The sequence below is a fragment of the Neomonachus schauinslandi genome, chromosome X (genome assembly GCF_002201575.2).
Source record: "Neomonachus schauinslandi chromosome X, ASM220157v2, whole genome shotgun sequence".
Taxonomy (NCBI): Eukaryota; Metazoa; Chordata; class Mammalia; order Carnivora; family Phocidae; genus Neomonachus; species Neomonachus schauinslandi.
The window spans coordinates 115,704,648-115,848,826 of NC_058419.1; the positions used below are offsets into that span (position 1 = coordinate 115,704,648).

The 144,179-nt window shown below is 39.7% G+C and overlaps 1 long non-coding RNA gene and 1 other non-coding gene across 4 annotated transcripts; one reads left to right on the forward strand and one right to left on the reverse strand.

Moving 5' to 3' along the window:
• The first annotated feature begins 12,701 nt into the window (after positions 1–12,701).
• LOC110573792 lies at positions 12,702–119,096 on the forward strand. Of its 3 annotated transcripts, none has more exons than XR_002479928.1 (5): positions 12,702–12,815; positions 14,411–14,560; positions 16,106–16,204; positions 38,505–38,626; positions 119,068–119,096. It is a non-coding gene; the product is annotated as an uncharacterized LOC110573792 (long non-coding RNA). The 3 variants fall into 3 exon arrangements; XR_002479927.1 differs by lacking the exon at positions 119,068–119,096 and adding an exon at positions 83,790–83,839; XR_002479929.1 differs by lacking the exons at positions 12,702–12,815; positions 14,411–14,560; positions 119,068–119,096 and adding exons at positions 14,921–14,999; positions 83,790–83,839.
• On the reverse strand, positions 93,882–93,988 carry LOC123323469. The gene has a single exon (XR_006539413.1). It is a non-coding gene; the product is annotated as a U6 spliceosomal RNA (small nuclear RNA).
• Positions 119,097–144,179: the final 25,083 nt, after the last annotated feature.

Genomic DNA, 144,179 nt, shown 5'->3' on the forward strand with positions numbered 1-144,179 from the left:
GGGCTGGATCAGCCCCCTGGGAGCAGGGGACATTAAAGCTAATAAAAGAAATTCACATTGGAAGCTAAAGTAGGAGGAAGAAATGCAAGGTGGAAAATTATATAGGAGAAACTGGGGGGGAAAAGTGCATCGTCAAAGCAGGGATGCAAGGCAAAAGGGAGGAGCCAAGAAAAAAGAGTCTCTGAGCAGGGGGAAGTAGTAGGTCAATAGGAGTAGACGAGGCCAAAGCATGTCCAAGCCCCAGGGTTTGGCCCAAGATCAAATAAGTATTATATCCAAATTGTAGAAAATACAGAAACACACACACACACACACACTACAAGAAATCAGTCACCCACATACTGATCATTTCAGTATGTTTCCTATGCATTCTTTGACTTTGAGAGTAAGCAAATCCCAACCACACTGATTCCCTGACTGTGTTCTGAGTAGTGTGTGTGTTGGAGAGAGGGAGAGATATTGAGGCCAGGACTCTGAAAATAGGGGCAGCCAGTCCAGTTCTGAAAAATAGTGATAATGTTGCAGATGGCCAAGGCATCATGGGATTTCTGACCCAGAGAGAACTTGAAGATCATCCAGTTGGTGGTTTTAAAAGTCTGTTCTTCAGAACTGTGTAGGTTTGGTGCAGATGCCTCAGAGGCTAGCTGGGCACAGAGTGGGGGAGGGTTGAGTGCACAACAAAGTGGTCAGGGTGATAGGTCTCCCCACCTGCCTTCAACCCAGCAGCTCTGCTTTCTGTCGTGTATATATTCCTTTCTGGGTAAGATTTCATTTGAAGAAAAGAGTCTGCTGCTTTTACAAGAGGAAAATAAAAATGATTGGAAGTCATTGTTCTAATGCCAAATCATTTTGCACATAAAGAAACTGAAGTCTCCAAAGATGAAAGGACATTTAGAAGATCCCATAGCTAGGTGTGGTGGTTACAAGGAGCATTCTTGATACCCTAGCCCTTCTCTGACATTCTCTCTCAAATAAGCTGTATCCTTTTGTAATCTTCTTTAGAATAGGCCTCCTCTTACTCAGAAAAATATCTGGTCTTGGCTCAGGATTATACAGCCATAGGGTAATCTGCCATCTCTGTTTTCCCAGGTCTAAGAGGTTGCCCTGGGTACAGGATTTTGAGCGCTAAAACCAAGAGTCCCAGACCAACCAGGACAGTTGGTCACTCTATCAGGAAGCCCTAATCCCCAGATCTTTCCGTACTAACCACTCTGTTTTTGTTGCTGGAATCCTGAGTAACTTCCTGTCTCACTTGAGATTCTCAGAGTCCTTCAACCTTTGAAACTTAATCTTTGAGCCCGGCTTCCTCATTTCTGCTTCCTGACGCCATGATTTCTGATTCATACCCTGTGCAGAAGCATTCTGTCTGTTTGCTTCTTTCCACCATGGACAGCACCCTCTATCTAGCCTTCATTCCCCCCCCCCCCCCCCCCGCCGAGATCTGATCACGTGTAGTTGTTGATGTCACCGAGTATCACTTGCCCTCCATGTGAATTATAGTAACTGCTGGCTACTTTCCACATCAGTCCTGTCAAATGTTTGGTACATTCTGGAAGTTCCTAGACCCAAAATTCAGACTTTGGTCAGAGTTTCCTTCTCTCATCTTTTCTCTTCACTGTTGACAGTTTTGAAAAACATCATATTTTGGCTGGTGGAGGTCAAGTACCTATCTTATCCTCCATGCGGTTTATGAACTGAGTGACCAGACCTATCGTATTAGCAGGAGATAACTTTTTAAAACTCCGTGTATCAAACAGCTAGAGTCTCTTTAGACCACTGCTCATCAGTATATCTAAATTATTCTTAGCACTCAGTTTTACCTCCAGAAGATTTGTTACATATCATCCAATGAGGGTTTCGTTAAGTAACTCAAGTATGGAATTTTAGTGTCTCATTTGAGGAGAACTCTGCCAAAGTGTTCCTGTTACTCCACTCAGCATTTGGCCTGTGATGAGAGCCTTGTGACCTCTGCTCTGCTCATCTGCCCACTCAAATCTATTCTAGGCTTACTTCGTAGATTCTGATCTGAACTATTTTTCAGAGTTCCAGACATGTTCTTTTTCAAAAACAAACAGAAAAAAAAATGGTTTGGTTGAACTCCGTGTCTATCCTGCTCATTCCAGCTGAAGCAATGGCACTCGGACCTAAGTGCTCAAGGGATGTGATTAGAGACATGAGATAGCACTGAAATTCATGCCATAGAGCATTCAAGTTCAGCTAGCATGTGAAAGATATTGGTGCTTTTCTTTCCACTTAGTAAACACTGAGTTATATTTTCGTCTCTTTCATTTTTTGTTTGTGTGGAGGGGGAAAATCCCTTTACATCCTTCCAAACTTATAGACGGTGAGATAAACATCAATGATGCTATAAACATGTTCTATGTTAATCAACATATTTCCTATAGTAGCTACATCAGTGGAAGAAAAGACTGGTTGGGGAAGTACCCTGGTAGTTTTGAGATAGAATTTAGGATTGTAGCTCAGAACATATTATCTTGGGACTCATTGGATACCAACATCTTTTGCTACATATGAGGAAAGCGAGACTCTGGGAGATCAAAGTAGTTCTCCATTTGGGCTGCACACTAAATCTATCTGGGAGCTTTAGAAAATAGGGCTGCCTGTGCCCCACCTCCAGAGCCCATCTGATTGGTCAGGGATGGAGCCTGGCATTGATTTTTTTTAAAGCCCCTCCCCCCTTGGTTCTCATACATTGCCGAAGTTTAGCATCCCTGTTTTAAAGCTCAGTGGCAGACAGAGTGGGGAGTAGAACAAAGCCATGTAAATCCCAGATCAGAGATGTGTCCACTGCCCCCCCCCCCGCCCCCGCTGCCTCCTTGCAGAATGTGAGCTGTTGGCAGAGAGCACTGAGAGGAGGTGAGCCACAGCCACACTGGAGAGGGAAAGCGTTGCAGCCAGGAACTGTTTGAATAGAGGGAGGATGCAGGCCCTATGTTAGTCAAGTACAAGCATTTCCCAGGAGACACAGGACATGCAAGGAGAGTCTGACACACTACATAACTCAGCTTGGACTGCCGTACGGTCTTACCCTGATAGCAGTACCCTCTGGAAAAAGATCCTTATCGTTCAGCAAATGGAGTGATGGTAGAACTTCTTCGGGAGGCAGATGCTTGGAATCCTTTTCCTTCCCAGAGGATTCAGGGAATCTGAACATTCCTGCAAATTCCTTAAGTCAGCACGTCATTCATTAACCCCTCTTTTGCCCCCTAACATTCTGTCCCCTGCTGCACAGTAGTTCCCTAGAACCCAATACAGTACCAGACCTACAGTTCATCCTCATTATCTGCAGGTTCCATATTTGCAAACCCATTAAAATTTATTTGTAACCCCAAAATCAATACCTGCAGAGCTTTCATGGTCATTTGTGGGCATGTGAAAGGCAACAAAAAATATTTAGTCTTCCAAAGCACATGCATGCTTCCAGCTGAGGTTAAGTAAGACAAAGCTTCACCTACTTGGTTTTTAGCTCTCACACGGTAAACAAGCATAAGTTTCTCAACCAACTTAGTGCCACGTTCTTAAAATTGTTGTGGTATTTGTTGATTTCACTATTTAAAATGGTTTCCAAGTATAATGCTGGGTGAGGTGTTGTCTAGTGTTGCCAAACACAAGAAGGCTGTGATGTGCTTTATGGAGAAAATATGTGTGTTCAGTAAGCTTTGTTCAGGCATGAGTTATAATGATGTTGGCCATGAGTTCAATATGAACGAACCAACAATCTATATTGAAACAGGAATATACATAAGATAAAGTTATGCATTGGTCAGTTAACAAAAATGTTATGATCAGAGACTTTCAGAAACCTAACCCTGTATTTTCCCTAGGAGCGATGTTTCAATATTTGCTAAGTCAGTGTTCATGGTGACTCTATAGAACATCACTGCCGCAAATAATGAGAATCTACTATATATGACACGTGCTCAATAAATACTTGTTGGGTAAATGAGCAACTGAATAAAAACCTCACATTTGCATATTTTTATGTATACAAAATATTATGTGTATTCATATTGAATTCAGTGTTGGTGCTGGGGCCTCAAAGATACCAAAAAGAGCTAACCTTTACTGAGTGTTTACTGTGAATGAGACACTTTACATATATTATTTTATTTAATCCTCACACAATCCTACAAGGCAGACTCTTCTTTTCTCCATTTTATGGAGAAGGTAAGTAAGGCCCAAAGAAATGAAAGAACTTGCTCAAAATCCCTCAGCTAGGCAGAGGTGAATACATATTTGAACCCAGATAGCTTGACCATTGTTAGGAGCTGAATTGTGGCCCCATGAAATTCATATGGTAAAGTCCTACCCTCTAGTACCTCAGAATGTGACTGTATTGGAGACAGGGTTTTTAAAGAGGTAATTAAGGAATTAAGGTTGAATGAGATCATTAGGGTTGGCCATAGTCCAAAATGACTGGTGTCCTTATAAAAAGAAGAGATGAGGACACTGACATGCACAAAGGAAAGGCAATGTGGAGACACAGGGAGAAGATGACCATCTACAAGCCAAGAACAGAGGCTCTCAGAAGAAACCAACCCTGCTGACACCTTGATCTTGGACTTCTGGCTTTCAGAACTGTGGGGAAATAAAATTTCTGTCGTTTAAGCCACTTAGACTGTGACACTTTGTTACGGCAGCCCTAGCAAACTAATACAACTACAGTCTCACGGCCTGGCTGATAAATAAAACATGGCCCCAGACTCCAGATCATTGAGAGTCTAGCCACTTGTCATAATCCACTGGAGGCGGTGTTCTCCGGAGAGGGAGTAGTATAAGTGCAAATGAAGCTATGACTAAATCTGGAATTCTGGAACTGCCTGCAAGGATGGAGCAAGGGAGAAAAAGGGCTGGATCTTGGGCCAAAGCCAAGTGGAGCATAAAGGTGGCCAAGCCAGAACAAAGCACTGGGAGGAGTGCCAAGTAACAGAATTACAAGTAAAACAGGAAGGAATTGTGCCGGATGAGAAACAAGCCAAATGATCCAGCCAAGAAAGAAGACCAGGTCACAAAGGCGAATGTTTAAAAAGAAAAGCCTAAAGGCATAAGAAAATGGGAAAGGGATCATGAAGACTGCTTTCTGGATCCATAGCCCCCTTGAGACCCAACTGGCCGTAACGTGCAGCTTTAGAAACCTTAAACCCACTTCCTTTGTATGCTCCTTTATCTGGATAAAAACCTCACTTTTTGCAATTGAATTCTGACATCCCCATTAATATATGGTTGAGTGACAGACTGATCATAACTGTGTCATGTTGGGCTACTGTGTTCCAGAATCTTTGTAGTTTTTAACTTTAATAGCAGAGAGGATAAATCCCTCCTTATTTTCTACCTTTTCAAAAACATTCTTGGCAATTTTGTATACTCTGTTTTCTTATATTTTCTAAAGTAATTATTTTCAATTTAAAAAGAAAGTTCATTGTGTTTCTGATGGAAATTACATGAAATTTATATATTTATTTGAAAAAGGATTAAATATTTATTATATTAAGACTTTCTATCTAGGAGCATGATATATCTGTACATTTATTTGGATCTGGTTTTATGTCCCTCAATAAGTTATTGCTCTCAAACAGATCTTACACTTTCTTTGTTAAATTTTTTTCCTATCTATTCTATAGTTTTTGTCTCCATTGTTAATAGGATGCATGTGTGATTCCCCTCTGGCCGCCCCACCATTTCCATTTCCATCTGGTTTCTACTAGTAAATGAATTGATTTTTAAACTATTTTTCCTGGTAACTGGTACGTTAATCAATTATTTTACTTGTAATCCAATAATTTACTTTTTAATTACACCTATTAGGTTTTCTAAGAAAACGTCCTATCATGTTCACACCAGGATAATATGACTTTCTTCCAATATTTACATAAATTCTTTTCTTTTTAAAGCGTATTTCATTAGGTAGAACTCTGAAGAAATGAAAACAGTGACATCTCTTCCCTGAGAGAGCATAAGCTGTTGGCTAATATTTTACCTTAGAGCTATACTTCACGTGTGATCCCTCCTGCTGTCTGTCCCATCGGGATAGGGATGATACTTTTGGGTCAAAGGGTTTTGAAGGGACAGGATCTGACAGAGCTCGGCCTATGCAGGAGGTTGATGGCAGGTGGAGGAAGGCAGCATGCAGGGCAGGGTGTGAGGTACCTCTCGAGGATCGAGCAACGCACACCATTTTTAGTAACAGCAGCGACCTTTTTAAAAATGAAGAAAATGTGAACCTCTTGCTTTTCAGGTCTGGTCAAAATGCCCCCCGTTACCCAGCGTGGGGTGAACATGCTCCCAGCGACAGATCTTGTGCCTGATGGGCAGCTGGAGGCTCAGTCTGCCACTCCCCTCGGACGTCTCTGGACTGTGTGGGAGGCGTGTGGCTTTGCTATTGTTCCAAAGCTCAGGAGCACATCTCACACCCTTCTCTGTCCTCTGGAACAAAACGCACTTCACATCCCCAGGCCCACGTGGACCCACTCCCGGAGGATGATAGACAGCGACACGAAGCTTGTTTTCCTCTTCTCACTCTTCGGAGGAATTCTTTTTTTATGCTTTGCAAATAAGTAGCTGGGGTAATTTGCTCTCTCCACCTTTCCCTTTTTGCTTTCCTGTTTTGAAATCACCATGCCAGCTCAGAGAAGCTAAGATCAAGTCGTCCTGGTTATCGGATGATTTCTCTCTTCTATCTTGAGCCCTCAACATCCCCCTTACATCATCTTTTCCTGTGGTACAAGTATTTATTTGCTGAAGCTCAAGCTCTGTAGGGCAAGTGGCTATGCTTTAGTTTTCCTCTTCTGTGCTCTAAGACACCTGTAATAATTAGCAGCCTCAAATTAACCCGATCCATCAGATGCAGTGTTTGGTTGCCCTTGAAAGCTTTTTGTTTTTTTCCCGGCCAGTACTGCCTGGCACGGCATGATGCTAGCCTCAATTTCACATGCATACAATGAGAAGATTTGCCTCATTTTTCTAGGACTTTGATGCTCTCGTGTTTTGCGCCCAAGCTAATAGCTCAAGTTGCCTAGTAACCAGCCAAAGACCAGCGCCTGAGTAGAAACTAGAGAAGCCACGTTCGGTAATAAGGAGAGCAATAGCTGGGAACCAGCAGGACTAGGGTCACGGTTGGGCTGGACTCTCATTCCTTTGAGGATGTGGCCGGCATGTCTTTTATTAAGCTGCTCAAATCCTCTATCTGTAAAATGGGCCTGACGTGTGACAGTGGGTCCCTCAGGCACATATCTGAAGGATTAATCAAGAATCCAGAAAACAGTTTGAATTCTTCAGAATCAATGCACCTGGGAAATACACTGGATTGATCATAATTTGGTGCTAGCACGAAGACAATGTTGGAAAGCAGGACCAGCTAACTCACCGATTTCTAAGGTTATAAGGCAAATGCAGTAAAATCAGTCCCTCTGCTTGCCTTCGAGCTGAGATAACTGTGTTTATACAATCACCTCAAGGACAGAAAGTAATGACAAGTGCATTGAAAATGGAGGAGAAATGCATCAGAGTGTTCCAAAATAATCTGAGCTATTTTGTCTGAGGTCAATCCATATATGTGGGATTTACTCAGCACTCATTTGGCTAATCTTAGAGAAGTCTGTCATTTCAAGGACTTAAAACTCGGGACACAAGGTGTATCGTGCCATGAACAGCTGATAAAAATGGCTTCATTTGGGTTTCAGTCACCTCCCTTGATGCTGAGGTAGAATTTGGGGTCACCTGAGCCAACATGCCTCATCTAGGGTTCAAGAACTTCTCTCACCCCCAGCAATCTGAGCATCCATTTTCCCCCTCACAATTACCCTGTGCAGACCTTGCATTTCCCTCATGATGGTTTATTTCTTCTTCCCTCAGATACATGGCATTCTTCACTGCTGTGAACCTAAAGGCTCACAAACTTCTGCCTTTAAAATGTTTTTTTTTTTTCATAGTTCTCTTGGATGATCTGAAACAAAATTATCCCGAGAACCATCAGCTCAAGTTCTCCTTTGTAAAAAGGGACTGTTTTATTTCCCAGGCCCACAGTGGTCATAAAGCCCCTGAGGAATCCACTCGGCATCAAGAAGAACAGGGTTCAAATCCTTCCTTTCTCTTCTGTTTTCTGTGCATGCTTAAGGCAAATTACTCATTTCTCTCAATCTCAGATTCTTTCTATAAACAGATAATACCCTCAAAGGTTGTTGAGATGATTAAATAAGGATATAATATACACATATACATAAATATCATGTATACATGTGTAATGATAATATAGATATAAATATACACATAGACATATATGGTCATATATCTACATCTCTCTCTCTCTTCCTCTCTCTCTCTCTCTCTTTCTATATATGTATTATATATATACATATAGATACACACAACTTAAATACCATATATATATATATATGGTCAGAAATTTCATAAGTAGTCAGCGTTCAATAAACTTGTTATCAAGAGCATTTCCTTTCTTTCTCTCTCTCTTGCTCTCTCTTCTCTCTCCCTCCCTGTCTCTCATCCTTCCCCTTTTCTAGCTCCCATACCAATCATGGTGGCTTTTCTAGAAGCTAGAGTAGGACTCTGTATTACCTAACAAAAATGGATGTGTAGATGTGTTCCTTTGGAGGGGATTTAAAACCAGTTTCGAAAGTAAAACATCTTGTCCACTAGCCTGCATTATGAGTTTCTGCAATGTTTGGCGAATCCAGCCACTTCATCTGTTCCTCCACTCCATGTTGAAGTTATTTGTTAATTACAAGTGGAAAAAGCATGACTGTTACATAAGGCAAAGATACTTTCTGTAAAAAGGGGGTGGACAAGTTTTGATTACCTTATACTGAACATTTTAAGTGGTGTTCACCAAGTATAAAAGGACAACATCAATAACCACAACCCTAGAGAGAGAAACCATCTTACACTGAAAACTCTCAAGGGCTACTAGGCCATTTGTGCCTTCTCCCTGGGCATTAGGGAACTCATTGTATGGAGACACATGATTGCCCTGGCTAAATCTGATCCACCTGCAAGGACTCTGAAAAGCATTCATTTAATCACTTGTCCTGAAAACGCTGCTGAAACTGCAGCCAGCTGAGGTGCCACAGGAAACCAGGTCTGCACCTAGCATGGAAGAAGAAAGGAAGCATCATACGGAGGGCTGATTAAAGGTCAGCAGCTATGATGGCCCTCGCCCTCAGACCACCGGGAATTTCTAAATGCTGCCCTGACCCACTTTAGTTTTCTTCAAATATGGGAACTGTTGGAAATTCCATTCCGTTTCCCCATGAAACACATCTGGGTGCTTCTGTGGGAGTAGATGATTTCCAAAGGCCAACAACTCCAATGACACATGACTTTGAAGACTTGTTCTTTTCTAAAAAGAAGCAGAACACGGTCTCTTCCACTTCTGTTCTGCTGCCCAGGACTTTGCCAGCTTTAGCAGTGAGCGTGCCTAGTCCTGGGAAACCCTACAGTCCTGGGAAAACAGAATAGTATTCTTAAAGGCAGCCAGGGGTGGGGAATGTCACATGACCACCAACTTCTTTAAGTAGAACAAGACTGATTCGTTCAATGTAGAAAAATCCAGAAAAAATTTACTGGTCAAGCCACAATCCTCATGCCATTTGAGATCTGCTCTCTGTTCTCTAAGTCAATGCTTGCAATTAGTTTTGAGGCAGGAGGAACTCCTTTGCAAAACTGCTGAAACCTGTAGCAACTCTCCCTAGAAAAATCTATACATATTCACATTTATATTGAAGTATAACATACATAAAGCACGCTAAAGATACATAGGGTTATGGTTTGATAAATTTTCCCAAACTGAACGTACCCATATCAACAGCACCTAGATCAAAAATAGAACACTACCAGCACCCCAATAGGACCTCTCTTCCCCTTTCAGTCATTAGGCCACCAAGAGCAAACGCTACCCTGACTTCTGACACCTTAATTACCTTCTGCCTGCTTTTGAATTTCATATAAATGAAATCATCTAGTATGTACACTTTTAAATTTGGCTTCTTAAAATTCAACATTATGTTTGTGAGAGTAGACCATATTATTCTGTCTAGTTGCAGTTCATTCATTCCCATGTAGATTCCATTGTACTGACATACCACCGTTTATTTATTCATTCTGTTATGATGGACATTTTGGTAGTTTTTAGATTTGGACTGTTGAGAATAGTATTACTACATTTTCATGCGTGTGTTTTAGTGGACCAATGCGTGCATTTCTTTGGGATGTAAATCAAAAAATACAATGGCTGGGTCCTACTATATGTGTATGTTCAGTTTTAGCAGATACAGTAAAATTCACTTTTGTTTTGGTGTCAAGTTCTATGACTTTTGACAAATACATGGTGTCGGGGCGCCTGGGTGGCTCAGTTGGTTAAGCGACTGCCTTCGGCTCAGGTCATGATCCTGGAGTCCCTGGATCAAGTCCCGCATCGGGCTCCCTGCTCGGCAGGGAGTCTGCTTTGCCCTCTGACCCTATCCCTTCTCATGTGTTCTCTCTCATTCTCTCTCTCTCAAAATAAATAAATAAAATCTTAAAAAAAAAAAAAAAGACAAATACATGGTGTCATCTAACCACTACCACGCTCTGGATTAAAGCACAAAAATTCCCCCAAATTCCCTCAGGCTGTTATTTTATGGTCAACTCCTTACCCACCCTTTTCCCTGACAAGCCACTACTCACGCTATAGTTTTGCTTTTTCAGAATGTCTTATAAATGGCATTATGCAGTATGTAACTTCTTAGACTGGTTTCTCTCATTTGGCACAATGTATTTGGGATTTGTCTATGTTGTTCATATATACTTAGTTTATTCCTTTCTATTATTGAGTAGCATGCCATTGTATGGATCACAATTTGTTTTTTTTAAGATTTTAGATATTTATTTATTTGAGAGCAAGAGAGAGTGAGCGAGCGAGCGAGAGAACATGAGTGAGGAGAGAGGCAGAGGGAGAGGCAGAAGCAGGCTCCCCGCTGAGCAGGGCACCCGACGTGGGGCTCGATCCCAGGACCCTGAGATCATGACCTGAGCCAAAGGCAGATGCTTAACCCACTGAGCCACCCAGGCGCCCCTGGATCACAATGTGTTAATTCATTCATCTGTTGAACAGCATTTTTTTCGCTTTAAGGTTTCTATAAAAATACATGTACAGCTTTGTGTGTGAATATAAGCTTTCGTTTCTTTTGGCTAATCATGTAGGAATGTTAGTTTATTTGGTGTTTTGTTACCTTAAACTGTTAAGCTGTTTTCTGGAATGCTGTCCCATTTTGAGTTGCCATCAGGAATGTATGAGAGCTCAAGTTGCTCTACATTCTCACCAGCACCTGCTATTATCAGGTTATTGGATAAGCAATTCTGATAGCTGTGTAGTCATATCTTATTGCAGTTTTCATTTACATTTCCCTAGTGACTAATGATGTTGAACATACTTCCACGTGTTTATTTGCCATAGTCAGATAGCTACTTTATAGATTCCGTCCAGGGTTTTTAGATGTAATTAGTGGGAGGATAGGGTGAAGTGTGTTTACTCCAACTTAGCCAGATCCAGAAGTCCTCAATACCTTTTTTCCCCAATTTTTAATTGAAGTATAGTTGACATATAATATTAAATCAGTTTGAGGTATACAACATAGTAATTCCACATTACGTACATTACAAAACACTCACTACAATTACTGTATTACATTATTATTGACTATATTCCCTATGCTGTACTTTTCAGCCCCATGACTTATTTATTTTATAACTGGGAGTTTGTACCTCTTAATCTCCTTCCCCCATTTCGCCCAACTTCCCACCCCCCTCCCCTTTGGCAACTACCAGTTTATTCTCTATTTATGAGCCTGTTCCTCTCTTTTTTGTTGTTGTGTGGTTTGTTTGTTCATTTGTTTTGTTTTTTGAATTCCACATGTAAGTGAAATCATATGGTATGAAAAGATGCTCAACATCACTCATCATCAGGGAAATGGAAATCAAAATCACGATGAGATATCACCTCACACCTGTCAGAATGGCTAGTACCAAAAACGTAAGAGATAACAAGTTTGTTGGCAAGTATGTGGAGAAAAGGGAACCTTTGTGCACTGTTTCTGGGAATGTAAGTTGGTGCGGCCACTGTGGAAAACAGTATGGAGGTTCCGCAAAAAACTAAAACTAGTAATACCATACGATCCAGCCATTCCACTGCTGGGCAGTTATCCAAAGGAAACAGAAACAGTAATTTGGAAAGGCATATGCACCCCTATGTTTGTGGCAGCATTATTTACAATAGCCAAGGTATGGAAGCAACCTGAGCGTCCATCGATGGACGAATGGATAAAGAAGATGTGGTCTACATATACAATGGACTATTACTCAGTCATAAAAAGAATAAAATCTTGCCATTTGTGATAACATGGATGGGCCTGGGGTATTATGCTAAGTGAGATAAGCCCAACAGAGGAAGACTCCATACCTTGAATTGAATGTTAGTATTTTCCTCAGAGAATATGCTTTCTGTTGGTCTCATAGGTAGCACAGCAAATAAATGGAGCATTAAGAGCGTGAGGACTCCAGAGGATATGAATGCATCTCGACGACACTCAAGGACACCTCTTCTCCTTTGAATCATGCCTCCCGATTTGTTGAGAGCCTGCTGTTCTGTATGATAAGCTCCTACAGAATTCAAGTGTGCAGAAGAACTAGTGTGAATTAACTGAAAACACATCCATACCTGTTTTCTGTCAACCCCTTTGCTTCCCAAGGAGACAAATTCACCCATGCCCCCTGGGCCATGGTATTTTAAACTACTATCATAGAAGGTAACTGAATCTACTTGGGTGCTTTCTCCCTTTTCCACAGTTTTACTGGAATGACCTCAAATTTCATTTGACCTGGTATTTCCCAAAGTAGAGAGACAGGCTTTCCCCCGATGCACACATACTTCTCAGGCTGCCTTAACAACAGAATCAGTAGGCATGAGTCATGGTGATCAGCTATAAGACAACACATTTGTCATACTGGAGCTGGTCTCAAAACATACTATTTCTGGTATAGCCAGAGCTGAAGTCTTAAGATGCCCAAGTATGGCCATCCATCTTCACTTATCAGGCAGGATTACTTGCATGCATACATAATCCTCTGGGAGGATGTCAGGCGTTTTAAATGGCTTCATTAACTCATCCAGGTCATTAGAATAGTGCTCCTCAAAGTGTGGCCTGCAGAATGCCAGCCTCAGCATCACCGGGGAGCTTGTTAGAAATCCCGATGCTCAGGCAACCCCTTCTAAATCAGACCTCTGGGGGTGGGAACAGGAATCTGTATCTTAACAAGCTTTCCAAAGGATTCGTATGCATTCAAAAGTTTAAGAACCACCAATTAGCAGTTTACACTTATCACAAAGCTGAATTTAAAACTTGGGAAGAGGAAATGAGAAGCCTCTCCTAATATTTTCAAATTTGTACTGAGTGTTGATTTATTAGTCTTTTAAGACCAGACTTCCCTAAACCTAAACAAGGAAGAACTTAAATGGCTCCAGTAATAGCAGTGAATAAGACTGCCAGCTTCCAGGAGCATGTGTGGCCCTCTTTTTATGACCATAGGTAGTAAAATATCATTATTAAGTGTAGGTAAGTGGTGCCTGGGTGGCTCAGTCGGTTAAGCATCTGCCTTTGGCTCAGGTCATGATCCCAGGGTTCTGGGATCGAGCCCCACGTCGGGCTCCCTCCTCAGCTCAGTGGGGAACCTGCTTCTCCCTTTCCTCTCCACTTTTATGCTCTCCCTCTCTCGCACTCTCTCAGATAAATAAATAAAATCTTTTTTAAAAAAGAAGTGTAGGTGAAAAATACAGCCCTATTTTTGAACTACTTCAGAGGAAATGCACTCAATAAAGTAATTTTTAAATGAAGACAGTTTTTTATATTCCTTACAATTAATGTTTTAAAAAATAATATTCAGAAACATGAGGAAAAAATAGGCAAAGCTACTTGTGGTATATTTCCCCCAGGAAAGATAGTATTTTCTGAGCATAATACTAGGGCAAAACGAGCAAGTTTTATAGTAATTCCAACTATATTCTTGGTCTTGAGCCTAGTTAAAGGAATTCTGAGAGCTGAAATCAAGTAGGGGCAAACTGGCAAAGAAAACAGAAGCAGTCTTCTGAATTGGTCTGCAATTGGTCAGATGGCGTTAATAAATATTTATTGGGTACTTATTATGTGCAGAGTGTGTGCTTTGTGCTGAAGCTGGCCATCATTATGCCAATTTGGCAGTATAATAAACTAGCCTTCTAAAATGTCCACCAAAACCACTGTAGGTAATAGGAGGTGATGAAGTTTGATTCTGTCCCCCTGTACTCTCCTTCCACTTCTCCACAGTCTCCCCATCCCCTTATATCAAGGTGTGTTTTTTTCCACAGGAAGCTGATATTACTGATTTCACATCAGGGGCACAGGATTTTCGTTGTTTCTTTGTTTCATCCAGCCACGAAGATCCTCTGATTCACCTTCGCTGCTCCCAGTTGTTACCAAGAACATGCATTTTGCAAGCTAATGAACCAAAATCTAAGGTACAGAGTGTGGACGTGGAACTGAGCTTAAAGGAGCTTGTTATACAAAAGGATTTATTTTTGGAGAATTGTGTGTCCCTGCTGTTCAAACTTTAAGCAAAAGATACATGTCATATAATACTTTTAACTGTTTTTCCAGTGAATTTGTAAAAAAAAAAAAAAAAAAATTCACTAGGAGTGAATTAGTCATCACATCTTATCTGTTGACCTTGGGACTAGAGCCCAGGTGCATCCCCAGTTTTCATCCCCACACTGCCCCCCAGACTTGGGTTGCAGCTGACTGAAGAAGAGATAATGTTGGCTATTTAAGCGAACTGCAGAGAGACTTGGCACGTTGCACGTGCAGACCTAGCAGGACTTCTAGCTGGCCACCCATCCTCCTCCAGCTTGAATCCCAGGCAGATGAGTAGCCTGAGAAGAAGCAGATGATTGTTTAAAGGTGAGTGTGCTGGGCACTGCCTCCATCCAGGAACACATTGGAAGACAAAAGCAGGACAAGGAAATGCTTGGGTGACCCTGGATGGCTAGATGCCTGGGAATCCCCTGACTTTTCCTCTGTGTTCCCTCTAGGTGCTATTATTACCTTATGTTTGGAAAGAAATTGTGGCATTATAGGATTTTTCAAAAAGAGGAAGGGAAAAATCACTTTGGATAAGCAAACGGGTTTTTTCTTTGTTTGTGAGAGGGTTTTGTTCATTTTCCTTTGTTAACAACCCAGGTATCTGTCCCAGCTTCTGCTCCAGCAGTATTCAACATAGTCACTGATCAGCAATGGGTCCTGTTGCTCAAGGATTTGGAAAATCTGTTGGCAGATATTAATTCACAGTGAGAGAGGACCCAACTCTGCGCGACTTAGACCAGAGTTTCCTAACACTATGAGTTTGAAGACCTCCTTATACCATCAGAAAAATCTCCAAATCATCGTATAATTTTACCTACGTTTCTAGTGTTAGTTGGTTAAGAAAATATTTTATACAAGGGCAAAATGACTATAGTTTCAAAAACAATTTTAAATGATTTTGTATTTTATAAATCATAACACCTGCAGACATTTAAAAATAGCAGTCCACATATAGGAAGCCCAAGGCCCATATATAGGAAGACCTATTTTTATTCATTAGACAGCCTATACTCGGTGAGTAGAGGGATTAAAGGGTCCTTTTGCAAAGGACCTAGAATTCCTGAGTGCCCACAATGCACAGATTTGAAACCGGTGACTTAGACAATGAATGCTATTAAATAAACAAATGAATGAATCCATACAAAATGAATAATTGGGTGGAAAAAAACAAAACCTACACTTATTAGTAAAAGAGAAGAAAGTAGACATCTTTGCTGAGTCTGGAATTATGATTGATGGGTAAATGGGAAATTATTTTATGATAATTCTTGTTACTGCTATGAATATCTGTGATGAATTTAGGGGCACTCATTACTTTGGGGTCAACCATCTGTGTTAATAGAGCAATCAGATGAAATCAGTCTTCTTTAGAAGTAGGCTTTAACTATTAAAATGGTGTTTTTAAAGATGGCTTTTCTCTTCAGGGATTCAGGACTGCAGACCAGGCAAACGTTCATGGCTTTGAGATGTAACATTGCCAGGATGGACAGGCATGTCCTGAGTACCCTGAGCGAGGACAGAAGGTAACTTGCTGCCTCCTACCTTACCCTACCCAACATCCCTGGTGTTGATGGGGTGACAACCACCCATAAGGTGAGGGAAACACCCGTTTAAGGAGGGATGTCGACTCCCTGCAGAGCTGGACTACAGCTAACAGCAGGCTTCTGACTGCTACTTTTCTAACTCCCCGTTCAACTCTGAATCACGAATCCTCAGCTAGAATCTCGGGGGGTGATGTTGGGGCTTTAAGTGCCATTAAATGGAATTTTGAGAAACGGAGGAAGCATCATCTGAATCTGATTTTGGTTCAGCCCCTCTCTTCTCCTTGTAGGCCCTCCCCAAAGTCACTGTGCCCATCTTTTTTTTTTTTTTTTCCCTTTCAGTGAGTTTGTGCCTAAAACTCCAATGCAGAGCTTTCTAGGCAACTGGATAAGAATCCATGGCTTAGACCCAAGTGCACAGGGAGAGTTTATCCCTCCCCTAATTCCAAACCCCACTTTCAAATTTTTACCACCCTTACGGAAACTGTATTAGGAATATGGGGTCAGGGTTTAGAACATCCAAGTGTGTGTGAGATAGAAAAGAAAGAAAGGATGCCAGAGCCCAAGGCCAGATTCTGCTCCACGGGAGCAGGGAAACAGAGAAATACACCCATGTATTTGACCCTCTAACCACACAGGGTAAAATATACACTTGGAATACTAGAATCTGAAACTCTCAGATAGCAACACCTGCTTTGGGGAAGTCCCTGGAAAATAGGTGGGAAGAAGGCAGAGATTTTCTCTTTTGTCTATGGTACCTTCTCATTCTAGAAGACCGTTTTCCACTTACGAATTCTACTTTGGAGAATATGTAGCTTTGTAAATCTTCACACAATGAAATTTTTTGGCAGATGAAATTCTGCTCACGACCTTGTTGGTACAAGAAGCTGCATGGAAGCTGTCTTTGACTTCCTGAAGCAGAATAGTAATCAGGCTCATGCTGGCATTTGATGAGTTAAGTGAACTGGAATATGAAGTCTGACAAATTTGTTAATGGAATTTTCTTTAACCAAGAGGATCAACAAAATCCATAGGAAGTAAATCTTTGCTTCATCTCCTACTGCTGTTATTGACAGAATTATGGAGACTTTTTTTTTTTTTGCAGAAAGTCGTTGAATTGCCTGATTTTATAAAAAGTGGATAAAAACAGTATCTAATGCTAAGGAGGTAAAAATGTTCTAGAACAGTGCTGCCCAGAGATCTGCAGTGTCCTATATGGTAGCCAGCAGCCACATATGGCTACTGAGCATTTGAAACATGGCAGTATGGACTGAGGAATTGAATGTTTAATCTTATTTAATTTTAAATAATTTGATTTCAAATACCATGCATGTCTAGGGACTGCCATATTGGAAAGTGTAGTAGTAGAAGAACTCATGGGTGCTATATTTTTATTAAATATTATCGTAGGCACAAAAGAGTATATAGTATATACAGTTTAAATAATAATCAAATAATCCATGTACCCTCCAACTCTTCTTAAGAAAGAGAATATTACCCAAGCCTCTGAAGTTCCCAAGCTGCCTCTGCCTGAACCCTTTTGTATCCCACTCTACCCCCGCTGAGGTAACTACTATCCTGAATTCTGTGTTCATCATTCCTTGACTTTGTTGGATGTTTTTACCAGAATTTTTATGCATTTCTAAACAAAATTTTATTTTACTTCACATGTTTTGGGACATTTTATGAACAGAATTACACTGCATGCACTCTTTGGTGACTTGCTTTTTTACTCAATATTATGTTTAACAGTTACCCACTGTTGATGCATGTAACCATATTTCATTTTCACTGCCTTCTTAATATGCTAACGCATTTTATTTAAATGGAAGCACAGATTAGGCATTCTTTTCTGTCCTGCTCTAGTTTATTAATATATTATAGTTTTTTCATCCATCCTCCAGTCAATGGTAGTTGTGGTGTTTCTATTCTCTTGTTATTACAAACATTCTACTTAGAATATTTTTCACATGTTTCTAGGGTCAGATAAGAAAGAGTCTAGGGTACAGGCCTGGGAGCCAAACTGTTGGGTGATAAGAATACACATATTTTTCTTTACAAGGTGATGCCACATTCTTTTCCAAAGTGGTAGAACCAATTTATATACCTACTAATTGCTCAAGAAGTGTTTGGTTCTCCACATTTTGGCAATAATCATCTTTGTCAGACATTTTAATTTTTGTTCATCTGGTAGGCATAGAAGGCCATCTCATTGTATCCTTAATTAGCATCCCCAGATTATTAATGGGATTAGGGATATTTTCATTCATATATCTTTTCTTTTGAAATGCCTGCTTTCTTTTTTCTTTTTTTTTCATTGATTTGTGGGGCTTTCTTTATATTCTGGATATTAATCCTTTGCCAGTCATATGTACTGCAAATATCTTCTCCCTATTTGTGGCTTGTCTTTTACCTTTTATGGTTTATTTATTGAATAGGCCTTCTTAATTATAATGTACTTAAATTTAGCTTTGCTTGGGTATTTGTCATCTTTTTAAAGAAATCCTCCCCACCCAGAAGTTGTAATGCTTTTCCCCTATATTTTCTTCTTTAAATTTTAGTTTTCTGTTTGCCTTTGAGTCTTGTATCCACCTGTAATTGATTTTGTTTATGATAGAAAATGGAGATACAAGGTCATTTCTTTCCATAGGGATAACTATTCATTCCAGTGTTAGTTACTGAAGAGATGGGTTATTTATTCACTGATCTCCCATGCCAACTCTTGTTTATGTAGGCCAATTCTAGGCTCTCTCTTTTCATGTATCTTTCATCTCTTTTCATTTTTTCATGTATCTTTTCATCTCTTTCATGTATACGTGGGCACAATTCCAGCCCTTCCCTTTTGTGCTATTAGTCTGTTTGTCTAACCCTGAGATAATACCACTATCTCTTAAGTACTGTAATGTTGAAAGAAAGGAGCCAGACACACAAAAAATAACTAGTCTGTGCTTCTATTTACATAAAACACAAAACAGAATGAGGCATGCAGAAGAGCAGGAGATGAAGCCGAAGAGGTACTAGGTGGAACAGATCATGGAGTGAGATGGAAGCCAGTGGAAGGTTTTCGGCTGAGGAGCGCCATGACCCACTTTATGCCATCAAAGGATCACCCTGGAACTTAATTGAGAATAGGCTTTTATGAGGCAACAGCAGAAGTAGGGAGACCAGTTATAAAGCCAGTGCAACAATCCGGGTGAGAGAAGATGGCAGATGGGACTGGAGTGGTGGCAACAGAGGTAAGTGACATGTGGTCAGATTGCAGGTATATTATGAAGATCAGGTTGATCGTATTTGCTGGTGAATCCGTTGTGAGGTGCAAGAGAAGGGAGGCATCAAAAGAAGAGAAGAGGTATCAGAGTGACACATTGAGGGTTTTGACCTAGGAACTGTAAGGATGGATGATGTAGTATACAGTACAGATGTAATGTATATAAACCTATATGACACATATGTAAGGTACCCATACATACCTAGTGTGTAGTACAAGTTTGCAACATGGTATGTATATGTCTTTAATAAATAGTCCCTCTCTCTCCTTCATGGGACATATATATCAAGTTCAGATTTTAATGTCCTGTATTTCCTTAAAGTTAGAGATACCCTCACGCTCAAGTGGTGACCCTGGGTGATGCTTGCCTGATAACACAGTGGAGATGAAAGGGTGATGTCTATAAGGCTTGATTCTTAGGTAACTGATAGGCACGAACAGTGATGCCCCCTTGGGAAATGATCAGAGTAAACAAGAGTAGCTGTAACGATGTGGCTTTTAGGAGCACAATTTTTTTTTTAAGACCAGGTGCTATTTTAGCATGAGCCTAGGGGTGAATATTTACAGTAGAGAGCTTTGAGATTTCTACGTTATCTGGGTATAAGTAGAACCTTTGAGCCCCTTGGAAGAAAGCTTAGGTATTTACCAAGATGACTGTTATTTTCTGCTGCTGATGACCAGTGAAATACTTTCCAAATGTTGTTTTAATTCCATCAACCCCTCTAGATGGAGGGCTTGATATGACCTTATTGATCATGTGACTTTCAGAAATGACAGACCCCATCACCAACACGACACTGTCTCCCCACACATCTCAGTCTCCAGAGCTAGTACCAGGTTTTTCAGATTAACATTCTCAACACCAGATTATTCTGTGTTGTTGCTACAGAAGGTATACTTTGTCCATTCTTGGGCTTATAACAGATGTTTAATCAAAAGATTTGGCCAAGAACGTCACCCCTCTGTGCCACTCTACCTTCTTACCTAACTTCAGTCATAACCCTGAGGACTCACACAGTTATGCCCTAATTCTGCTATCCATCCAGTTGGATTCATTCCTAGTGCAAGGTCAGTAACATTAAGTGTTCTTGACTTGGTGTTCTTTTAAGATAAACAAGAAAATACAGGGCGCCTGGGTGGCTCAGTGGGTTAAGCATTCAACTCTTGATTTCCACTCAGGTCATGATCTCGGGGTCATGAGATTGAGCCCCGCATCCTCTCTGCGCTGGGCATGGGCATGGAGCCTGCTTAAGATTCTCTCTCTCCCTCTGCTCCTCCCTCCCCCTTTCCCTTTCCTTCTCTAAAAAAGAAAAGAAACGACCAAAAAGAAAATACAAGGCACTAACCAACAGCAAACATTAACTGGGTTAAAGCAAAACCCTTCCTTTCAGGTAATGCAAAGTACGTAAGAGATGCTTTAATGTGATTTGAAGATCCTTTTCCATCTGCTTCATTAGTCGAGTACGGCAGCTATTTTTATATTGTCACGACTCCAGCTTTTGAAATTTGTAAAACTAGTATAAAGATAGACCAGGGTACAAAATAAAAGGTCTTTTCTGTCACCCACACTTTTTTAATGTGGTGATACAGTATAGAGTTCTTACCCATAAAAAGGCCATTGTGCCAGACACCAGGAAGTATCAAGAGATAATAAATGGCCCCCACCATTAAGGAGTTTATTATCATGAGGAGACAGAGTTAGAAGCCAATCATTTCAGAGCCAGCGAAAGCCCAGCGATGACCTCCAGGGGACAGTTGAGTAGTGAGTAAGTGATGAATGTCATAGCCAGATAATACAAGTCAACTTTTATCACACAGTTCTAAGTATGTTACACGTAGCATCTCATTTAATCTTCGCCACCACCCTATGAAGAAGGATATTTTTATCACCATCCTGCAGACAATGAAATTGAGGTATAGTCACATTAAGGGACTGCTTTGAGTCACACACGAGCAAGTGGTACAGCCAGGATCTGGAAGAATCCAGGCAGTCCAGCTCCAGAATCCGTGTCACAACCTCTGTGTTGTTCTGCCATTCTGATGTCTAGCTGGGAAAATCAGCTCTACTATTTACTGTAGTTAACAAAGGGCGGGTGAAAAGAGAGAGCTTTTTATTTTGTGTCCTGGTGTGTCTGTGCACCACTTTACAAATTTGGAAAGCAGGAGTCATGATAAGATAAAAATAGCTGCTTCTTCACCAAGCAGGGAACAGTAAAAGGATCTTTAAATCACATTCAGATACCTCTTTCATGCTCCACGTTGGAAGAGGGTTGCCCTTCCATCTAGCAAATGTGGATTGCATGCTTCAGAGTTGAAATGTGTTCTCTTAGAAAGAATACCAAATCAAGAACACTTAGGATTGCTGTCTCTATAGTGGCAAATAACTGGAGGATGGCGGAATTTGGACTTTAGTGGTATATAGTTAGCTGCTCTAAGACTTAGTTTGTTCCCCTATAAAAGGGGAATAATAGTAATATCTCCCTTAGAGGGTATGTGTGAGGATTAAATTACCTGTTAGAGTAAAATGCTGAGGGGCGCCTGGGTGGTTCAGTTGGTTAAGCAACTGCCTTCGGCTTGGGTTTTGATCCCAGGGTCCTGGGATTGAGCCCCATGTCGGGCTCCCTGCTCTGTCAGGAGCCTGCTTCTCCCTGTCCCCCTGCCTGCCGCTCCCCCTGCTTGTGCTCTCTCTCCCTCTCTCTCTCTCTCTCTCTCTCTGTCAAATAAATAAAATCTTTTAAAAAATGCTGAACTTGATGCCTGGCACATAAAAAAAGACTGCATGAGAATGATGATAGTGATGATGGTGGTGGTGGTGGTGGCAATAGAGATGATCATAAAAACCCTCTCTGCTGTTGGCATGCTCAATTTTAGAACTTCAAATTTTAAGATGCTAGGCTGAGATGTTCTATGTTTTAGACTTATGAATATCATCTTTATATTTAGAAACATCCATTCATCAATGAGCTCTACCATGATCCCTTACTGGCTTTTACATGCTTCATCTTTGCCATCTCTCTGAGAAATGATAACAACATTTGAAAGAAAAATTTTACCAATTGCCCTATAACCAGAGTTGATATGAACAAAATTTGGTGAGATTTTTGCTTAGATGAAAGTTCCTCTATGTCTCACTCTCTGCTCCCACCCTACACCCCCACCCTGCATTGCTCAAGCATTAGAATTTGCAGAATGTGATTCTGAACATTCTTGTGAATGGATTAGAACGTTCCCAAAGACGAAAGAAAGTGCAATGATGTTGCCTGTAAATAGAATATCTCATCTAATTCATTATACATACCATATGTACATCTACTTTCAACACAGAGCCCACTGTAGCCAGGCACACTGAATTTCAGGAATTCATTCCTTGGACAGTCTTTATCTAAATTAATGTATAATTGCGTTCACTGAGCATATGCATTCTTTGTGATCACTGATGGGACCTCAAGAAAGGCTTCTTCGAATTCTGGAATTCCTTCCATTCACTATCACAGGAAGTTTACTTTCAGATTTTAGAATGCCAATTGGGAGTTAAAGCACATTTTTTAAAAATCTGGACTGTGTAATTAAACCAAATGGTTAGTCCTGCTTGCTATTGTATGTATATATAAGCATTTTAATTGTATTCAGTTCTATAAAATAGAAGCATTTAGTTGATTGTCTTTCCTTTCAGCTTTCCAAAGCAATATTTATGTTGCATCCTTAGATGTGAGAGTGGGCTAAAATATGACTTCTAAATACGACCAAATTTCATTGAATTGGAAGAAAATTTCCCCCACTAAGAGGATGTGTATGTGTATATGTGTGTATGTTGTTGTTGTTGTTGTTGTTGTTGGTTTGCCATACATTGTAATCATTCTTCAGGCTCTGAAATGGTAAGTGTATTTTGTGGATCTCATGGAATTCATTTACAGTCACATGGTGAGGGAAAATCTCTCCGGATCAACATATTAGAATATGTAGTGAAGAGAAGTAACAAAGCTCTAATTTTCGTAATGTGGGTTGTGTGATTTTCTATCTTCTGTTCTTTCTTTCTGCACAGGCCTCGATTCCCCTGCCAGTAAACAGCCATTGTTAAAATGTGAAAGAACTCAAGGGACGGGCAGCTGGATTTTTCACTCTAAATTGCTAGCTCACATGCAGGCCCAGCTGCCAATATCAAGTGCTTCTGTCTGTCTCATGACTCGTCATTGACCTCAGTGAGATAAACCGTTGAGTGCAGGCCTGACACTGACTTATCCCTGGCTCTAGGGTGTGCGGTAAATACCTAGGGCTTAGTGAAGACTGGGAGAGGCCACCAGGGCGTTAATTAGGCCCGTAGGTGAAAAGTGGAATCCCACAACAAAGATCAGAAATAAAGCCTGAAGACCCATTGAAAACTAGTCTGGAAAAGAAAAGAAAAGACATCCTGGATCAGCACTATTAAACCTGATTCAGTTAAAGAGGGTTTTAAATGATGATCCCTCAGTGACAATGTAAACACTAAGAGGGAACACTGTCTCTGATATTCAGCACTTAGCAGACTTCCTTCTAAGCACCCGATACATCTCTGGAGGAGAAATGAAAGAATAACTGTGAATGTTGAAAGCCCACTTTAGTGCTACATTCTCCACTTTGCCTCTCTGTTTTCCTGCATGCCTACTTCTATCTTCTCTCACTCTTGTTCTCTCTCTCTCTTTCTCTGTCTTGACTGATTGTCTCTCCTCCCTCATCTATGTGGCAAGAAACATGGCCATCTCATGACTCTACTCTGGAGTTAATATCCTCTCCATTCCAAGGACCAACCCAAACAGAACCAAATTTCATTAGTTTGATTTCCAAATAATCTGTGCCCCAACTTCTCCCAAAAGTCTTGGAGTCCACTTAAAATAAAAATGTATAGACATGTGAATCCAGGCTAGTAAAAAGGCCTTTTTTTAAAGATTTATTTATTTATTTGAGAGAGTGTGCAAGCGGGAGGGGTGGGAGAGAGAATCTCAAGCAGACTCCCCACTGAGCATGGAGCCTGACACAGGGCTCAATCTTACGACCCATGAGATCACGACCTGAGCTGAAACTGAGAGTTCAATGCTCAACCGACTGAGCCACCCAGACACCCCAGTAAAAAGGAATTTAAATTGTGGTTAAGAATCATATTTAGGAGGGCACCTGGGTGGCTCAGTCGGTTAAGCGACTGCCTTCGGCTCAGGTCATGATCCCAGGGTCCTGGGATCGAGTCCCGCATCGGACTCCCTGCTCAGCAGGGAGTCTGCTTCTCCCTCTGACCCTCCTCCCTCTCATGTGCTCTCTCTCATTCTCTCTCTCTCAGATAAATAAATAAAAAATCTTTAAAAAAAAAAAAAGAATCATATTTAGGAGAAGGAAGGGAAAAATGAAGGGGGGGAATCGGAGGGAGAGATGAACCATGAGAGACTATGGACTCTGAGAAATAAACTGAGGGTTTTAGAGGGGAGGGGGGTGGGGGGATGGGTTAGCCCGGTGATGGGTAGTAAGGAGGGCACATATTGCATGGAGCACTGGGTGTTATATGAAAACAATGAATCGTGGATCACTACATCAAAAACTAATGATGTATTGCATGGTGACTAACATAACATAATAAAAAAAATTTTTTTAATTTTTAAAAAGAATCATATTTTAAAAAGTGAGACTATAAAGCATAACAGTAATAAAATAATGAAACAAAATGGTCACCATAACTGGCATGTAAATTTAGCTGGGAGCTCCCTGGAAGTCAAGATAATTAGGGAAACATTATCAATTATAAAACCGTCAACACCTGATAGAAAAAAAAGTTGCCATTTTTTAAAAACCAGGTCTTAAAATAATGTTGGAAACACAGTAGTGCTCAATAAACATTTGTCAAATGACTTACAAGAAGTTAAACATTTTCATGGAGAAAATGTGACATAATATGCACTCAGAAATACACTCATACAAAGATGTAAATCTGTGTAGCGATTTTTCACCCAACTAGTAATACAAAGGGGGCTACTTCAACCATGTCTCTATACAGAATGCAGACGTCTTTTCTGTAAGGATTCTGATTTAAGCCGAGAGATGACATTAGATAATAGTTCAGAGAAGGCATTAGTCCTATTTACAACTCCCTTGACTGCATATAACAGAAATGGACTCAAGTGGACCCAAACTAGTATAAGCGAAAAAGCTACCACTTATTATTAAGATATAATAACATGGATCCCAAAGGCCTTGGGAATACATTAGAATGAAGCGCTTGGAACACCAACTGCACTCTTTCCATTTCTCATCTCTGTATCGTCTTCATTTCTTTCTCTTCTCGAAATTTCTGTATCTCTCTCCTCCTCCTGGGCTTCTCTGCTCTCCAATCCACATGGTGAAAAACAGGATTGTACCACCACTCATGGATTTATATTGCTTCCTTTTAAATAAGCAGTCCTGATGGAAACTGGAATTTCAATCCTAATTCCAAATTTTCAGTGAAGGTTCTCTATTTCATACAGTCTAGATCACACATCCAAGTCTGGACCAATCAAGTGTGTGTAGGAAGCCAAGGCCATATCACAGAAAATGGTTACCAGAGGGACTGCTCTTACCTTTTGGGTGGGAGTAGAGTGAGTTCCTGAAGAAGATTCTACTGCAGCCAAGGTATTATCGAATGCATTGCTATTAGGGGATCTAGCACTGAACACAAGGCTAGAAGTAAGAGATCCTATTATTGGTGGGTAATCTAGAACATCTCTTGCAAGTGTAACCCTTCCCAACCATGATTTTGGCCAAAGCTACTTAACAGTTCAAAAATAAACTTTTCCAGTGCTTTTGCTTTCAGATGACTGTGTAGAAAGTTGAAACATCTTTTTTATTTTTTAAATTTTTTGAGAGAGAGAGAGAGCATGAGTAGGGGGAGGGGCAAAGGGAGAGGGAGAGAGAATCCTCAAGCAGACTCCACGCTGAGCACAGAGCCTGACTTGGGCCTTGATCTCACAACTCCGACATCATGACCTCAGCTGAAATCAACAGCTGGCTGCTCAACTCAGCCACCCAGGCGCCCCAGTTTAAACATCTTTTTTGAAAATTAAAGAACATGATTTATATTTTGGCTTAGACGAAAAGTCATCCTACCTTTAATGGAAATGGGCCTCAGATGGACCTGGGCAGAGTCCAAATATTTCTCAGAAAAGAACCTAAAATCTGCTCAAAGCCCTGCAAGAGAACTCAGAGATCCCATCCCTCTCCCCAGATAAACAGATCATAGAATATAGGAGAAAGAATTTTTACCTAGGAAAGTTTACAGGGAGATGTTTGGGTTAACTGCCATGAGTACCATAGTACCATTCTGGCCCTGAGGGCTATCTGGGTGACAAGTGAGGGAGAGAAATCACATGATGACATCAGATTCCCAAATATCTTTCCCTCAAAGCATTCATGACATAGGTGTTAATCAGCTTATCATGACCAAGAGAGGACAGTGGTCTACGGTGGGGCCAGAATGCTGGGTTCTCAGATAGGAATGAGTCCCCTATCCCCTGTATTAAAACATTCAAAGCCGGTCCATTCTTACCATGGGTAATTCAGAACTGGGGGGAGAGATCTAGCCTTAGCTGTGTCCCCCTTCCTCTTTTTTCACAACCAAAAAAACTGGATACAATGGCTAGAACAAAAACCACTTTTCTGCATTGGGAGAAGAGAAGGAGCTCTAATAGCTTGTTATTTTGTCCAATTCCCGCCAAACATATGAAATTTCCAAAAATGTTTCACTCTCTGCTTGTGGTAGTGAGTTTCCAATAGCATGAGGCACCATAGTAAACCCAGGCCAGTAGACTCAGGCTGAGATCTAGCAGGCCCATGGAGGAAGAAATGATTAATAGCATCAGAATGACATCCTTGAGGGGCTGATCTGCCATCTCTGAGACTTTACAGAACAAACAGCACCACTAGACTGGGACTTGAGCCACCTTAGTGCTTTCTGAAGAAACAGAGGAACGAAAAGAACAGTTTTAGAATCAGAGTCGGAAACATGCCAGTAAGACAATGGTTGGAGTGCTTTTGGCAGGCTTTAGGGAAATGCCAGCTGAATCCAATATGTTCATTACACAATGCAAGCTAAGTCTGAGTGAGTGGAAACCAGCAAAAGCAAATGTAGCTGGAAAGCAGTAATAAAAGAAATAATCAAGAAATGGTGCAAATGTGGTTAGACACAGTAATAAAAATCAGCCGGGAAACTTGGGTATTTCTAATGATTTGTGGAGCAAATCAAAGAGACTGGAATATATAGGGCAGTGATTCTCAAAGTTGGTCCCTTGAGGAGAAGGATCAGTCTGGAAACTTGTTAAAAATGCACATTTTTTGGATCATGGATCACCACATCAAAAGCTAATGATGTATTTTATGGTGACTAACATAACATAATAAAATAAAATTAAAAAAAATTTTTTTAAAGAAATGCACATTTTTTAAAGATTTTATTTATTTCTTTGACAGGGAGAGACACAGTGAGAGAGGGAACACAAGCAGGGGGAGTGGGAGAGGGAGAAGCAGGCTTCCTGCCGAGCAGGGAGCCCGATGCGGGGCTTGATCCCAGGACCCCAGGATCATGACCTGAGCTGAAGGCAGAGGCTTAAGGACTGAGCCACCCAGGCGCCCCAGAAATACACATTTTTGGCCTCTCCCCAGTCTTGCTGAATCAGAAACTCTTGAGGGTGGGACTCAGAAAGTTGTGATTTAACAAGTATTCCAGGTGATTCTGATGCATGCCAAAATTTGAGAACCACTGGCATAGGGGAATGGATATTTAAAGGAATTGATAAGCATAGAAAAAGAAGCACTATATATTTGCCACGTATATATGGGAGAAGAAAAAAATGTTCAAATAAAGGTCCTATGAGCATCTTCCCTAGACCTGCGTTTTTCAAAAGCCAGGTCATCACACATTATTGGGTCATGAAATATATCTGAGTCACTGATCAACATTTTGGAAACTTAAATAGATTAGAAAAGATCTATGGTACTTAGGGTATTTTCACCACAAAATCTTTATTTTCAGTCATCCGTCTCTGTCTGTGTATATGTATGGATGTGAATGTGTCTGTGATTAGAATGTAAAAATTATTTATTACCTTGAATAGAGTTCGAACCATTGCAAAATCTGCTTCTCTAAGACGGTTATTCTTAAATTTTAAAGTACATAAGCAGTACTCAGGTGTGTTAAAGATAAATTTCCCAGCCACAAGCAGATTTGGGCACATTAGACCTGAGGTCGAACCCAGGAATATGCCTTTTTTTATTCTTTTTTTAAATTTTATTATGTTATGTTAATCACCATACATTACATCATTGGTTTTTGATGTAGTGTTCCATGATTCATTGTTTGCGTATAACACCCAGTGCTCCATTCAGTACTTGCCCTCTTTAATACCCATCACCAGGCTAACCCATCCCCCAAACCCCCTCCCCTCTAGAACCCTCAGTTTGTTTCTCAGAGTCCATAGTCTCTCATGGTTCGTCTCCCCCTCCAATTTTCCCCCCCTTCATTTTACCCTTCCTACTATCTTCTTCTTTTTTTAAACATATAATGTATTACTTGTTTCAGAGGTACAGGTCTGTGATTCAACAGTCTTATACAATTCACAGCACTCACCACAGCACATACCCTCCCCAATGTCTATCACCCAGCCACCCCATCCCTCCCACCCCCCACCACTCCAGCAACACTCAGTTTGTTTCCTGAGATTAAGAATTCCTCATATCAGTGAGATCATATGATACATGTCTTTCTCTGATTGACTTATTTCGCTCAGCATAATACCCTCCAGTTCCATCCATGTCATTGCAAATGGCAAGATTTCATTCCTTTTGATGGCTGCGTAATATTCCATTGTATATATATACCACCTCTTCTTTATCTGTTGGTGGACGTCTTGGCTCTTTCCATAGTTTGGCTATTGTGGACATTGCTGCTATAAACATCAGGGTGCATGTACCCCTTCGGATCCCTACATTTGTATCTTTGGGGTAAATACCCAGTAGTGCAATTGCTGGATCATATGGTAGCTCTATTTTCAACTTTTTGAGGAACCTCCATACTCTTTTCCAGAGTGGCTGCACCAGCTTGCATTCCCACCAACAGTGAAGGAGGGTTCCCCTTTCTCCGCATCCCGCCAACATCTGTCATTTCCTGACTTGTTAATTTTAGCCATTCTGACTAGTGTGAGGTGGTGTCTCATTGAGGTTTTGATTTGGATTTCTCTGATGCCGAGCGATGTTGAGCACTTTTTCATGTGTCTGTTGGCCATTTGGATGTCTTCTTTGGAAAAATGTCTGTTCATGTCTTCTGCCCATTTCTTAATTGGATCATTTGTTATTTGGGTGTTGAGTTTAATAAGTTCTTTATAGATTTTGGATACTAGCCCTTTATCTGATATATCATTTGCAAATATCTTCTCCCGTTCTGTCAGTTGTCTTTGGTTTTGTTGACTGTTTCCTTTGCTGTGCAAAAGCTTCTTATCTTGATGAAGACCCAATAGTTCATTTTTGCCCTTGCTTCCCTTGCCTTTGGCAATGTTTCTAGAAAGAAGTTGCTGCGGCTGAGGTCCAAGAGGTTGCTGCCTGTGTTCTCCTTTAGGATTTGGATGGACTCCTGTCTCACATTGAGGTCTTTCAACCATTTTGAGTCTATTTTTGTGTGTGGTGTAAGGAAATAGTCCAGTTTCATTCTTCTGCATGTGGCCGTCCAATTTTCCCAACACCATTTGTTGAAGAGACTGTTTTTTTTTCCATTGGACATTCTTTCCTGCTTTGTTGAAGATTAGTTGACCACAGAGGTGAGGGTCCATTTCTGGGCTCTCTATTCTGTTCCATTGATCTATGTGTCCGTTTTTGTGCCAGTACCATACTGTCTTGATGATGACAGCTTTGTAATAGAGCTTGAAGTCTGGAATTGTGATGCCACTGGCTTTGCTTTTCTTTTTCAACATTCTTCTGGCTATTCGGGGTCTTTTCTGGTTCCATACAAATTTTAGGATTATTTGTTCCATTTCTTTGAAAAAAGTGGATGGTATTTTGATAGGGATTGCATTAAATGTGTAGATTGCTCTAGGTAGCATTGACATCTTCACAATATTTGTTCTTCCAATTGATGAGCATGGAACATTTTCCCATTTCTTTGTGTCTTCCTCAATTTCTTTCATGAGTATTTTATAGTTTTCTGAGTACAGATCCTTTGCCTCTTTGGTTAGATTTATTCCTAGATATCTTATGGTTTGGGGTGCAATTGTAAATGGTATCAACTCCTTAATTTCTCTTTCTTCTCTCTTGTTGTTGGCGTACAGGAATGCCACTGATTTCTGTGCACTGATTTTATATCCTGCCACTTTACTGAATTCTTGTATGAGTTCTAGCAGTTTTGGGTTGGAGTCTTTGGGGTTTTCCACATAAAGTATCGTATCATCTGCAAAGAGTGAGAGTTTGACTTCTTTGCTGATTTGGATGCCTTTTATTTCTTTTTGTTGTCTGATTGCTGTGGCTAGGACTTCTAGTACTATGTTGAATAGCAGTGGTGATAGTGGATATCCCTGCTGTGTTCCTGACCTTAGGGGGAAAGCTCTCTCTCGGTTTTTCCCCATTGAGAATGATATTCACTGTGGGTTTTTCATAGATGGCTTTTATGATATTGAGGTATGTACCCTCTATCCCTATACTCTGAAGAGTTTTAATCAAGAAAGGATGCTGTACTTTGTCAAATGCTTTTTCTGCGTCTATTGAGAGGATCATATAGTTCTTGTTCTTTCTTTTGTTAATGTATTGTATCACATTGATTGATTTGCGGATGTTGAACCAACCTTGCAGCCCAGGGATAAATCCCACTTGGTCGTGGTGAATAATCCTTTTAATGTACTGTTGGATCCTATTGGCTAGTATTTTGGTGAGAATTTTTGCATCCATGTTCATCAGGGATATTGGTCTGTGATTCTCCTTTTTGATGAGGTCTTTGTCTGGTTTTGGGATCAAGGTAATGGTGGCCTCATAAAACGAGTTTGGAAGTTTTCCTTCCATTTCTATTTTTTGGAACAGTTTCAGAAGAATAGGTATTAATGCTTCTTTAAATGTTTGGTAGAATTCCCCTGGGAAGCCATCTGGCCCTGGGCTCTTGTTTGTTGGGAGATTTTTGATGACTGCTTCAATTTCCTTAGTGGTTATAGGTCTGTTCAGGTTTTCTATTTCTTCCTGGTTCAGTTTTGGTAGTTTCTACATCTCTAGGAATGCATCCACTTCTTCCAGATTATCTAGTTTGCTGGCATATAGTTGCTCATAATATGTTCTTATAATTGTTTGTATTTCTTTGGTGTTGGTTGGGATGTCTCCTCTTTCATTCACGATTTTATTGATTTGGGTCATTTCTCTTTTCTTTTTGATAAGTCTGGCCAGAGGTTTATCAATCTTGGTAGAACCAGCTCCTAGTTTCATTGATCTGTTCTACTGTTCTTTTGGTTTCTATTTCATTGAGTTCTGCTCTGATCTTTATTATTTCTCTTCTCCTGCTGGGTTTAGGCTTTATTTGCTGTTCTTTCTCCAGCTCCTTTAGGTGTGGGGTTAGGTTGTGTATTTGAGACCTTTCTTGTTTCTTGAGAAAGGCCTGTATTGCTATATACTTTCCTCTTAGGACTGCCTTTGCTTCATCCCAAAGATTTTGAACAGTTGTATTTTCTTTTTCATTTGTTTCCATGAATTTTTTTTAATTCTTCTTTAATTTCCTGGTTGACCCATTCATTCTTCAGTAGGATGCTCTTTAGCCTCCATGTATTTGAGTTCTTTCCGACTTTCCTCTTGTGATTGAGTTCTAGTTTCAAAGCATTGTGGTCCGAAAATATGCAGGGAATGATGCCAATCTTTTGGTACTGGTTGAGACCTGATTTGTGACCTAGGATGTGATCTATTCTGGAGAATGTTCCATGGGCACTAGAGAAGAATGTGTATTCTGTTGCTTTGGGATGGAATGTTCTGAACATATCTGTGAAGTCCATTGGTCCAGTGTGTCATTTAAAGTCTTTATTTCCTTGTTGATCTTTTGCTTAGATGATCTGTCCATTTCAGTGAGGGGGGTGTTAAAGTCCCCTACTATTATTGTATTGTTGTTGATGTGTTTCTTTGCTTTTGTTATTAATTGGATTATATAATTGGCTGCTCCCATGTTAGGGGCATAGATATTTACAATTGTTAGATCTTCTTGTTGGATAGACCCTTTAAGTAGGATATAGTGTCCTTCCTCATCTCTTATTATAGTCTTTGGTTTAAAATCTAATTTGTCTGATATAAGGATTGCCACCCCAGCTTTCTTTTGGTGCCCATTAGCATGGTAAATGGTTTTCCACCCCCTCACTTTCAATCTGGAGGCGTCCTTGGGTCTAAAATGAGTCTCTTGCAGACAGCATATCAATGGGTCTTGTTTTTTAATCCAATCTGATAGCCTGTGTCTTTTGATTGGGGCATTTAGCCCATTTACGTTCAGGGTAACTATTGAAAGATAGGAATTTAGTGCCATTGTATTGCCTGTAAGGTGATTGTTACTGTATATTGTCTGTGTTCCTTTCTTGTCTATGTTGCTTTTAGGCTATCTCTTTGCTTAGAGGACCCCTTTCAAGATTTCTTGTAGGGCTGGTTTTGTGTTTGCAAATTCCTTTAGTTTTTGTTTGTCCTGGAAACTTTTTATCTCTCCTTCTATTTTCAATGACAGCCTAGCTGGATATAGTATTCTTGGCTGCATATTTTTCTCATTTAGTGCTCTGAATATATCCTGCCAGTCCTTTCTGGCCTGCCAGGTCTCTGTGGATAGGTCTGTTGCCAATCTAATGTTTCTACCATTGTAGGTTACAGATCTCTTCTCCCAAGCTGCTTTCAGGATTTTCTCTTTGTCCCTGAGACTCATAAGTTTTACTATTAGATGTTGGGGTGTTGACCTATTTTTATTGATTTTGAGGGGGGTTCTTTGTGCCTTCTGGATTTTGATGCCTCTTTCCTTCCCCAAATTAGGGAAGTTCTCTGCTATAATTTGCTCCAATATACCTTCTGCCCCTCTCTCTCTTTCTTCTTCTTCTGGGATCCCAATTATTCTAATACTGTTTCATCTTGTGGTATCACTTCTCTCTTGAATTCTGCCCTCGTGATCCAGTAGTTGTTTATCTCTCTTTTTCTCAGCTTCTTTATTTTCCATCATTTGGTCTTCTATATCACTAATTCTCTCTTCTGCCTCATTTATCCTAGCAGTTAGAGCCTCCATTTTTTATTGTACCTCATGAATAGCCTTTTTGATTTCGACTTGGTGAGATTTTAGTTCTTTTATTTCTCCAGAAAGGGTTTCTGTAATAACTTCCATGCTTTTTTCAAGCCCAGCTAGTATCTTTAAAATTGTCATTCTGAACTCTAGTTCCAACATCTTACTAATTGTATTGCTTAGGTCCCTGGCAGTCCATACTGCCTCTTGTTCTTTTTTTTCAGTGATTTTTTCCATCTTGTCATTTTGTCCAGAGGCAAATAGATGAATGAGAGAACAAAATGCTAACATGGTAACAATGACCCCAGAGAAATATACACTAAACAAATCAGAAGAGACCTGAAACCGGGGGAAAAGAAAGGGAAAGAAAGAAAAAAGAAAAAAAAAAGAAAAAGAAAAAGATTGAAAAGAATATGCTCAAATATGATTAGGCTGGTGAATAGATCAGTGCCACACACTAGATTTGGCGCATATTTTGGTCTGTTAGAAGAAACTGCCTCCCAAAATTTTAAAGAAAGAAAAGCTTATATATGTACAAAAATAAGGGTAAATATGATGAAAGGATGGAATATGACTGTAAAGATGAAAATTATAAAAGACTTTATAAAAGGAATTGATAAGAAGTTGGTTGAAAAAAGAAAGAAGAGAAATTAAAAAAAAAAAGGGAGAGAATGTGATCAAGCAGGAGACTAGGACAAAGCCATACACTAGAGATTTAGGGTATATTTTGGTCTGTTAGAAGAAACTGTATCCCAAAATTTTAAAGAGAGAACAACTTATATATATATACCAAAAATAAGGTTAACTACTATGAAGGGATAGAATATGACTCTAAAAATGAAAAATAAAAAAAGATTTTTAAAAAAGGAATTGATAAGATGTTGGTTGAAAAAGGGAAAAAGAAAAATTAAAAAAAAAAGAAAAAGAAAAAAGGAAAATTAAAAAAAAATTAACTTTGAAAGACTAAAGAATCATGGTAAAAAAAAGCCATGAATTCTATGTGCAGTATTCCCCTAGCGCTGGAGTTCTGCCGTTCTCATTGATCGGTAAACTTGGTCTTGGCTGGCTGTTCTCGCTGATCTCCTGGGGGAGGAGCCTGTTGCCATGTTTCCCATTTGTCTTTGCTGGAGGCGGAATTGCCCCGCCCTTGCCAGTCTGGGCTAAGTCATCTGCTCAGGTTTGCTCTCGGGAGCTTTTGTTCCCTGCAAGCCTCCCTTACAGCTTTGGAGGACGAGAGTGAAAATGGCGGCCTCCCAATCTCCGCCCCGGAGGAGCTGAGAACTCGGGCCCTGCTCCTCAGTGAGCCCCCAGAGAAAAGCAGTCAGTCACTCCCATCTCCCCGGTCTCTGGCCGCACTCCGTGCTCACCCTGCCTGTGACCAAGCGTTTCTATCTCTGGCACCTGACCCCGTGTGGAGTCTCCAAACCCAGCAGATCCCTGTGGTGCACTCCTGTGCCACTCCTCCCGGGGGAGGAAGGGGAGTCTCCCCGGATCTGCCGCTTTTTGGGTCCCTGCTGGAGGAGCAGTGGCCTGAGTGTGTCACAGATCACGGTTTATGGCAACCCCGAGCTGAGAGCCCGCACCTCGGCTCCGTCTCTGCAGCCAGCTTCCCCACTCTGATCCCTGGGAGCTCTGCCACACTCAGGTACCCCCGGTCTTTCTGTGACCCCGAGGGTCCTGAGACCACACTGTCCTAGCGAAGGTTCCCTCCCCCACCGCCTATCTTCCCGAATACTGCCTCAGATTCACTTCTCCGCACATCCTACCTTCCAGAAAGTGGTCGCTTTTCTGTTTAGAGAGTTGTTGCTATTCTTTTCTTCGATCTCCTATTGAGTTCGTAGGTGTTCAGAATGGTTTGATCCCTATCTGGCTGAATTCCTGGGACCAGACGAAATTGAGGTCTCCTACTCCTCTGCCATCTTGCTCCTCCGCAGGAATCTGCATTTTAACAAGGACTCCAGGTGATTCTGATTCAGGTCGTCTGCAGATCCACTTTGAATACCATGTATCTAGGGTCCAGATTGTAACTGATATGAATGATAAAAATGTGAAAATTCAGATTAAATATTTTTGAGCCCAAATTAATGCTAAGCTAAAGACTATGGAGTTTACAAATTTGAATTGGACATGAATTCTTCCCTTAAAGACCTAAAAAAAAATTTTAAGAGATGGTCTTTATTGTTGGGCCTGCCTGGTTTGGAGAGTCTACAAAAAAGAAAAAGGGTAAAATATCCCTGGGGATATTATTTGCCATGTACATCTAGTTAATAAGATAAAACATATATTGGGCCAATCTAGAGCCTCAGCTACCCCATATGGTACCTTTGTGAGTTGTAAAAAGAGGCACCCACTCTGAGCAAATGAATTAGGAAAAGACACACCTAAAGACACATCTAGAAAAAGTTGCCCCTTCCTCCACACTAATGTAGGCTCAGGCCAGTGCCATAGCTCTGTGGTGTAGATTATAATGAGGGCCATAAATGATTCTCTCTTATCCATAGTCTTTGGTATCGCACTCCCACACTACTTCTGCACTGTCGTTAAGACTTAATTTGGCCAATGGGATATCAGTAAACATGATGCAAGCAGAGCCTCGAAAAAGGCTTATACTTTGGGATTTGTCCTCCTGCTGCTCTCAGTAACCTTTCTTACCATGCAAACAAGCCCAGGGTAGCCAGATGGATGATGGGAGTCTGTTGGGGAGGGGTGTCGGTCATCCCAGCCATCCCAGCTGAGGCCATCCTAAACCAGCCAGCTCCAGCCCACCTAGCAGCTGACTATAGATGAAAAAGCTAGCTAGCCAAGCTCAGTCAAACTTAGAAGAACCATCCAACTGAGCCCAATCCAAAGACCCAACCTATAATAACCATGAGCAGAAAAAAAAAAAAATGGTTATTGTTTTAAGCCACTAAGGTTTGAGGTCTGTGGGTATGTAATGAAGGCTAATGAGGCACTTAGTAAGCTCCGATTGGAGTTCAGTCCTTACTCAAGTCCCCCAAGCCCAGAAATCTGTGGAGGGCACAAGCTGCACCATTACGGCAGCCTGAGGTGTAAAGTAACTCAGGCCAGGTTAAGCTATAGAGGCTGCAGGGCAACCACCAGTAAATCTCAGCCTTGTAGAGTGGCTGGATTTGATTGGCCATACATGAGAGACTGCAATGACTTGAGAAGAGCCTAGTGAGTTGGGAAATTGGATGGTTTAATGATAAGATCATACTCAGTCAACACATAGTGGATTGTACAGCTCACAACAATTCCTGATTGACTGTCGTAATTATGGTAGTCATTGTCCACACATGGCCTCTTAGCCGAAGGATTGCTTTGGGCCATTTTTTAATATTTTTTTGATTATGTTATGTAAGAAAGGCATACATATTGAGAAGATACAATTATTTCTATATTTCGTTACCAATCTGGATCTTGTGCAAAACCATTCTTAAAATGTGTTCCTACATAACAGAGCAGTGGGAAACAGCCAGTCAAGCTCCAGTAACAAATTCCCCCCACTGTCTACTTCTTATCATGCCATCAAACGTAAAGGGAAGAAATTGGAATCTCTCTTCCATATTTTCTTCAATTCGAAAAGTTTTCCCTTTCCTTTTAGATTCTGAAACAGTTTCCTTTCATGATATCAACCAATACCTATATCGATCACAGAAAAAGGAAAATCATATGCCTTCATAGTCCCCTGTGTGCAGAAATGAAGTCCAAGCAGGCTGGTTTCTCATTCTGAAGAGGGAGTGGACAGCTGTTGAATGAAAGATGAATTGGGTGCATTGATGATGACAAGACACAGAGATGCTCATGATACAAGGGCAGTACCTATTGGGGAAGGGGGGAAACCTGGAACAACACTGAGAGCAATTAACAACGCTGGTGTTCTTTAATGAGCCCCATGGATAGGCCAGAGCTGGGATGCCGAACCACTGGGATTACGTGCAACAGTTCATGTGTATGAATGTATGTGCTTTTATCTGTGGAGAGGGTTCACCAGCTTCATCAGATTCCTAAAGGTATCTTTACCCTCGCTACCTTCCCCAAAAAACTAAGAACTGCTGCAGTGATGGAAACTTAATTTGTAAACATCTCAATTCATTAGAGGATGACTTGATTTTCTTTTTCCTTTTTTCTTTCCTTGAGAGCTTTATTGAGGTATAATTGATATACAAAACAAATATGCATGTTTACTGTATACAATTCGGTAAGTTCCGACATGTGCATATAGCTGTGATCCTATCACCACAGTCAAGCTAATGGACATATCCATCACCTCTGAAAGTTTCCTTGTCTTTTGTGTGGGGGTGGTAAGAACCCTTAACATGAGATCTACCGTCTTCAGAAATTTTTAAGTGCACAATACCATGTTGACTCTAGGCACCATGTTGTACAAGAGATCTCTAGCACTTATTCATCTTGCACAACTGAAGCTTTATATGTATTGAACAACAACTCATGAGGAGCTCTTGTTCAATTGTTTTTCTTTTTAAACCAGACCCTGATTGTCCTTTACACAGAAGTACTTTGCACTCCATATGTAAGGTGGATCTTTCCTTTCCCTTGATTTTATAATGAAATTAAATGTGTATGTTCCCATGGGGAAGGAAAAAAATCTTCCAGTTGTTAATTTGGAATCTCTTGGCAAGAAAAGGGTCAGGCAGGGAGGAGTAATTCTCTCCACCAATCTCCGTACCAGTTTCCCTACAGCATTTTTGAAAGTTTTCCTGTGGTCCTTTCATCTATTAGAACTTTTTTTTTTCTGACTCTAGGACACACCTGATGCTCTTTGCCTCTCTCCACGGTCCAAAGGAATTGTTCTGGGTCCTGAGCATCGTTTGTGATCCCCTGGTTCACTTCAGCTGCTGGAGCTCTACTCTCTGCCTTCTTGTATGTGAGTACTTAGCAGAACTGAGATACTCAGTATATTAGCCTTCCCTTCATATCCCCTAACAAACAAACAATGCACCTGGTCTAAAGGTCCTCAAATTTGAGGTGTGATGGCACAGAGAATGAATCAGTCCCTTCCTTCATGGGAATCTCTGTGAGTTCAGAACAATGCCGGCTTGTCTCATTTAACCAAATGCACCTAGCAGCCATCCATAAAAGAGATGCTATGAAGGATTAGCAATGGTTTCTTTATCCTGCCATCCCTGGTATTCTGGGAAAGGATCTGGAAGCAGGGGATGATGAAGGTCTTCATAAATATCTTTCAGCAACAGACTGGCCAGCCAGGGATCCTCGGTAGGGGGTGGGAAGTGTTGTTCAGCCATCAGCAAACTTGATTGCAGAGCTGAAAGGTGATTCGGGAACATAGGTGACCTCTTTAAACAGGGAAGCTGATTTGTTCATCCATTCTGGAGAAACATCAGATTAAGGTGACGTAGGACCTGTCCATTCTTGAGGGAGGTAGAGAGAAGAGGGATTTATTTATTGGCTTCCACTGGGTCTCATTTTAAATGCAGCAAAACCACATTACACAAAAAAATGGAATACAGGATAAAGAAGAAAAAAGAACCCTCGCTTCTACCCCTGATCTACCTTTCTCACACAATCAAAATTAAGATGTAGCTGTGTTTTAACCATGCAATATGATCTACTTTTTCATTGTGTGTGTATAAAACCCAGTTATCTCAACTCTTGTTTGTTCTCAGGTGATCCCATTCCGGGGATATCTATAGTAGTTTGTGATTCTCCCACAGAATTTCAAATTCGCTGGAAACACATGGGAAAAACATCTTCCAGCCAATCAAACGGGGCTATGGAGTAAGGCTGACCAGATTACCTTACTTATTAGCTGAGCAACTTCGACCATGGCTTACCATCTACACGTATCAGGTTTTCTCCTTATAAAATGAAGACAGTAATGATCACTAGCTAAGTGCATTGTTGAAGAGTTAAGTAAGTCAGTCTTTTTTCTTTTTTTTTAAGATTTTATTTATTTATTTGACAGAGAGAGACACAGCAAGAGAGGGAACACAAGCAGGGGGAGAGGGAGAGGGAGAAGCAGGCTCCCCGCGGAGCAGGGAGCCCGATGTGGGACTCGATCCCAGGCCCATGGGATCATGACCTGAGCCGAAGGCAGACGCTTAATGACTGAGCCACCCAGGCACCCTAGTAAGTCAGTCTTTTAAAACACATAGCAGAGAACCTGGCACACATTAAGTATTCGGTAAATGTTGGCTCTTGGTATTAGAAATAATCTACCCCGGCATTTGTCGGTTTATGTTTACCATGTATTGTTTACATCCCCCGAGCCAGGAGCATAGAGCCTCTCAGTCAGAGAGAAGAAGGAAGATTGTAATAACACTGTGATCTGTGGTTGTCATGGCTAGTTCTTAAATGAGAATAGAGTTCATGTATTATGCTCTCAGCCGTATGTTTGTTCAAGATACCATGTCGGTTGAAGGTGTCCTTGTGAGCCTACTCAGCGCTACTGTGGTTTTCTATCACCATCAATCAGGGAAACACATGTTAATTAAGTGCTTTACTGTTTTTGCACATGATTTATTAGGTCTCTTTTCATTAATGTGCTTGATCAAAAAGAAAAGTAATTAAGTGGGAAACAGTGGCGGCAATACATACTCGCCATCAATTATTAAAAATAAAAGTTCTTACAATGAGAGCCTGATCATTCATCCTTAAGCCATCTGGGGTTCTCAGCACATGGCAAACCATCTGAACTATTACTATCTCTAATTCTTAGATTCACTGTTATTTTTTTAAGAGTACTAAGGGAAAATAGATTTTGATATTTACAATCAAAGTACCCGCTGCTGGCAGAGGAAGACTGGCATTATACAATCTTCTCGTTATCCCTTAACCATAGAAAGTCAATAAAACTCCTCTCCAGGCAAAAAACCTGTGATTTGTCCCTTAAATATCATTAATGTGACTTTGTAAGTGAGGTTTCTCCGAAAATACTGACTGCACAATTTTAAGGGCGAAAAACACATTTTAAGGGGGGAAAAATCACCATTATCTCTTTCTTGAAAAACTTGTTTTTCTAATGCAAGGATTCATAACAAGTTGGAAGGCCACCCAGAGGTCATTTTGTGTATCCCTCATTTTTTCTAGGCAGGGTTAGAAACAAAACCTAGAATTCATTCTAGCCTTTTCAGTAAAAGCACCCAATGTGAAAACAATTATTCAGGTATTATGATTAATCCTGCTATTCTGATGAATCTATAAAATGAAGGTGATCATCTCTTACCCTCAGAGATATTTAAGGTGCTATGGGTTCTCAATGTCTTCAAGCCAGTGAATTTTAATTCTTGGAGTCAATTTAAAGACACTTAGACAGTCATCATAAATTATGTTTGTAATAGGATAGGGTATAAATATACAAATAAATTAGATGCCACTGTTGGGGAATACTCAGATATAAGAAGAATTCAGCCTTAGAATAATTTAATAAGAATAATATATCTGACTATAAAGATGAAGCTAATTTTCTTCTTTGTAGTTTATTACTGTCTTTCATTTTAGAATATTTTTAAGCTTCAATATTCCATCTGGTATCAGAAGAATTTTATATTTGAAGGTCCTTATAAAAAATTGGGCCATATGCAAACTAGAACAGGAGACCTGCTAAATGGGAAATTAAAAATTTGACTTAATGATAAAAATAATAGTTAATTTGGGGCACCTGGGTGGCTCATTTGGTTAAATATCTGGCTCTTGATTTTGGCTGAGGTCATGATCTCAGGGTCTTGGGATCGAGCCCCACATAGGGCTCCGAGTTCAGAGGAGAGTCCGCTTGGTATTCTCTCTTCCTCTCCCTCTGCATCTCCCCACACACGCATGCTCTCTCTCTCTAAAATAAATAAATAAATAAATCTTTTTAAAAAATAATAGTTAATTTAAGAAATAATTTGAATTCTAGAAGGATCTCCATGAAAATATTAACAGTTGTGACTCTCTTAATAATTGTAAATTTTGTGCTCTTTTTTATTTTTCAAATCAAATTCTACAATACAAGTGCATCGACTTTGAAATTAGATCAAGAGGTTATTTTGAAAAACAGATTTTATCAAGTTAAAACAGCAACAAATTGAAAATAGTATTAACTTCATTTTTTTTTAGTTTAAGTTTTTTATATAGGTAGATTTCTGGATATTCCTGATTTAACTTTGGTATGTGGATGATATTGCGCTAAAAGTAAATAGGCTTAAAAAGCATCTACATTTCCCAGAGTAAGTTCCGTGGAGCATTAATCTTTTGAGACGGTCCTTGCAAAAAGTGTTCCACAATGAAGTAAGTTTGGGAAATACTGCTCTCCATATTCAGAGGCTCCATATAAAGAACTCAAGAGGCTTGCCTCTAATGAAAGATATTTAGGTGTATATAACCCAATGTCTGCCTACCTCATTCGACCATGGACAGCAGTTTTCCAGATAACTCCAATTAACATTTTGTGACACTTTGGAAAATGCTATTCTAGATTAATCCTCTCAAGAAGGAAACTTATTCAGAGAGCTGTTGCCCAAGGTCCAACAGCTAGTTCATAGCGGCATCGGCGCTGGAATTCAGATACTCTGACTCCCTGCCTAGAGCTCATTTTTATTATACCCAAGTGTTCCATACCTTTACTAAAGGATGAAGAGGTTCTCATTTCTTCTCCCAGAGTCCATCCACCAGTCCTCTCCTCACCTCAAGGAAGCAGAGCAGGGAAGATTCCTTCTGACATTTTCTTCCAAGATTAAAGTCCGCCTAACACTGTGTTACACCCTCATGCCTTAGAACATTTGGATGATGATAAACAGACTTGAATAGTTCATCAACTGACCCACTTAAGAAGGAAAATTCTGCCTCACCGTTTGCTATTCCCATACCTGCTAATTTGAAATGCTCCTTTCCCCTACAATAACCCTGAAGTAAAGGGGTTTTGTTTTGGGTTTTTTTTTTTTTTTTTTAAAATTTTGGTCTTTAAACACTAATGCCTCTTGATGGCCATTTATGTCACACTTCAGGAGTTTTTTCTCATTACCTGAGGTATCATGAGGGAGTGAAAATCTCTATCCATCTGGGAACTGAAATGGAATACCTGTTCAGAACAGTGACTGCTTATATCCACGAGTCCTATTGTTTTTATTAGGCACATCTTCAGTGCCTCAACACACACGCCCCTCTCATCACCACACGTCTAATTCGAAGGTTCTTGCCTAGTGGTACCTTAGTAGTTGTTCACTTACTGTCTGAAAATCCAGGCCTTCTCTTAGTTCCTTCATCGCCTGGTTACTTTCTCTTTGTCCTTTATTTCTCCTTCTTTTTTTTTTTATATTCTAAAACATTTAAAAAATAGCACCTCTGTGTGACAATATGGCTCTACTCCTCATACTGTGGTCTGTGGACTAGCAGCTTGGCCATCACTTTGGGAGTTGTTTAAAAATGCAGGGGCGCCTGGGTGGCTCAGTCGTTAAGTGTCTGCCTTCGGCTCAGGTCATGGTCCCGGGGTCCTGGGATCGAGCCCCGCATGGGGCTTCCTGCTCCCCGGAGAGCCTGCTTCTCGCTCTCCCTCTGCCTGCTGCTCTGCCTATCTGTGCTCTCTATCTCTCTGTCAAATAAATAAATAAAATCTTTTAAAAAATGCAGAATCTTAGGCCCCGCCCAGATCTCCTGAGTCATACTCTGCATTGTAACATTATCCTCATGGGATTGTGCGCACTTCATTGTTATTTTTTTTAGATTTTATTTATTTGAGAGAGAGAGAACATGCACATGCCTGTGCGAGAGCAGGGGTGGGGGAGGGGAGAGGGAGAAGCAGACCCCCCCCCCATCCATCCCCGCTGAGCAGGGAGCCCGAGGCAGGGCTCCATCCCAGCGCCCTGAGATCTTGACCCGAGCGGGAGGCTCCGGGATTGTGCGCATTGAACCGACTGAGCCATCCAGGCACCCCGGGTTGTGCGCTCTTTAAAGTTAAAAAAAAAAACACTGGACTGAGGTATGTTACAAAGGAAGGATTTAATTGGTGAGGCAGAAGCTGGGAAGAATTCTATTTATTTGCCTGCTCCTTCTGAGCTTGAGCATTCTTTTTTTGTTCTGACACAAACACCAAAGCCAATATAGTTGGTGTGTGAGCTTTTAATGTTGTGAACTAGAAACAAACCTGGAAAGCTTCTGAGCTATTTGAAAGGGAACATCAGAATATAGCCCACGTGACTATTTTAGTCAATTGTACTTTGTTACAAAGTAAGCTAACAGGCAGCCTTCTTTCGCTGTAGGAACTGACAACTGCAGCTGGGCAGCACAGCTCTGTATCCATCAGAGCTCGGCGGGGAGGGGAGCCGTGGAGGTGGATGGAATAAATGCAACCGTCTCATTTCCGCGTGTAGAACCGTCCTGGGTGAGGCATTAGCATGCACAGCAGAGATGTAATCAGCCCCTGGCTTTCTTCTATCCTGGCACTTCCACTCTCTCATTTCCCTGCAGCTATCTTCTTGGGACTCGTGGGGAAACGGGAATCAAGTCTTTAACGCTTCCTCGATTTAAACAAAACAAAACAAAACAAGAGTGTGATTTTCCTCAAGATGCTAAGAGGTGGTGCGTGTGACTGTATACTAATCTTATTTGATAAGGCCGTGATCGATTTCTTTTTTCATGCATTTTGAAGTGCTGTATCTTAGCAGTAGCTTTCTCTAAGGAGCTTTCCACAAGCAGCTCCTTACACTGTGAAAAAAAAGAATCCCTGTGAGGTAAAGGGATCAATATTTATTATGCTCAATCTGAGAGCAGATGGAGACAATGCATGGAGAGAGCTAAACATGGTGAGTTGAATTTCAGACTACTAACTCAGCTCTATACCCTATGTAGTGGTATCCCCAGGCTCCATTTTTAGAATTAAGGAAAACTAACTTCTTAGTTTCATTAGGTTTACTATTAGGTAGTCCTAACCATCCTCTCAGTTTAAAATAAGTAAGTAGATGGGTGCCAAGAAGCCATGAAGGTGCATTTTAGTCAATGCAAATTTCAAGGGTAATGAATACCTAAGTTTCCAGGCTGTTGGTTCGATACATGTTGATGACCCTGTTATTTGGCTGTTAATTATTTGTTAATTAACTTTTGATTTGCTCATCTGTGGTCAATGGACATCCATATGCCCTCAAGTCTGCATCTAGTGCGGGGATTCTGGTTTTTCCTTCTGAGGGATTATGCCTTAGTTAACCAAAGGTCGCAATCCAGGATTAAACACCTGAAATCAAACAGGCAAGCAAATTTGAGGCAGAAATTAGGTGTAGGTTGCCTGGCATGGAGTAAAATCTAGAATATAAAGACTGGAATAAAACAATAAGCACTGATATATTTTTTCAAGGGCAAGCCCTTGGGCCCATTTATATTTGAATCTGAAACCTAACAGTACGCATCCAACCAAGATGTTCAGGGATCTGTTAGGGCTGAACAAAATTATGGTAAGGTAAAAGGGAGAATGTGACGCTCCTTCCATAGAGCATATTTTTACTTTATCTGGGGCCTCCAAAGTCTTAATCTAAAGAAGTGATTGATTGGTGGGATTCCTCGTGATTGTGATCAAGAAGTAGTAAAGTATTGGGGACATAGAGGCTTTTGGTTCCCTTCGATACACGTCATCCAGGCAACTGATAATTCTGACTATGTTTAAAGCAAGCCTTATTGAAAGTAGAGGATCCTTGAGAGACTGAGACCTAATTTTTCCCATACCTCGGATAGGATATCAGTCTCCCTAAATCCAGATTTTTTTTTGGTACAATAGCTGGTATAGTGAGGTATTTTCAAAATTATGCTTTGCTGAAGGCATTCAAAATCATGCAACAGAATTACAGTTATATGGCAACTGTTTTAAAAATATACATGATTGGGACATTTTTCAAAGAAAGTAAAAATTATTAAATATGACCCAAATAGAGTTAAAAAGACTGAGTAGACCATAAAAGAAATTTTTTTAAATTGTCAAAATTCTCCCTTCCCCCACAAAAGCCATTATGACCATATAGTTCTATGGAGTAGCACTACAGTATCTTTAAGGAAAAGATAATATGTATTTTATTTAAACTATTCCAAAGCTAAGGAAAAGATAAAAATCCCAACTCGTTTCTGAGAGACTAAGCTAACTCTGATATGCCATTCAGATAAGAAAACTATTGGCCAATCTCATTTATGAATATACTGCAAATATTAGCAAATTGAATATTAAATGGATTTTAAAAGAATAATATACCACACGTAAGAAATAAAAGGATAATTCAACATCAGGAAACAATTTACGTAATTAAAGAGGAAAAAGCCATATGACATCTTAATAGGTTTATGTGCTAAAATTAAACAGAAATTCATGATAAAATTATTAGTAAGTGGTGACAAGAAGTGTGTCTTTAACTTGAGCAAGCATATTTTTCAAGGACCAAGGGCAAACTTCTGACTAAACAGTAAAATAGAGACATTTTCATTAAAAACAGAATCAGGACAAGGATTCCTACCATCAAACGATTTTTCAACATCTTCCTGGGCAATAAGAAACACTCATTCAGTTATCAAAACCAGTAGTGAAAACAGACATCACTTTTAGTCAAGCAAGTGGATTATTGAGAGTTAAGTATTCTAATTTTATCCTCAAAAAATTTTGCCAGATAATTTCTTAAATTACCGTACTGCTCATTAACTAAACAAGTTCTCTTTCACCTTTTATAGGCATACAATATCATTGTCCTATGTGATTTTCCAGATATTTCTCTAAAATCATGCTGACAATCTGGTTCTGTCTTGTCCTGAGATGTCGACTATGATTGTCTTCTATTTGTCAAATAAATCAAACAGAAGAGAGTTGAAAGACCTAACCTCACCCTCTCCTATGGATTTCTACCTTCCATAGTTTCAGAAATAGCCATATCCTTCATTTTACAAAGCAGGTTTTATGTCTTTGATCCATCACTCTGAATTCTCATTAGTACTAGAGGTACGATAGTGGCTCTGATTTAGAAGCGAAGCTACTAGAATCACTGCAACATGGAACTGGTTTGGCAAATCACTGTTCATCCTTTACAGAAGGAATAAAGACATATTCTTAGCAGTGACAAGTTAACAGAAGAACAAACACGTTAGACTCAACATTTACATGGGTAATACCTATGGAGTTCTAATTAGAAACATATTAATTAAGAATGTTGAATAAATAAAACTTGGGATGAAAGAGCTATTTTGAAAACTTTGGTTTTCTTTAAATGTCACTCATTTATAATCTCTGATGAGCTTATGTTTTAAATTCTTCCTCTTAGTTCTGTGAATCATGGTATATTGGAGGTGAGTTGCATCTTGCTAAAGGATTCCCTTATTTCAAGTGCTGTATTTGTACTGATGGCAACAGGCTATGTTTCTTAGCCTAGGGAAGCATGTGTAGTTAGGAGGGACAGAGGCATTTGCAAACGAAAATGGTTAGGTGCATGGGAATCACTATGATTTTCATATCTAGTGACACTGAGAAATTATCAGTAAGGGTGAATAGATTGTTTTACCTTGAAGCCTCATACTTAATTTGAGGGTAGAAGACAAAAATCACAATAGACTTGAGCACAAAAAAGAAAAGTTATAATCTATGGAACTATTGTGCAAAACAAACCATTAATGTTCTCCAAGTATGCGGATCTGAGTTAGCTCTTTTTTAACTTTTTATTTTGAGATAATTATAGATTCAAATGTACGTGTAGGAAATAATACAGAGATATTCTAGGTACATTTTACTCGATTTCACTCAATAATAACATCTTGCAAAACTGTAGTACAATATCACAACCAGGATGTTGATATTGATACAGTCCACCCAGCTTGTTTAAATTTTCCTAGTTTTACTTGTCTGTGTTGTGTGTGTGTGTGTGTGTGTGTGTGTGTGTGTGTGTGTGTGTGTGACGAAGAGAGTTCATCACGTAGATGGGTTTGTCTCTCCACCACTGCAGCCAAGATCCTGAACAGTTCCAATGTTAAGAACCCTCTGTATTGCCTTTAAAGATTTTATTTATTTGAGAGAGGGGGAGAGAGAGAGAGAGAGCACAAGCAGGGGGAGTGGCAAAGGGAGAGGGAGAAGCAGAATTCCCGCTGAATGGAGCCCAAGGCGGGGCTCGATCCCAGGACCCTGAGATCATGACCTGAGCCTAAGGCAGACGCTTAACTGACTGAGCCACCCAGGCGCCCCTGTATTGCCTTTTCAAAAGCACACCTACCCCCTACCCACTCCCCCACTCCCCTGTCCTTAACCCCTGTCGACCACTAATCTGTTCTCCATTTCTATAATTTCTTCTTGTCAAGAATGTTATGTAAATGGAATCATAGAGTATGTAACCTTTTAGGGTTTGCTTTTTCCACTGAGCATTATTCTCAGGAGATTCATCCAAGTTGTGGCATGTATCAGTAGTCTATTCCTTTTGCTGCTGAGTAATATTCTGTGCTACGGATGTAGCATGGTTTGTTTACCATTCACTCATTGGAGGACATCTGTGTTGTTTCCAGTTTGGGGTTATTATGAATCGAGCTGCTTTGAATATTTGTGCACTAGTTTTGGGGGGAACATAAATTTCCATTTCTCTTGATTAAAGGCCCAAGAGTGCAATTGCTGGGTCGTGTGGTGATTGCGGGTTTGGTTTTATGAGAAACTACTAAACTGGTTTCCTGAGCGGCTACCCCCCTTCAGATTTCCACCGGCAGTGCACACGTGATTCTGTTTGGTTTCTCCACATCCTTGCCAATCCTTGGCGTGTCACTGTATTTTATTTTAGCCAGTGTCATAGGTGTTGAGTGTGCTTTTCATCAGGGCTCCTCAACCTCAGCACTACTGACAATTTGGATTGGAGAATTCTTTGTGTTGGTGGGGAGAGCTGTCTTATGCATTGTAGGATGTTTAGCCACATCCCTGGCCTCTACCTACCAGATGCCAGTAGCATCTCCCACTCCACTGTGACAACCAAAAATGTCTTTAGATACTGCTAAATGTCTCCTTGGAGACAAAATCTTCCCTTTTTGAGAATCACTGTAATCCATCATGGCACTCTAAGTCTGAGTAAAACAAGATCAGTAATGCTTGTGTATCTCCTCTGGGTTCTTTCCCCCCTTTATTTTGGAAATTAAGAGCTTTTCTTCACCACCACTCTCCTCTCTTTCCAACGGAACCCCTCAACTCATCCCCCAGACCCATAGACTTATAACCCCGTGATGATGGCTTACTGGACTAAGACCAGAGTGAAATTGCTTCCATATGATCTTCACTATTTAGGCTTGCCCAGGCTATTAACTCTCAAATTGTCTCCATTAGCTACAAATGTGCCTGCTCAAACTTGTTTATAAGGCGCTAATCCCATGAAGGAGAAAATTCAGAATATTTACGAAATGAGGAGAGAAAAGTCTGGACAAAAGGAGGCTGAGGCAGATCAGAATAAATCCAGGCTAAAACAGATAATGCTACAAGTTGGGAAAAGCTATAATTCCAATGGCTGTATCTGCAGTTTTACCTCTAAGCACACAACTCTGCGCATCACTTCAGGTATATGTCAAAACACTAATTCCCCCATTTGTCAGTCTATCAAAATGCTTCTCATCCTCCAAAGCTCAGATCAAGCCCTATCTCTTCTGTAACACCTTCTCCAATCCTCCCAGCTGGAACAAAATAATCTTTCCTCTGGATTCTGCCCACATTTATCTCCACCTTGATCATTACTAGGACTCATATCATTCTGACCATGCTTTGATTTTGTGTGCGTCTGTCTTCATAGCAAGATGGCTAACTTCCTGAATTTTATTTAGCAGGGACTTAAAGACCAGAGCAAGAGTGCCTGTACAGGAATATAATAGGGTGCATAGAAGGAAGAAGGGCAGAAGATGGAGATGCAGCTGGCAGCTGAGAGGCAATGCAAGAAAGGGTGATTTCCAAGTCACAATTTTTAGGGGGCTCTAGGGCTAATCCCACCTCAGAATTTGGATCCAAGTTATCTCTGGGACTGGCGGAGGGTGGGGGGAACATATTTACTATAAAGTAGGAGCAGAGGATCTTCTGGGTCAATAGCTGTCGATCTGAATCACCTGTAAAGCTTCTTAAAACACATATTGTTGGGCCCCACCCTTAGAAATGTTGATTTGGCATCAGGGGTAGAGCCTGAGAATATGCATCTTTAACAGGTTCCCAGATGCTGCTGATGCTGGTGGTCCAGCACCATACTTTGAGAATCACTGTTCTAGCCGGCTGTGTTGATAGCATGGGCTTACCTCAAGGTTCCAACACAGCCTGTGGAGGTCAGTCCAGCTGCATTACAGTGGAGAGCTGTTGGGGGAAGGGCTTGTGTAGGGGGACCAAACTGGGCAGCACCTCCTCTTTCATGAGACAAGTCTAAAATCTCCCCGTGAACATGGGATCTGGACCTCTTTTAATGACTTTAACTAGACAAACATTTAATGAGACATTCATCTTTGTATCTCTGAAGTGCTTTGCCTAGTGTAGGTGGAGGACACTCAATAAATTCTCATTAAATTTAAAAAATGACTGGATGAACTTAATATCCTTGCAGTCCTTGGGTGGTCCTTACATAGAGTAGCTGTCCAATAAAAGTCTGTTGGTCTTGTTGCTGCTGCTAATGATGCCATAACATCATTCTTAACCTGATACTGAACAAGGTGTTGCCTATGGAGGACAGAGGATGAGGAAATAGTGGAATGAATAGTCAGTTTTGAGGAGATAAAGATCTATAAAACTAATCCGGGCTGCAGATATTGCCCAGGAGCTATTTAACTAGTGGAATCTTGATAGAGATGCATAGGTAGATAGATAAGTAGATAGATAGATAGATAGATAGATAGATAGATAGATAGATAGATAGATAGATAGATAGATAGATAGATAGAGATGGATGAACAGATGGGTAGGTATAAAGATATAACCACTCCCGCTCATGGGTTCTGTGGCAGGCAAACTTGTAAGATGGCCCCAAGGATTCCCCACTTCCTGGTATTCATGCCCATGTATAACTCACTCCCTTTGAGTGTGGCCTGGACCACTTAAGCAAGTTGTTCTAAAAACTGAATACAGCAAAAGTGATGGGATATTACTTCCCCAGTTAGAAGTAACAAGACTTCCAAATCACTGTGACTTCCTTCTCTCTTGCCCTCTTTCTCTTGCCTTTTCATGTGCTTACTATAATGAAGTCAGATGTAATATTTGGAGATGCCCTGTGGAGAGGCCAATTGGCAAGAAATTGAGGGAGGCCTCTGACCAACAGACAATGAGGAACTGAAGCCATCAATCCAACATGGATCCAACAACCTCATGAGTGAGCTAGGAAGCAAATCCTTCTAAATTAAGCCTTGAGGTGACAGTGGCCTTTTGAGAGACCCTGGGACAGTGGACCCAGTTAAACCATATGTGAATTCCTGACCCACAGAAACTGTGAGATAATAAATACATACTGTTTCAAGGCACTAAATGTTGAGGTAATTTGTTATGCAACAATAGATAATGAATACAGATTCTTTTCTAAAAATGACAAATAATTAACATCTTCTGCATAGCATCAAAGAATGTGTGTGTGTGTGTGTGTGTGTGTATTTCTATGGGGCGGGGGGAGAAACTGAGATCAGGCAGGGTTCCAAAGAGATTTTTGATTCCCCCTAATGGGCATAGTCTTAGTTCCCATCATACAAGAGTTGTTGCCAATCTGATCCCCTAAGTAAACACCAAAAGTTTTGGGATTAATTAGGATTATGATTATTATCATTATTTTTAAACTTCCCAGTTCTAATTGGGCTATCCCACTCACCTTATTCACAACTAATTGAAAAAACTATGATATTTGTAATAATAGTTAGTCTTATTCTTTCTGACTCAGATTTCTAGCTCTACTCATACCTTCTTGCAGACTTAGGTGAGACTCAAGAAGAATATGGCTATACCCCATCCATGGCTGGAGTCTCAAGTACTACAACCATACATAAACTCTTTTACAAGACAACATTCATTCACTCATTCACTCAATTTTTAACAGATGTTTACTGACTGCCTACTCTGAGCAATGCATTGTGCTAGAACAATAATGAGAAGATGGCCATGACCAGAATGTGTTCATATCCCCTTTCAGATTTATAGTAAGCATTATATGTACCCCCGCAGTGATTGTTTTAGCAGTGTCTATGTAGCACGTATTGTGAGAACATTACCATGTGTGAAATACACTCAGTAAAAAAAAGCTGATTCTCAGAAATAGACAAGAAGTTTGCCCATTGGCATGTACTTCAACCAGCCTTGAAAAATGAAACACTGACAATGGTATGTGGTTGGAAAGCTATGGCTGACATGGCACCTGACTTGACATTTGAAACTTCAGCTGGCTATTTCCCAAAGGGCACAATGAGGGCTTAAAGGGTGGTTTTAGGGGCCTCTCTGTAAAGATGAAACCCAACAAGGCAGACACCAGTGTGTGTGTGACATGGATTCAGCTCTGCTTGCCTAGTCAGCGGGTAGCACAACCACGGCTCTTTACATCCCATGTCCCTCAGGGTTTCTAGAGATCATAGGAAGTGAACAAAGGACAGAATAAGCTCAGGAGGCACACTGCTCATAAATGAAAAGCAATATAGAAGTATTAAAGTAAATCGAGAAAAGGCAGTTTGGTAATGTATACGAAAAGACTTAATTTATATTTTGCATATCTTTTGATCTAGCAAATCTATTTCTAGGAATTTATCCCGAGGGGGGGAAATCACAGGGCTTTGAAAAATCTATGGCTATATAGGTATTTGCTAAAATTATGTTCATGAGGGAAGAAATTGGAAACAGCCTCAATACACACCAAGCGGGGACTGAGTAAATTAATTATTATATAATCACATAATGGAGTATAATCCAGTCATTAAAATAATATTGTGGAACAACAATTAAGAATTAAGGAAATATTAATGTTCATTATATATTATAAAGTGAAAAGTAAGTTAAGAAACAACATGTACAATTTTTTTTTTAAAGATTTTATTTATTTATTTGAGAGAGAGAGAATGAGAGACAGAAAGCATGAGAGGGAGGAGGGTCAGAGGGAGAAGCAGACTCCCTGCCGAGCAGGGAGCCCGATGCGGGACTCGATCCCGGGACTCCAGGATCATGACCTGAGCCGAAGGCAGTCGCTTAACCAACTGAGCCACCCAGGTGCCCAACATGTACAATTTTTTATGTTTTTGTTTAAAAAATGTGTGTATGTACAGTGCGTACACGTGTGTATATATAGAGAGAAATATTAATAGTGGTTCTGTCTAGAAATAATAATATTATTTTTATATAACTATATGGTCTATGTTTTCCATATGAGTATATATTGTTGAAATTAGGGATAATTTAAATTTTATTAGTTTTATTTAACTACTGTCTATGTTTTCTATAATGACCATATGCTGTAGAGAAAACATTAAATTCTTATTTTAAAAAGGGATCAGTTAGCTGAAAATGTACATTAAAGGGATTCTTAAACCAAATCTTGAGGTTTTAGGTAGACAAAAAGGGAATGTATGTAACTAAGCATCTCCAGTTCTGCCTTTGGCCCAGCAGATTAGCCATCACTTTAAGACAATAGAAAGTTAAAGGGCTTCAAATGTCACTGTCTGGTAACAATCCTAGGTCCTGCTGTCTTCTGGCACTGGACTTTCCTTTTGCCAATGAATGAATCAGAAGTCTTTGGGCTAGGGGAGAGGAAGGAAATGGCCTTTCAAGGAGGAAGGAGAGAAGATGGGCCCTTACATAAGGACAAACAAATGCCACTTGGGGAAGGCACATATGTGTGAGTGCTACTTAGACAGGTAGGTCCTCAAAGGCAGTTAAAACATAAACATATTCTCTGTTCAGAGGCAGAGTTTTTCCTTTTTTTAATTAGTTTCAATAGGCAATCTCAAAGAAACCAAAGTTGTAGAAGATGTTAATATAATAGGTATACAAACATTTAGTTTTTTCCCAAGATCAAGCAAAACCTGAGATTTTACTAGGCAACTGATTTTTATTTTAAAACAAAATAATACTTCACATTTAAGTCATTTTCTCCTCTGAAAGTTTTTCCATTTGTTTTATCTGAATAAAAAAGGGAGCTTTCCAACCAGAGTTCAGTTGAGGCATACATAAAATATCTATATAGACCAAAAATGTAATTTAACAAATGCTCTGATTCAATTATGTTGCTTCTTTGTTTTTTTAAAAAAGATTTATTTATTTATTTTAGAGAGAGCATGAGCGAACGGGGGGGGGGGGGGGGGGGAGGGGGCAGGAGGAGAGGGAGACAAGCAGACTCCCCACTGAGTGCGGGGCCTGATGCAGGACTAGATCCCAGAACCCTGAGATCATGACCTGAGCAAAGGGTCCGCCACCTAACTGACTGAGCCAACCAGTCACCCCTGTTTATTCTTTCTAAAAGACACAAAACACATCCTAAGAATATATATACTCACCAGATGTACACAGAAACCATTGATTCATTTACTCATTTAACGTGAATTTACTTATCACCCACTGTTAAGCAGCCAGGATATAAGAATAAAGACCAATCCTGCCCTATGTGAACCCACAGCAAGAGAACAGGTGGGGCAGCTGAGAGAGAAGACATGTTAAAGTAAGACAGACAAGGAAATACTATTTTTAACACAATGTATTAAGTGCTTTAATAGATTAATGCACAGTGTGAATGCTATGGGAGACCAAGGGACCTTTTATTTTATTTTTTATTATGTTCATTTAGCCACTGTATAATACATAATTAGTCCTTGATGCAGTGTTCAACAATTCATTAGTTAAGTATAATACCCAGTGCTCATCACAGCACCTGCCCTACTCAATACCCATCACCCTGTTACCCCCTCCCCCACCTTCCTCCCCTCTAAAACCCCCAGATTGTTTCTCGGGGTCCATAGTCTCTCACGGTTCATCTCCCTCTCTGATTTCTCCTCCTTTGTATTTCCCTCCCTTCCCCTATGGTCCTATGTGCTATTGCTTATGTTCCACATATGAGTGAAACCATATGATAATTGTCTTTCTTTGTTTGACTTACTTCATTTAACATAATCCCCTCCAGTTCCATCCATGTTGATGTAAATGGTGGGTATTCATCGTTTCTGATGGCCGAATAATATTCCACTGTGTATATGTACCACATCTTCTTTATCCATTCATCTGTTGAAGGGCGTCTGGGCTCCTTCCACAGTTTGGCTATTGTGGACACTGCTGCTATGAACATTGGGGTGCATGTACCCCTTCTTTTCACTACATCTGTATCTTTGGGGTAAATACCCAGTTGTGCAATTGCTAGGTCATAGGGTAGCTCTATTCTTAACATCTTGAGGAAACTCCATACTGTTTTCCAAAGTGGCTGTACCAACTTGCATTCCCACCAACAGTGTAAGAGGGTTCCCTTTTCTCCACATCCTTGCCAACATTTATTTTTTCCTGTTTTGTTAATTTTTGCCATTCTAACTGGTGTAAGGTGGTATCTCATTGTGGTTTTGATTTATATTTCCCTGATGGCTAATGATATTGAGCATTTTTTTCATGTTTTTGTTAGCCATTTGTATGTCTTTTTTGGAGAAATGTCTGTTCATCTCTTCTGCCCATTTTTTGACTGGATTATTAGTTTTTTGAGTGTTGAGTTTGAGAAGTTCTTTATAGACTTTGGATATCAGCCCTTTATCTGTAATGTCATTTACAAATATCTTCTCCCATTCCGTGGGCTGCCTCCTAGTTTTGTTGACTGTTTCCTTTGCTGTGCAAAAGCTTTTTATCTTGATGAAGTCCCAAAAGTTCATTTTTGCTTTTGTTTCACTTGCCTTTGGAGACGTGTCTTGAAAGAAGTTACTGTAGCCGATGTTGAAGAGGTAACTGCCTATGTTCTCCTCTAGGATTTTAATGGATTCCTGTCTCACATTGAGGTCTTTCATCCATTTTGAGTTTATCTTTTTTTTCAGTATCATAAAAACCATCTATGAAAAACCCACAGCGAATATCAGTATCAATGGGAAAAAGCTGAGAGCTTTTCCCTTAAGATCAAGAACACGACAGGGATGCCCACTCTCACCACTATTGTTCAGCATAGTACTAGAAGTCCTAGCCTCAGCAATCAGAAAACAAAAAGAAATAAAAGGCATCCAAATTGGCAAAGAATAAGTCAAACTCTCCCTCTTCGCAGATGACATGATACTTTATGTGGAAAACCCAAAAGACTCCACCCCCAAATTACTAGAACTCATACAGCAGTCCAGCAATGTGGCAGGATACAAAATCAATGCACAGAAATCAGTTGTTTTTCTATACACTAACAATGTAACTGTAGAAAGAGAAAATAAGGAATCAATTCCATTCACAATAGTAACAAAAACCATAAGATACCTAGGAATAAACCTAACTAAAGAGGTAAAAGATCTATACTCTAGAAACTACAGAACACTTATGAAAGAAATTGAGGAAGACACAAAAAGATGGAAAAATATTCCATGCTCATGGATTGGAAGAATAAACATTGTTAAAATGTCTATCCTCCCCAGAGCTATTTACACTTTCAGTGCCATCCCTATTAAAATACCATTGGCATTTTTCAAAGAGCTGAAACAAAAAATCCTAAAATTTCTATGGAACCAGTAAAGACCCCAAATTGCCAAGGGAAGGATGGAAAAGAAAAATAAAGCTGGGGGCAGCACGTTGCCTGACTTCAAGCTATATTACAAAGCTGTGATCACCCAGACAGCATGGTATTGGCACCAAAACAGACACATAGACCAATGGAACAGAATAGAGAGCCCAGAAATGGACCCTCAACTCTATGGTCATATAATCTTCGACAAAGCAGGAAAAAATATGCAATGGAAAAAAGACAGTCTCTTCAATAAATGGTGCTGGGAAAATTGGACAGCTATATACAGAAGAATGAAACTGGACCATTCCCTTACACCATATGCAAAGATAAACTCAAGGGACCTTTTAAAAATACCCAACAGAGGAAGACTTCCAGAAGTGGAAAGACTTTTGTTGGATCTTGAAAAGATGGGAACTTATCCCAGTAGATGAATGGGGCATACATGTAAGGGCAGAGAGATGTGACAAAGCAAGGATCACCAACTAGGGTGGGAAGTTGAAGACAATATAGTAGTAAAGATTGGCAGAAGTCAATGATATTAAGATATAGGCTCAGCTGCTCGAACAATTACACCAAAATACCAGTGGCTTAAACAAAATGGACATTCATTTTTCTCCTTGTAACACTCCAATCATAAATCATGCAGGGTGATAAGACAGATCTACAGGGTGGGGTGCCCAAGCCCTTTCATAGTGTTGCTCTGTAATCTCCAAACCCTGGCCTCCATCTCATGATCTGAGTGGCCACTCCAACTCCCACCATCATGTCTATATTCCAGGAGCAGGAGTGTGGAAGGCATGCTCCTTTCCTTCAAAGCAAATAAGCCAGGTATTTCACTCATCACTTCTGCTCACATCATTTTGGCCAGTACCTAGTAATATGACTGCAAGAGAGCCTGGGAATGCAGTCTTTATCTGGTCGGTCATATGCAAAGCAACAACTCAAGGGCATGACTGACTAAAGTTCAAAGGGAAGAATGGATACTGGGGACCATTAGTGGTTTCAGACACAATTACCCAATTGGTAGGTGGGTTGGATTGTGGGATCTGACTGGAAAGCAAGAGGAATGGCATTACCATATTTATATTTTTGAAAAATTACTTACATTAAGCTCTGGAATTTGGATTAGAGGGCATCAAGTAAGGAAGTGTAGAGACCAGTTAGGAGGCTGGTGCAGTAGATGAGAGGAAAAATAAGGGTGGTTTAGACTATGAAAAAAAGTGGTCTGATTTGAGAGAAGTTTACGGCAGATAATTCATAGCCCCGGGGGATTGGATGAATGTAAGGAGTGACCAAAAGAAGAAGGAAATAATCAAGAATGTGTCCCAGACTTCTGCTTAGAGATTTGAATGGACCATTCTCAGAGACTGGGAAGAGTGAAGATTTGGTCAGGTTGAAGTTGTAGTGTCCTAAGAAAGGACAGAATTAATGAATTTCCGAGTCATACATTATAAGAGATCATGTCACCGATGAAATGTGGACTGGATACCTACGAAACAAAGGAAGTTTTAGAGTAATAAAAACATACCTGTTAATTTCTGTTATTTCACTGAAACAGAATTTGATTATACATTCACAGCTCACAAGCTCAGATAGTTTAAGAACGTTTAAGATTCCCTAACTATGGTATATTATTATTAAAAATTATTCATTCACCCCTCTTCCTTTTTGGTGGATGCAGTATACTTGCCTATCCCTGGATTCTAGGTTTGTCCATTGACTTATTTTTTTTAATTAATTTTTTTTAAAGATTTTATTTATTTGAGAGAGAGAGAATGAGAGAGAGCACATGAGAGGGGGGAGGGTCAGAGGGAGAAGCAGACTCCCCGCCGAGCCGGGAGCCCGATGTGGGACTCGATCCCGGGACTCCGGGATCATGACCTGAGCCGAAGGCAGTCGCTTAACCAACTGAGCCACCCAGGCGCCCTATTTTTTTTTAATTTAAATTCAATTAGCCAACTTATAGTACATCATTAGTTTTTGGGGTAGTGTTCAGTGATTCATTAGTTGTGTATAACACCCAGTGCTCATCACATCACGTGCCCTCCTTAATGTCCATGGACTTATATTAGACAGTGGGTTGTCAGGAGACACAAGGCTTGCAAAGCACTTCGAAGATTGGGCTTTTTCACTTGCACCTCTGCTATCACCGTGAGAAGAACTTGCTTTATCTCTCTGTTCCTGGGAGGAAAAGGAGAGGCACAGAGAACCCAGCTTCCCCAGGCCAGTCCCTCCCAGGGGAGCCATCCCCCCGCTGATCTTCTAAAGTGTGAGGCTCTCTGCCTCTAAGAGTCTGTGGTTGGTTGTTTTCCCGCAGTTTTGTCACCATAGTTAGTAATACACAAAATTAAAATATTTCCTGATACAGTGCCTACAATTCCCCCCCCAACATAACTAAGATTTCTTAAGTGAGTGATTCACCACTCTTCTATATTAGGTTACTGTGTGCCATGTGAATTTTGATTGGAGAGAAGTAATGGGGAGTTTTAATTGAGATGAATGCCCAGACACCCAAAAGAATTCATGAAGTTCCTGGATTTTCAGTGATAGGAAAGGGAGAGGAGAAGACAAAAAGAAGGGAGAGCAGGACTGAAGCTAATATTCACCTTCTTCGCATATATTTTTGGGACTTATATGGCATTCACCTAATTGCTTGATTTAGGAGGAAGCAGAATTTATTCCAGATCTTTTAAATCTTCAGTCCTTTTCCTCTAGATATACTATGTTTTACTCTATTTGTGGATTAGAAGATTCAATATTGTAAAGATACTATTTCTCTTCAAATTGAAGTATAGATTTGACACAATCTCAATCAGTGTGAAAATGCACAAACTGACTGTAAAATGTATATGGAAATGCAAAGGTGAAGAATATCCATGCCAATCTTCTCTTTGTTTCTTTACAATATGTAGTTTTTTATTAATTAAGATCAAGTTCAAAAATAGAATGAGCCCCTTTAACCTACGCCAGTGATACGATGTTAACGTCTTGAGCATTTTATAGATTAAGTTAGAAAAATTTTAGTAAGAGCCATGTTTGATGAAAGTTCATCTATTTTATCATTGCCTTCTTTTTAATTCTTCCTTTTCTTTTTAATTGAAGTATATATTTTTAAGTTTTTAAATTCCCGTTAACACAGTGTAATATTAGTTTCAGGTGCGCAATATAGTGATGCAACACTTACATACAACACCCAGTGCTCATCACAACAAGTGCCCTCCTTAATCTCCATCACCTCTTTCCTCCATCCCCCCACCTCCCCTCTGATAACATCAGTTTGTTCTCTAAGTTAAGAGTCTGTTTCTTGGTCTGCCTCTCTCTCTCTCTCTCTCTTTTTTTTACCTATGCTTGTTTGTTTCTTAAGTTCCACATATGAGCAAAGTCATATGGAATTTGTCTTTCTCTGACTGACTTACTTTGCTTAGCATAATATTCTCAGTATAATTAATATACAGTGTTATATTAGCTTCAGGTGTACAATATAGTGATTCAGCAATTCTATACTTTTCTCAGTGCTCATCAGGATAACTGTACTCTTAATCTCCTTTATCTCTTTCATCCACGTCCCCTATGGCAACCACCAGGTTTTTCTGTTTCTCTTATCTGAGGATAGTGGACACACAATGTTACATTAGTTTCAGGTGTACAACTTAGCGATTTGAATAGTTTATGCATTATGCTATGTTCACTACAAGTGTGGCTACCATTTGTTGCATTACACTGCTATTACAAGATCATTGACTGTATTCCTTGTGCTGTGCTGTTTATTCCCACAACTTAATCATTCCATAACTGAAACCTGTTACCTCTCACTGACCTCCCCCCATTGTGCCCAACTTCTACCCCCTTCCCCTTCTGGGACCATCAGTTTGTTCTCTGCATTTATAGGTCTGATTCTACTTTTTGTCTGTTTATTCATTTTTTTAGATTCCACTGGAATCATATAGTCTTTGTCTCTCTCAGTCTGATTTATTTCACTTAGCATAATACTCTTTAGGTCCATCCATCTTGTCTCAAGTGGCATGATCTCATCCTTTTTTATGGCTGCATAATATTTGTGTGTGTGTGTGTGTGTGTGTGTGTGTATACTTCATCTTCCTTATCCATTCATCTATGGGTGGACACTTAGGTTTCTTCCATATCTTGGCTATTGTAAATAATGCTGCCATAAATATAGAGGGTGCATATATCTTTTCAGATTTTCATTTTCTTTGGGTAAATATCCGATAGTGGAATTATTAGATCATATGGTATTTCTATTTGTAGTTTTCTGAGGAATCTCCATGCTGTTTTCCACAGTGGCTGTACCAACTTACATTCCCACCAACAGTGCATGAAGGTTCCTTTTTCTCCACATCCTTGCCAACACTTGTTGTTTATTGTCTTCTTAATTTTAGCCATTCTAACAGATGTGGGGTGATATCTCATTGTGGTTTTGATTTGATCCCTGAGATGAGTGATGTTGACCATCTTTTCATGTGTCTGTTGGCCATCTGGATATCTTCTTTGGAAAAATATCTATTAGGGTCCTCTCCCATTTTTTAATTGGGTTGTTTGTTTTTTTGGTGTTGAGTTGTATAGCCCTTTATATATTTTGGCTATTAATTCCTTATCAGATATATCATTTGCAAATATCTGCTGTCATTCAGTAGGCTGTCTTTTTTGTTTTGTTAATGGTTTCCTTTGCTGTGCAAAAGCTTTTTATTTTGGGGTACCTGGGTGGCTCAGTCTGTTAAGCATCTGCCTTCGGCTCAGGTCATGATCCCAGGGTCCTGGGATCAAGCCCCACATCGGGGTCCCTGCTCCTCGGGGAGCCTGCTTCTCCCTCTGCCTCTGTCTCTTCTCTCTCTCTCTGTCTCTCATGAATAAATAAATAAAATCCTTTTTTAAGAAAAGCTTTTTATTTTGATGTAGTCCCAATAGTTTATTTTTGCTTTCGTTTCCCTTGCCTCAGGAGACATATCTAGAAAAATGTTGGCTGATGTCAGAGAAATTATTATCTATTTTCTCTTCTAGGATTTTTATGGTTTCAGGTCTCACATTTAGGTCTTTAATCCATTTTGTGTTTATTTTTGTGTACAGTGTTAGAAAGTGGTCCAGTGTCTTCTTTTACATGTAGCCATCCAGTTTTCTCAGCATCATTTATAGAAAATGCTGTATTTTTCCCGTTGTATATTTTTGCCTCCTTTGTTATAAATTAATTGACCGCATAAGGGTGGGTTTATTTCTGGGGTCTCTAATCTGTTCCATTGATCTATGTGTCTATTTTTTTTTTTTTTTTGCCAGTACCATATTGTTTTAATTACTACACCTCTGTAGTAAAGGTATTGTGATACCTTTAGCTTTCTTCTTCTTTCTCAGGATTGCTTTGGCAATTTGGGGTCTTCTGTGATTCTACGCAAATTTTAGTATTATTCTAGTTTTGTGAGAAATGCTGTTGGCATTTTGATTGCATTGAATCTGTAGATTGCTTTGGGTAATATGGACATTTTAACAATATTAATTCTTGCACTCCCTGAGCATGGAATATCTTTCCATTTGTTTGTGTCCTCTTCCATTTCTTTCATCAGAGTTTCATAGTTTTTGGAGTACAAGTCTTTCATCTGCTTCGTTAAGTTTATTCCTAGGTATTTTATTCTTTTTGGTGCAGTTGTAAATGGTATTGTTTATTTAATTTCTCTTTCTGATACTTCATTATTAGTGTATAGAAACACTACTGATTTGTGGGTATAAATTTTGTATCCTGCCACTTTACTGAATTTATTTATTACTTCTAATAGGTTTTTGGTGAGTCTTTAGGCTTTTCTATGTATAGTATCCTGTTGTCTACAAATGGCGACAGTTTAACTTCTTTGTTACCAATATGGACACCCCTTATTTCTTTTTCTTATCTGATTGCTGTGGCTAGGATTTCCATTGCTATCTTGAATAAAAGTGGTAAGAGTAGACATCCTTGTCTTGTTTCTGACCTGAGAGGAAGAGCCCTCAGTTTTTCACCATTGAGTATGATGTTAGCTGTGGGTTTTTAATATATGGCCTTTATTATGTTGAGCTATGTTCCCTCTAACCCCACTTTGTTGAAAGTTTTTGTCATGAATGATTTTGAATCTTGTCAAATGCTTTTTCTGCATCTGTTGAGATGATCCTATGATTTTTATCCTTTGTCTTGTTGATGTGGTATATGACATTGATTGGTTTGTGAATATTGAACCATCTTTGCAACCCTAGAATAAATCCCACATGATTGTGGTAAATAATCTTTTTATGTATTGTTGCATGTAGTTTCCTACTATTTTGTTGAGGATTTTTACATCTGTGTTCATCAGGGATATTGGCCTGTAGTTTTTGTTTGTTGTAGTGTCTTTGTCTGGTTTTGGTATCAGGGTAATGCCGGCCTCATAGAATGTGTTTAGAAGCTTTCTTTCTTCTTCTATTATTTGGAATAGTTTAAGGAGAATGGGTGTTAACTTTTCTTTAAATGTCTGGTAGAATTCACCTGTGAATCCATCTGGTCTTAGACTTTTGTTTTCTGGTAGTTTTTTAAATTACTGATTCAGTTTCATTACTTGCAGCCAATCTGTTCAGATTCGTCATTTCTTTTTGGTCTAGTTCTGGAAGATTGTATGTTTCTAGGAATTTACTCATTTCTTCTAAGTTGTCCAGTTTATTTATCCACACCAATCTTCAAGCATAGAGCTGGAGGATATCAAGGCTTATATAAAGCTAAAGCAATTAAGTCCATGTGGTACTGGTACAAGGAGAGACAAGTGAACCATTGAGACAAAATAGAGAGTCTAGAAACAGACCCACCGATATAGAGTCACATGACTTATGACAAAATTGATTCTTTGGTGCAACGGGGGAAAGGATCTTTTTAATAAATGGCCCTGGATTATTTAAATATCCAAATGGAAAAAACAATGAATCTTGTCCACTACCCCACACCATACACAAAATTAATTTAGATAGAATGTAGATATAAATGTAAAAGTAGAGCAATGAAGAAAACATAGGATACTATTTTCATGACTTATGAGTAGCCAAAGAGTTCTTAAGTAGGATCAGAAAGAAAATAAATGACAATTTGGACTATAATTCTAATCATCTAGTTTTTTGGTTTTGGTTTTGTTTTTTAAAGATTTTATTTATTTGACAGAGCACAAGCAGAGGGAGAGAGAGGGAGAAGCAGGCTCCCTGCTGAGCAAGGAGCCTGATGTGGGACTCGATCCCAGGACCCTGGCATCATGACCTGGGCCGAAGGCAGCCGCTTAACCGACTGAGCCACCCAGGCGTCCCTCTAATCATCTAGTTTTGAAGTGACACCACCAGTACCACTTCAAGGGTGTGATGTGGACCACAAGGCATTATTCCGTTTATGGAATAGACACTTAAGTTTATTATTCCCATGTCAGGCCTCATTTTATAAAACCCCCCAGTCTCTGTTGGAAAAAATCATAGAATGAATGAGTTTTCTTTTCCTTTTTTTAAGTAGATACCATGCCCACTGTGAAGCCCAACACAGGGCTTGAACTCAGGACCCTGAGATCAAGACCTGAGCTGAGATCAAGAGTTGGATGCTTAATTGACTGAGCCACCCAGGCGCCCCATGAATTTTCTTTCTATTATCAGATATCATTCACTGGTATCTGAATCAATATTAGGGAATAATTCTAAAGAGATCATTTTTATCCAATGTAATTTTCTCCAGTATTAGTATGCTCACCACAGAGAGGCATCACAGAGCAAACAGATAATATAATACCTCCTTGCTCCACACCTCCTGCCCCTTGCAGTAGTGCATTAAAGGCCCATGTAAATAGCAAGCTTCCTTAGTAAATTGTTATGCTTTACAGATTATTGATCACTTGACCAACTGGCGGTGCCAAATCGCAAGCGTTAGATCACTCGGAAATGAAAATAAAACATCTCACATGAGGATCTGAGTAAAGGGGAAAGAAGATTAACCACATATAAGCAATTCTTAATAGCATCCATCACATTAAATAAGGTAAACAGAGTCAATTTCAGCCATTTCAAGAGCGGAGAGATTATATGGAAAGGAGGACTCAAAAGATTAACTATCAAAACAGCATGGAAATGAGCCCAGCAAAGGGCATCTTGAGCAGTAGCACTGTGTTCTCTCTCTGCTCTGTGATGTTCACAAGCACGCAGGTGGCAGACCCCACCTAAAGTGGCCCAGAGGCTGCCAAAAGAGGCTGCACCTGAGTCAATGAAACTGTGAGCTATTTTTTTCCCCTGCAGATGTGTGCCAGGATGGATTTGTGGTCCCAGAGGGAGGAGTCAGGGCATTAGCCCTGAAGTCATTTCAGAGCAAGACGTCAGCACACCCCACAGAGAACCCTCTCTCCCTAACAGGCACACTCATTGATGGCACACACACAACCCTGACGATTCCAAATGAAGTCTGGCAGAATCTGAAAGTTCTGATTGCAAAGGGTGTGTGTGTGTGTGTGTGTGTGTGTGTGTGTGTGTTATTCTGCCACTTACAATAGGGTGGGAGGTGTTTTACATGCTACTGCATGTGGGTACTCACACTCCACAGTAGTGAGTTACATAACAAAAAGCTACCTATGAGGATTGCTCTTTTGTCTCTTGGGAAAAAGAAGGAGGCATAATGCCTGCCAGGAGAAAAAACAATGTATATTATCAGCGGTGAAGAAAAATGATCAGGAAGTCATTTTTTTCCAATATAATTTTCCCCAAAATTCAACTGCTACAGTGACAGAGACCATAAAACAGTAGCTTCTCCACCGTCCATCTGACTCACTCAGATCTTGGACTTAGTTAACCCCTTCTGGCTTTCTTTACCTGCAAAATTAAAATGTAAAGCATTTGTTAATTGCCTGCCTCAAGGTCACCAGAAAATAAAGAATCTATGAGCATTTTTAAACTTGGCTGATTACTTTCTGTTCTGCCAGCTCATTGTATTATGCAATAGCATGCTAATACCCAAATGTACTTAACCTTGGCAAAGACGAATTGATCGACTTTAAAATGACTTCAACTTTTATTTTAAAAGTGCACAAGTACAAAATATTTACAGCCATTACCGAGAGAGCTTTGATGATTTATTTCTGTAGAGCAGAACCAAAAGACTTTTCATTAAAAGAGGAAGCGCCTCTTAATCAGAAAATGACTTTTTCCTTTAATAAAAAAATCAGCCATTCATGAGATTCACGCGTAACTGGCTATGTGTTAAATACACTAAATAGGCTTAGAGGTTTAATAATAAATTTAGAGATTTTAGCACAATTAGGAGCACATGTCACGTCCCTTTCCCTCTAAGTGTCTCCCACCACTCAGCTCCCAAATGGACTCACAAAGAGGAAGACAATTTGTCAGTTCTGAAATATTTTGTAATATAGATAATCTTGGGAAACAAAGACCGCATGAAGCTAACATGTCAATCTGTGTGTCTAGAAGATAACTCTTTGCAAGGGCTTTAGCAAAACACATTAAGATTCTGGCATTGCTAGTTCTAAGAAGACGTGAGCGGAAAGTGGCTTTTTTGTTTTGTCTGATCAGGATAAGCGGCCGTGGTCATCAGGTTCCCAATCTCTCCTCCCAGTCACTGTCTCCCTCCCTGGTTCTTCCCTTGATTAAATGAAGTTGGCTACACTCTGATGGGCCATGGAGATTAATTCCGAATATGTGCAGAATCCACCTGGCAAACCAGATAAAGGCAGCTTCCAAGAGTGGAAATGGAACAAAGGCATGAATAATAACAGAGGAGGATTTACAAAGGACAAAAATATGGGCCGCCATTTGAAAGTGACAGTAATTACTTAAGTAAATGTCAAAACGCTTGAAAGAAACAAGAGGAAGACAAGTCATGAATATTTAAAGTTGAAACATGCCATTCTATTGATGTGCCATTTGGAAAGAGATCCTTCTCCTGTTAGCTCAGGTAGTGTGTTTTGGAAGTGGTGTACAGTCTATCTTGATAATGGGCAAACTGACTTATAATTGATACGAAATCCATACACATTTTACCCAATCCCTTAGTGCCTCGCTGCTCAGAGGGCTGTCTGTGGACCAGCAGCTGTGGCTTAAGCTAGGAACTTGTTATAAATGCACAGTCTCAGGCCCCATCGCAGACCTACTGACTCAGAACTTGCATTTTAACAAGATCCCCAGGTGGTTTGTGCGTGTTAAAGTTTGAGATGCCCAGTCTCAGAACAGTTTCAAATGACATCTTTTTAGCGATTGTTCCAATCTTCTACATGTAGAATGCTTTAGTGGATAGTGAAAGAGTTGCAGTTGCCTCAGAGAATACAGCTATAAATAATTTGCTAATCTACCAGGTCTGGTCATGAATCAACGTGTAGGTTCCTAACTGTCCAATTCATGGTAATTTATAAGAGAGCCTCTGGAGAATATATAATCCCACAGAGGTTCACAGATTGGATTTCAAGAACAAACCTCTGCAAATTATTAATGCATCAAGCGTAAAATTCCTGCTACATAAGAACAGTCCTCAATCTCATTTTCTAAGCATTTGTATAGCATTTTCTTAAAATAAATTTAGATCCCAAACGCTGATGAGAAGGTTCTCAAACGATTTATGACCTCAAACAAGACCCTGAATCAAATCAGTATCAACAAGAGTACGACGTGCTCATAACTGTCAACTAATAAACTAGTGCGCCACCACCCTATTTTTACCACCCGAAGATAAATCCCCACATGGTGAAATGACATGTTCAAGACTTCAAATATAATTGATGATAGAGCCAGAATTATAGGTCCAGTCTTCTGAATCAAATCAGCGCTGTTTCTCTGCTCAACAGGCACCTATGGGATCTGCATGATGACTGAGTCATGCAAGTGTAAAAAGCCCTCAGCTTTTCCTATCTCCAATTGCATCATCCGGTGCATTCAACAATGCCTTTACCTGCTCATTTGGAAACCGTTATTTTTAAATGAATTTCAAAGGCAGTGTCCAAAAATAAAAAGGGGGTGTAGCCCTTTAAAAATAGACTGGTTTCAAAAGGAGCCAGGTGCCTGTTTGAATGGTTAATGGATAATCTTAAGCATGTGATTGAAGTCAGCATTTATAACAATTAGGCATGCCAATGTAGGCTTCTTCGAAGAAAAGAAGAGGTGGTTTGAGTCAATTACTTTCTCAACTTGAGACCTGGAAAGTCACAACGAGGCCTGCGATTTTTCCCCTCGCCTTTGCCAACTGGAGGAGAGGACGTAAGGATGTTAGAAGGGCAAGCAAGTGCTCTCCCCTGAGCAGTCAGAGTGTATGTACTGAATACACAGCTAGCAGAGGGAGATGAGAAGCCCAACGTGCTGCTCCAAAACCTCAGAGGCCTGGGTCGGCAAGAGAAATACTAGGAGAAAACTCTTCACAAATTGCTTTATTCAACTTTCAAAGACAAACTGGAGTTAAATTAAGATCATAGTTAAGTCTGGTGTTAAATGAGCTCTTACTTTTTCCTAGTCACCAATGAGTAGCTCATTAGTGTGGTTTTAATCCCTTCAAGTATTTTGTAGCCTTTAAATGGATAAATTAATTACATGCTAATCTAATACTGGCTGTCTTCAACAAGAGTGAGCCCTAAGCACATCAGCAAGTAACTGCTTTTGTTCACCTGGTGCTACTTACCTAAAATACAGTGTAAAGGGATTACTAGCTTCCTAAGGATTAGTCATTTACATTTTTGGTAACAAAATGCTAAAACGAAACTCTCAGTTTGGGTTGAGAGACTGGAAAACAAAACTAGCACTGACAACCATTCCCGCGTCGCCCGGTGACGAGCCCCACTGCTTCTGCAGGACCTGAAAAGGAGGCCTCCGAGACCTCGGTGAGTTACCTCCCCGCCCAGCTCTCACCCTGAGGAGCTGGCCTTGCCCCTCAGGAAGTGGCCTGTCACTTTTGCTTTGGTCTCTCGCACAAGTTAACTGGTCGTTACTGAAAATGGAATTCTAACTCAGTTAGCCTTAACCAGGACGTGCGTACATCAAAATCAACTATGGAGTGATTTGATCCGGTTGCTTTGGTGGGGAACTGGGTACCTGTCTTTTGAGAAAATACCACAATTGTTCTGAAATGAGCTCCGGGAGAGAACCCCTGCCTTAATCCAAATGCGATGAAACTCTGACGATGGTTTCTCTGGTAACACAACAAAGGAAGATTTTTTTAAAGTTTTTACTTAAATTCCAGTTAGTTAGCATGCAGTGTAATATTAGTTTCAGGTGTAGAATTTAGTTTGTTTTGTTTCTTAAATTCCACATATGAGTGAAATATGGTATTTGTCTTTCTCTGATTTGTGTCACTTAGCATTCTCTCCAGCTCCGTCCATGTTGCTGCAAATGGCAAGATTTCATTCTTTTTTATGGCTGAGTAATATTCTAGTGTGTGTGTGTGTGTGTGTGTGTGTGTGTGTGTGCGTGTGCACATGCATACTACATCTTCTTTATCCATTCATCAGTCAGTGGACATTTGGGTTCTTTCCATAATTTGGCTATTGTTGATAATGCTTCTATAAACATTGGGGTGCATGTATCCAAAGAGATTTTTTTTAGAGAGAACGTCTTCATAGCATTCCTCAAATCAGTGTTGTCTCCCACTTTTGTCAAATGGACAAGGAGTTCTGGTAGATTGTTAAATAATGAATCACGCCTCCCAGAAATCTTGCCCTGGGTAATCCTCTCCCACTTGGACTCTGGACTTGTCCGTGTGCCTTGCTTTGGCCAGTAGAACATCAACAAATGCAATTTAAGTGGAGGCCATGCGTGTGCATTGAGTTTTGCCCTCCCCGAAGCCTGAGACCATCGTGGAGAAGCTGACACGAAAGACCATGTGAAGAGCGCAGCCCAGCCATCCAAGCAGCGCCACCAGCAGTGAGCTCTCGTTAGGGCAGGTCAACCCACGGATTTGCGAGAAGTAATACGTCATTGCTGTCTTGAGCCACTGTATTTGGGGATAGCTGTATGCAGAAACACATGATCCAAACACGATGTAGGGAAACTGTTCACTACATCCATTTGAAAAAGCAACTAATCAGCAAATAAATAAAAATGTAAGGTTTTTTTGTGGTGAGCACAGCATAACATATAGAGATGTTGTATCACTATGGTGTACACCTGAAACTAACGTAGCGTCGTGTGTCAGCTACACTAAAAAAAAAGATGTAAGCTTTAAAGTTGATCTAGGAGAAGTAAGATATCCAGACTGAGTAAATTCACATCTCTGTGTAATGGATTCCCAAAGAATTAATAAACAAAACAACCTGCACACAAAAATACACACACCCCTCTCCTTCATGGATTTTCCTGTTTCAACTCTTTAATGACTGTACAACTGTCTGACTTCGTCTTTTATAAGATCATAAAAAATGTCCATGTTGAGTGTTTTTAGTATGAAAGGACCCCCAGATACCATTTAATGTGTGTGTTTATGTAGATATAAATATATTGTGCAAATGTAATATTCACAAAAGGCTTAGTTCAAAAAAATAAGCCTGCTAGTTCCCTGAGAGTAGACTTTTTTTTTGCCACAATGGGTACTTTGGTAGAATATTTTAGAAGCAGTACACTAGGCTGATACTCCTTTGCTTCTGGTGATCTCTCATTATCATGGAAGAGAAAGAATTCCATGTGGAGAGGCATTGGAATTGTGAACTTTTTCTTGATAAGTCGCTCGTCTACAAATGCATGTAGGGAAGGGAAGACTTGAACCAATTATAATGATAATCTGTGTGCAACACTGTGTATAGATTATCGTAAATCATAAGTCATTGGTTATTAAATATCCACATTTGTATCAAGCACCTAAGAGAGATCAGTGGTTTTCACACCCAGAGATTGTGATGTAATTGGCCTTGGGTGGGACACAGGCACTGGAATTTTTTAAAAGTCTCCCATTCTTTTTTCTTGCCATTAGGGCAGCGTGTTTGTGATTATACCAGATACTGAAAACAAGAGATCTTCAAATTGTTTATTGTCTTAACTAGGGTTGGCAGTATTTTCCAAATCTATTTTATAACTCTACAAGTCTTGAGAATACACAGGGTAAAAAAAAAAAAAATCACTGACATAGTTTCTGATTATTGAGAATGTCTTTGTCTTAATAGTGAGTGAGGCCTGAAAGTCAAGTCAACAAGTTTAGCTTTTCAGGGCCTCTGGGTGGCTCAGTCAATTAAGCATCTGCCCTCGGTTCGGGTCATGATCCCAGGGTCCTGGGATCGAGTCCCGCATCGGGTTCCCTGCTCAGTGGGGAATCTGCTTCTCCCTCTGCCCCTCCCCTCCACTTGTTCTCTCTCTCTCTCTCTCTCTCTCTCTCTCTCACACACACACACACACACACACACACTCCCAAATAAATACATAAAATCTTAAAAAAAAAAAAAAGTTTAACTTTTCATGACCCATCTTAAATATCAGCCATGTCTTGAAGCTGCCCAGATGATCTCCATCTTAATTTTGTTTTCTACAATGACTTTTTTTCCTATAAAACACACGTTGTATTGTCATTGCCTGTCTCACAAGTGAGTTATGGCTGTGCATTTATTGAGAAAGTCCCAAATTTCTCAGTCCTATATTCAAGGCCCTTACTGAGAACCAAATTATTCTCCAAGCCAAATCCCACAGCCCAGTACACCAATCCTTCTGTTCATATTCCTGAGCTATGGGCTACCCTTCCACTATAGTTTTGCCAAGAATTTCCTTCTTTTCTCTCTCTCCCTTCTCATGCTTCAAACCTCTGGGCAAATGCTACCACCTCCACTAAAACATCCAACCCTAACCAGAATGAATAGTTCTTCTACCCTCCCAGTATTGATTTACACCACAACCAGCGTTGGCTGACCTATGGTTTTCATTATAGGTATTTATGTGTCTGCCTTCCCACAAGAAGATGATAACCATAGAAAGAAAAAGACAAAGACAATGAGAGAGAATATTTATCAACCACTTATTTTTTGCCAGCTGCTAAGCTAAGTGCTTTCTGTATTTCACACTTTAATTCTGGCAACTCTACAAGGCAGGTTCTATCATTACCTCAGTTTTATAGATGTAGAAACTGAGGCTTACTGTAGATCGTCATCTCCCAATATCCAGGATAATCCTTTAGTCATAGGAACTCCAATAAGTTTATTAAATTGTAGACTTTGAAAGAGATAAAATTTACTCCATTGGCAATAATATAAGCCACCACAACCTTTTTCCCACAGACAGATTTATCCTGTGTGTTGTGCACTTCAAAATCCAGGCTGAATTATCTTGGTTGGCATGAGAGTGGCAGACGGATAGGTTTCAATAAAGGTATATAATGGGCATAAAGAAGTCTGCCACAGGCAGGGGGCTTGAGAGAGACTACTCAATGGCTCTATATAAACTCTTCCTTCCCACAAGACATATTTAGGCAGGAGTTTAGTTAAATAGAATAAGAGAGCATGTGTATTTGTGAAGGGCAAACAGCGAGGTCATCCCCTCTTTGGGAAACTCAATTATCCGTGTTTGATGTTCCTCCCATGAATGCAACAAGCCGACCCTCATTGGAATTGCTAGAATTTCCGCATTGGCATTCAAAACATGTTTGGCATATATAACACCTACCATCACTCGGAGGAAATCAAACTTGGAAGAGAAAATTTCCTAGATACTGGACAGATAGTGTATGTGGCATGCGAATAGTCCATCTGTCATTTATAATCCTGACAATGAACCATGACACCTCTCGGGGCCAGATGTGCTAATGTAGGATTTGAGGTAGAATTACTGAGTCCTGCCATGAGGAGGAAAGGAGGACTTTAGAAGAAGTCGTGAGAGGAGAAAATCATCTGAAATTGAGCTGTTTCATGTGTGTTTGTGTAATCTATGTGTGTGATTACAATCAAACCACCTGAAAACAGGGACAGACATTTAGTTGTATGACTTCTTAGTACCCTTTAGCTAAATTGTTGTGCTTCAAACGTAAATAAATACTTCACAGAATAAAACCACGGAAATAGGGGCGCCTGGGTGGCTCAGTCGTTAAGCGTCTGCCTTCGGCTCAGGTCATGATCCCAGGGTCCTGGGATCGAGTCCCACATCGGGCTCCCTGTTCCGCAGGAGGCCTGCTTCTCCCTCTCCCACTCCTCCTGCTTGTGTTCCCTCTCTCGCTATCTCTCTGTCAAATAAATAAAATCTTTAAAAAAAAAAACAAAAAAACCACAGAAATAATCCCTCAAGGTCAATGCCGTCCAATACAGCAGCCACTTGCCACATGGGACGGATATTGGGGAATGTGGTTAGTCTGAATGGAGATGTGCTGCAAGTGTCAAAGTCCAGATTTCAAAGACCTTGTATAAACAAAGGACATGAGATAACGAATGAACGATGTTTTATATTGATGACAGTTTGAAATAATAATATTTTTGCTCTATTGGGTTAAATGAAAAATTATTAAAATTTTCACCTTTTTTTACTTTTTCATGTGGCTACTAGAAAATTTAAATTTTCTTAATCTGTAATCCATATATTTACATATAGCATAATGTAAATATAATTCAGATTCCATTTCTGTTGGACAGCTATGGTCTAGATAAAAGGATCTGACTCCGGCCTCATATCGCCTGGGTTTTAATCCTGGTTTCATCACGTACTAGCTGTATGTCCCTGGGCAAACTAGTTGTCCTGCTCTGTTTCCCAAGTTGCCTCGTCTGGAAATGGGGATAATAACGATACCTCATAAAGCTTCTGAGAGGATGAAACTAGGTCATGTCCACGAAATGCTCCACTCTGTGCATGGCTCATGCTGAAAGCTCAGTAAAGGTTAGGAATGTTTTAAGCTTTCAGGAGTAGCTTATGTTTGGTCCATACAGCTAGAAGCAAAGGACTCCAAGATGTCAGAGTTGCAAAATAAAAGTCACTAGTCCCTGAGTCAGCATTTGGAAGAAGGGCAGGCAAGAGAAGCCCCCGACCCACATGAATCTGTGCCCTAAATGAGGCATCCGCTTTTTCTGTGTCATTGCACTGGAATTTGGTGGTTTGTTTCTACAGCAGAACTTTGCTTATCCTAACTAACAAACCCAGTATAGAAAGTAGAAGTTAGAAAATTTCATCCCCACGATATTCTCTTAATTGCAAATGCTCTTGGAAAGAGGAGTAACCCATGAAACTAATTCACTCTGGTAATCATAGATTTGCCTCCTTCCCAGAGAAGTCCAGGAAAGAGATCTTAGATTTTTAGGGAGCTATAAAGGGGGTTTCTGAGGGGAGAGGATTGGGAAGAGGGCATGGGAAGGAATAGCTTGGGATTTCCAGACACCAGAGACCGTCATCATCTACTTCAATGGTTAAAAATTATACCAAAGGAAAATAAATTATAAGCCAAAAGGAATTAGTATGCACCACCTGGCTCACTCAGAAATACAGTACTGCTTCCTTCTATTTTATCTATTATTATTTTTTAATATGATTTTATTATGTTATGTTAATCACCATACATTACATCATTAGTTTTTGATGTAGTGTTCCATGATTCATTGTTTGCGTATAACACCCAGGGCTCCATTCAATACGTGCCCTCTTTAATACCCATAATACCTTCTATTTTATTTTATGCTAGATAAAGTTGAGCAGTTGTATAAATAGAAATGACTGGAGCCTTTACGTCTAATAACAGAACTCATTTTTATTTCTTTTTTGGCCTTTTGATAAAGCTAACAGATAAAGTCTTTTTTAGAAAGCTTTTATTTTGGATCTGTTAGGCTGTTCTACTCTAAAATGTCATCAATATTCTTTAAGGTATCAAAACTAATTTTAGCAAAAAGCCCCAGGAATTGACTGTTGCTGGTCTCATAATGGATATCAATTTTTTAAACTGAGAACAGCTAAGAGCTCCTAAAAAGAAAAACCCATAAACCAAGCAGACTTTCCTCCTCAAACAATGGGCTTCATGTTTTCATCACTTTCCACAGTTGTACCTCTTCTTCTAAGCTCGGAGGGCTCTTTCTGAACCATGGCAATGATATAATCGTTTTCATCTAGGACTTCCCACATTTCCCAATTCATTCGATCTGGCCAGAGGAGAGTATAACCACAAAACCGAATGAAGATTCAAATTTTGATTCGAACAAGCCATGTTGACACATACATGTATATCCATAAGCATTTGCCAGCTGTCTTCATTTTCTACATCTTTCTATTCTAGGCATACTCCTTTCCCAGCATGTTTGTGAGGTGAAGAATTTGGCCTGGCCCAGAGAAAAGGTCTGCCCTTTGCCCTGTTTCTGGGAGGTAATCTCTGGGCTCTTGTAGTGTTGTGCCTGTTGGAGTGTCATTGTTTGCCTGGGTGCCTTGAGTCCTATTGAATAGTCTAACAAGTGATTTAGGGTGGGGGGCTGGCCATTCCCATATAGTCTTAAGGTGAGGGGCTGGCCATGCCAGAAAGACTGACACTGTGACATAGGGTGTGGGCTTCGGATCATGTGGTGGCAGTCGGCTTAGAGACCAAGATCAATCATGTGGGCAGTCAAATGATTGATCATGCTTACATAATGGACTCTCAATAAAAACTCCAAACCCTGAGGCTCGAGTTAGCTTCCCTGTTTGGCGATACTCCATATGTATTGATATCTGGAAAGTAACATATCCTAACTCCACAGGGCGAGGACGATGGAAGTTTTGTTTTGGAACCTTCCTGGATTCTGCTCTATGCACTTCTTCCCTTGACTGGTTTTATTCTAAATCCTTTCCCTATAATAAACTATAACCCTGAGTATAATTGCTTTCAGTGAGTTCTGAGTTCTAGTGAATTATTGAAACTGAGGGTGCTTTGGGGAACCCCTTGAAACTTATAGTTGGTGACAGAAATGAAAGCAGCCTTGGAGACCGCGCCCTCCAGTCTCATATTTTGGTCTAAACTCTTCACGGTGATATAATGTAATTGGCAAAGCATTTGGAGGCAGAAGAATCCAGGTTCAAGGGCAGGGTCCATCACTTACCAGGGCGTGAATTTGGACAATTTATTTACTCTCTCTGTGCCTCATTGTCCTCATCTGTGAAACAGAAATAATACCATCTACATACAAGAGGACTACTGCAAAAATTAAATAAGATAATGGATATGGAATGTTTAAAAACTGCCAAGTTTTATATACATGTTAATTATACAAATGTGTCCTTGCTGTCTTTGAAATTATTCCATGTGAAATCAGGCTCCCTGAAACTTGCCACTGTATTGAAATTATTTTTTTTTCCTAAACACAAACTGTTTTCAAGTTATGAGTATTACTGACAATCTCTGCAATCTCACATCTTATTTCAAGCTTATAATGCACTTAGAATGAAAGAACACTAATCACTCACTGCAATGATAGGGCATAAACTCCCATATGTGATGAAATAAATAATCCAGTAAAATTAGGCATTAGAGGGAAGCCACATAGCTGTTGATAACAACATCTTAAACTTGTGCACTTATCTCTAGATTTAAAATCCTTACAAACATACGTTTCGGCCTGTCCCAATAATTTCCTAAAATTGCCAGAATTATTAATATCACCTCATTTTGTAACAACCTGAAACTAAAAAGATCTGTGACCCAAAGCTTCGTTTTTCATTCATTAAGCAAACAGTTATTGGGCAGTAACTATCTGCTGTACAATGCACTATTCCAGGTACACGGTTCTACGTTGATAAACAGACAAAATCCTTGCTCTCGTGAAGCTTACATGTAAGGGATTCTGGTTCTGTACGTTTGCCATGTTGTTACATATTGTAGAGGCACCAGAGCCAGGACTCGAGTGTGGCCTTTCTGAAACCTAGTTGTGTGCATTTTCTTTTTTATTATTCTACTTCAGTGTGTAGCTAATTTAGAGTTGATTTTCCACATGCTGGCAGACCGTATCTTTCATTTGGCTTCAGCTTACACGATGAAAGAATGTCTGTGATTTCTGACAAGACACAAAGAAGTTAAGAAGATGAGAGACTATGGACTCTGAGAAACAAACTGAGGGTGTTAGAGGGGAGGGTGGGGGGATGGGTTAGCCCGGTGATGGGTATTAAAGAGGGCACGTTCTGCATGGAGCACTGGGTGTTATACACAAACAATGAATCTTGGAACACTACATCAAAAACTAATGATGTAGTGTATGGTGATTAACATAACATAATAATAAAAAAATGTAAAAAAAAAAGATCTGTATCTTCATAAATCCTATCAGACTGTAAATGAAAAAAAATATATAGTTTTTGAAACTAGGGGAAATAACTATTTGTTTATAGTCCCAAATTAGGAGAAATATATACAACCTTCCTGAGGTGCCTGAGTGGTTCAGTTGATTGAGCATCTGACTTGATTTGGGCTCAGGTCATGATCTTGGGGTCATGGGATCAAGCCCTGCATCAGGCTCCTGGCTCAGTGGGGAGTCTACTTGAGATTCTCTCCCTCTCCCTCAGCCCTGCGCTCGCTCTCTCTCTCCCCAAATAAAAAATAAATCTTTTAAAAAAATAAATATATACAACCTTCCAGAGTTAGAAAGTTAGTCAGAAAAAGAGAAAGAAAAATAAATATGGAATCATTGCTTATTTGGAACTAAGGAACTTGGGAATTTGTGATAATAAACCATTCATTTATCACATGGTCTCATGTGAGGCTTTATGGAGATATAAAGTTAATTAAGAAAATTATGGACTCTGACATTAATAACATTACAAGTCTAGCCAAAGATGTATTTTTCCCCAAATTATACATTCTGTACGTCTCTCTGAAAAAATTTCTTTTAAGTTTTTATTTAAATTGCAGTTAGTTAACAGAGTACTATTAGTTTCAGGTATACAACGTAGTGATTCAGCACTTCTATACATCACCCAGTGCTCATCACGAGAAACGCACTCTTCCATCCCCATCACCTGCTTCACCCATCCCCCCCATAACCATCAGTTTGTTCCCTATAGTTAAGAGTCCTGTTTCTTGGTTTGTCCCTCTCTCTTTTTTTTCCCCTTTGTTTGTTTGTTTTGTTTCTTAAATTCCACATATGAGTGAAATCATATGGTATTTGTCTTTCTCGGACTGACTTATTCTGCTTAACGTAATACTCTCTAGCTCCATCCGTATCAGTGCAAATGGCAGGATCTTGTTCTTTTTAATGGCTGAGTAATATTCCATTGTGTATATATATCACATCTATTTTATCCATTGATGGACACTTGGGCTGTTTCCATAATTTGGCCATTGTAGATAATGCTGCTATAAAATTCAGGGTGCGTGTATCCCTTTGAATTAATATTTTTGTATTCTTTGTATTCTAGTGGTGCAATTGCTAGATTATAAGGTTTTTAACTTTTTGAGGAACCTCCATACTGTTTTCCAGAGTGGCTGCACCAGCTTGCATTCCCACCAACAGTGTAAGAGGGTTCCCCTTTCTCCACATCCTCGCCAACACCTGTTGTTTCTTGTGTTGTTCATTTTAGCCGTTCTGACAGGTGTGAGGTAACATCTCATTGTAGTTTTGATTTGTATTTCCCTGAGGATCAGTGATGTTGAGCATCTTTTCTCTCTGAAAGAAATTTGGTAACCCCTACCAAAGTCACACATAGTAACATAATTAAAGTATTAACTTACCCATTCAACAATTATTTATGGAACATCTGTTATGTATCAAGAGTGGTGCTGGGTACTAGAAACGCAACACTGTGTGAATGAGAAGCAGCCTCTACTTTCTTGAGTCCTGCAATATAAATTGGTAAGAAAGAAAATGCCCTCTAAAGAGAAGGAGAGTACAAAAGGGGAGCAGGGGAATGGGTTGGAGGTTGAAAAGAGATGAGTGTAGAAACATGGGTGTGGGGAGAGAACAGTAAGTGTGAGAGCATAGAAGCATTGGTGTATTCAAGACAGCTCAGGTTGAGCAGAGTGGGCAAAGGGGGAGGACGAGGCAGAATAGGCAGGCTGTAGTTAGATCATGGAAGGCTTCATGAGCCAAGTTTAGGCATCTGGTCTTTGTTATAAAGGATTTAGGAAGCATCAAAGAGTTTTAAACAATGCTGATATGACCATATTTGTGTTTATGTAGCTGGAGAATGGAGAATGTGCCAGAGGGAAACAAAACTTCATGGAGGGGACCAGTTAGGAAGCCATGACAGTGGTCTGGGTCACAAAAAAATCATGGCTTGAACCAGGTTGGTGATATATATGGGGAGAAGGTAAAGTTGAGAGACACATAAGTGGAAAAGTACACAGGACTCAGAAATCAATTGAACATGGAGTGTGGCTAGCTCAGTTGGGTGGAAGGTGTCTCATTTACAGAGATATGAAACTCTGGAAGAGAAATATTTATGTGTGTGAGAGAGAGAGAGAGAGAGAGAGAATTTGATGACTCAGTTTTGGATTTATGTTTGAGACCTCCATGGAGAGATGACATGACTAATGGGAATATGCTAATTTGTAGCTCACATGAGAGGCATAAAAAAATTTCAAACTACCCAAAGAAAGGAAAGTATTGTATCCGTTAAACAAACTGATGTGGTCCATATTACTTTGTCCCTTGAATTACTTGTCCTCCACCCTCTTCCTGTTTTGACAATTGGATACAAATAATTAACTCAAACTGGTAGGCAGTAGGGATATTCTCTTGAGTGCATATTTATCGTTTGCCTTCTGTGAGTGTCAATCTGGACTTAATGCCATCCACAGGCTCAGCTGATCCCAATTTAGTGTAATCATTGCTTCCTTGTTGGTGTTCAATTTGTCACAGCATGCCTGAGAGGGACCCTTTTAAGGGTCATCATCTCCAGATATTTAAAAAGTATATCCTCAACAAGATATTCCAGGTTCATTTTCAGTTCTCTTGGCCAAAAGAGATGGACATCTGGGTACCAGGGAGAGGACATTGTATTATTTCACAAGGAAACTCAAAGCAGAGCGACATGACACAGGAGCTTCAAACCACTGACATAAGGCAGAAAAAGCACTTTTTCTCCAAAATCCAAGTGTTCAGGTATCCTTTTTACTTTTCTCTAGCATGAGAATGTATTAATTCATTTTATTTATCCCTTCCAGTAACTTCTGGTATACCCTGCCATAGTTTACAACAACAGTGTTCTTGATTTATATTGTTGCTCCAAATTTAGAAGTCTTTTGTTTTCTCTTCTTTCTCTTTTGCTTAAAGCATCGTGGAATTGGCACCAGATTATGAAAGTCTAGATCAGGGGTCAGCAGACTACAGCCTATCAGCCAAATCCGGCTCATGGCCTGATTTTTTAAAATAAAACTTTATTGGAACACAGGCAAGCCCATTTGTTTACATGTGGTCTCTGGCTGCTTTTGCACTAAAAGGGCCAAGTTGAATAGTTGTGATGGAGACTACCTGACCCAGAAAACCTGAAATGTTTACTATCTGGCCCTTTAAAGAAAGAGTTCACCATCCCTTAGTCTGAATGATCTCCCTTGTCTATACTGTCATCACCAATTGTCTAAAAAGAAAAAGAAATCCTAATATCCTTCAAAGAGAACACCAAAGAATACAGAGACACAGGCTACCCAGTAATTCAACTAGATTCCCATCAATTTGCCAGCAATCACATGGAATGCGTCAATACAGATCATTATAAACCTTTAAGATTTTTCCCAAAGCTCTTTGACTTTTCATTGTTATGGGTCAGAGTGCCATGATTTATTATTTATCCTGAGGACCTTAATATTGAACTACAACTTTTAATTTTTTTACTATGTTCAGTTAGCCAACATATAGTACATCATTAGTTTTTGATGTAGTGTTCAACGATTCATTAGTTGTAGAGACCTTTGTGTTTATATATATTAGCAGATTGATTCTGTCAGGAGTCCCAGTTTTTCACCTGCATTCCCCTTCTTGTGTCCACACCCTTTACATGACTTTGCAATTTCTCTCACTAAAGGGGCAGAAGGTATTTTTCCATCTTCTGTGTCTGAGTTGGTCCTGCGACATGCTTTAGCCAGTAGAACGTGGTGAAGGTAATAGCATGCCAGTCCCTCCCTTATCTCTGCCTCTGCCATAAAAACATACCCAGGAGAATGAAAGATACATGTAGCATGTCTGAGTCGTCCCATTTACCCAAGCCACAGCTAGCCAAGATCAACCAACAGTGAGCAAAATCCACACATGTGAGTGAGCCTAGCCAAGAATGGGAGAGCCACTTTAACCAACCACTCCAGATGCTTAAACAATAAACGCTTAATGTTTTATGCTACTGAGGTTTTTTTGTTTGTCATGTAGCATTATTATGGCAATAGGTAACTGATACAAAATATACTGAAATTATTTATCTCAGTGTTGTACCAGTCTACCTTTTCAAAAACCAACTGAAAGTGTTAGAAAATACAACCAAATTGATATTGGGAAATTGGAGACATTTATAAAACTTAATCCCAAGAGTTCAGGTAGAATAATTTCTATGAATTGTCTACATTTTACAAGAGCTGACTCAGAAAACACTAGCGCATTTGGGTTATAGCACATTTCATTTGTAATTCTGTAATCATGTTACATTTGAATATCCCCCAAATCCCTGTACCATCAAGTCCCCCAACATTTTTGGACATATTCCAAAAGTTTTAATCCACATATAAAACAAATACGACAATTTAGCAAACTGTAGCTGTAGAATATTTTGATGCAATTATGCAACATTTTACAGGGATTTTAGCCCCTCTAATGTTTAAATCTGTGTATAATTACTACAGACAAGGAATAATCAGTTACTCTCTTCTAAAGAACTTGGTGAATAGGGCATAATAAGATCTCCAAATGTGAGATATAGCTTTGCCCAAATCTAAACAGGCCCATTGCGTGTTGAGATTCCTACTTGGATCTAGAAGGAGCCAGAAGCAAGTAATTTATTTTTAATAGTTTGGTAGTCTATGTGTTTCAGAATTTAGGGTTTGCAATAATTTAACTGTCTTGGACACCTGCTTGCTTGGGATATGGTAAGGGATTTTCATATTCCTTGTTTAGTTAGCATCTGGATTAAGGTAGGGGCAACGCCCATACCTGAGAGCCATGTGGTTTCACCTACAGATCTCCTGAGGTTATCACTTCTGTTAATGGCCGCTGCTCTGCTGAAGGTTGGGGTGGGGGTTCTATCGTCAGTCTATCTTGCAGAAGGACTTAATCCCTCTTCCCTCAGGGGGTCCAATGTCCTCAAAAATTTCTTGTTTGACTTGTATTTCCTGTTTGCCCTTCCCTCTCTCAGGATCCTTTTTAATTTGCCGAAGGAAGCTAGAGAATTTTTCTTTCCAAGTATTTTAAAATCAAATTTCACTTCGCCAAAGTTCTCTTAGGGAACTTCCCCCAGTTTTGAATCACCCTTCACTGAAAAGGTGGCGGTGAAGACGGAAGCCCTTACCCACAGGCCCCCACCCCTGGTGAACCTCCTTACAGTTTCAAGTCAAAATTCTAAATGCTCTAGACAGGGAAGAGTAGTTGATCTTTTCCCAAGATTTGAGATCTGGGCTTTGTGCCAGGGTCTCCTTCTTTATCTCAGTTGGTTCTGTCCCAAGAAGGTCATATTTTCTTAAACAAAATTTTGTCTGCAAATAACAGTTATTTAACACTTTGGCTGCACTCTGTTGAGACCATTTCAAATCGGTGAGTATGCTTAGAGAGCATGTCTCACCCCTGGACAGAATTATGAATATAGTTCACAGCTTCTCAGACATTCCTTAGTGCTGTATTTCATCAGGTTACATGCACATCTCTTGAACAGAAGTTTCAAAAAGTAATTACTTTTGTTAATTTTTATCATTGGCAGTTTAGTGTCTCAAATACTTTGATTTCCACTTTGGAATATGTCTGGGTCACATAGAAAATTATTTCTGAGACCTAAACTTCTGTATGCCATTAAAAAAAATTTGGCTGCTCACCAATGTTCATAGCAGCAATGTCCACAATAGCCTAACTGTGGAAAGAGACAAGATGCTCTCCAACAGACAAATGGACAAAGAAGATGTGGTTCATATATACAATGGCATATTACTCAGCCATCAGAAAGGATGAATATCCAACTTTCACATCAACATGGATGGGACTGGAGGAGAGTATGCTAAGTGAAATAAGTCAAGCAGAAAAAGCCAATTGTCATATGGTTTCACTAATTTGTGGAACATAAGGAATAGCATGGAGGACATTAGGAGAAGGAAGGGAAAAATGAAGGGGGGGAAATCAGAGGGAGAGAAGAACCATGAGAGACTATGGACTCTGAGAAACAAACTGAGGGTTTTAGAGGGGATGAGCGTGGGGGGATGGGTTAGCCCAGTGATGGGTATTAAGGAGGGCACGTATTGCACGGAGCACTGGGTGTTATACGCAAACAATGAATCATGGAACACTACATCAAAAACTAATGATGTACTGTATGGTGACTAACATAACATAATAAAAAAAATTTAAAAATAAAATTTTAAAAAATAAATAAATAATAAAAATTTTAAAAATTGGGGGTGCTCAAATCACATAGCTCCAAGTTTTTGGAGCTTACACTTTTTCAGAAGAAGAGTTTTAACAATCCAAAATACAGATTAGTCTCTACACATGATAAATTCATCATAGCTTAAAGTAATAGCAAGATCGTCAATGTTATTTTTCACCTTTGAGATCTGCCTCCTTGGGTCAGTGACAATAAAAATATCTCAGCTCCCTCCTCCCCCCTCACATTTAAACCCAATTTTGCCTGAAAAAAGTCTTTCATTGGTCTGCAGGATGCTTGCTTGGGAGGTATTTCCCTCCTGCCAGATGTTACCATTCTTAATGGATCTCTTCCAGGAACAGTATCATGATTTCAGTGTCAGTTCTCCTTAATAGCCAGAAAGTGAGTACTGATACCTGCTACATCTCCTCATTTCCTCCCAACGCCCTCAGTCCTAGGCAACCACTAATCTTTCTATATCTATGGACTTGCCTATTGTTGACATTTCATATAAATGGATTAATGAAATATGTGATCTTCTGTGGCTGGATTCTTTCATTTAGCGTAATGTTGGCAAGGTTCGTGCAAGTAGTAGCATGTATCAGTCCTGCATTGTTTTATTTTTTAAATTTTTTAAGTAATATTCCACTGTATCTATATACCACATTTGTTTATCCATTCTTCAGGTGATGATGGACACTTGGATTATTTCCACTTTTGGCTATTATGAATAATGCTGCTATGAACATTAGTGTAGAAGTTTTTGTGTAGACATATATTTTCATTTCTCTTGTGTATATACCTAGAGTAGAATTGCTAAGTCATATGGTAACTCCATGTGTAGCACTTGCAAGAACTGTCTGACTGTTCTCCAAAGTGGCTGTACCATTTTATGTTCTCACCAGCAGTGTATGAGGATTCCAATTTCTCTGTATCCTCAACGCTTATTACTTTCTGCCTTTTTGATTATAGCAATCCTAGTGGGTTTAAAAGTGATATCTCATTTTGTTTTTGATTTTGCAATACAATCTTAACATCTTTATCCCCTACCATCTGGAATGCAAGCACTGAAGTGGATGCAGAAATCTAATACTTGGAACTTCTCTAACTTTGTGTGGTCATTGGTGCAGCTCGTACTCTTCTGCCTTCCAAGTCCTGAGTCAGTTTTCATTTTTCTGAATGGCTTGTGGTTAGGTGGGGCCAAATGACTAGCCCTGGCAGTGAGCTGTGAATTGAAGCAATGCCTGTCACTTCTATGCCAAAGCATTGAATTGCTGATACAGAACCATCCAGAGCTCTTTCCCTCTACCTTGACAATCAACAACTTTCAAGATTGTGACATCCTTGATAGCTTGGGTCTTGTGGCAAGGGGACATTTAGCAGAACCGACCTGGGATGCACATACCATGTAAGTGAGAAACAAACATTTATTATTAAGACAGGGGGTTTGTTTGTTACTGCAGCATAACTGGGCATATCCTGAGTGATAAAATGATCTTTATTTGTTTAAGATACTAGAGTTCAACAGATCTGACAAATCATTTAGCATCTCTAAGACCCAGCCTCCTCCTCTATAATATGGGTGTCATAAACCTTCCTCACAAAATTGCTTGAAGTTAAGCAGGGCAATGTATTGTTCAATAATGCTTAGCATAGTGCACAGTACATATCAGGTTCTTAGGAAATGATTGTTAGAAGGGAAATGAGTTGAGGACTATAATATTGGAATTAACTTTATGCAGAAGACGATGAGTTAGACTTTGAAGGACCAACTCATAGAAGCAAGGAGGCAGAGAGAAGGGTAATAGTTTTTCTTTGGTGGTTAGTTTGAGCCTTGCAGCAAGGCTGCCTAACAAACATTCTTATTCATGTACAGATGCATGCCATTATTACAGAATGGGAAGACCTTCTTTTGGGGGTCTTGATTTTTCTTCCCGGAAGAGAAGAAATGGCCACAATATTCTGACTCATTTCACAAAGCACACAATTTGGAATGTAATTACATTTAAAAGATGCTGGAAAGTGATTTCATGAATCCAAAATTTTTAATCACTCTTCAGAATGGCAGGCAAAGGGGAAAATGCCAAAACAAGTTCCCTTGAGAATGTTTAGAACCGATATAAAAAATATTTTTCTTTATGTGCATGCCTTCCTTGAAAATAAGGAAGCAGGGACCTGGTTCAGCCTGGCAAAAGACAATCCAAAAAATCAGTTAATACCATGGACACCTGGGTGGCTCAGTCGCTTGAGCATCCAACTCTTGGTTTCAGCTCAGGTCATGATCTCGAGCTTGTGGGATCGGGCCCCGTGTTGGGCTCCACACTCAGTGCAGAGTCTGCTTTAGATTCTTTCTCCCTCCTCCTCTGTCCCTTCCCACTCGTTCACTCTCTCTCTCTCTCTCTCTCTCTCTCTCTCTCTCTAAAATAAATAAAATCTTTTAAAAAATATATTTAAATAAAAGAATCAGTTAATACCAGGCAAAGGGCTCTATATAGGGTGAGGGAAGGGGAATCACACAAACCAGAACAGTCATTTCCACCCATTGGGCATTGAATTTCCTCTCTCCTTGCTTCATCTCACTTCTCTTGGATGCTTGACTGTTCTTCGTTGTTCTTTAGCTGACTTGTTCTCCTATTCTGCCTGCACTTTAAATATTGATATGCCACAAGTCAAGTATCAGTCTTATTCTTTCCTCATCCTACAAGCCCTTTCTCAAAGTTCTCATTCTCTGCCATGGTTTTACTTGCCCCCATGGATTGATAACTTCTCCATCTGAGGCCTTGTTTCTGGGTACCCGTTTCTATCTACTTATTGGAAACCTCCACCTGGATGACCTGTAGTATTTAACCTGCCTTGTTCCTTCTACTGGAAACATTATTCTTTGATCTTCTTCAGCCTACCTCCTTCAGATTTCCCCTTAAACTACTTCTTCAAGGTAGTGTTTCCTGAGACTGAGATCTACCTGAATGCACTATCCAAAAACCCTCCTGTTTTACTTTAGGCAATTCAGAGCCAATTGTTTTAAATTACACATTTGTGGGACTATTTCATTTTCTCTCTTCCATGCTAGACTTTTTACTTTGTGAAGGCTATCACGGTATCTACTTTGATCTCCATCAGATATCTAATTCCTAACATATGGTAGAAACTCAGTAAAAATGCACTAAATTAATGAATTAATGAATCAATGATACGAGATGAACCTCTAATACTCCCCACCTCTCCTGTTTCAATTCATATATTCCTGGATGTAAGGAATATGCCCCAAATCATCCCGTTATCTCAACTAGAATCTGGGAGCCAGCCCATATACCGCCATCTCCCTCACCCATAACATCTAAACATTTACCAACAGCTACCACTCCTCTTAAATATCTTGAGAATCCATTCCCTCCTCCCTTATCCGTGCTATTACTGCTTTGTTTAGGTTCTTGTCAATCTTTCTGAATTCATTATCCTCTAATCCTTCACTATCACTGCAGGACATTTTCTTAAAATGCAAATCTGACCATTTTACTCTGAAGCTTAAAACCCTTTACCAGACTCCCTATTGCTTTGAAGATGAAGCTCGGATTCTTAAGCCTAACCTACAAAACTTTCCACAATCTGACAAGCTAGTCTCAGCCTTCCTTGTCTTACCCTTTTTCACCCTTCCCTGTTCCCTCTGGTCATCCAGAACTCATGATTCCCAAACCTACCTTCCTACCTTTGCACAGATTCTCTTTGCCTAGAATGTTCTTTTACAGATGTTCTTAACTTACCCAACTCTTCACATTTCAAAACGAAGCTTTAAGTTCCCCTCCTCTGGGAAATCTCTCCGTGCTCTCCTGGGTGAAATTTATTGTACTCTCTTCTACACTCCCACAGCAAGGGTCTTGATTATAGCTCACACGGTGTTCAGCAATTATTTATTATTGTCCTGATCCCTTTGTTGAGTTGTGAGCTCCTAGAAACAGGGTCTAGCTCTTATTCACCTCTGAATCCACTGAAGTGCTAGCTCTGTATTTGCAAACCATCTCTCTAATAAGAGACTTGTACCCAAAATATATTTCAAAACTCCCAAACTTAATAAAAAGTAAACAAATATCCCAATATGAAATGGGGAAAAGATTGAACAGACACTTCATCAAAGAAAGCACTTCATGCAGATGACAAATAATCAATATAAATATGCTCAATATCATTTGTCATAGGGAAATGAAAATTAAAACCACAATGAGATACTACTACATGCATTCAAAGTTCTAAAATAACAAAGACAAACATATCAAGTGTTTGCAAGGATATGGAGAAAGGAATTTTCATACCCCGCTGGTGGGAATATACAACCACTTTGGAGAACAGTTCGTGGCAATTTCTTTAAAAGTTAAACACCTGGGCGCCTGGGTGGCTCAGATGGTTAAGCATCTGCCTTCAGCTCAGGTCATGATCCCAGGGTCCTGAGATCGAGTCCCGCATCGGGCTCCCTGCTCCTTGGGAGCCTGCTTCTCCCTCTGCCTCTCTCTCTCTCTCTCTCTCTCTCTCTCTCTCTCTCTGTCTCTCATGAATAAATAAATAAAATCTTAAAAAAAAAAAAAGTTAAACACCTGCCATATGATTTGATCATTCTACTCCTAGGTATTTATCTGATAAAAAGATAGTATATGCCTATACAAAGACTACCATCAAAGCTTTATTTGTAACAGCCAAAAATTGGAAACCACCCAAATGTCTATCAACAGGTTAATGTATAAACAATGATATACCCATATAATGGAATATTATTCAGCAATAAAAAGAATGAACACATAACGACATGGATGAATCACAAAATAATTATGCAGAGTGAGAGAAGTCAATCAAAAAAAGTATGCACTATTGGACTCTACTGATATAAAATTCTATAAAATGCAAACTATAGTGACAGAAAGCAAATCAGTTATTTCCTGGGGATGGGGGATGTGATGGGAAGGGCAGGAAGAAGGATGGCAAAGGGCCACAAGGCAGCATATGTGATAGGTATGTTCATTATTTTGATGGTGGTAGTAGTCTCACTGGTGTATACATATGTCAAAACTTAAACTGTACTTCTTAAATACATGATATTTATTATATGTCAGTTTTACCTCAATAAGTGTGTTTTTAAAATACCCCTTAATTTTTTAAATGTGTTGTCGAGGATTAACTTTTTAAATTACCAAAAGCTCTTTTAACACAAATTTTTAATTCATTTTACAGACTCACTAAACCTCCCTTCACTTTGCACATGAAACACCCGTTTGTCTGCCCGCCTAGGCAAACGAACATTGATCCAACTTCTACCTCCCTCCCCTTTAGCTCCTTCACATTGTCTTCTCCATCCTGCTAGAGGAGAATTTGGCTTTCCTTTTTGATTGCTCTAATCATCTTCTCTATAATGTCTTGTGCATGACTAGCCCCATGACATGGGGCTTTACAAGTGTTTATCAACAATGTGTGCATAGACTCAGGAGGTCATATTGCCCTGGCTGGCATGGTTACACTTTCCCGGCTGATTAAAATTAACTAACTCTAGGTCAAGAGGACGGTTTTAATCCTGTGTATAGAAACACAGTGTTTTTCAACTATAGGATAATTGAGCCTCTAAATGAGACAGTGTTAATGATGTGGCTGCATTGATACTGCACTCAGTTCCTCCAGAATGTAGTTTACCGTCATTAGCAGGGCGAGCAAGACCAGGAAGGCGAGAGAGAAAGGATGAAGCGTAGGGCAGGAATCATTCTGAGAGCAGATTATTTATGAAGCAAACTTTTAGAACTCCAGCTCACTCACATTTGTAGAAAGAAAATGAAATGCAAGAACACCGAAACCAAGAGATTAGTCTCCCTAAGATAAACATCAATCCTGTTTACAACCAAGTGAAAAAGGAGCAAATGAACAGCAAGTAAAGGCCACACTGGAACTAGACAGCCCTCATTAGGAAACATTGGCAGCCATCGCTTGGTGCTTGGATGAGGAAAATTCACAGTACCGTTGGCCTCCCCTCAAGCACTCCTGGCCAGGCCATTGCTGAGCAGCTCCTTCCAAGGTGAAAAAATACAGTTTTCAGCCTTTCTGATTAAGCAGTAGCTCCCTCCCCAAACTCTGACAGCAATTTTTTCTTCTCTACATTTCTCCAGCCTCGACTTGACTTTATTTTTGTAACTGGTAGCAAGCCAGGGTGAGAAATGATCTCTTCCCACCCAATTATCTGGGAAGAAAGCCCACTTTATCATTAATTACATTATCTAACAGCCTCTTGCTACTCAAAATGGGGTCCTTGGATCAGCAGCATTGGCACCATCTGAGAGCTCATTTGAAATGCAGAACCTTGGGCCCCATTCCAGAATTCCTGAATCAGAATCTGTATTTTAACAAGATGCCCAAGTAGTCTGTGTACACATTCAGTTTGAGAAGTGCTTGTCTAACCCTCACAACATCCTGTATAAGTTAAGGATTTTCATTCTTATTACTCACTGGAGAAAATGAGAACAGGAGAGTAAAATTACTTGATAAGGATCAATTCTTAAAAAGTGCCAGAGTTGGGATTTTAAGGTAGCTCCCCTAATTCTAAATGCAAGCACCTTTTCCTTCCACCATGCTTTTCTCCATATAAATTTTTCAAATGAATTCAGTAGTTCTGGTCATAACCACCCCCCTCTCAACTGCATCATTGACTGACTGCTAATACCCAAACTCCTGCTCTCAGGCATGCATGATTTAAATTAAACATTTACCATCTCTTGAAATATTTGAAACGCCAATGTCTGTGGGAAGAGTGACTTAATAAATCCCTTAACTCTTAGTGTTTAGGAGTTTGATTAGGCTGCTGACTTTATCCATTGATGGGAAGAGCAAAGCACCTTGAAGAAAAGGAAGGAGTGAAGGAGAAGGAGGAAGGAAAGATAAAGGCAAAGTGTCCCAGATTTATTGTTCAGTATAGATCAGCCCTTTCCAAGGACCTTGACTGTCCTTGGAGTTTGCTGTCATGACTGGCTTGAGCTTGTTCCTTTGCTTCTGTCGTGGGCTTCTGGATACTCTGAACCTCGGCTATCCTTTCCCTATGGTATTTTCAGGTAGGTGAGCACAGAAACCCCTGCAGATGTTTACCACTGCTACTCAGGCTCATAGAGAGGAAATGTGAAACAGCTGTGCTTACCAGTGCTTAAGGCAACATCATCAAAAAAAAAAAAAAAAAAGAATACTCCAAGACTCTATGGTTACCAATAGTAGCTATTATATTTGAGGCTATACTATATGCCAGACACCATACTAGATACTTAACAAATATTTCCCACAATAGTCTTGAAAGTACGTATTATTTAGTAAATGCAGCTCATGAAGAATGGAACCTGGCTTCTAACCTCAGGCCTATTGGAGGCAAGAGTGAGTGTTCTTTTTATCCTAACACATGGCTGTGGCATGCTTAAATTAACCTCCTATTCAACCTTCAACGTCTGGCTGAAATCACCCCTTCTAGACAGTTCTCTCTCAGTGACCCTGGTAATATCTTCTTTCTGTAGCCCTAATTTGGCACTTTTTATGTGATAGCTTGAACTCTTGCTTCCTTTTTTATTCACATTCCTCCTGCTCCAAGCTGTAGTTGTGTTTGCACCTGTGTCCCACCTCCCCCTCCAAAACCTTGAGCCCTTAAATGTTCTTTGGGTCACCAGCCCCAACATCATAGCAGGAACTCAATGACATCATCAGTTGGCCTATAAATTGAGTTAGGCACAAAGTCCACCCTCTGGAAGCTTCTGGAAGTCAAACATATGTTATTGGTTGAGGCACTCTGTGTTGTTTACATGTAGCCTCCAGTAGCTAATAGGATCCCTCCAATGGCTCACACTTAGAAATTCTGTACCCATTTACGAGTTGCTCTTACACTGGTTTTGTACCGCTTTTCTTTCCTATCATTCTCTCCCAAGAGAAGAACATGGTTTGGGTTATCTTTACATGTAGCTACTCTTCCCTCTCAGGTATTCTTTACACTTTGGATTCTAGGAGAATAAAGGAAGAAAATAAAACTTCTAGTGACCCTCTTCTACTCTTGCATTCTTGCACTTGCTCATTCTCTCTTTAACATTTGAGACATTGTGCTAAGCATCTTACATAAACCATTTTAAGTCCCATACCAAAAAACCTATGAAATATGCACTGTTACTATTCCAATTTTGTTCAGGAGTATCCTCAAATACAGAGGTTAGGTAAGTTATCCATGATTACAGAGCTAGGAAATGAGAAAACCAGAATGTAAATGTAGGCTGTGTGCTGCTCTCACTTATCAACTATTATCAGTGAGAAACACAAGTGAAATGTGGCAAATGCATAGGTATAGACCAGTATGCTTGTGGGTACTATGTGGAGTACCAAGGAAACTGTAATCTCTAGGCTTTTCTTATAACCAGTCCTTGACTGGGCCTTATCTTTTCACCTTCTGTTCCAGGTGCTTGGAGAAATATGGGTGAATCATTAGTTCAAGCTGAGCTCTGAAAAGCATAAAGGCCTAGTGAGTGTTGATGTTACTATTATTTTTTTATAAATCATTTATTAGGGAAAGAATGTAGCTGCCACTAATGTCTTCCAAAACTCAGTATAAATGATTTTTGAATAATTCAAGTGTTGGATTATTCATATCCACTTGACCTTCTCCAGTAGCTGAAATCTTTGAGAGTTGATGGTTTGCAGGTATTTGAAGAAGCCATTATGCAAATGAAAATATCATATCCACTAAGATATTGTAGGCATTATGGCAGATACCAAAAAGGTATAATGTATTCTCTCAAAGGGTTCGCCAACTTTTTTGAGAAAATAAACCTGATACATGTTTCTCATTAGATAACAATGAAATTTTTAAATGGTGCTTTGAGAGGATGATGATAATCACAGGCTAATGCATGACTATACCAACAGCAATTCAAAGAAGAGATACATAACTTCAGGCTGAGACGAGTGATCTAGAGAGATTTGGTGGAACAGACGGATTTTAAGCTAAAGTTTGAAAGGTCAATAGAATTAAAGTAAGGAGCAATGAAAGAAAGAGCATAATGGGTTGGATAGAACAGCATGGCAGACTCAACAATCCATAATAGAGAATGTGCTTGTGCATAAACAAACTGGCATCATTATTGCACTTAGTTTGGACTGTGGGCTTGAGTGAATAGAGGATATCTGTGATTCAGTTTGAATTCTGTGATTCTCAGCCCAGGATTTTTTGCCTAGTTCTTCTGGTAGCAACATTCAACACTACAGAGGAAGCAACAACTATTATCGCCTGCTTGGTGGGCTCTCTTGGGTCACTGAAGGACTAGGTTTCAAGACGCAGCAGATAGAGTGTCAGCTTTGAAGAAACATTTCCTAGTATCACCCCTAGTATCAGTCTTGCATCACTAAGCCCCCTGAAAGACTTTCCACTTATTGCTAAAAAGTGAGACATCTGGGCAGAAATATGCCACACAGTGGGTCAAACTTGATGGCTTCTCAGGGATACTGCTTGGGGCTGCCCTCTAGAGGGACTAAGAGTAGCCACCACTACCAACTCTAGAGCGCATAAAAAGGCAAGAGCCTTTTCAGAAAGGCAAGCCACTCTGAAAAACAGCATGGAGTTTCTTCAAAAAGTTAAAAATAGAACTACCCTACAATTCAGCAATTACACTACTTGGTATTTACAAAAAAAAAAAACTAATTTGAAGGGATACATGCACCCCGATCTTTATAGCAGCATTATCAACAATAGCCAAATCATGGAAAGAACCCAAATGTCCATTGACTGGTGAATGGATAAAGGACATGTAGTATATATACACAGTGGACTATTACTCAGCCATAAAAAAGAATAAAATCTTGCCATTTGCAGCAACGTGGATGGAGCTAGAGAGTATTATGCTAATCAAAAGAAGTCAGTCAGAGAAAGACATGTACCATATGATCTTACTCATATGTGGAATTTAAGAAACAAAACAAATGAACAAAGGAAAAAAAGAGAAAGGCAAACCAAGAAACAGACTCTTAACTCTAGAGAACAAACTGATGGTTACCAGAGGGGAGGTGGGTGGGGGGATGGGCGAAATAGGTGATGGGGGTTAAGGAGTGCACTTGTGATGAGCACCACGTGTTGTATGGAAGTGTTGAGTCAGTAAATTGTGCACCTGAAACTAATATTACACTGTGTGTTCACTAACTGGAATTTAAATGAAAACGTGAGAAAACCAAAGATATGGAGCACATGCAGGGGGATTTTATATATCTGTATCTATGTAGATATGAAATCAATCATGTTAAACTGTCACAAAATCTCTAAGAGGTAAGAATTATGACCTTTATTTTATAGATGACAAAAGACTCAATAAGTTGGCCTGGGGCATTGGCAGATTTGAGATTCAACATGTCCACCCTACCATAAGCAACTAATAATTTTGGCCCATCAAGACAAGAAAGAAGAGACTAGAGGTCTCAAAGAGGTCATCTACCTCTCTCTGGGCATAGCCAGTGCACTCCAGATGTCTGAAGTTGGTAGAAAAAACCCATGAACCTAGAACGTGGCAGAACTTCCGGTTGAAGAGAAACCTTAAGGCAATCCCACATGTAGAAGTGACTGAAGGAGCACCCAGAATAGAGAGCTCGATTAAGAACAGCCTTACAAGAACATCTTCAGTCTGCCCAATAACATGAATTGTAGCTTGTCCAAGGAAAAACTAATTGTCTGCTTGCTGAGATGTTGCTAGGAAGATTACCCAAGGGGAGACTACCTAGGAAGGGCTGGTTGAGCCTTCCAGCCAAAGAGAAAAAGAAAGACTCTGAAAATAAATTGCCTTCCAATTCCCAGTGCAAGGTGTAGCTTTGTAAAAGAGGGTTCCATATATATTGGTGCTTCCTAGAAGCACATTATATAACATTCAGCAGCCATACTAAAATGGCCCTTTCTCTGAATGCGTGGTGCATGTGGCTAGCAAGATGACTATGCCTGGGGAAAAAAAGAAGGAAAGAAAGGTCAATTCCAGATGTGTTTTGGTATGTCTTTTTTTTTCCAAGTAGTAACTAATATTGTGCGTATCAAAGATCTAGGAGGGTCTGCATTCCCGTTATCTGCTTTTATTTTATTTTTTTGATACCAGGGTGACTTTATTAAGGTGAAGAACTGAACATAATTTTAAAGGACATCAAAATATGGAATGTGTCACAAATTTGTGTGTCATCCTTGCGCAGAGACTATGCTACTCCTCTCTGTATCGTTCCAATTTTAGTATGTGCGCTGCTGAAGCAAGCACCCCATTGATCTGCTTTTAGATATCAGCCCAATAAGACCCAAAATTCACCCATTTATGCTAAATTTTGCTTTCTGTAATTCTGTTTATAAAATGGAAACCCGATTGGAAAACATACGCTGAAATTAATTTTCACTTCTGCCTAAATTATTTGAGTACTTTCTCTGCTTAAAATTTTTTTTCCTGATAAAAATAAAAGGATTTGAAGAAAGCCATCCTAGAGAAACTTTTAATAAAACAATTTATAGCCGATGATGTAATCTGAAGTTTGAGCTTGTTGCTCAATGTGAAGAGGGGAAACACTGTTTGCACGTGGACCTCAAGAAGCAGCTGGATTTCTAGAGTGCACCCACTGTCTTATGCTCTCGATGTTTAAAAGAAATGGCCATTTTTCCCTTCTTAATGGAAAAAAAAAAAATCTCTCACAAGAATACATACTTTTTACATAAAAGTTGCACATATTTGACCATACTCTTTGGCACATACCTGCTGTCTCAGAAAAGAAGAAAGAAAAAATTTAATAAAGTTCAGATAGAAAATTCAATCCAATGTCAACACACTGACAAATGAAAAAATTCACCTGAGAAGGCTTTAAAAACAAAACAACAGAAAAGAAAACATTTTGTCTTGAAATAATTTTTGATTTACGGAAGAGTTGCAAAGATAGTAGTGAGTTTCCACATACCCTGCACTCATCTTCCCCTTACGCCAGCCACCCTGTGAGAAGCCTTTTGATATCAAGTTGGCCTGAAGCCTGAGGAGTTGATTATAAAGTAAAAGTCTCAGTAAAATGTAACAGTAAGATTAATGACAAATACAAACTGGAAAAATTTTACTAATAAAAGAAGAATGTGCACTTTTTGAAGTGAACACTATAGATATTCTAAAAACTCAACGTTCAATAACATAGATTTAACTTGCCTCTTTATATGGTCAATAGCGTGTTACATGTTTTGTGGAAGAAAGAGAAATCTCATCATTTTGGATAAATCCCACTACAGCATGAACTGTAGATTATCATCAAGTCACGAGCACCATATTGTAGCAACACATACAATAAATGTAGTAGGTGTGTTTCTTCTCTTGGATGGTGATAAATCTCTTAAAAATGTCAACCTGCAAATTATCTCTTGAAATTTATGGCCGACATCGCAAAGTGACTCACCAAAGCACTTGTTTTCAATTATTTTATTAGATAACACTCATCCACGATAGAAAAAGTAAAGGAGACAATGGGGGAATTGTCTTGAGAAGAGAGCTATGAAAGGGGCAAAGAATGGAAGGTGAGGTGTCAAGGACAAAAACTTTGAGAGTACTTTCTCAACCCTGCAGTCGTCAATTTCCCCCCCTTCCTTTATGTATGTATGTATTTAAGAGAGAGTGGGGGGGGGGGAAGGGTCAGAGGGAGAAGCAGACTCCCTGAGGGAGAAGCAGACTCCCTGTTGAGCATCATAAAGTAGAGGTGTCAGTGGAAGGCTTCAGCCGGCCTTGTGACTAGTTGCTCCCTTACTTTGGGACAAAGGTCTACGCAGCATGCCTTTCTTGAAAAAGATCCTGTCTGGGTGGACTTCACCTCTAAGCTTTACTCATTACATCAACCTAAAAGGCAACTATTGACAATGAATAAGAAACGAGTTTAAGCCCGAACCCGCTAGCCTAGGGCACATTTCTGCTAAAAATTAGAACCATCACCTTCAGGAGTAAAAAGAAACTAAAATTTCACTCTAAATGAATCTCAGCAAGTTATTTACATAAGCTTAGTGGACTGAATCCAGGAGTTTACATCTGAGCAAGAGGATACGTAACATCAGTGGTGCAAACAACTAAGGAATTCTACAATAGGGCATCTCAATGATCCCGAGCAAAAAGAATGGGTTATTTTAGTTTCATGAACACTATTTCTCTCTGAAAATAAAAAGCAATATGAAGACCTTAATTCCTGGCTATAGAAACTGCTCCTATAGATCCATGATATGGTGAGGCCAGTACAAAGCAATGGGCTTTGCTTTTTAGCCATTTCTCCTCGCTCACATAGGCAGCAGGCACCTGGAATGAAATACACTGTTCAAAGAGTGGAATTCCCTCTGTGCCCCTCTTTATTAGCCCACTTAGGAATAATCACTGCATCTGCATGAGTTAGAGGGGCGTGTTATTGATGGTTGAGCTTCTAGAAGTAAAAAAGTAGAGAATGTAACATTGCTTGATTGGTTAAAGTGTAGTGTTAAGGGAATAAAAGAGTGGACAGAAAAACTGACAGATTTATAGACAATAAAAGCAGAGACTATAATAATAATAATATATGTTATTATCATAAACATTTGGTCCTACATTAAATCACTCCATGCTCCTGAGCTTTTGCAGTTTGTTTCTGGATAATGTATTGTTTTGTCCTCTTCCCTGAAGCTAGTTGTCACTTATTATGGCCATTAAAATGCCTACTTATCATATTTTTCAAAGTATAATATACATGCTTTTCATACATGAATTTTTTTACCATAGCTATTAATGAGTGTGCAGGTGAGTATGTGTGTCTATGCATGTGTGTGTGTGTGTGTGTGTACCCATTTGTGTCTGAATATTTGCATCTTTCCACTTCCTGAAATTCAGCTTTTTTTTTTTTCTATTAGTGGAGGTTAGCAAGTAATTGAATTTTGGGGAAATGCAACTCTATTGTCAGCTTTTTTTTCCTTCAAATTTTTATTTAAATTCTAATTAGTGCCACATTGGTTTCAGGGGTAGAATTCAGTGATTCATCACTTACGTACAGCACCCAGGGTTCATCATAACAAGTACCCTCCTTAATGCCCGTCACCCATTCAGCCCACCCTCTGCCCACCTCCCGTCCAGCAACCCTCAGGTTGTTTTTTGGGTTTTTTTAAGATTTTATTTATTTATTTGACAGAGAGAGACACAGCGAGAGAGGGAACACAAGCAGGGGGAGTGGGAGAGGGAGAAGCAGGCTCCCCGCGGAGCAGGGAGCCCGATGTGGGGCTCGATCCCAGGACCCTGGGATCATGACCTGAGCCGAAGGCAGACGCTTAACTGACTGAGCCACCCAGGCGCCCCCTCAGTTTGTTCTTTATTGTTAAAAGTCTCTTATGGTTTGTTTCCCTCTCTCTGTCTTTTTTCCCCCTTCCCATATGTTTATCTGTTTTGTTTCTTAGATTCCACATATGAGTGAAATCATATGGTATTTGTCTTTCTCTTACTGACTTATTTCACTTAGCATGATGCACTCTAGCTCCATCCATGTCCTTGCAAATGGCAAGATTTCATTCTTTATTGTGGCTGAATAATATTCCGTTGTGTATATATACCACATCTTCTTTATCCATTCATCATTCGAAGGACATTTGGGCTCTCTCTACAGTTTGGCTATTGTTGAGAATGCTGCTATAAACATCGGGGTGCATGTGCCCCTTCGAATCTGTATTTTTTGTATCCTTTGGGTAAATACCTAGTAGTGCAATTGCTTGGTCATAGGGTCCTGTTTTCAACTTTCTGAGGAACCTCCATACTGTTCTCCAGAATGGCTGCACCAGTTTGCATTCCCACCAACAGTGTAGGAGGGTTCCCCTTTCTCCGCATCCTCGCCAACATCTGTCATTTCCTGACTTGTTAATTTTAGCCATCCTGACAGGTGTGAGGTGGTATCTCATTGTGGTTTTGATTTGCATTTTCCTGATGGTGAGTGATGTTGAGCATCTTTTCATGTGTCTGTTAGCCATCTGGATGCCTTTTTTGGAAAATGTGTATTCATGCCTTCCCATTTCTTAACTGGATTATTTGTTTTATGGGCGTTGAGTTTGATAAGTTCTTTATAGATTTTGGATACTAACACTTTATCAGATATGCCATTTGCAAAAATCTTCTCCCATTCCATAGTTTTGTTGATTGTTTCCTTCGCTGTGCAGAAACTCTTTATCTTGATGAAGTCCCAATAGTTCGTTTTTGCTTTTGTTTCCCTTGCCTCCGGTAACATGTCTAGTAAGAAGCTGCTGTAGCCGAGGTCAAAGAGGTTGCTGCCTATGTTCTCCTCTAGGATTTTGATGGTTTCCTGTCTCACATGTAACTCCATTGTCATCTTGATGATATTCGTTTAAGAGAGTTTTGGCTGGGGTGTGTCAGTTTTTGTGACTTAGTAGTAACCAGTATTTTATATATGTGTGTGTGTGTGTATATACATAAAATAATCTCTACACTCAGTGTGGGGCTCAAACTCACATCCCCAAGATCAGGAGTCACAGGCTCTACCAAATGAGCCAACCAGGCACCCTTAATTTTACATATTTTTAATTTATATTGAAATATTTCAGTCATACAAAAAAGTATTGAAATAATAAAACAGATACATATGTACGTCTCGCTCAACTTAAAAAAATGATATATTACCAAAAGAATTAATGCTCCTTGTTGATGCCTCTTTGATAAAAATTTACACTTTCCAAAGGTAATCGTGGCCTAGGATTTAGAGGATTTCTTTGGAGTTTGATTTTGTATATATATTTGCTTGAATAATATTTAGTGTTTTAAATTTTATATAAATGGTATACTGTTTGTATCCTTCTGAAACTTGCTTTCCTCATTCAGTATTAAACTTGGATTTTCATCCATGTGGATATATGTAGCTCTGGGCCAGTGGATTTTTCATTGCTCTTTATTATTCTATTGGGTAGAAAAGCAATAATGGGAACACTGTCTTGCTGATGGACATTTGGATTCTTCCTGATTTTTCTACCATAAAATTGCTCCCAATAGTAGTGTTATATTTCTGTCTGTATGTGCATGTGTGAGAGTTAATCCTAGCACATAGACCTATGAGTAGAATTTCTGGGTACTAGGATAGATATAACATTGGTGGGTATTGCCAAGTTAACCTCTAAATTGTTTTACAAATTTCCACTCCTAGCATCAATGTATTCTTATTATAAGTAATATGAACAGATTTTAATTTGCATTTCCTTGATTACTAGTGAATTTGAGAACATTTTGTACGTATACATACATATGCTTGCAGGCTTGCCTAAGTTCGGCCTAAATTTAAGGGTAGAGCAAACTGTATAAGCACAAGGTGGTGATTGGCTGCTGGTGCGGGATAAGTAGGAAACCTGCCCATGTCCTTCCTGGACCCTTCTCTGATGAGAGGCAAAAATCATCTACCGTGGAAATGGTGGGGTGGGGCAGGAGGTTAGGTGGAGTGGTCAGGATAAAGGAATGTATATATAGGCTCTTAACAGCAATCATGATAGCAAATTTTCCTAGAACAATACCTTTCATGCTCTCCTTCAAATATTACATAACCTATCATATGAATTTTTTTTTAAAGATTTTATTTATTTATTTGCGAGAGAGAGAATGAGAGACAGATAGCAAGAGAGGGAGGAGGGTCAGAGGGAGAAGCAGACTCCCCGCCGAGCCGGGAGCCCGATGCGGGACTCGATCCCGGGACTCCAGGATCATGACCCGAGCCGAAGGCAGTCGCTTAACCGACTGAGCCACCCAGGCGCCCCTATCATATGAACTTAATATGAATTCAATAAATGTAATATCCCTACCTAACCACTTAGTTCTATGAGAGTAAAGGGAGGAGAAGTTGAAGAGATTGCATGCTGATAGTAATTCCTACCTCATCAAATTGAGGGAGAGATAATTAAGTAATGTCTGAAGTGCTCAGCCCTGAAGTTGGGAAAGAGTATTTACTCAAGAGAGATAAGCTTCAAAAAAATGTTTTAAGGAAAATAAAGATAAATTCTCTTAAAAGTAATACGTCACTTACAATGTTCCACGAGGTTACATAAGGGCCTCTTCCCATACCATCTCTAGTTCACTGCTTCCAGACGGTTTTGGACTTGGAAACCAGACAATGCAACTTACTGGAAGTGTATGTAAAGTAAGAGTAAATGAGGGTTGAGATTAATCTGAGTAGTTTTCTTATGAGTAAAAAACAGGGCATATTGGTACTTGGGTCACTCAGAGATATTTTTATAACTTATTTTTTGTTCTTGGCTATGTTCCTGATAGGTGACAACTTGAGAACTGAAAAAATGAGGATTTTTCTCTTTCTTCCTTATAAATGTCAGTAGACTCTAACAGCTTACTCTCCAAAAATAAGCATTAGTCTGGAAAAGTACTGGAGAGAGGTTTTTCTCTCCCCAACCAGGCAAGGAGTGGATATGTTAAGACTTTTATTTTCTTTATGAATTCAAAGGAAGAATAACTAATAATTAAGCATCTAGGTTCTTACTGTATCTGGCCTAAAATTTTATATTCCCAAGTGATGTGATATGATGCACGTAGCAACTTAGGAACAATCTATAATATCAAAAGTATGATTATACATCAAGATTTGAATCTCAAGGTATCTTTCCAACCTCAGAATATCTTTTCCAATAAATACATTTAAATGGCAACTAGGTCATATAGATAGTTCTAAAAGACTGTATAAACCATGATTTAGCCAGACTCTAATATTAATAGTATTATTAACTATATCTATCTATATATTATGTATAATATATATATTAACTATACTATTATACTATTATATACAATGCCTGAATACTGAATTAATTCCAGTGTTGGGAGAAAGAATAAAATTCCCTTTTACTTTAGTACTTTCCTATCTCTCTTTATGAGTCTTATATTGCCTTTTTTGCCCCCCTCCTTAAGGATATCTGTATCTTACAGAATATTATGCAGCCATCAAAAAAATGAAATCTTGCATTTGCATGACAAAGATGGAACTAGAGGGTATTATGCTAAGTGAAATAATTTAATCAGAGAAAGACAAGTATCATATGATCTCACCGATAGGAGGAATTTGAGAAACAAGGCAGAGGATCACAGGGGAAGGGAGGGAAAAATGAAACAAGACGAAACCAGAGAGGGAGACAAACCATAAGAGACTCTTAATCTCAGGAAACAAACTGAGGGTTGCTGAAGTGGAGGGGGGTGGGAGGGAGGGGGTGGCTGGGTGATGGACATTGGGGAGGGTATGTGCCTTGGTGAGTTGTGTAAGACTGATGAATCACAGACCTGTACCCCTGAAACAAATAATACATTATATGTTAATAAAAAAAATTTTTTAATAAAAAAAATGTAAAAATGAGAAAAAGGATATCTGTATCTTCGTGCTGTCCCCAATACTCTATCCCTTCCCCATCAAAACTCTGAATATCTGAGTTATTCAGTGAAATTGAGATAATATGAAAGCAGTCTGGTTGAACTAATTTACACTAACATGAAAATGATTCCTTAATCCTTCCAAAGGAATTTGAATTCTTAAAAGATAGCTTTGATAAGCTACTTGAATCTTCAATATCAGAATTTCAGGCACATTAAGTAAGTAAAAAATTTCGTCAGTATTTGATGAACTATTGGAAGTAAAGGGAGACAATTTAGATATCCTCACTGCCCTGAGAATTGCTTTTCGTAATCTATTCTCTCCCTCTAATAGAGACTTTTAAATTTTTCTAACATCTACTTCCCATGGTAGTAATGGATATATCTACAGAGAGCTTTTTAAATGGTCATATTTTTATATCATAGACTGCTGTATCAGGACTTTTTTCAGAAAATAAGAATAATCACTTTTGAAATGTTTGCTTTTTGTTTGTTTTATCTTTTAAAATTACTTTTTTGGCTTTGTTTTTTATCTTCCTGATGGAGTCAATAGGAAAGGATACTTAGTAGACTCTGAAAAGAAAACACCTCATTCTTTAAGCTCCCTCTCATTCTGCCTCCGCCAATAAATAAAAAATAAAAGGGAAGAGGAGGATGAAAGAAAAGAAGCAAAGACAAACCACATATCAAAAGTAATGTTCATCCTATATCTTGACATAGAAGGAAGCTTTAAAAAGAGGCTTGCCTCTGTGTCCTGCAGTAAAAATGAATATTAGCATGAAAGGACGTTATCTGCAAAAGCAATGAATGATTGGGGCGCCTGGGTGGCTCAGTCCTTAAGCGTCTGCCTTCGGCTCGGGTCATGGTCCCAGGGTCCTGGGATCGAGCCCCGCATCGGGCTCTCTGCTCCGCGGGAAGCCTGCTTCTCCCTCTCCCACTCCCCCTGCTTGTGTTCCCTCTCTGCCTGTCTCTCTCTGTCAAATAAATAAAATCTTAAAAAAAAAAAAAACAGTGAATGATTAAACTTCAAGTTAAAAGAAAATAGAATCAAGTTTCACGTGGTCATAAAAATGTATTGGACACAATTACAAATTCTGGTCTTCTAATCAATGAATACCTGATTCTTAAAATAAATGGTTTTGGAGATGGCAGTGTAAGGAGTATCTTGACATGATGGTGATGAAATCCAAATTGTATTATTGATTCATAGTCCAGTGATTCCATGCTTACTCTGTACTTGATGACAAGATGACCTGCTCTTTGACAACATGGCGACATGTGTCCTAAGCCTTTTCTAAGTCCCACTGGAGGTCGCTGATCCAGAAGAAATAGAAAATCTTTGCTCACCTTTAAAAGATTCCTTTGTCTCATCCAAGCATTCTCATTGACTGAATCTCATTACTATGCCAGCGCTGAAGTTTTGTAAACCATGCCTGTCTTTCTCCCTCTGGCCTGTTCAGCTCAGAGCCTTCCTTGCATGAGTTGAAAGAGGAATTTGGGTTTCTACCTTGCTTTAGTCTTCACTTCCCAAGAATCACACTTTTCCCAATAACACTATATATATATATATATATATAAAGAGAAATTTCCTTAAAGAGTTGTTTTGTTCTTTTTATTTTTAAAGATTTTATTTATTTATTTGACAGAGAGACGCAGCGAGAGAGGGAACACAAGCAGGGGGGAGCGGGAGAGGGAGAAGCAGGCTTCCCGCCCAGCAGGGAGCCCAATGCGGGACTCGATCCCAGGACCCTGGGATCATGACCTGAGCCAAAGGCAGACGCTTAACGACTGAGCCACCCAGGCGCCCAAAGAGTTGTTCTGTTCTTAAAACTGATGGCAGCAATCTGATGTTAAGCAAAGCTTCAGTCAGGGAACTCCATTCACAAATGGAGTACTTAATCTGTTCATTTGTTTGTTCCCAAAGATTTATTAAGGCCTACTATATGCCAGCCACTAGATTAATTGCTAGACCAAAAGGAGTGAACGAGATAGACAGTCTTACTTCTTAGGAAGCTTAGCACCAAGACAGAAAGACAGATCTTGGACAATAATTACAAGATTAAGGATGTTATAAAGTGGCAAGTGCACATGCCGTCAGGGTGTACATAGTGAAGGCCTTTTGGAGGAAGTAGCATTTAAGCAGAAACCAGGAGGAACAATAGGAATTAGAGATGCTAAAAGTGGGGAGGGGTTATGCAGAAAGAACAGCTTATATAAATGCTCTGCAGTAGAAGAGAACATGACCCGTTTGCAGAAAAACAATCCTTTATCACCAACAATAGACAATGAGGAAAGAGAATCTTAAGCAGGCTCCACACGCATCGTGGAGCCTGACATGGGGTTCAATCCCAGGAACCCGAGATCATAACCTGAGCCGAAATCAAGAGTCGGGTGCTTAACTAACTGAGCCACCCAGGCGCCCCATGGGTAAGATTTTAGAGATAGGTATGATTCATATCCTGGGGAACCTTGTAGTCATGCCAAGGAGTTGATCTTTTTCCTTAGGGCCATGACACATTTTTAAGTCAGAGAGTAACATTTGCATTTCAAAATCATCTCTCTGGCTGTAATTGTAAAAATAGATTTGAGAATTGTGAGATTGGATGCAAGGAATCCCTTGATGAAGTTATTACAAACCTCTGGTTCCAACAACATGGTAGCCTAAGATAGCAGGAAAAAAAATCTTGCTAAAGATATCTGGACATTCTCAAAAGAAAAAATAGCTTAAGTAAGTATGTGTGGTCATAAGAAATAGAGATGACAGAAATGAAAGAGCTAAAATCCCAGAGAAGCCAGCAAGTGGGCCAGTGCTGTGGCTGCCTGGGAGAGTTGATACGACTTAGTCATTTGCAGGCTTGGGTTTTAATGCCCACGCAGGGACAAAACTGTTGTCCTGAGCCTGAATGAGGTGAGAAGTTGGAAGTAAGATCTTGAAGGGCTCAGCCTCAAACAAACGGTGAAACAGATAAAAATCCACCCTTCAGCAGATAGACACAGGAAGAAACTTTGAGTCTTCATCTTTCTTAAGCTGGTCTTGAGTAAGAGTGCTCTCATCTGAGGGTCTTAGCTTCTGGGCCTCAACTAACACAGATTTGGGGTTCTTATTTGTAGTACCAACTTGAACCAAGAACACCCAGGAAACCAAACACAAAATTCATCTGGAGAAATGTTTCCATAACCCAACCACTAATCTACTTTCTGTCTCCATGGATTAACTGACTAGAATTTGGGTGTGAGAAAATTACCCAGAATGCAGCACAGAAAGCTAAAGAAATGAATAATACAAAGGAAAAGTTGAGAAAAATAGAAAATAGAATAGCAAGAGCAACATATTCAATATGAATTTTTGAAATGATACACAGAGAATGAAGGACAGACAATATACAAAGAGAAAATTGTATTGACTCTTTAATTAATGAAAAACATGCTCACTCAAATTCAAGAGCCCTGCCCCTCCAGGTTCCAAGCAGCATAAATGAAATTAATTTTCACCTAGACAAATCATTGAGAAACTGCAGAAAATCAAAGCCATTTGGAACATCTTATAATTGACCAGAAATAAGACCTATGAAATAAAAAGCAATAAATTAATTAATCTGTCAGCAGACATCCACTAGTACCAATGAAAGCTATACAACAATTGAGAGAAAACTGCCAACTTGTAAGAGAATTGGTCATTCTCAGGCTTTTACTCAGAAAAATAAATTTTTAAAAGATGTGTTTCTGTAATAAGGAAATTGAACACAGAAGGACGGAGTGAGATACAAAAATTAATGGTGATGCCAAAGGACACTGATGCAAAAATATAAGCACATTGTCTCTAACAAAACAGTAATCACAATGGAATAATTTGGGAAATAGCAAAAGCAAGTTACACTTTAAATACTGGGAAATAATATGTAAAATGGAAGTTAGAGGATAAGGCTGAATGTAGTTTAAGTAGCCTTAGTCCCTTGTATTATTTAGAAGGAAAATAAAAATAGTAATTTTAATAATATTAATTTAACATATACAAGTTACATACTGAAAAGTAACAACTATTATATATTGGAGATACTTCCAAAATATTTCCAAAGTAGTAGTAGTAGTAGGTGATTAAAAAAATAAAGAAACCCGAACAATCTGATATGAACAAAAACAGAAAAAGCATGCTTAGAAAAAGTAAGATATAAAGCACAAAATAAGAGTTTGAATAAATCTAAATACATTAATAATCACAAAAAATACAAAAACCCTACATTTACTAGTTAAAAGCAGAGATAGTCAAATTGAATTTTTAAAGCCTACTTTATATGCATGCACAGAGGAAAAATAAAAATATACTAGGCAAATGCAACCTAAACAAAGCAAATATGGCTATATACCAATATTAATCAAAATAGAACTTTAAGAAAATTAATATCATTAGGTTTCAAGAGAAATATTTCATAATACTCAAAAGAAACTTCAGCAGATGATATAGCAATTCCCGACCTATATACACCTGAAAATCTATGTCCAAAATATGTAAGGTTATAAAAGTGAAGACTTACAAGAAGAAATTTAAATTTCACAATCACAATGGAATATTTCAATACATTTTCCTCAATAATTGGTAGACCAAGCAGACTAGAGAATTGTAGGATATAGAAGTTTTGAGCGATACTGTTTAAAACGTTATCCATTATAGGGAATTTAGGGAATGTGCATTTTGTTTAATACATATGGAGCATTTACAAAAATTTACCATAAAGTGCCACAAAACAGGACTCAGCAAATATCAAAGAATCAATTTCTTGTAGCTGGGTTCTTGATAATATTGAAATAACATTAGTAATCACTAACAAAATTTCCTTTTCCATACATTCTGGGAAGTTTAAAAGCACTGTTTCATTTTTTTAAACAAAAATAAATAAGAGTTGCCTGCCTGGCTGGCTCAGTCGGTAGAACATGCAACTCTTGATCTCAGGGTTGTGAGTTCAAACCCCACATTGGGCATGGAGCCTACTCTAAAAATAAATAAATAGATAAAATAAATAAAAGCACTTTTTAAAATAAATCCTTCATCAAAGAGCTCAAAATCTGAAAGAGCAAAGCAAAAGCACGTGTCATCACAATACAATATGGTAACATTAATTCCACAGGAGTTATGATGGCACATGGGGGTGATACGAGGGAAGATTCTTTGAAGGAGTTGATGCATGTGTGGAACAGTAAATTGCAAATAGGTGTGAGCCAGGTAAGACTTCTCTTTTGCCTTTTTAAAAATTGTGCTGTAACTTACATACCATAAAACTCACCCATTTAAAGTATACAACTGAGTGGGTTTTAGCATATTCACAACGTTATGCAACTGTCACTATTGTCTAACTCCAGAATGCCAAAAAGAAACTCCGTATCCATTAGCACTTACTCTCTGTTCTCTCCCTCACCCTAACCCAGGGGAACCACTAATCTACTTTCGGTCTCTATGGATTTACTAATTCTGGACATTTCATGTTAATGGAATCATATAACACATGTCCTTTTGTGTCTGACTTCTTTCATGTAGCGTAATGCTTCAAGATTCATCCACATATCAGTATTTCATTCTTTTTTATTGCTGAGTAATATTCAATTGTATGGATGTGCCACAGTTTGTTTACTCATAATTCAAATGGATGGACCTGTGGGTTGTTTCCACTTTGGGGTTATTATAAACATTGTGTACAAGTTTTTGTGTGAACCCATGTTTTCAGTTTTCTTGAGTATATTTTTAGGAGTGGAATTGTTGGGTCACATCGTAACTCTATGTTCAGCATTTAAGTAACTGACAAACTGTTTTCCGTAGTCGCTACCCCATTTGACATCCCCATAGCCAGGTGAGATACATGTAAGTATGTGGACATGCATGAGGGAAGTGACAGTGGCCGAAAGTAAAAACAACGGTATTGGAGTCAGAATAGCATGAATAAAACCCCGAAGATGAACAATTGTATTTTGCAGTAAGGGAAATAGAAATCATCTTGTAATGCTGCATCCCCACATTGCAAGGTGGAGGCCTATGGAATTTAGGGACTTGAGATCTCTAAGATTGTCAACACCCGTTCTCTCACCTTGGGCAGTTCAGGTAACATCTGTGAGCTCTGATTTATTCATCTGAAAAGTGGGATTAACATTTCTTGTCCTGTCAGCCTCCCAGGATTATGGGAATCACACGGCAAAGAGGCTGCAAAAGTGCTCATGAGATTCGGGGTGTAGTGATAGCAGAAAGCTACCTACAACATAGGCCTAAGGAGGTTGAGGCCCCACTCATATAGTTCTGATCTCCAGTACAGCCATAAATTCATCCTGTTTTTCATTTCTCAAGTGAAAAACCAGTGCATACAGACCATACTTCAAAAAACAATTCATAGGGCGCCTGGGTGGCTCAGTCGGTTAAGCAACTGCCTTCGGCTCAGGTCATGATCCTGGAGTCCCTGGATCGAGTCCCACATCGGGCTCCCTGCTCAGTGGGAGTCTGCTTCTCCCTCTCTCTCCCCTCTCATGCTCTCTCTCTTTCTCTCTCAAATAAATAAAATCTTTTAAAAAAAAACCTCATAACCATCCGATAGTAGGTAAACATCAAAAATAATTATTGATTTACCATCAACTTTACCATCCGTTTAGACATTCTTATTGTAAGAACTATGTGCTTCTCACAATGATTTTTCTACCTGATTTGTTCTACAATACTTCATTTAGTGTTAAATACTCTAATAAACGTACAATCTCAGAGGTTTAACCCAGTAATAGTTTGTTATTTGTTTATGTAACAGTCCAAGATGGTCAACAGGGGCAAGGGGAAATGGGGGGGGGTACATGGGAAGGCTCTGTTCCATTCCATCATTATAGGACCCCAGATATAGTCTTTTCTTGCTAGGCGGTTCTATGGGAAAGATGAGGCATAAGAAGAAATAATGTCAAATAAGTATGTGAGCTACCACATGATGTTGAGGTCTGGGAGACTGCAATGGAAGAAGGCTTGGAGTGATCCATGAGAACTTCCTGTGTGAAGACAGATAGCTGCACATAGTGAAGAGGTGTCCCATGAAGCAGAAATTAGATGAACAAAATGTTAGAAGTGGAAGAACACAAGGTGATTTCAAATGAGACAAACATTTCTGAGTTTTTATGTGTGTACCATGGCTGTGGAAGGTGTTAATATTAGAGGAATCTGGGTGAAGGATATACAGGAACCCTCTGTACTATCTTGCAACGCCTATGTAAATGTAAAAACCAAAGAAAGTCGTCAATAATTGTGTGTGTATGTGTGTGTGAGAGACAGAGGGACACAGAGAGAGAGAGAGAGGGAGGGAGGAAAGGGGGGAGAGAAAGGAGAGTTTGTGTGTATCTACGATGAAGGATATACCATGAAGGAGGAAATAAGAGAGTCACTGTAGTTCTCCTGTTACAATTGAGGCAATTGATACAGAAAGAACAGGGATTTGTCCAAAGTCACAGAGCCACTGAGAAGCAAAGCTGTGACTAGCCCATTCTGGTGCTCCTTATATAGACTAAAACAAGAGGTGTGAGCCTGGAAATGGGAGAGATCTGTAAGTGGAGAACATTTGGGACCAAATAATTGTAGGTAAATTTGTGCTTAACCATACAAGTCATGCGAAGCAAACTTCTAAAAATGATTGATGTCAAATGTAACAAATTAAGAGTTAAAATATGCTCTTTCCCATGAATATCTACAGGATTATTTACTTCACCATATGCTAATAATGTTCTGGTTTTAATCAGCAAAATATTGCATAGTGAATGCTTACCTGTAACCCGGGTCATTAAAATTAATTGGTAAACATGGCTGTATTTTTAGAATGTAATTGCAACATTTATTAATGAAGGTGTGAAATGCCCTTTCATAGTTTCGTGTATGCCAATGGGGATTTTAAAAGGACATTGAATAATATTACTACAAGGTCAGGGTTAAGCCCTGATACTGCAAGTTATTTTTTTTAATTGAAGTATAGTTGACATACAATGTTATATTAGTTTCAGATGGACAACATATCGATACAATTGTATACATTACTCAGTGATCATCACTCTAAGTGTAGTCACCATCTGTCACCATACATTATTACAATATTACTGACTTTATTCCCTATGCTGTACTCTTCATCTCCGTGACTTATTTATTTTATAACTCAAAGTTTTTACCTCTTAATTCCCTTTGCCTATTTCCCTCATCCCCCACCTACTTCCCCTGTAGCAATCACTAGTTTGTTCTCTGTATGTATGAGTCTGTTTCTATTTTTTGCTTGCTTGTTCATTCATTTGTTTTTTTAGACTCCACATATAAGTGAAATCATATGGTATTTGTCTTTATCAGGCTTATTTCACTTAGCATAATATTCTCTAGGCCCATCCATGTTGTCATAAACGGCAAGATCTCATTCTTTTTTATGGCTGAGTAATATTCCATTATATATATATATATATATATATCTCATGAGTAATATTCCATTATATATATACATATATATATATATATGTATATATATCCCACTTCTTTATTCATTCATCTATAGATGAACAGTATTTAGAATAGGCTTGTCAAGAAGACTTGGAAATTGGTAGAAAGCAAGCCTTGAGAATACTGAAAAAAGACAGAGGGAACGAGATAGGAGCTGGCCTGGTGTGTTGAGGGAACACCAGTGATCCACAGCGAGGTGGGGGTGGAGGAGGCAGTGGGGAGAAAAGTGAGAGAACAGGTCAGTCGGGGAATGGTGGGAGGAGATCATGGGGTCTTGTAATATACTGTAAGGACTTCCATTTTTACTCTGTGTGAGATGGCAAAACCTTGGGGAATTTTGAGCAACACAATGATGTGAACTTGCTTACATTTTGTGGGATTGCTGTGGCAGTTCTATTGGGAAATGACTATATAAAGGCAAGGGTAGAAAAAGGGACATCAGTTAGACTACGGCAAGCAATTACAAGAATCTGGTAGGAGATGGTGGTGGTTCTACCAAAGTAGCAGTTCACAGGTAAAAGTGGTTAGATTTGCTGCAGGATGAGATGTGAGGTGTGAGAGAAAGAAGAATCAACAGTAATATCAAGACTGTTGGCCTGAGAAACTGGATGCATTAAGTTACTGTTATCTGAGATGTAGTAGGAGAGGGTATTGAGGAAGAGATCAGGAGCCCAGTTGTACATGTGGAGTTTGAGATGTCAGGTATTAGAGTGGGAATTAGGAGCAGAAAGCTGAGAATGGAAACAGGGCCCCTATAAAATGGTGGGCAATCTTAAAGAATTACAGGGTGGCCAAAATTCCCTGAGGAAAGGTTTTGTCTTGCATACTATCAAAGTGGCAGAACATGAGCATTTGGGGACCAGGTATGACTGTCTTGAATAGGCTGTTGAAGATGGGCTGCAAGTTTCACTAGGACACAGAGACCTAGAGAAAAAAGCAAGGAAGCAAAGATGGAAGAGCATCAAAGCCAAGCCCCAACTATGTTAAATATTGCTCTGAAAGAAAAATTTTGTAAATCCCTGCATGCCAGAAACTCCTCCCACCCCACCCAGCTTTCCAGAATTTACACTGATACCATTAGTTCAGCTTCTGGGAATCCTTGGTCGCCCAAGAAACCACTCATTATTTGTGACATTGTTTCTATGGATAATTCCAAATAATGCCCACCTTGCTTGAAAATACAGTACTGTCCGGATTTAAAAAACTAAATCATTTCTAATTAGGCAGTCCAGTTCAAATCTTCATTTGTCTGATCTCTTTCAATCTCGCTTGCAGCTTACCATGACTGGGTCATTCCCAGCAAGTCCCAACCTTCTGGCAATACAATACTCTGCCATTGCTAGGTTTTGTGACAACTTAGAGTCCTCCCTCCTCTCCTACTGTCTCCCAAATTCTTATTTTTTCATTAATGAATTAATTAGAATTTTGTTTGGGAAGAATGTTGTGACACCTCTTGAGATAATTGGAGATGTCCTGGGGGGTTGCAGAGGCAGAGTCGGGAGTCACTTAGCTGAGATATTTTCATCTGAAAACTGAGAAAATTGACACAAGAAAAATAAATGACATATGGAGTCTTAGGCAACTGGTGGTGGGGGGGGGGGGGAGTTCTCTATTGAGAAGCTGAGTGAAAGCACAGATAATTAATGATACAGAATGATCGACCCAGTTCTGATGAGCAGCTGCACAAGTTAAGATGGAAGTTTAGGTCTCAGAGTTGTATATGGGGTGAACTTTTTCCAGAAAGAACACATGGAGGTGGGATCTAAGAGGTATTATGCAGTTACCTTTCCCTGAATATATAAGTGCTAGGGAGGCACAGTAGGGAAGGTCCCCAATTTTCCAGTAGAAATGATGGGAGGATGGTTATTATCAACCTAGTGCTGCTTCGCTTCTTCTCAAATGTAAATATGGATCTCCATTATTCATGGCAGTCTATTAGGGCTTGTATTTCACTCCCCACACCTCTACCACAGCACCAGCCACAACCCCATACGGAATGAATAATTGCGAAACTGGAACATGATTTGCAAAGCTGTAGACTTTTATTGTGATGGCCTCTGGCAAATGTCAAAAACTTAAACAATTTAGATTGTTTTGAGGGTTTCCTTTAGCTATGACCTCAACCTTGTACTTGGCCCACCAGATTTTCAGTCTAGGCCAAAAATCAAATGACATAAGTCAGGTAATGAAGCTCATTTTGATGCTAGGAGAAAGGAGAGGGGCCCATAACTCAAACCCATGGTTATCCCAATAGTCATTCATGAGATATAAAATTCAGGAGAAAACATCATCAGACATGATCAGCTAGCTCACTGCTCCCACTTCCTGCCCTAACCACCTCTCCTACAGGGTTTGTTATTCCTGCCGTTAGCCTGGAAGCAGAATGTATGAGAGAAGAGAGTGGGCTGTGTTCTACAATCATAAAATGATATCAACGGGGAGATGAGAACCCATAAAATAAAAATTTCACAATTGAAAAAAAAAAGTAGTGTCATCCAGTCCAACTCCCTCACTTTACGGAGGAGAAAGTAAAGTCAAGAGAAGTAGAATGATTTGCCTAAGATATAACAGCTGCTTAGATGGAATGCTACTGAGCAGTAACGAGAAAAGAACTATTGACACCTGTAACAAGGTGGATGAAACTCCAGGGAATTATGCTAAGTGGAAGAAGCCAATCCCCAAGGGTTGCACACCGTATGATGTTATTTATACAACTTTCTTAAAATGACAAAGTTATAGAAATGGAGACTAGATTAGTGGTTTTCAGGGGTTGAGGGAGGTTAGTAGGTGTCACTCTAAAAGTACAATAGGAGGGGCGCCTGGGTGGCTCAGTCGTTAAGCGTCTGCCTTCGGCTCAGGTCATGATCCCGGGGTCCTGGGATCGAGCCCCACATCGGGCTCCCTGCTCCGCCGGAAGCCTGCCTCTCCCTCTCTCACTCCCCCTCCTTGTGTTCCCTCTCTTGCTGTGTCTCTTTCTGTCAAATAAATTTTAAAAATCTTTAAAAAAAACATAGAAGTACAGTAGGAGAAATCCTTGTGCTGATGGAAATGTTCGTATTTTGACTACATAGATGTCAGTATCCCGGTTGCCATATTGTACTGTAGTTCTGCAAGATGTTACTAATGGGAGAAACTGAGTAAAGGGTATATAAAGGGTATACAGGATTTCTCTGCATTATTTCTTTTTTTTTTTTTAAAGATTTTATTTATTTATTTGAGAGAGAGAGAGAATGAGAGACAGAGAGCATGAGAGGGAGGAGGGTCAGAGGGAGAAGCAGACTCCCTGCCGAGCAGGGAGCCCGATGCGGGACTCGATCCCGGGACTCCAGGATCATGACCTGAGCCGAAGGCAGTCGCTTAACCAACTGAGCCACCCAGGCGCCCAGGAATATATTTTTTAAAGGTTTTATTTATTTGTTTGACAGAGACACAGCGAGAGAGGGAACACAAGCAGGGGGAGTGGGAGAGGGAGAAGCAGGCTTTCCGCGAAGCAGGGAGCCCGATATGGGGCTGGATCCCAGGACCCCGGGATCATGACCTGAGCCGAAGGCAGTCGCTTAACCAACTGAGCCACCCAGGCGCCCTCTCTGCATTATTTCTTAAAACTGCATATAAATATGCAATTATTTCAAAATTAAAAATTTAATTTAAAAGAGCACCTCTCAAAACAAACCTGATTGTGACACTTACAATCATTCATGAAAATGTTTCCGCTATCTTCATTAAGCGATAGTTAACAAGGTTGTATAGATTTGTCAGTCTTATCCAACTGTATACATGGTAGCTGGGCATTTACTGGGTACAAAATCTGTCTCAGTGAAAGAAGCTGACACTCTGAGACAAATACCTGCCGCTCAATTGTCGCTCTGACCTTTGGACTTGAAAGGAAATATGTATAAACCTTTTATGAAAAGATATTTTTTTCTGACTTGCCTTCTTAGGACCAATAAACATCATGTTTGTATCCAACACCACCCCCTCAAAAAAAAAAAAAAAAAAAAAAAAGAGGCAGAGTGAGGTCCCCGGCGTAGACAGGGTGACTCTTAGTAGAATGTCTGCTCCAAGGCTGGGACGAGGGATCTCAAAAATGGCGTCAGTCTGTGAGCTACACTCTGCAGGGTGGCAGACTCTTGAGTAAAAGGATGGTAAAACCCTGGAATCGAACAATAGGGTGGAACAATATAAATATGAGACCACATGTAGGTAACTAGTGAAGAAGTAGGGTTTCCGTGAGTCTGAAGTTTGGGACTAAGAGGGCAGTGTGTGCGTGAAACCAACCTTCAGTGGATCCAGACTTGCCTCAGCCTCAGCATGTTGGTCCCATTGCCAGTTATTTGCACCAGTGCCTGGGCAGACAGGTGATGGGGTCGGAGGCTCCTGAACGGTCAGGAGAATGAGAAAGGGAAACTCTGCAGGGACCTGAGGAGATGTAACCTCAGTCGAGTGATCTTGATGGGGGACTGTAGGCCATGCAAGCCCTTTGCCTGGGTAGCTGCTGGGTCCCCTGCTCTGTGTGCTCATGTGTCCCCACCTGTGGGCAGGAAGCGTCTCCTTTTTCCTCCTGCCCCTCACATCGCTACCTCTTCCCGACAACTGGGCCAGGAACACGGCTGCAGCTCATATGAAACAGTGCTGGTAGGGAGATCGCCTCATCCCGGTTTGCCTGGCACTATCTCAGTTTTGTTTTGTTTTTAAGATTTTATTTATTTATATGAGAGAGAGGAGGAGAGAGAGAAAGAGCACAGGTGGGGGAGAGTGGGGCAGAGGGAGAAGCAGACTCCCCGCTGAGCAGTGAGCCCGCCACGGGACTTGATCCCAGGACCCTGAGATCATGACCTGAGCCGAAGGCAGATGCTTAACTGACTGAGCCACCCAGGTGCCCCTGTCTCAGTTTTAATATCGGGTATCCTATGTCCTGGAAGCCCCTCTCAGTCCCAGGCATTCCAGGAAGGACTGGTTACCCTAGGAGCTGGTCAAGGTTGGAGGTCACCAGAGAAGGTCATGTGTCACTAAAATGTTTCCCACAGTGTCATTTAAGCTGATGACTTCACCCCAGTCCCAGCTTAGAAACTTGGTTTTTATTCCCCACACTAAAAGTGGATCCACCTTAAGGGAAGACTCACATCATTCATGTTCATTGAAACTGACACATAAAGCCAAATACCACCGTAATTAATTTACACATCAAGCCAAATACCATTGGAAGTCTGGCTGTGGAGGATCAGGGCATTCTCTCCTCATAGGGAAGCTTCATGCAAAAACAAATAGTTGGCAGAAATTTGTCAGGTGAGCAGGGAATCAGAAGAAGAAGCCTAAACTTTATGGTCCATGACAGAGTACGCCAAAGCAGAGAAAGGCACCGGAGTTGAGGGGTAGACACACACACACACACACACACACACACATACCAACTAAAAATAGTTCTCACCCTGGCAACACATGATGCCCTCAGGTATTTTCTATTTTATTCTATTCTATTTCAATTTTAAAATATTGGTCATTTAAAAATATTTGAGAAGCACTATGATCAAATGGGACAATCATATGTCCACAACCTTTCTCCAAACAGGTTGAATTACAATGGATCAGGTTTCTGCTCCCTAACTTTACACTCACTTTCCCACTCAGCCTCAGTGTATAGTCAGGTCCCTGTGATTGAAGTTGTGTGTCCAACTTTAAGATCTGACATTCCAGATGTAGGTTTATCCCTAGCTTGAGCACTGCTGTGTTCTCTCTGTGTGAGTGTGTGTGTGTCTGCGTTACTAGATTAATGCTCATTGAGACACATTCTTTCCAAGTTCTTCGGGAGCATTTTACTCATGCCCCCAAGGAACATCTTAAAATAGTGAACTAATAACTCATTTTCAAGAACTTGACGATTAGCCAAGTGCTTTTGCCATATGGTATTTACTTGAGTATCCATGAAATACATAAAGCAAGTATTACTGTCTTCAAATTTTACAAATATAGAAGCTAAGGCTTAAGGAGATTAAGTGATTTCCCCAAACAGCACAGGCAGTGAATGAAAGAGATTCTATCTGGTGATAGGATCGGTAGCAAGGCGGGGGGGGGGGGGGGGGGGGGGGGGGAGGGAGAAAGAAAGTAGTTTTTTTTGCTCCCCCCCCCCAGGGTATTACTTCACCTCCCAATAGGTGTCTATCTTGGTAGCCTCTTCAATATGCTGTGCTCACCTTTCTCCAAAGAATACCCCCTTGTTCCTCAGGACCTTGTTCTGAGGAGAGACAAGAGGAAAAGCCAGCATGTAGGGATTCTTCATGGCTCAACCTCTGTTCCCATGTCAACCATCCTCTTCGTTGCCCCTTCTCTTCCACTTCAGCACCCAGAACACTACCTCAATTTTCCCCCATTTCCCTCTCAACAATCTCTTCCTTTCTGCTTTTTTTTAAAAAAAGATTTTATTTATTTGAGAGAGCAAGCACAAGCAGGGGGAGCAGCAGAGGGAGAGGGAGAAGCAGACTCCCTGCTGAATAGGGATCCTGATGCGGGGCTCGATCCCAGGACCCTGAGATCATGACTCAAGCTAAAGGCAGCCGTTTAACTGACTGAACCACCCAGGTGCCCCCCTTTCTCCTTTTTTAATCTATCATCATCAATCTGCTTATGTATGTTATGGTCAGGGACAGCACTTACTGGTACCAAAGATGGTTCAAGTTTACTGCAGACCATCATTAACTTATAATTTATGTGTCAGGGGCCACATGGGATTTTTAAGATGCCCCAAAGAAATGTCACACGGACTGCTGCTGGGTTGGTTTAATAAAGGCCAGACAAGATGGCAGGCAAACCATTTCGTGAACTACACTGAGCCATCCTCTCCCACTCCCCTGTTCTTGTCTGTGATACCTGGTCATGCACATTGCTTTCCAACTCAGTTTTGCTCTGGACCTTCAGGTTTCTAGTTTTCTCCATCAGAAGGGCCTCCCCTGGGGAGAGTTTGTTACTGCCCACCCACTATCATCTCCAGGAGGTAAGATAAACCTGATGTTCAACATTATGCCCCGCTTGCTAACTGAATACATCCTAGAATTTAACTTTTGCAACTTCCTCTGTCCTTACCAGCCTGGCTTTGTAGTACCACAGGACACCTCCAATTATCTTGAGAAACAAGAAATCCAGAAAGTAATGTTAGCTTTAATATATAAAATTATAAGGCATTTTCAGGGGAAAAGAATGTCATCAAATCAAATTAAATTAGTATTTTGCAACTTCAAATAGGTTGGTAACCACTCTTTTAGAGGACCAAGACTATAGCATTTGCAGACTAGGGAATCCTGTATGGTGAGTCTGAACGTATATTCATAATAAAGTAAAATATATGTGTGTGGAAAATATGCAGACCGAGTACTAATATATATGGGGGTCTTTCGAGGGCCAGTGTACACATTTACATTGCTAGGGGATTGATGGAGTAATAACACTCCTAATGCCTGAAGCAGAGAAAAAAATTGTTCCCCATGCTTTGGTTTCAAATGGTGATGTTGTCTGAAGGACAAGCTGTGCGTTCTCAGGAAGGCTTCTTTCCTCATGTGGCGTCAGCTCGGTAGAGAGAAGACCAAGCCCAGGCTAAGAAACTGGGTCTCCCGGGATATGTGAAATGCAAAATATTGAGGCACATGATCTCAAAATGTTCTGTGACATGGTTGAGTCTTTCCACATAAACAAGGCTACAAATAAAAATTCCAAGCCTGCCTTAGTCTGAGCACACCCAAATCAGAGATTTTCTTCTGGAAACTCAGAAATTTCAAAACAAACCAACAAAATAAAACAAGAACAACAAAGCAACAACAAAACCCTTAATCTTCTCAGTGTCTTGTTGCAATTTATGTTATTTTCATGTGCCCAATAGATCACAGTGGCTAAGTGAGGGTTTTGGGTAGAAATATACAGAACAATTTTGCTCCCTGACTCCTGCATTTACTGGTTATTTCCCATCTCTCTCTCTCTCAGTCTCTCTCTCTCGCAACATAATTTCTCTATCTTTAAAATAGAGATGATAGGGGCACCTGGGTGGCTTAGTCGTTAAGCGTCTGCCTTCAGCTCGGGTCATGATCCCAGGGTCCTGGGATCGAGCCCCGCATCGGGCTCTCTGCTCAGTGGGAAGCCTGCTTCTCCCTCTCCCCCTGCTTGTGTTCTCTCTCTCGCTGTGTCTCTGTCAAATAAATGAATAAAATCTTTGGAAAGAGAAAAAAAGTAAAATAAAATAAAATAGAGATGATAAACCCCAATTTAAGATGTATTGCAAAATGGAAATGAGCTAATCTATTTCTGACTCCTGGCATATATAAGATGTTCAATAAATGAAAGTTATGATTATTTTCCTCTGTGTGAGAAGAGGATTTATAAAAATAATCTTCATTTACCCCTTAAAATACTAGAAGATTTTATAGTAATCATCCTCCATCCTGCAATCCTTAGTCTTTTTTTTTTTTCTTCTTCTCTCTTTAGACCAAACGTGTTTGGCTTCTTTAATTTTTCTTATACAATTTACATCCTCGTTAATACTTTTGGGTATACTGCTGATCCTAGTTTAGTGGAGTGAGTAGTTTATAGAAGGTTCATCTTGGATCCAAGACACTGCTAAATTCAGACAAGTCCCTTTAACTTGGATAATTATAGAGAACAGTGAAACGAAAAAGTATGTAAAAGTGATTTGTTTATCAGCAAATGGCTTTGTAATTGTTAGGAGGGATCAATATTATGTAACAACTGATTTAATGGAATTTTCAACTCTAGAAATATATTCATAAAGATAATAATGGTTTCTTGAAACACTGTTTACAAACCTTACTTGACTTCTGGTCCTCTCTCATAAAAATATACAATAATCCTATAAACCTCTTTAGGACATTTTTAAAATCATTTAGGCATTTTTGCCTGGTAAGAGGTAAAGAAATTGTTTTGTTTTGTTTTGTTTTAAAGATTTTATTTATTTATTTGAGAGAGAGAATGAGATAGAGTGAGCATGAGAGGGGGGAGGGTCAGAGGGAGAAGCAGACTCCCCGCTGAGCAGGGAGCCGGATGCGGGACTCGATCCCGGGATTCCAGAATCATGACCTGAGCCGAAGGCAGTCGCTTAACCAACTGAGCCACCCAGGCGCCCATAAAGAAATTGTTTTAAGGAAAAATGTGCACATATGCTTCATCTAAGATCATTATACTGTCAAATAATTTAATATAAAGTTTAATTAAAATATAGTAATAATCATAATTCATAAAGACAAATTTTACTTTTCACAGTTTGTGCATGATACAGGCATGTGATTTATTTTAAATGAATTTTTAAAGAGAAATGTATAATTTATTAACACATTAAATTCAAAAGTTACATAAATATTTGATTGGGTGATTGAATAGACAAACCAGAGATTAATATTGAACAATATATTATGGTATTTAAAATAGGTAAGAAGTATTTCGATGGCTTGATATTTAGAATTCTCTCATTTTTGTATTTCAGCACCCACCATGCTTATCTGTATGATTTGGAGGTTTGTTGCTAAGTGACAGCAAGAAGTAGCCACTGCTCTTCGCAATTTCAAGTGTGCAAACAACACCTGGCAGGTGTGGATGGTCTTCATTTTCAATGAACAAAAAGTCACAGTTATGTAATTTTCACCACTTAATTTTTCACACTGTCTTTGGGAGTCCTAGAATAATCTTGATGTGCAAATTGAGAATTTGGACCAAATGGATACAACTCATGGCTCCAGTGGAGGCCATCTTCAGGCTCACTCATAGAACTCTGATCCTTTCTGGGCTCCTCACTAACCAGTGTTTTGACATCAGTGTACTTTGTAAGTCCTGCCTTACCCATCAGTCTATTATTAAATTAAATTAAATTAAATTAAATTAAATGATATTTAATTGAGAATAGAAAGAGTTTGAAACTTTATAATACTGATAAGCTCCGTGGGAGCTTTATGGATAAGTGATCGTTTGAGTCACTATTGAGTGGGCCCATATGATTTCCAATAATTGTCATACATAAAAATATCATATACCAATATCACTGTAAGCTCAGATAATCTCAAATACTTATCTTTCAAAGGAAAAATTCATATAATGATTTAATCTTTTAATTGTTTCAAGAAAGAAATGGAAACCAATCCTCAGTAAGCCTGGGCTCAGGTATGCTGCAGTAACAAATAGCCCAAAACGCTCAATGGCTTAATGCACATAAAAATTCTTTCTCACTTCTGGTATATGAGTAACACCAGTCAGTACGAGCCTCTGCTCATGGTGTTCCCTGAGCACTTGCTTTGTAATCACTACAGCAGAGCGATAGGACTGGGGCAAATCACTGGCTTTTAAAGCTGGCGACTAGAGAGGACACAGATTCTTCTGATCACATTGTATTGGCTGAAGCAGGTTGCATGGCTGCTTCAAGGAGGCAGGAAGTGCAACCCTATCATATTCCTGACCAACACTGGTGCCTACTACAGCTAAAACAGGGGGAAAACTTCAGAAGCTAAGAATGGAAGATGTGGCTCTAAAGGACCATTCCTCCCACCCTGACGGGTTTGGGCATTCCGATGCTGCCATTGTGCTCTTACCAGCTTCTTTTTGTGCCCTTTCAGTAAGTCCCCAGCTTCTTCAACATTTATAACAGCCTAACGTTAACAAGTGTATCAGAACTTTTTCAAGCTTTTCAGATTACTTTTTAATGGGCGTACGCTCTCTACTGAGGATTCCAGCTATAAACTTAAAGCATTAAGATTGAACACAGAGCTGTCTACACAGACATGACCCACTTTTCTAGTCACCACTGATGTCTTCAGTTGATGGTCTAATACTACCTGACCCAAGAGACACTGTTACTAAGGATTTGATATTTGGAGCTTATTTTATGGTCTATTATCTTTATTTTCCTGGCATGTTAAAACTAACTGTACATCCATCCAGCATCATTCCATTTATATAAAGTTCCAAAGTGAGCAGAACTAATCTGTGGTGTTAGAAGTCAGGATAGTTGTTATATTTGAAGAAAAGTGCCTGGGGCTGTCATGGGGGTGGAGGACCTTGGGAGTCTTTTGGATAATGTTCTTCTTTGTTTGTTTTCAATGTGGATGCTGCTTACATGGGTATGTTTACTTATGAACTGCATGAAGTTGTATCTTACTCATGCATTTTTCTGTGTGATATTTGATTTCCATACAAGTTTCACTTTGAAAGAACTAAAGGAACTTCTTTGGCAGTTCTATAAATTCTAAGACAGGATCTCTTTCCATGGGGAACAGAGAGGAGAAGGGTCCGTGCCCCTTCCTCGGCTGCTCCTGTTCCAACCCACCTGCTCCATAAAGGACATCTTCTTCATACTTTCTCTAATTGATTTTGTGTGTACCCGGGGGTAGGGCGTGGAGAAAAATCACGAAGAGGGTTCAGATTCACCAAATTATGCAGTCCCCAGACACTTCACACTCTGTCATCAGTGCACACAAAACCCTGGTAAATTTGCAAACTATCCTGGTTGAACTCTTCTTACTGGTGTGTGGTTGAGTCTACCCCCAGATAAATCAATGCTTGCTTCTCATTGGCCCTAACGGGGCCTGCCTTTTCATGACTCTTGGGTCAATGGTTGCTCCGAAAACAGCTTTCCAATGGCTCAGGAAACTCATGTATTTGCAGTGTACCCAGCTTTTCGTCATTGTCTAAAAGCATGGTAGGGACACTCCAACTCTACCCCAAATTACACTATCTCCCCCTGTATTCATTTTTCCTCCTGCTCAAATACATTTTTTATTGTTTCCAAATGGATTAGTTTCTGGTACAGCACTTCTGTGTCACAATATTATTTTTGCTGTCACATGTCACTGATATTTTAACTTGATGAAAATTTCTAATGTCAAAATGACTTTTTTGCTCTGCACTTTGATGATACTGCTCAATTACCATGAACCCATAATTTCTAATGCTTATCCTCATATCAATATAATCTTTATACTTTCATGTATTTTTTATCCACTCAGTCTTTTAGGATTTTCTCTTCAATGCTGATGTCCTAAAAATTCATAATGACATGTCTAAATGTGTACATACACGTGTGTACACGTGTGTGTGTGTGTGTGTTTGCAGTAGGGAAAGTATTGTTCAATTTGTTTTGCTCAGCAGTTGGTTGTGCCATTTAATCTGTAGACTATTCTTTATTTACCACTGGAAAACCCTCACATATTGAATCATGCTTCCATTATCTCTGTTGTCCCTTTCCAAAAATATTTAAGGATATTGAAATTTCTGGATCTGCTATGTAGTTCTTCTGTTGAGGTTTTTATTTTATAATTATTATTTTTAATATCTAAGATTGCAATTTAGTACTTTTTTATAATTTTATGTTCCTCTGCATAGGTACAAATTCTTTTCACTCTCTGAGGATACCAATTAAGCTTATTTTAAAACCCCGTCCCATCTGCTCTTCTTATTCTATTTCCTTGGATATAAATTCTTTCATTTGCTGGGTTTGTTGTCTCCCTTTCAGAATTGGCCTTCATTAAATGTATAGAAATTTGGACTTGTATACCCAACTTTGTCATCAAGATCTCTTGATAGACAAGAGATGCTGCAGTGAATTGTGATATGCAGAACAAAGGCACAAGAAATGTAGAAAAAAAACAGATATCCTTAGAACTCACAGCCCATTGACAAGTACTTGAGACAGGCAGAGTGACCTTCCTCCAGGAACTCAACTGTGTCAATGTTAATACTTTGCTAAAGGCAAAAGGCCACCTTAGCTTGGCATTAGCCTGACCTCTAGGATCCTGTAAAAACCCCTTTGGAAACTTCCTTTATCTTTACCCACACACACACACCCCCCAACAAGATAAGTGTTAGCAATCATCCTCCAAACATGTGGTCCACTGATATACATCTGAAGGGTCTCATGACTAAGGTTTTACTACACAGTCATAAATGACCTTATCTTAATAGCAGCTAGCCAGCCCCTCAAGGTCCTGCAAACCTTGCTCCCAAATTCCTTAGAGACTTATGCTATCCCTAACCCCCTCCCAACTTAAAAGTATATAATCAGTCACTCCTCACAACCCCAGTGCAGCTCTTTCTGCCCAAGAGTCCTGTCCCCGGGTTTTAATAAAACCACCTTTTTTGCACCAAAGACGTCTCAAGAATTCTTTATTGATGGTTCATTCCTGGACCCCCCAACATTTCACATCAAATTATATTTTCAATGCACTTGAAGTCAAACTACAGGATGGAGAGGTGAACAATCAAGCACTGACCCTCAGCACTTTGTCTTCTATGATTGGTTTCCCCGTTCTTCTCGGGAGTGCTACTTTATTCTTTGACTCAAGCTCCCTTGCTCATTGCTCCCACAAGAGACTGACAAACATTCCCCTTTGCTAATGTGTGGCTCAGTTCATGCAGGAATATCCCTGACTAATCTATCTGCTGTACCTCACTAACCAGCACACAGGAGCCCACCCTTTCTGCTGCTGGTATTGAGGACATCCAGGCATGAAGAAAGCTTGGTGTTGTTTTCTCCTTTTGACAGAAGTCTCAATTCCAAGCATTTGGGCCTGTTGTTTTCTTTTGCAATATCATCCCCTTGGTTTTCTATCTTTCAGAACTTTCTCAGAGTTCTGATTTGCCCAGGGTCCTCTTTTTGTTTTTGTGATTAATTATGCATTTGTCAATTTATCTTCTATCTTTTCTATCATTTCTAAGAGTTTTATTAAGGAGGGGGAGACTGTTCAGTACAGAATTTTGAAACAAATCCATCATTACTTTTTTCTCTCCAGGGTTGATGTTTTTATATTATGCAATATTTATTATTGTATAATATTAACTGATATGAAAGTAAGAATCACTTAACAGAAAAATATCTTACAAAAGGAGGCTATACATCTTTCCCTTCAAAAGAGACATACTAATCGTTTTTTCAAATGTAACATACCACAAGAAAGGCGTTCCCTGTTCAGGTCACCAGCTATTTTTTTCTGCTAGCAAATTAATGAGTTAATGCTACCAGTATAGTAAGAACTACTTAATTTTCATAATTAATTGAAGCTAAACATAAGCATTGAATAATCAGGCAAGGTACATTTTGAGATGTTGTTTTATTGATTTTTCATAGTGGCTTCTCATTCCCTGTACTTAATGATAAAATTGAACAATTCACAGTGTACCTCTCAGCAATTAATTCCAATTAGTCAGATTCAAATTCTGTCATGAGTCATGTACCTTGTTTCTTTAGTTATATTCTTCCAGTGTGGTCTAATAGTACTTAAGAACATATACCCATTAATTAAGAAAATCACATATAATTGCCAAATACACTTGCCAATAATTTTAATCTTGTCATTTATTATAAAATATTTGGTAAATACAAATCAATATGTGCATCATATAAAATATTAATCAAATAAGCTCCTGTGTACCAATTACCAAGATAAGAAATTCAACATTGCCAAAATTTGAACACCTCTCTTTGTCCTTTCTTGATTCCTTCTCCCTTATTCCTCCAAGGTAGTTGTTACCCAATTTCAGTGTTTGTATTATTATGTTGTTTCTCTTTAATACTTTTGTAGCACATATGGACATACATATACACTCCTAAAATTCGAATGGTTTAGGTGCACTATCCATTCCAGGAATACAAACTTTTTAATAGAAAACATCAGTATCGGCGTGCCTGGGTACCTCAGCTGGTTGAGCATCTGACTCTTGATCTCAGCTCAGGTCTTGATCTCAGGGTCATGAGTTCAAACTCCACATTGGGCTCCACGCTGGGCATGGAGCCTAGTTATAAAAAGAAAATTAAATGCAAATGGTTTAGTTAAACTGGGGTTTTTAGAAATTCTCATAAATGGTATGCTTCTGCAACTTGCTTTTTTATTCCATGTTATGTTTCTATGATTAACACATGTTGATGAATTAGTACTAGGTTGTTAATTTTCACTGCTGTGTAGTGTTCCATTCATTATTATTCCAGAATGTTCTTAACCATATCCTATCACAGGTATTTATATTATTTTTATTATTGTTGTTGCTGTTATTGATTTTGTTTTGTGTTTACTTCTGTTGCAAAAATGGGGCTAAGAAGATTTTGTTTATGTTTACTGTGTGCCCATAGAAGTGATTCTCTAGGCTAATAGCAAGAAGTAGAATATCTGAGTTATAAGTTAGATTATCTTTAAAATTACTGAGTAGCGCCAAAGTTTTTCAAAGTACTGATTCCACTAGGAATCTGTAAGATTTCCCCTCTCATGTGCATACCACTTGGTATTGTCAGACTTTAAAACATTTTGCCTATCTGGTTGTCTTGGCTTGAGTACCATAACAAAATACCACAGACTGGGTGGCTTAAACAACAAAACTATTTTCTCATGGTACTGGGGACTGGAAGTGCAAGATCATGTACCTACACGGTTGAGTTCTAATGAGGACTCTCTTCCTGGCTTGCAGAGGGCTACCTTCTCACTGTGTCCTCACATGGTGGGCTGGGGGTGGAGAGAGAGACTAAGAGAGAGAGAGAGAGCTCTCTGTGCATCTTCTTATAAGGACACTAATTTCATCAGATTAGGGTCTCATTTATGATCTCATTTAACCTTAATTACTTCCTTACTCCAAATATAATCACATTGGATGACGTCAACATATAAACTGCGGGGGGGTTACACAATTCAGTCCATAGCACTGTTAGAATCCAAAGACATGTCATTGTAGTTTTCTTTTAAATTTCTCTGAAATGTAATGAGATCAAGCATGTTTTTATAAATTTATCGGTCATTGAGGTTTCTTGCTTCTGTAAGGTTCTCTTGATCATTTTTCCTTGGTTTGCTTATCTTTATATGGACTTAAGTGGATTTTTATATCTTTATATGGACTTTTATAATTTCTTAGTGTATTTTGGATACTAATTCTTTGTTGGTCATATAATTTGCAAATATCTTCTCCCAGTTTGTGGTTTACTTTTTCAATTTCTTTATAGCATATTTTGATTACTAGAAGTTGTTAATTTTTTAAATGTAGTCACATTTATCAGTTGTTTCATTAATAGTCCATACTTTTATATGTAGTTTATAAAATTATTTTCTACCCCCAGCTTGTAAAGATAGTCTCCGATTTTTCTTTTAGAATTTTGAAAGTTTTGCTTTCCTCACTTAAGTTTCTAAATTACCTAGAACTGATCATGTGGATGATCTGTGATTAGGATCCAAAATTTTTTTTCTTTATAGATTAACTAATTGTCATACCACTATTTGTTGAGAAGCCCATCTATTCTCCAATGATTTGAAATGCTATCTTTGTATCTGTTTCTAGAAATTCCTGTTTTGTTGCTTTATTTGTTCTATCCCAGTGTAAATTCTTCACTGTCCTAATTATCTTACTTTTGGCTTTATTAAATAATGATATTCCCCCAAAGTAAATAAGCCAACCCTGTTTTTCTTCATGAATATATAGACAAGTTTAACTCTTTTCCATATAAACTTTTGAATTTTAAAAAATAAATCTGTTGGGATTTTCACTGAAGTCACATTGATTCTACAGACCAATTTGTAGAGAAGTTGTATATTTATATTGTTTTGATTTTCTTTTTTGTCTTTTCTAACCATAAACATTTGTGTAGGTGTCCTTTAGTAACTTTTAATAAGTTCCTAAAATTTTACATATATAGGTTTTGTACGGCTTTTATATTCGGACCTGTAATCTACATCAGGGAGGCCAAAAATTGTGCTGTTCAGTAGCACTCTGACTTAAAAAGGGGGGGCGTACCTAGGTGGATAATGGTTGGGGTACCAACATACAAGATCTTCCCAATAAACTCTCAGTTATCCCATCCACTAGAAAAACAATGAAGGAACCCTAGAGAAAAAAAAAATTCCATCCTGGTTTTATAATTAAATCACTGTGTCTTTAGGTTAGTTACTTTATGTGTTTGAATCTCAGTTTACTCATCTGAAAAATGAGAAGGCAAAAGATGATCCCCAAAATGTTTTAGTCTAACATATGAATCTTATTAGGAGAAGTAAAGAGAAGAACTAACAAGGTCATGCAGCTTTCATGTATTATCATCTGACATAACTTTCTTGCAGTAACAAACAGCCCCTCATTTACAGTGGTTTATAGGAACATTTTTTTCCTGCTCACATTACAAGTCATTCGCTATGAGTGGGCTGTGGCTGCTATAGCTCCAGTCAGCTCTGCATCTTTTGAAACCGTATCCTGAAACTCACTCTGTGAAATGTCCCAAGGCACAACTCCCTAACTTAACAGTTTTTTACATGAATTTTCAGTAAAAATTAAAATGGTTTAAAAAATTTTTTAAATAAAATTATTTTAGCTACAATGTACTTGTTCTATTTATTAAGGCAAGATGTGCTTATTCACGAACATTTTGAAGTCCATAAAAGAAGTAAGAAAATAATGCAAGTGACCCATAAATCCAATACCTAGATATAATTAATATTTATTTTTTGATATTTTTCCTTGTAGTGTTCACCTTTGTGTCAATGCATATATATAAATTTTAATAAAACCAGGATTATATTGTGCAAGTTATTCCTTAATCTTATAACAAAGCCTAAGATAGATTGTAATCATATATTTTGTTGTCATTTAATGGACGTTGAAAACAGGAATTTAAATGGCTGCATAATATCTCAGAATATGAGTGGTCCATAATTTAGTTAAGCCTTTCTCCACTGTTAAAATGTTTCCTTTGTTCTGCTACTATAGGTAAGGCTGCAGTTAATGTTATTGTAAATAAATCAGAATATTGATCATTTATTACATCCTTATGAAAGATTTCTGGAAGAGTAATATGAATTCTGGTGTTAGGGCGAGTTATATCACATAACCCTAACATCACAATGTAATGGGGGATAAGTATACTTACAGTTTAAGTCACATGACAATGAGTTATTTGGCTGTTGAGAGCAAACCCAGAGGCAGGTCATGTTCAGTTGACAAGGGGTGATGAGTTTAGTTGGAGGAGATAGATAGTTAAGTAATGTAGAAAAGAGGTCTTGCCATGAGTAGACATTTTTCCAAAGAAGACGTACAGATAGCCAATAGACACATGAAAAGATGCTCAACATCACTCATCATCAGGGAAATACAAATCAAAACTACCATGAGATATCTCCTCACACCTGTCAGAATGGCTAAAATCAACCCAAGAAACAACAGGTGTCAGCAAGGAAGTGGAGAAAGGGGAACCCTCTTATACTGTTGGTGCGAATGCAAACTGGCACAGCCACTCTGGAAAACAGTATGGAGGTTCCTCAAGAAGTTAAAAATAGAACTACCTTATAATCCAGCAATTATACTACTAGGTATTTACCCAAAGAATATAAAAATGCTAATTCAAAGGGATACATGCACCCTGATGTTTATAGCAGCACTATCTACAATGGCCAAATTATAGAAACAGCCCAAGTGGATAAAGAAGATGTGGTATAGGGGCGCCACCTGGATGGCTCAATCAGTTAAGCATCTGACTCTTGATCTCAGCTCAGGTCTTAATTTCAGGATCATGAGTTCAAGCCCCGAGTTGGGCTCCATGCCCACTTAAAAAAAAGATGTGATATAGATGATAGATAGATAGATAGATAGATAGATAGATAGATAGATAGATAGATAGATGATAGATAGATAGACAATAGATAGATGATAGATAGATAGATAGATAGATAGATAGATAGATAGATAGATAGATAGATACAGTGACATGGATGGAGCTAGAGAGTATTAAGCTAAGTGAAATAAGTCAGAGAAAGACAAATACCATATGATTTCATTCATATGTGGAATTTAAGAAGCAAAACAAATGATCATAGGGGAGAAAAAGAGAAAGGCAAACCAAGAAACAGACTCTTAACTCTAGAGAACAAACTGATGGCTACCAGAGGGGAGGTGGGTAGGGGAACGGGTTGAATAGGTGATGGGGATTAAGGAGTGCACTTGTGATGAGCACCAGGTGTTGTATGGAAGCATTGAATCATTAAATTGTACACCTGAAACTAATATTACACTATATGTTAACTTACTGTAATTTAAATAAAAACAAAAAGAAAAGAGGTCTTGCATTATGGAGTCCCATTTTATGCCAGGCACTGTTCTTGTTTCTTGAGTTCTCTTTTCTACTTTCCTGCTAGCATTAAGTCCTCCTCTTGCCTTAGCTTTTGCATTAATATTTATAACATCTGACCAGCCAGTCACATATGCTCAATGGGCACACGCTTATGACTTCTTTATCTTTCATACACACACAAACACGCTGTTCTGCAGCACTATCTTCCATCGGTTCCTAAACTCATCTCTTTTCACCTTAAGCCACAAGCTAAACTCAGCTGCTGAGGACAAGCTTAAAGGTTTCATTTTTTAGCTGGAGAAATATTCAACCTTTATAAAAGGAAAAATATCCTTACAGACTTCCGGTTTTAAGTTACATTCATTGGGGAGGAAAAATTTTCCTCTACCCTTCAAAATTCTTCTGGCTTGTCTAAAAATCACATTGACATGAGACCGATTAACAGGAGAAAATCAAATTTAATTACATAGCTATGGGAAATTTACATAAACTTGAGATTCCAAAGACAGACAAAATGAGGTACATATGTCAGCTTGAACCAGAAATGGGCTTAGGCATCCAGGGCTTCAAAGGGAAGGAAGGCAATGCACAGGAAGAATGGAAAGGTAAATGTTGGGTAAACAGATGTTTGCTAGGCTGTCCAGAAACAATGGAACACAGAGAGGAACTTCATCAAACAGGCCTTGCTAGGTTCCTCCCTGTCTACTGTACCTAGTTCATATCATAATGTAGTTATCAGTGGTGGTGGCTCTCTTCCTGGAGCAGGTGTTTTAGCAAAATTCTTTTACATAGTTATGGGGAATGTCAAGGTTTTTTCCTCAGTATTTTTGGGCCTTGTTTTAGCTCAAAATAATCTGCAGATCAAAGTGACACATTTAGGGGCTACTCATTCTGAACTCTTACACATTATTTTTATCATAATGTTATAAATATGCACGAACATAATATATGAATAAGTCTTGTGTTAAGTGCTCTGTAAAAGCCAGGATTTCTTGTAAGGCCTTCAGTGGCTAAGCTTGTTCTATATGCACAAAAATCTTATGTTGTAAAAACTATTATCCTGTTAAAGAACAAAAATCCAACTGTGTAAATTTGAAGATTTAATTGGCTTTATTAAGTGATTTATGAATTGGGCAGCATCCCATCTAACAAGTAGAGGGGAGCTCAAGGAGTTGTATGAAATGGAAGGTTTTTATGGGAAGGAGGGTCGGGCAAGGAAGTTAGTAGCCAAAGAAAAGAAAGGATTGTTCCAGGCATGGTCACCTTCCATTAGGGGAAGGGCAGGGGGTCTTATTGGGGCAATTACTTCGTCTTCCTTTGGAGGATGGAGAGGGTCCATGTGACAGATTACCACATTGGTGCTGACCAGAAAAGTCCTGACTGACCAGTTAAAACTACATTCCTGAGGAAAGTTGAAACTGCAATTAGGTTCGGTATTAAGCTCCAGTTTGGTGACATGGACTAGCATAAGTGACTCCATTTTGGGCCTGTGTGGTTTGTTTGTTCGTTTTTTGACAATCCCTATTTTATAGGAGCCAGTTTTCAAACATAGACATGATCATTTCAGATCCATGACCTTAACCAGCATTCTCCTCATAAATGTTTATTTCTTAAAGATAATAAGGAAACATTTTAAAATTGCATATGAACAAGGTAATAAAACCAATAAAATTAAAACAACTCGTATATATATGCATGTATATGGTGTGTGTGTGTGTGTGTGTGTGTGTGTGTGTGTGTGTGTGTGTGTACAGAGAGAGAGAGAGAATACAGAGAGGAGGAAGAGAGTGTTGTGGTAGCATGCCATTTCCATATACCAATTTCTGTATTAGTCCGTTTTGCTTGCAGTTACAAATAATCCCCCCAAACCTAATGGCTTACAATCATAAACATTTATTTCTCACTCGTGTTGCATGTTGGAACAAGTTAACTGTGGCTCAGGTGTATGGATTGTGGCTTTGCTCAGCTCTGATGGGCTCTGCCTTGCTTTGCTTTGCCTTCTTGTTCTAGCACACAGACTTTAGGAACACTTAAGGTAGGATCTGCCCAATTTTTAGCAGAGAGTTAGAGCAAGAGGCTCAGCCAAACCACACAACCATATTTAAAGCTTTTGTTTCAACTTTGTCAACATCACGGCTCCTCCTATTTCACTGGCCAAGGTAAGTTATGTGGCCACGTCCGGAATCCATGGGGCAGAAGGGTCCTCTTACAAAGAAGTGAGGGAATGAACAGTTGTGAAGAGTAAGAGAATAGATCACATCTTCTTTATGTGTTTCAAGGTTGCGGGGCCAAACCTGTTATCAGGCCCCCATGGCTCTTATGGTGTTACCACAGTCCATGCTTATTGATCAAGAGAGATAACTCCCACAGGAAAGGCTTCCCTGGCATAAGCATGTGTGCATTGCTTTTATCCTTCCATTTAATTGCAAAGATCTGTGCATTACCGGCATGCTGATTTGAAAGAATATTAAAGGACTAAGATATATTTTTTAAAAACTATTCACTTTCTTGCTTCTGTATTAGCACAACTCATTCTGTGCAGGTTCCAGCTAGGGGCACCCTTCAAACCAAAGAGTTTTTAGGATGCATTCCGAGAACCATATACTTTTACATCCTTTTTTGTTACCTTAATTACTTTCCTATTTGCACTCCAAATGCTACTTTATTGAAATCCAATTCAAATTCGGGTTATGGTCTCTGAATAAGAAGGCAGTGTTAACCTGTGCTTATTGTTACAAATGGCCCTCGGAGAAATCTAAAGCTTTTGTTGTGCTACCTAAAAAAAAAAAAAAAAAAAGTGAATGTTCCTTTTGATCCAGACAGAGGACAGTTGGGCTAAAATGCCGATGGCAGTAGGAAGCCAACATTCTTAAGAATATGATTTATATAAAACTCATTTATTTCAGCATTACATCACCAGCATTGGATCAATTTGATGTTAATGTTTAATTCAGTAGGTCTATTTTGCTAGGCAAACTAGAAGTCCTGCTGTTCACTTTTTGGTTAATTCAGCTTTCTACAAATGTATTTTCCTTTTATTGGAGCCTCTAAGGTACTTGACCTCAATCTATGCTCCCCGCGCCCCATTTCTTTTTATTGCATGGGTCATTTGTTCCAAGGGAACATGTGACAACCTTCTAAAAGAGGTTTTTTTTTTTATTTTATTGTGTCTCTGGCTGTTCTTTCTCAACTTCGGAGCTTTGACCTCAGCGTATATGAACATTCAGGAACTCCACATTACTAAATTAGAAAGGCTGAATTAACAGTGAAGTATGGCTTAGATGGTGCAAATGGAACTCTAAAGGTTCACTGTAGGTGCTCATGTCTGGCCAGATAGTGGGACAGAAGGTAATGAGTTCAGGACATGCTACCTCAAAATAGGGCACCTTGGCAGATGAAATGTTTTAAGCTGAAGTAGTTTGAGAAATGGCAGATGCTGGAAGTACTCTGACTTTCCCCTGAAGCAGGTCCTAAGATCTTCCTGAGAGGCTGAGGTACCTTCCCTATACCTGGAAGAAAGGAACATCCTGATCTCTGCAGAGGGAGGGGTGCTGAGGGGAATTTAAATGAAGAGGACTTGCTAGGTTCCCCCCTTAGCTCATGACCTTTTTTCCTTTCATGTTTTTTCCGTGACTTTCCACTCTTCATCAAACCTAGTATAAAAACACTCAGGTTTAACCATTTCTTCAGATTTTCATTGCCTTATAAAGGCTCCTATGCCACATAAAGATTTTATTAAATAAATGTGTATGCTTTTCTCTTGTTAATCTGTCTTTTGTTACAGACACCCAGCTGAGAACCTAAGATGGGTAGAGGGTATTTTTCCTCCCCTACAAAGTATATGTGTCTCTGGTCATGTCCGATCTTTAATAAACAGGAAATTTATTGAATTTTATATCTTATTTGATTTATAAGTTAATAGGGGGAAATTAGGCTGGTACCTCTATAGCAGGAAAAATGGTAACATCCTATAATATACTGTATAATTGCTACTCAAGTTTCATCTACAAATCAACAGCAACATAACCTCAGTGGCTGGTAAAAATGCAAAGTCTCAGGATTGATTCTTGACCCACTGGATCAGAATCTGAATTTTTTACAAGGTCCCCAGGGATTTGTAGAACATTCAAGTTTGAGAAGAGCATAACAGAGGACTGGACATATCATTTCATCAGATACAGACTACAGATAGACCAAGGCTGAATTGTGAAGATGGAGATATTTGTTCTTTTGGTACAGATTGCTTTTGGTACCCCTACCAAACTCCCCTTCCAGCACTGTCCCTCCCTTTGGTTCTATCCCAGTTTCACCTCCACCTATTCTACCTTCCAGCTTCCAAAGCCTTCCAGCTGCTTCACCTGGCAAAGGTCTCCCAAAAGCCCTCATCAAGACCGGATCTCCATCTGAGCTGAACATTGGAATCCTGTTAAAGCGTGAAAAGATTGATACCAGAGCCTCACCCTCAGAGATTCTGATTTAATTTATCTGGTGGAAATGCCAATGTGCAGCTAAGGTTCAAAACCAGCCCACTTGTCCTCCTCTTCAATTCTCTTAGGAGACACTTGGATTGATTTTCTCTGATCCACCAGTTAACACTGAAAGATTTATAGATGTTAATGATTTCCTTGATAAATACAAAGAATATTTGCATTTTGACTGGAGATTACCTCAGCCAAGAGACTAATCTCTAGTGGTTTTGGATTTCATACTCCTCAGGGAGCTACTCTAATCCTACAAGAGGAGCTCCCATCTTATACTGAGGTTGGGGGATTGCTGAAGACATTCAGAGGGCAACTTGATATCTTCCCAATGGGGTAAAGAGTAGCTATTGCTTTTAAGATAAGGAAGTAGAGTCTGCTCTTTTGGGCCCAAGAATGAGGAGTTCCTGACTCCTTGGTATATTCTGGCTGACTGGGTGGAAAACATCCATATTGCTCCCCTTTTCCTAGAATGGTTAAGAAGATGAAAGAAATCCAAACCTTTAGGAATGATCAGACTTCGGTGATGTTTGTCATCTCTCTGCATGGCTCATGAATTGGAAAAAAAAAGTGTGGAAGGGCCTCCTCTTCCTAGGGGAAATCCAATACTGTTCTCCTACCATGGAGGAACCAAAAAATAATCTCAAAACGTCTTCTACTTTGTCTCTCCTCTTCAGTGGACAATCTGTCTATTGCCTAACCAGCACCAATCCCATACTTCTTCCTTCCTAACAGGACCCAGTCATATCCTATTATGGGGCAGCCATGCTTTCTAGGTGGAATTATTCTCCCTTCCAGCTCTAATAGCAGTTCCTAATTGGCCTAAACAAAACACTTGTCCTAGTAATTGGTTCAGGGATAAATTGTAACCTATCTCTAAGGCAATCAGTGCAAAAGAGTTTCCTGGCCAGTTAGCTAGTGTTATGGGCTGAATGTCTGTGTCAACCACCCTCCCCCCAAAAAATCCATATGTTGAAGCCCCAACTCACAAAGTGATAGTATTTGGAGGTGGGGCCTTTGTGAGGGAATTAGGTTTAAAGTAGGTCATGAAGGTGATGCCCTCATGGTGGGATTAGTGGCCTTATAACTAAAGGAAGAGATATGAGAGCTCTCTTTTTCTATACATACACACCAAAGAAAGGCAATGTGAGCACACAGTGAGAAGGTGGCCATCTGCAACCCAGGAAATGGACTCTCACCAGACACCAAATCTGTTGGCACCTTAATCTTGGATATTCCAGCCTTCAGAACTGTGAGAAATAAATGTCTGCTGTTTTAAACACCACCCCCCCCCCCACTCTGTGGTATTTTGTTATAGCAGCCCAGGCTAAGACATCTAGCAATTTGTTAACATGTGCATTGGGGGGTGGCACATACCTAAGTTGATCCAACCAAGGCAAAGGCAGGACGCTGTCTGATAGTTGAGGGAAGGAAAGCTTTATCTCCTGGGCTGAACCTGAAGAGAAATCATATAGCCCCAGGTGCTTCTTAGAACCGTAGAACCACCAGTTATGACACTATGGATGGCAGCATGGAGAGACAAAAAGAATCCGGCCATTGAACTTTCCATTTGCATGACATTATCGCTGGTCTTAAGTGAACTGCTTTGAGTCAGGATTTCTGTTACTCTAAAACTGAAAATATCTGATACATGTGTTGGTCTGGACTAAATGCCCCCAACTCTTACAATGACGTGATTGTCTGCCTCTTTGTGCCCCTGTGATGAGTAGAACACTGCTTTACTAAGCACAAGGCTTAGAGCACTGGTTCTTAAACTTAATCTGCACATTGGAATCACCCAGGAGTTTCAAAAGATAATTGATGCCTGTGTCTCATCTCCCAGAGATTGTGATTTAATTGTTTTGTGTGTGATTGGGGTTTTGTGTTTCTATCTTATTTGCTTAATTTTGGTGATGAGAGGGCAGGTGGCAACTGGAAGGAGAAAGTGAGAGACTTCAATGTAAAAAATAGGTAGGCAAATTTCTAAAGTTTAAATTTCAATGTTACCATGTCCAGGATGCTGCTTCTCCTAGCCATGGCCCCTTAGACTCTGGGATAAGAGAAAGAAGAAATCCCAGCTTATAGATTCTTGAAGGGATTTCATTGATCTTGTGACAATCAGGAAACCAAATTAGTGAATGATACAATTCCCTGAGTTAATTTCCAAGAAGCAAATGTTCACAAAGGTTCTATAGGTCCCAATATGACAATATCTTCCCCAATCTCTTCTCTGTTCTCCATCTCTTTCCAATCACCATGACAACCCACACAGGCATTAGCCAAGAAACCTGAAAGGGACACTTTTGGTGTTCAACCTCATCTCCTTTCTTAGGCATTTCATAGTATGATTCATATTCCAGAATTTCCTGGGATAGATGAATTCAAGATTTTCAAGATCTAAAATTATATAGGTCAGACTGTGGGGAAGGCCATATCCCTATTAGAGAGCAATTGAGGATATAGCAGAGGTATGCCAAAACAAATACAAGCAGCAGTAAAAGGGAGAAAAGGAAAATTTATAAGAAAACATAGGACCACTTAACTTTGGGGAAGGGATGTCAGAGGCCTAATTCAGATCTCAAGAAAAGGAAAAAGAGCCAAGAGTTCTCTGCCTAAATTCACAATAATTTTGCTTTCATACTAGACTTCTATATGATTAACATAACATTCCTTTATCACGAGGCCTCAGCAAACTTAACTCGCTAATATTCTTCAACATTTAGTTATAAGGAAGTGTGTCTAGGCTTGCACCTAGTAACTTCCTCTCCACAGCAGCTACATGATGTATCAATCAGCTACTGCTGCTTAACAAACAATTCCGAAGTTCATTGGCATACAACAATAAACATGTATTAACACTCTGAGAATTAACAGGTCTGAGAATTGGCTCAAATGGCTCTGCTTCAGATTTGAGTCTGTGGTTTAGTTGCAGTAGCTCTGCTCCACAGTCCTTTCATTCTTGTGCTGTGAGGGATGGGTTCTTTTAGTGACAATGAGAGAAATACTAGAAGGAAAAGCAAAAACATGATTTCTATTATTGCCAGGGCTTAGAACAGGTACACTATTACTTTCTCCCATGTTCCATTGACTGAAGCAAGTCACATGGCCAAGTCCTCATCGATGAAGCAGGAAAATATAGTCCACCCAGTGGTATGGAATTCAAAGTCACTTGACAGAGTATGAATTCAAGGAGAAGCAAAGTATGGGAATCATAATGTAGTCTATCACACATGATAGAGTCCAGACTCTAAAGCAGAGGTTGGCAAAGTTTCTCTGTAGAGAGATAGATGGTGAATATTTTAGGCTCAGTGGGCCATATGGTCTCTGTCTCAACTACTCATCTCTGCCATTTGCCATTTTAGTGTAAAAACAGCCATGGACGATATATTCATGAATGAGCATGGCTGTATTCCAATAAAACTTAATTTATCACCACTGAAATTTGAATTTCCTATCATTTTCATGTGTCACAAAACATGATTCTTTTGATTTCTTCCAACAATTAAAAAACATCAAAACCATTGTTAGTTCACAGGCTATATAAAAACAAGGGGCAGGCTGGATTTGGCCCACGAGCCATCGTTTGCCCACCCCTGCCCCTCACTTGTCTGGGGCCTCCCAAGCCTCACCTGCCATCTATCACTCCAGGCACACTAAAGCATAGTTTCCCAAATAACCCAGCTGTTTAGTGATGTCTTCCCTTGCATTTGTTCCTGACTGCCCCCTGAATTCCCTTCTCTTCTCCCTTGCCTGTTCAGCAAACCTCTAGTCCTCCTTCCACTCCACTGAGTGTTTTCACATCTGCAATGCCTTCCCAGATTCCCTAGGACTAAGGTAATTCATTCTCTATGCCTTCGTTGCATTACACACACCTGTTAGTCTGGGTAGATTAGCTGCGGGGGCACACAGCACTAAAATGTGTATGGCTCAGTACAGTAAATGTTGATTTCTCACACGTATAATGGGGCTGTGGAATCAGCTGAGTATTTGTGCTCTACTCATTCAGTCATTCAAGGGCTCACTCTCCTGTCTTGTGGCTCAGTCTTCCAGGAGATCCTACAAATCTCTGTTCTGCAGTCAAATGAAGAAAAAGAGCAAGGACTGTGAGAGAGAGGCTTTATGGGCCAGGCTTGGAGTACATTCTTTCATTGGTGAGAACCCCATCCTTCGGCCACATGTAACAACAAAGGGAGCTAGAAATGAAGTTGAATGAATGAATGAATGAGTTGTGAGTATAGGACAACTTCGTTCATGTAGAACTGTGCACACTTTGCTCTTAGTAGATGACTAAAACATTAATATCAACTGAATTTGTTAACAAGCAAACAGGACTGAGTTATAACCAGGTGAATTAAATTTCATGGTCCCTTTTCCCTTTGTGTTTTGAGAGATGCTGTATATAGGTCTTTTGAAAATGTGTCTTCTCTATGTCAAGTTCCTTTCACCAGGTAAAAACAGGATGATTTTACTCAGGCCTGCCTTAGCTTTGCCCCTCCTCTGACAGTGTGTTTGTTCATATTGGGGACCACAAAGGACTTACAGGTGCAGCATTTTTGCTGGGCGGCTTTCGACCCACCCCTTCCCCACCTCCCAGGCCCCCACCCCCCACTCTCCTGCCCTGCGTGTGGCCTTGCCTCTCCAGTCTATCTGAACTTGCTCTTGGCTGAAATGGAATTAATGACATTTGCTGGTTGCCTGCTTGTCTCACACAGCTCCAAGATGTGTTCCTTTGTCCCTTTGTCGGCACGCTGGTTCATACAACAGCTGCTGTTTTTAGCCATCCCTACTGAGAGAAAATAACAGTGTTTCCTGTTGATATAGCTCCTTTGCTCTGAATCAAAGGTAACATGTTAAGGCTGTGGAATCCTTTTTAATGCTGTCTCTGGGGACTCTTGGGGTTTTGTTTGTTTGTTTTTGGTCACACATATACGTACAGGATTAAATCCAGCATGAGCCTTACGGGTGTATTCTGTGAGGGGTTACTGAGCACAAAAGGCAGAAAAGGGGAAAAACATGATGGGTTCTCCTCTGCTTCTGTGAGGATTCCAATGCCCGCTTCCCAGATCACCCAGCCCCAGGGGCCACTGAACAGCCAGCAGCTGAGACTTTGGTGCCTTTCTTTACCTGTGAAATGACATGGAAAATTCCAGAAAGGGTGCCATCTCCCTTCCTAGCTTTTGCTCTTCTGTTTGATCAAGTCTCTCCCCATCTCTCGGCTCCGGAACAGTCCGTTCTGGGCTACGTCCCTCTCCGCAGCTCTGTGCCGCTGAGACTTCACAGGGGATGCTGCTCGCGCCACCGAGCTGAGTATCTCTCTGTGGCTCAAGTGACTGACCCACAAGAACGCTCTTCGTGTTCCCACATGGAATGCTGATCTGCAGTCATAATATGAAGCTGACAGTTTTTGAAGGCTGTGTGCCAGCCCTTGTGCTAAGTGCTCTGCCCATGTTAGATCATTCAGTCTCCACACTCGTGCCCGGGAGTTGGCACTATTTCCTCCCCTTTTATAAATGAGGAAACTGAGACCTGGACAGGACACCTCGATCAAGGCCACACAGCTGGGAAGGGCAGAGTGGGGACTTGAAGCCCGATCTGTACAACACCAGAATCTCTGATCCCAAATTCTATGCTGCTATCGGACTAGTACAGATGCAAAGAATCTAAAAGAATTTCTGGAATCTTAACACTGGAGCGTGGTCCACAGACTGCCTCTGGGATCACCTGGGAGCTGATACTAGAAATGCAGAATCTCAAAAAATCCAAACATGCGTTTTAGCAAAATCAATGTGATTTGTAGGCGTATTAAAGTTTGAGAATTTCTGATCTAAAAATGCCTTCTCAGGGCACCTGGGTGGCTCAGTCGGTTTAGTGTCCGACTTAGGTTCAGGTCACGATCTTGGGGTCCTCAGATGGAGCCCATAGTCGGGCTCTGTGCTCAGCGGGGAGTCTGCTTGGGATTCTCTCTCTCCTTCTTCCTCTGCCCCTCCCCTGCTCATTCTCTCTCTCTCTCTCAAATAAATCCTTTAAAAAATAAAAAATAAAACCGCCTTCTCCATTTTTTTTTAAGATTTTATTTACTTGAGAGACAGTGAGGGAGAGAGTGAGAGCAAGAACACAGAGGGAGAGGGAGAGGCAGACTCCCTGCTGAGCAGGGCTCGATCCCAGAACCCCGGGGATCACGACCTGAGCTGAAGGCAGACGCTCAATGGACTGAGCCACCCAGGCGCCCGATGCCTTCTCCTTTTATGGAAGAATAAGCATGTCAAATGATGAGCCTTGGTTCTGTCACTTGGTGCAGATGCAGGATTGAACTCCAGATCACCACAGCGATGGGGCAGCGAATGCATTCCACGGAGACAGAGAAGTGAGACAAGAGAGGTGGTGGTGTCTTAAACTGGGTTTCTGAGAAACAGCCTCTCAGATTTGAGTACAGGGAGGTTGTTAGGGTGTGAACTAAAAAAGAGTATCTCTAAAGGAGGTGGGATGATGCAGGATTGAGCAGAGGGAGAATTTGAACCTCAGTGTAGTTCCAATAGAGGACTCAGCAGACAACATGGGGAGTCGGGATGGCCCCTCAGTTTTGTCTGAAATTGAGGCAAGGGGCCAGACCTTTGTAGATCCCACCATTGACCTGTCATCAAATGATAATCGCCTCTGGTTGAGGGTGATTTCCCAGGAGAGACAGCTGTGAGCCCTCAGCAGCCAACGGGGGGCGGAGGGACAATACCTAGATCCTGAGGGGAGAGGGTCAAGGCACCGTGCTGCAGTTTTCACTACAGAGGAGAAGCTGTAGAAAGGTTTCTAAGCTTTATGCCAAGAACAACGGGAAGTCATTCAGAATGACATCATCAAATTTGCATTTGCTAACAATCCTTTTGGCTCCTGGGCGGCAATGGATCAGAAGGAATAAGAGTCAAAGAAAGGAAATCCATTAGAGAAGAGTGGTAGCTCACACATAAGAGGCAAGATTCAAGAGAAGTGGGCAAATTCCAGGCACTTTAGGCTTAGAATGTGCAAGCCCGTGTGATTAATTTGCTGTTGAAATGCAGAGAAGGAAGTATCCAGATGGACCATGGGCTTTTGGAAGGGTTAACAGGGAGGATAAAGGTGGATATCTGGATACGGGATCACTGAAGGAGAAAATTTGCAAGAAAAGATTAAAGTCTTCTTTGATAATTTAACAGCACTCAAATCTGCCACAAGATTTTAAGGTCATCTTTGACTTACCTGTTGTTTAGAATCATCGTCCCCAGAAACTGCCGTTCCTCCAGCATACACAGCAGATACGTGGTGACTGTTCTCCAAACAAGTCTTCAAGAAAATGTAAAGTTTCTGCATTTTTTGTTTTGCCCATTGTATTTTTTAAAAGATTTATTTATTGATTTTAGAGAGAGCGTGCGCCGGTGTGCATGAGTGGGGGGAGGGGCAAAGGGAGAGGAAGAGAAATCTTCCAGCGGACTGCCAGCTGAGCGCAGAGCCCAAGGCGGGGCTCCATTCCTAGACCCTGAGATCTGACCTGAGCCAAAATCAAGAGTCGGATGCTCAATGGACTGAGCCACCCAGGCGCCCCTTGCCCATTGTATCTTATTTAAACATACCTTGCAAAAGCCTTTGGTGAAATAGTTTTCAAATATCATTTTGTTGAGCATAAAAAATAATTCAAAAGGACAATCAAAAGAAAATCAGTTTGACATCAGCATGTTTCATCTAAAAGAACACACCTGCAAGAGTACACTTACATGAATAAAGGGCCCAAAGAAAATAGTGTGTGTGAGTGTGTGAGTGTGGGCCCTTCACTACTGCCTCTCCATTTTTGTAATTACCCTGGTTGCCAGAGCCGGGCACTCTTATTAATCAATCAACAAATTGATGCCATTATGCATCCAGCCTGGCATATTTCAAATACAGTTGAGTGCCTGTGTTGTGGGGTGCTGAGGAGACAGAGATGAATGGGACCCAGGAGCTCACAGCATTGGAGGCAATAAAAATAAATGTTTTTCTGTTATCAATTACAATTAAACTTAATGAGTACAAAAATAAATTAATTATCCCTAATACTAAGAATACTAAGTGAACTTTTTTCAGATTTTAATATCTGTGAAATCAATATACATTTTAAAAATAATGCTAGAAGAGAGATAAAATGCTGACTGCGTTGTTATTGCCTGAATATTTGAATGTGGACAAGTATTAAAGGACCTTATTTATCTAATTGCCACTTCCATTGAGATGTTTGCTTTGCAACTAATTTTAAAAGGAGATTTGCTTTGAAAGTGCTACACATAGTTGAATTTTAACTTACATTTACATCCTTGTCTTTTAAATAAATGTTTTCCTTTAGAATGGTTTTACATTTAAAGAAAAGTTGGAATATAATACAGAGAGTTCCATATACCCCGGTTTCCACTTTTATTAGCATCTTACATTGGTTTAATACATTTGTCACAATTAACAGACCAATATTGATACATTATTACTAACTAAAGTCCATATCAAATTTCCTTAGTTTTTCCCTAATGTCCTTTTTCTTTTCCAGAAACTCATCCAGGATACCACATTATATTTATTTGTCCTGTCTCCTTAGACTCTTCTTGGCTGTGACAATTTCTCAGAATTTCCTTGCTCTTGATGATCTTGACAATATTGAGGAGAATTTGTCAGCTCTTTTGTAGACTGTCCCTCTATTGGACTTAGTCTGATGTTTGTCTCATTTATAGATGAGGGTTATGAGTTTTGAGGAGGAAGGCCACAGAGGTAAATAAAGTGCCCTTCTAATCACATCATAGATGTTATTGTGAACCTTAAAAATAAAACTGCCAGTTATTTTACCAGCAAAAAATGGGTTTATTTCTTAAAAGTTTTAAATATGCTTTAAAAAACCTCCACTCTTTGCAGTTACATTTCTTCAAAAATAAAGGAATTATACCCCAAAAAAGTGGGTTTATTCGGGAATAGCAGAGAATTGCAATCCAGGACAAGGAGGCTACGGCAAAACCGTAAAGAAGTCCAACACACAAAGGGGAAGTGGGGAGGGGCTGTTCGAGGGGCTGTTCTGAACAAGAGTCTATTGAACAAAAGCGAGTGTTGAGGGTGATGATAGTTTCTCATTAGCTAAGTTGCAGGAGTAGTCAGTGTCTAATAGGAGATACAGTGTACATCTTTCCCTCTTGGGGGCTGTAATTGGTGATTCTTTCCTCTTGAGATTCTTCTGTTAGGTCTGTAATTGACAATTCTTCCTGTAATTGACATTGAGTGTACATACCAACCTACCCTTCTAGCATCCCCGAGTCCCCCTCAGTGAGGTTTCCCCTTATTAATTTTCACACACTCAAAGTGACTTCACATGATGAGCTTAACCTTGATCACTTGACTGAGGTAGTGTTTGTCCAGGATCTCCACCATAAAGTTACTCTTTTTCTCCCTTTTCATATTGTACTTTTTGGAAGGAAGTCACTGTGCATAGCCTACACGTAAGTGGAGAGTAACACTCTGCCTCATCGAGGGCAGAGTATCTACCTGAATTATTTGAGATTCTTCTGCATGGGAGATTTACTGCTTTTCCTCTGGTTAGTTATTCAATCATTTATTTCTATCAATATGGACTTGTGGATATTTATTCTATGCTTTGAATTATAATCCTATGTAACTTCATTTTGTCGGTGAAAAACTGTTCCAGCTTTATCCATTGGGAACTCTTTCAGTTGAGTCTTGCATCCCTTGGCATACCCCCATCATTGTGGGGGTCTTTTGAGCACTTTATTTCTGGCACTACAAGGTGCTCCAGACTTGTGTATTTCCTGCCCCAGCCCTAGAGTCAACTCTTTGTCCAAAGAGCCCTGGTTCTTTTTATCGGAGGATGGTTTTATTGTAGAATGCCCAAGACTTGGGCAGTATAGGTACCTTAATGGTCTTTTAAAGTGGCTTTTTAAAATATCCCATTTCTGTGTTGCACTGGAAAGAGATGTCATTGTGCAAATATAAGATTTCCTGTGAAATACCAGGACACGCCATCAAAGGCAGTGGAAATAAGAAATCTCAGAAAAGACCACAGGATTCTGAAAGCCAGGAGTGGTTGGTGTTGCTCATACACATGTGACAAGGAACTATCACCTGGGCACCAAACAGCTATAAGTCTAAAGCTTCTGGCTGACTTTCAAAGGAAGCCGAATCTCTTCAAGCAGATATGTGGTTTGATTTTAAAAAAAAAAAAAAAAAAGGAAACAGGGTTTAACCAAGTAAGAAATGCAGGCACAGTGGTGGTGCTCTTAGTCCACCAAACAGACTGTCATCCTAAAGCTGGTGGAAAGGTCAAGTCCAGCAGCTGAGATTTTGAAAAACAGCCCATCACTGTGTGCTGAAATGAGCCCCAGGAATTTTTAGACTCTGCAGTGTGAAGAAGGTTTAGATGCAACCTTGTGATAGTGAGGAGAAAATGGTATATAAATATATGAATGCATGTTTTCTTGTTTTAGGTACATTAAATATAGTTTGTTTTATCCTTGGGGGCGCCTGGGTGACTCAGTCAGTTAAGCGTCTGCCTTTGGCTCAGGTCATGATTCCAGGGTGCTGGGATCAAGCCCCGCATCGGGCTCCCTGCTTGGCGGGAAGCCTGCTTCTCCCTCTCCCTCTGCCTGCTGCTCCCCCTGCTTGTGCTCTCTCTCTCTCTCTCTCTCTGTCAAATAAATAAATAAAAATCTTTAAAAATAAAAAATATAGTTTGTTTTATCCTTAAAATATCTATAATTAAATTGATGGTTTTATAGTCGATAGAAATTTAGAATCAGAGAAACAATTCCCTCAGGCCATTCATCCTTGAACAATGGAAAACTCCAGAAGGCTCAAGGCCCTTTCCTGGCCTCACACTTGAGCCAATAAATAAAATTTAGTTTTTCTTAGAGCCATTTCGTGAAGTCCTTGTGAAATCGCCAGCTTCTCCTTCTCCCCACCTCCCTCTCGTGTTCTCCAGTCTGTGAAAATCTTTTTGAATGTCAGGTATGCTTCTCAGCATTACTCTAGTTTCTGGCTTTGTAAAAAGATGAAAAGGTC